Source organism: Carcharodon carcharias, chromosome 20 (genome assembly GCF_017639515.1).
Source record: "Carcharodon carcharias isolate sCarCar2 chromosome 20, sCarCar2.pri, whole genome shotgun sequence".
Classification (NCBI taxonomy): domain Eukaryota; kingdom Metazoa; phylum Chordata; class Chondrichthyes; order Lamniformes; family Lamnidae; genus Carcharodon; species Carcharodon carcharias.
This window is the reverse complement of record NC_054486.1, coordinates 25,248,834-25,393,012: the sequence shown is the minus strand read 5'-3', so window position 1 is coordinate 25,393,012 and position 144,179 is coordinate 25,248,834. Positions and strand designations below refer to the sequence as shown.

General features: G+C 43.5%; 1 protein-coding gene across 8 annotated transcripts; it reads right to left on the bottom strand.

Annotated features, from left to right (window-relative positions):
- Positions 1–55,217: 55,217 nt before the first annotated feature.
- On the bottom strand, positions 55,218–129,970 carry bahd1 (bromo adjacent homology domain containing 1). 8 transcript variants are annotated; one of them, XM_041215224.1, is made up of 7 exons: positions 129,841–129,970; positions 98,816–100,410; positions 79,901–80,292; positions 73,676–73,835; positions 59,827–59,906; positions 58,533–58,624; positions 55,218–56,186 (listed from the first exon to the last, which is right to left on the bottom strand). In XM_041215224.1, exons 1-7 carry the CDS (start codon positions 129,861–129,863, stop codon positions 56,000–56,002), a joined length of 2,529 nt encoding a protein of 842 aa, XP_041071158.1. In that variant the 5' UTR covers positions 129,864–129,970; the 3' UTR covers positions 55,218–55,999. The 8 variants fall into 8 exon arrangements, 7 of the variants coding, with proteins under 7 accessions (XP_041071158.1, XP_041071164.1, XP_041071162.1 ...); XM_041215230.1 differs by having other exon boundaries at positions 129,831–129,948; XM_041215228.1 differs by lacking the exon at positions 129,841–129,970 and adding an exon at positions 129,376–129,476.
- Positions 129,971–144,179: the final 14,209 nt, after the last annotated feature.

The window sequence follows — 144,179 nt, the reverse complement described above, 5'->3', positions numbered from 1 at the left end:
CGCATCATTTTATGCTCGTTCAGGCCAGGCATGTGCCCGCCCGATAAGCAGTAAATCCTGCCCAAGAAATAGGAGTAGATGTAGGCCATTTGGCCCCCCAAGCCTGCTCTGCCATTCAATAAGATCATGGCTGATCCGTTTGTGTATTGAGCTCTGCATTCGCATTGACCCCTGATAAGCTTTTATTCCATTGCCTAACAAGAATCTATCTACCTCTGCCTTAAAAATATTCAATGACCCCACTTCTCCTATCTTCTGAGGCAGAGAGTTCCAAAGTCGCACAACCCTTTGAGAGAAAAAAATTCTCCTCATCTCTGTCCTAAAAGGGCGATCCCTAATTTTAAAACAGTGCCCCTGATTCTGGAGTCACCATAGGAGGAAACATCCTTTCCACGTTCACCTTGTCAAGACCATTCAGGATCTTATATGCATCAGTCAGGTCACCCCTCACTCTTCTAAACTCCAGTGGAAACAAACCCAGCCTGTCCAACCTATCCTCCTAAGACAGCCCGCTCATTCCAGGTATCAATCCAGTAAAACCTCCTCTGAACCGCCTTCAAGGCATTTACATCCTTCTTTAAATAAGGAGACCAAAACTGCACACAGTATTCAAGGTGTGGCCTCATCAATGCCCTGTATAACTGTGGCACAACATCCTTACTTTTATACAAAAGCAGAAAATGCTGAAAAAACTCAGCAGGTCTAGCAGTATCTTTGGAGAGAAACAGAGTTCACGTTTTGAGTCTGTAAGAACCTTCTTCAGAGCTTGAAACATTGACTTTATTTCTCTCTTCACAGATGCTGCTAGTACTCCTGAGTTTTTCCAACATTTTCTGTTTTTGTTTCAGATTTCCATCATCTGCAGTATTTTGCTTTTATCCTTACTTATATGTTCAATTCCTCTCCTAATATAGGATAGCATTCCATTAGCCTTCTTGATTACTTGCTGTACCTGCATATTAACTTTTTGTGACTCATGCACGAGAACACCTAGATCCCTCTGCACCTCTGAATTCTGTAGTCATTCTCCGTTTAAGTAATACTCTTTTTTATTCTTCCTGCCAAAGTAAACAGCTTCACATTTTCCCACATTATACTCCATCAGCCATATTTTTCCCGCTCACTCAACTTATCTATATCCGTCTGCAAACTCCTTGGGGAGAATTTTGTCCCCGTCGGGCAGGCCAGTTGGGAGTGGGCGTGGGCGGGTGGGTAGCTGATTGCCACCCGTGATCGGCTGCCCACCGCCATTTTATGTGGTTGGGCCAATTAAGGCCCGTCCAGCATGACAGGCACCCAGAAGCACTCAGCGCCACCTGTGCACAATGCTGCCTCAGAGAGATTAAGTTCAGTGCAAAAGATGTTAAAAATAAAAAAATAAAATTATTCAGACATGTCCCCTCATGTGACAGTGTCACCTGAGCTGGGACAGGCTTATGAATTTTAATAAAAAATTGTATTTAATTTATAAACCCTTCATGAAACCTAATCCCACCTGTGGATGAGGTTTCATGAGAAACGCAAAGGCTGCCTGGGCTCTTCGCCTGCCCACCAACCTTAAGGTTGTTCGGGCAGCCCAGGCAATCAGTTTAATTAAGTGATAAATGGCCTTAATAGGCCTTTGACAGTTCGTCGGGCGCGCAGCTGACTCCGGTGCGCGCCCACCAAACGGAAGATCAGAATGATGTGCAGTGACATCGGGACGCACACCTGACATCACCGCACATCATTTTATGCATCTGCGTGTGGGGCCCGCCCCCACACACCGGCCAGAAGATTCTGTCCCTTATGTCTTCTTCACAACATACTTTCCTACCTATCTTAGTATTGTCTGCAAATTTAGCTACCATGCCTTTGCTCCCCTCATCTAAGTCATTGGTGTAAATTATAAAAAGTTGAGGCCCCAGCATAGACCCCTGCGCGACATCACTAGTCACATCCTGAAAATCAGACAAAGATCCATTATGCATACTCTCTGTTCTCTGCCAGCCAGCTAATCCTCTATCAATGCCGATATGTTACCCTTACACCATGAGCTTTTATTTTCCGCAATCACCTTTGATGTGGCACCTTATCAAATGCCTTTTAGAAATCCAAGTACAGCATGTCTACAGGCTCCCCTTTATCCACTGCTTCAAAGAACTCTAACAAATTGATTAAACATGATTTCCCTTTCACAAAACCATGCCGACTCTTTCCAATTACCTTGATATTTTATAAGTGCCCAGCTATAACCTCTTTAATGATCAACTCTGATACCTTCCCCATGACAGATGTCAAGCTAACTAGCCCTTAGTTCTGTGTTTTCTGCCTCCTTCCTGTCTTGAATAAAGGGTTATATTTGGAAACTTTTCAGAATCTAGGGGATTTTGGGAAATTAACGCTAACACATCTACTACCTTATTAGGCACCTCTTTTAAGACCCTAGGATGGAATCCATCTAGACCTAGAAACTTGTCAGCCTGCAGCTCCATCAGTTTGCTCAGTACCGCTTCCCTAGTAATTTCACCAAGTTCCTCTCTCCCATTCATCTCCTGATTTATAGCCATTACTAGAATGTTTTTTATACCTTCTATAGTGAAGACAGAAGCAAAATATTTGTTCATTTCATCCACCATTTCCTTATTATTGACTATAAATTCCCCATTCTCACTCTCTAGAGGACCAATACTCACTTTATTCACTTTACCTAATGCCAGTTGCATTACTGCCACTGAATCCCCCACTATCAACATCCTGGGGGTTACCATTGACCAGAAACCGAACTGGACTAGCCATATAAATACTGTGGCTACAAGAGCAGGTCAGAGGCTAGGAATAGTGCGATGAGTAACTCACCTCCTGACTCCCCAAAGCCTGTCCACCAACTACAAGGCACAAGTCAGGAGTGTGATGGAATACTCCCTACTTGCCTGGATGAGTGCAGCTCCCACAACACTCAAGAAGCTTGACACCATCCAGGACAAAACAGCCTGCTTGATTGGTACCACATCCACAAACATTCACTTCCTCCACCACCATGCACAGTAGCAGCAGTGTGTATCATCTACAAGATGCACTGTAGGAATTCACCAAGGCTCCTTAGGCAGCATCTTCCAAACCCACAACCACTACCATCTAGAAGGACAAGGGCAGCAGATAAATGGGAACACCACCACCTGGAAGTTCCCCTCCAAGTCACTTAGCATCCTGACTTGGAAATATATCACTGTTCCTTCACTGTCGCTAGGTCCATATCCTGGAACTCCCTCCCTAACAGCACTGTGGGTGTACCTACACCACATGGTTTGCAGCGGTTCAAGAAGGCAGCTCACCACCACCTTCTCAAGGGCAACAAGGGATGGGCAATAAATGCTGGCCCAGCCAGCGAAGCCCACATCCCATGAATGAATAAAAAAAGACTTTACCTACTTTTTTCCTGTTTAAATACCTGTAGAAACTCTTGCTATCCATTTTTATATTTCTAGTTAGCTTCCGCTTATACTATAATTTCTTTCTCCTTATTAACCTTTTATTCATTTGTTGCATTTTTTATATTCTGACCAATCATCTGACTTGCCACTCATATTTGTGCAGTTATATGCTTTTTCCTAACTTCTTTAGTTAATCACGGATGGTGGGTCGTCCCTTTAGAATTTTTCATTTATAGTAGGAATATACTTATTCTGAATATTCTGAAAAATCTCCCTAAATGTCTGCCACTGCTTCTCTATTGATCTATCCCCTAGCCTACTATCCCAGTTCACTTCAGCTAGCTCAGCTTTCACGCCCACATAGTTGCCCTTATTTAAGTTTAAACTACTAGTCTTAAACCCACTCTTCTCCCTTTCATAATGGATGTAAAATTCAATCATATTGTGGTCACCGTTACCTTCACCCTGAGGTCATTAATTGATCCTGTCACATTAGACAATACCAAATCTAATATAACCTGCTGTCTGGTTGGTTCCAGAACGTGCTGCTCTAAGAAACTGTCTCAAAAGCATTCAGGCTACTATTACCAATCTGATTTTTCCAGTTTATAAATTACCCATGATTATTGCTGTCCCTTTATCACAAGTACCAATATTTCTTCTTGTACACTTTGTGCTACATTGTGGTTACTGTTAGGGGGTCTGTATACCACTCCCACTAGTGACATCTTTCCCCTACTATTCCTCATCTCCATGCAAACTGATTCTAAATCCTGATCTCCTGAACTAAGGTCATCTCTGACTATTGCACAAATGCCATCCTTGACTAATAGTGCTACCCCTCCATCTTTACCTAGCTTCCTATTCATCTTGAATATCATATACTCTTCAATATTCAGGACCCAATCCTTGTCACGCTGCAGCCACGTCTCCATAATCGCCATCAGATCATATTTATTTATTTCAATGTGCGCTATCAATTTGTTTACTTTGTTATGAATGCTACGTGCATTCAGATGCAGAGCCTTTAGTTTTGTCTTTTTTTATTTTTTTGACATCCATCCTTGATTCTTGGTGCATTCTTAGTTTTTTTTTTCTCTCTATCCCTTCCTGCTATTCTCCTACCCTCATTTCCCATATTACTGTTCTCCTCTCTTACCTTGTCTCTGCTCTTTGATACACTACATCCTTCCATATTTAATCCCTTGCCCCCAATATTTAGATTAAAACCCTGCTTACATCCCTAGTTATGTTGTTCACAACAACATTGGCCCCAGCACGGTCCAGGTGTGGACCTGTTCTTAACCTGTCCCAATTAGCATGATGGTTCTGCCACACAACAGAGAAAGTCAGCATCTGCATGCAATGAAAATGAAAGATTTACGTTTTTATTGCCCCTTTCTAGACCTCAGGTCATCCAAAAGAAAAGCATTTTATAGCCAACAAAGTACTTTTTGAAGTGTAGTCATTGTTGTGATGTAGGAAATGCTGCAGCCAATATTCACACATCGAACTCCCACAATCAGCAGGGAGATAATAGCCAGGTAATTTGTGCTTTATTGATGCTGGTTGCTGGGTGCCGGAGGGAACTCTCCTTCACTTCATGAAAATAATGCCATGGGATTTTCCACATCCAACTGAGAAGGCAGACAGGACGTACCTGGGTAATTTTCCACTTGGTCAGGTAGATGCTTGTGTTAGCAGCTGTATTGGAACAGATTGGCTGGAGGACCAATCAGTTCTGTAGTGTCAATCTACAGCATACAGTCAAAATGTTATCCAGACCCATAGCCTTTGCTGCGCCACTCTTGATATTATGTTGAGTGAGTCAAATTTGTGGCAGACTGGCATCCGTGATGGTGGAGACCTCACAAGGAGGCTGATTTAATGGTCAATTTAACACCTCATCTGAGAAAAGGCACCCCTGACAGTGCAGCATTCACTCACTACTGCACTGCCCTGTCAGCTAAAATATTAGGCTCAAGTCCCAGGAGTGGAGCTTGAACCCTCGACCTCCTGACTCAAGAGGCAAGAGTGATACCAAGTGAGTACAGGCTGTCGCAGGCAAACATGACTCCTCACCCACCTCCTTCCGTCCAGCTGCTTTGACAGGCATTGGAATTTCAATTCCCATAATTTTAGGGAGAGTCTCCAGCCCAGTTCTTATCAACCTTGCAAGGTCTGGTTTGCAGCAGCACAAGTGGAAGTTTGAGGTTTAGGCCCTTTTCCTTAACTTATCTTCACATTTTCCATGACCCTTTTCAAATGTAAAATTATTGCACATACTTATTTTGTGTATTGGTATTGTAAATACCAATTAAAGAGAGGGATAAAATGAAATGTGGCTTTGAAGGCAATCAGACTGGAATAGATATAACTCCCCCAAGGCTCAGACACACACACACCATTCAAACAGAGGCTGTTGTACTAGTTAAATTGGAACCCCATGAGACTTTAATAATTGTGCAACTGATCCTGCATGGATAATCATTTGTGGTGCATCGATTGTAATTAGTCTCAATCTCATTGTAGGTTAGATCAGTATGAAATCAACATCAAATATCAGAACTTTGACCCTCTGTACACCTAATGCTGACCATAGATTGTTAATTGCTTTTTTCTTTACCTCCTCAATACTTTATCACTGCCAGCATGACTCACTCTGCTGTGTATTTTAAATCCCATTCAGAAAGGATCAAGCCCTGTAGTATTAGAGTGAGGGCAATTTCAGTGCTGAGGCTTTCTCTCCCTGGCTCCCTACTGAAACAGTTGAGTCACACTAGTTTCCCAAGCAGCTTGCCACATGTAGCACCTATATGAGGCTGAGCAATGAGGGGGGTTGTTCAACCATGGAGGGCTGGTAGGAAAAGGAGGCTGGTCCTGATTCCTCAGCTAAAAAGGGATAAAACCTTGTACTAAGATAAAAGCAAAAAACTGCGGATGCTGGAAATCCGAAACAAACACAAAAATACCTGGAAAAACTCAGCAGGTCTGACAGCATCATACGGACTCGAAATATTAACTGTGTTCCTCTCCGCAGATGCTGTCAGACCTGCTGAGCTTTTCCAGCTATTTTTGTTTTTGTTTAAAACCTCGTATTGTTGGCACAACTCTGATCCACAATGGCCATCCAGTCAACTCAGCCAAACACACTCATCACTGCGCCCCCCCCACCCCCCCAACCCCACAACAACACCGCCACCCCAAGGAGTCCAAATTGCTGTGGCAACATAGAGCAGAATTTAGCCCTTGTTGGGCGGGCTCGGAGGGAGTGGGCGGGGGCGGCCGGGAAGCTGACTGCCGCCTGCGATCGAGGCCAGAAGGTGATTTCACACCAGCGGGCCAGTTAAGGCCCACCCAGTGTGAAACGCGAGCAGCAGCGCTCAGCGCTGCATATGTGGGGTGGGGAGGAGGGCGAGCAGGTCATGCGTGAACTTCATGCATATGCGCAAGGGAGATGAAGAATTTTCAAAAAAATTAATAAAGATGTGAAAAATATTATAAAACAGTCCCCTCATGTGGCTCTGTCACATGAGAAGGGACATGTTATAAGTGAGATTTAAATTATTTTGTTTTATTTTTCTTTGATGTTAGAAGCCTCATCCCGTCCAAAAAAATGCAAAGGCCGCTTGGCTTTCTCGGCTGCACGCCAACCGTAAGGTTGGACGGACAGCAAAAAGTGTAACTTAATTGCTACTTTAATGGCCTTAACAGGCCTTAACAAAGGCTGCCGATTCCCGTGCACGCCCACAGACCGGACTATCGCGCGATTGCACGTTGATATCGGGACGCTTGCTCAACGTCAGCACGCATCATCTTATGCTCGAGCAGGTCGGGGCACATGCCCACCCACCGAGGTGAAAATTTTGCCCATGCACTTTTTACATGCATGTTGTAGTTTGGAGCTGTGAATAATGAAAATGGTTGGAGTGGGGCATGATTGCGAACAAATCTAGAACGAGGGGGCATAACCTTAAAATTACAGTTGGGCTGTTCAGGAGTGATGTCAGGAAGCACTTCTTCAAAACAAAGGGCTGTGGACATTTGAAAGAAAATAAGTCTTGTGTTTCTATCGTACCTTTCATGGCCGCAGGACATTCCAAAGTGCTTGACATTCAGTGAAATACTTTTAAAAGTATATTTCCTGTTGTAACATAGAAAACTTGGCAACCAATTTATGCACAATAAGTTGCCACTAACAGCTGTGTGGTATGATCAGATAATCTATATTTGACATATCGATTGAGGGAAAAGTATTGGTCAGGACTTCAAGGATAGCTCCACTGCTCTTCTTTGGAATACTGCTGTGAGATCTTTTACATCTACCTGAGGGGGCCGACCAGACCTCGGTTGATGTCTCATCCGAAAAATGGCACCGTCAACAGTGCAACGTTCTTTTAGAAATAGTACTTTGGCTTATCCTGAGATGGTGAAAGTTGCTGTATGAACACATGTTATTTTTATTTTTGACCGAAATAAAGACATTGCTTGCCTCTATCATCTTTACATTTCCTGCTGGATAAACTGTCTCAATGCTTTCAAAATTTTACATAACATGCCTTCCTTTTCAACCTCCTACTTCTGTCTCTGATGTCCACAACACACATTATCCTGATACCTACAGTTGAACTTTGATAACCCCAGGAATCACTGACGGGTGCATCTCTGGCACATTTATATTTCAGGAAGACGGTTCACAGTCTTCCCTGCATGTGGTGCAGGCCTAACTTTATTTTCTTGTATTGCTTTTGCCAGAGTTGACAGCTTTTTGATTTGATTTCAATCAATAAGATTGTGTTTGTGGTAGGATAATCTGATTGAACTTCTTGTGAAGTGACCAGATTGATTTCTTCTGTCCCAAACACTCAAATTGAAGAGCTAAATTCCAGGGTGATATCCACTTAGCAACTGGTGATTCTCTGTGGAAAGATTCTGGAAATGAGTGTTTCAGCAATCAGTTGAGCTTCATGGGAGGGCTGAGTGTCTCAGGGTAGAAGAATTCAAGCAATTTGGGTCAAGTAACATGAGACTGGAGGGAAAAGACAAGAATGGTTAGAAATCAGGTGGTATTGGAGCCAAGTTAGACCTCACGTATAATGTGGATGACTAATCCTCCATAAGTCTGAAGAAAGGGGAAAAGGGAGGGGACTGTCTTTTGTATCACATCTACCCAAATTTGTCAATGACACAAAGTTTGGTAGGATAGCAAATAGCATAGACGGGAGGAAAAAATTGCAAAGGAATATTGATAGATTGAGGTCTTGTGCCACAGTAGGTAGCATCCCTATGCCTCTGAGCCAGAAGCTCCGGGTTCAAGGCTCACTCCAAGATAATCAAGGAATATTGATAACGTGGCCAAGCAGGTTGAGTATCAATCCTCAAATCCTTCCAACACGCACCAATGACTGGCGATAAAAGCATGAGAGATTCCTGCTATCAGCTATATGATGGAAAGAAAATTAGAGCTCCGACAATCACTATTCATAGCTCCGGACTGCAACATGCATGTAAACAATGCATGTTGCCATAGAAACTTGGACGCCTTGGGGGTCCAGTCGGCTTAGTTGGCAGGATGGCCTGTGTGGATCAGATGGGTGCAACAGCATGATCCCCATTTTGGCTGAGGTTGATTCGGGACCTGCCTCCATGGCCTACCCATGATAGAGGTCGCAAGGCTGGTGGTGGGGTGGGATGGCGATCGGACCTGCCTTGGGGCAGAGAACAGAAGAAGAAAATTGATAGATTATGAAAATAAGCAGAACTGTGGCAGATGGGTTTTAAAGTCAGTAAGTATGAAGTCCCCTATTTTGAACCAATGAAGGATAGAACCAATTATTCTTTATATGGTGAAAAACCATTCCCAAAGAGAGTTAGGGATCCAAGTAACTAAATCACTAGAATATAGTCAGGTACAAAAAATAATCAAAAGACTAATGGAATGTTATCATTCATAACTAGAGTTGAGACTATAAAGGGGAGGAAATGTCACTACAGCTACACAAAGCTCTGGTGAAACAACATCTGGAGTAACTGTGTTCTGGGCACCATGCCTTGCAAAGGATATAATGATCTTGGAAAGAGTGTAACTCAAATCCAGCAGAATGTTAACAGGACTCCAAGGTTTAGATTATGAGGAATGATTGCATAAATTAGGCACGTATAAAAGGTAAAGCGATGCAATGATCAAAACTTTTAGGATTTTGAAAGGAACTGATAGGGTAGATAAAGAGAAATTTTTTCTCTGGTGGGGAAGTTAAGGATGGGATGTAACATTAAAATCAAATGCCGGACCATTAGAGGGAGGAGTTAGGAAACATTTCTTCACATAAAGGATGGTAGAAGTGTGGAACTCTCTCCCACAAAAAGCAGCAGAGACAAGGGACAACAGAAATTATAAAGGGGAATAAGGAAATGGCAGATGTAGTGAACAAATATTTTATAATTGTCTTCACAATAGAAGACACAAAAATCATATCGGAAATTTTTGGGAATCAAGAGAGTAAGGAACTTAAAGTAATTAATATTCATAAAGAAAAAGTATTGTAGAATTGATAGAAATTCTCCTGAACCTGATGGCCTACATCCTAGGGTTTAAGAGAGGCAACTACAGAGATAGTGGATGTATTGGTTTTGAACTTCAAGAATTCCCTATATTCTAGAACAGTCCTCATGGCTTGAAAAGTAGCAAATTTAATGAATTGCTTAAGAAAGGAAGGAGAGAGAAAACAGGGAATTGTAGCCCAGTTAGCCTGACATCAAAATGACATCTATTATTAAGGGCTTGGTAACATGGAACTTGGAAAATCAGAATATGATCAGGCAGAGTCAACATGGTTTTATGAAAGGGGAATCATGTTTAACAAATCTGTTAGAGTTTTTGAGGGTGCAATTAGTAGAGTAGATTAGTATTAATATTTTGAATGCCCAGGGAAGTGGTTATAGTTCAATGTTGAGGTTAACAACCCAGTCACCGGCTTCAATTAATGCAGTGTAAATGGTTGTGATTCCACCAGGAATGGACCTTTCAGGGCAGGAGTTCAATCTGTTGGCGATGGTCTGACTTGGATGGCCATGGTCACAATTTGAGCTGTTCCTTATGTTCCACTTGTGGAGCAAGTGGCCACACCTTCCCTGGTCCATCCTCAAGCGGTTGAGGGTTGTTCGGATTTTCTGTGGAAGGTTGAAACCTGGGACTTCACCACTCGGGTCAATTACCAGGTTGTGGTTGGCGATGTTTGCGGTCAACCAGGAGGTGGTGCCACTAAGAGGTAGGACTGTTATCTGTTTATAGGGTGTGGAGTGTGTTCCAATAGGGGCAACGAGATTTAAGACAGGTGCATGGGATTTTTTTTTGAGGTCCTGTCAGTGAGCATGCTTCGTTAGCTGTCCATCGATGGTGTTCCTTGAGTGGGATGTTTTCCCAGCGTGGATCAGAATCACAGAATAATTACAGTGCAGAAGGCCATTTGACCTGCTATGTCTGTGCCGGCTCTCTGAAGGAGCAATTCATCTAGTGCCACTCCCTGCCTTTTATCCATTGCCATGCACATTCTTCCTTTTTAGATAATAATCCAATTCCCTCTTGAATGCCTCCATTGAAACTGCTTGCACCACACCCTCAGGCAGTGCATTCCAGGTCCTAACTACTCGCTGTGTGAAAAAGTTTTCCTCATGTCACCGTTGCTTCTTTTGCCAATAACCTTAAATTGGTGCCTCCGGGTTCTCAATCTTTCACCATTGGGAATAGTTTTCCTGGTCTACTGTGTCTCAAACCCTCATGATTTTGAATACATCTATCAAATCTCCTCTCAACCTTCTATTCTCCAAGGAGAATAGACCCAACTTCTCCAATCTATCTCTGTAACTGAAGTTCCTCACTCCTGGAGCCATTCTCATGAATCTTTTCTGACTTTATCTAATACCTTCACATTCTTCCTAAAGTGTGGCACCCAGAACCAGACACAATACTCCCAGTTGAGGCTGAACCAGTGTTTTATAAGGGTTTAACATAACTTCCTTGCTTTTGTGCTCCATGCCCACATTAATAACGACAAGAATGTTGTATGCTTTATTAACCACTCTCTGAACCTGTCCAGCCACCTTCAATGGTTTATACATATATGCACCCAGGTCCCTCAGCTCCTTCAGAATTGTACCCTTTATTTTATATTGGCTCTCTGCATTCTTCCTACCAAAATGAGTCACTTCACACTTCTCTGCATTAAATTTCATCTGCCGCTTGTCTGCCCATTCCATCAATCTATATCCTTTTGATGTTCTACACTATCCTCCTCACAGGGGTTTCAATATGTGCTAGTAGAGCAAGCCACTAGAACTGTAATAAAAACATAAAATGATGGAAAAACTCAGCAGTTCCGGCAACATCTGGGGAGAGAGAAACAGAGTTAACGTTTCAAGTCCGTATGACTCATCTTTCGTGCTAAAGCGAAGTAGAAATGTGATGGATTTTATCCTGGTTAAGAGGGGGCTGGAGCAAAATAGTAGGTTAGGGATAAGTTGGAGATAAGGAGAAATTGACAAAGATGTCATGAACACTGGACAAAGGGAGAGTTAATTGTAGTGGTAAGGACTAAAGAAGGTGCTGATAGTGCAGAATGTGTTAATGACAGAAGAAGGGTGAGCACTCTGTGAAAGCACAACATAGAAACAAGTGACAGATGACCCTCTAGGGGGTTGGGGTGGGGGTGGGTGAGGAAAAAGGATAAAAAAATTTAAAGGAATAAATAAATATAAATTAATTTTAAAAATGAAGATAAATAAGAATAAAAATAAAAATTAATATAAAAAATTGGATTAAAAAAGGAGTTAGAGCTGGAGGGGAGAGTTTATAGTCTGAAGTTGTTGAACTCAAAGTTAAGTCCATGAGGCTGCAAAGTTCCTAATTGGAAGATGAGGTGCTATTCCTCCAGTTTGCATTGAGCTTCACTGGAACATTGCAGCAGGCCAAGGACAGACCTGTGAGCATTAGAGCAGGGTGGTGTATTGAAATGGCAAACGACAGGGAGGTCTGGGTCATGCAGACTGAGCGAAGATGTTCCACAAAGCGATCACCCAGTCTGCGTTTGGTCTCTCCAATGTAGAAGAGACCGCATTGGGAGGTGCAAATACAGTAGACCAAATTAAAGGAGGTGCAGGTGAAGCGCTGCTTCACCTGATAGGAGTGTTTGGGGCCTTGTTTGGTGAGGAGAGGGGAGGTAAAGGGGCAGGCGTTGCTGCACCTTCTGTGATTGCATGGGAAGGTGCCATGGGAAGGGGATGAGGTATTGGGGGTGACGGAGAAGTGGACCAGGATGTTCCAGAGGGAATGGTCCCTACAGAATGTGGATGGGGGCTGGTGAGGGTAAGATGTGTTTGGTGGTGGCATCATGCTGGAGTTGGCGGAAATGGCGAAGGATGATCCTTTGAATGTGGAGGCTGATGGGGTGAAAAGTGAGGACAAGGGGAACATAATCATGGTTCTGGGAGGGAGATGAAGAGGTGAGGGCAGAGGTGCAGTAGATGGATCGCACATGGTTTTTCCAGCATTTTATGTTTTTATTTCAGATTGCCAGCATCTGTAGTATTTTGCTTTCATCTCATTTGCCACTTGAACTGTGTTGTTCTCACTATTCCTGAAATAATCCTTATGACTTCCCAGAGGTGAATGTCTACCATGTTTGTGTGGTGGTTTCTGAGTCAGTTTGATCAGCAGTGCTCTGCTATTGGGTAGACCAGGGCGAGTGTAGCAGTGTATAGTGTGTTGACTCTACTGCCCCAGGTGGGTACTTGCCAGTTTCTGTATGAGATTCACTCTTGTCTTGACCTTGGCTCCGGTATTCTGGAAGCGTTGCCAGTAGGTCAACGAATGGTCAAGAGTGATGCTAAGGTATTTTGGTATTGGGTCATGGGTGAGTGGTCAGCCACAGAAGTCGACATGAAGCTCTTCGCTGGTCTTTGAGTTGCTCAGGTGGAAGGCTGAAATGACAGTCTTGACAGTGGTTGGTCAAAGTCTCCATTTTTTGAAGTAGACTTCCAGAGAATGTAAATCATCAGTGAGTGTTTTCTCAGTGTCCTGGGGTTCTTCAGTGAGAAAAGCCAGGGCCAAGTGTTAGGAAATAGAGAGAGTTTAAATAAGTTATATTGGTATTTGTGGGTGTTAGGAATGAGTTTTAGCTTTAATGTTTAAATTTGATTTGTATTTCTGTACCTGTGTGTTAAGAAAATGTCAAGTTGAGTTTTAGTTTTACTTTAAAAGGTGCCTGCATTCCTAATGAGAGTTTATGACTGTAAGAGAAGTTAAGCAAACAAATGAATAGAAAACCGGGGCTGTTGCCTAGTAACAGGGGTCCAGAGAGGCAGGTCCCTCCCACAGACACTCACAGAAGAAACTAGAAACTGCAGTTTTTTGAGTTCAGTTTTGAATGCAGCTACCAAGCAGTAGTGGCCTAGAAGGTTCAGATAGCCAGTTCCAAGCTAGGGTTGGTTGAAAGTAGCTGCCAGGAAGAGACTGGAACAAAGGGGACAGATAGCCCGTCCCAAGCTAAAGAAGAAAGTCTCCAAGAATCCAGGGGAGTGGAACAGGAGAAAGTCCCAAGCAGACCTTGTAGTCAAAGGAAGGACAGGAGCCTGGAAAAGGTCCTGTTAAGTGAAGTTAAGAATAAGGGGCAGAGAAAAGTTCCAAAGTTCCAAGCCTCAAGCTTAAAGCTCCAAACTGCAGGAAGCAAAGTCAAAGTGATATAAAAGCTTGTGAGAAGTCAGAAGGTCCAAAGAGGTAAATGAAGGTCTGTAACTCTTTGCTATGGGCATGTAAAGCAGTGATGTAGTATTAACAGCTGAGTCAGTGGGAGAGAGTGCATGGAAGAAAGCTTGATTACATGTGGTGACCCAGAGGAAAGGAACATCAGAAGGAGAGTTTGATACTCTGGAGGTGAACCCTTGTGGAAGGCATTTGAGAGAAAGCATTGGTTTGGGGGGAGATTCCAAGGCGAGTTTTTGGACAGTGAAGATTGGAAACCCTAGTGTGAAAAACAGAGTTCAGTGAGACTGGTTGGCTCAGTGTGACAAGCAGCTGCGGGGAGTTGAGGAGAGATCCATAGCATCTGGTTGAGGTGGCATCTGTCACTTGGTTTCAGAGTGTGGTGTGTCTGATCACAGGTCGCCTATTGGTACAGGGTCTATGTATTTACTGTGGACATTAGAGTATAAGTTGGCTTTTGTAACTTGTGTTATCCTTGCAAATCTGTGCATATCTTTAAAGGTATAGTTGTGGGTGAAGGAGTTGTTGTAATATAGTTCATCTTTTCTTGTTTACTAAATGTTTTATGCTTTTGTTAAAAGTTCATTAGCTGACTCCGGTGACTCTGTTCAGTAGCCACTCTCCACATATCTAAACAAACAAATAAAAGTTAGGATCTATCAAGTTGGGTTCTACCCTGGGATCAGGCTTGTCCAGTAGTAACATCATCTGGTGTCATAACACAAGTCATCAGCATATATGAAGACTCGTGACTTTGTGGGAAGCAGGTCACTGGTATAAATGTTGAAGAGGCCCAGTGCAAGGACTAATTCTTGTTGGTTATGCATGGGTGGCTGATTTGGTCTCCAGAGTGCACACAGAACTGACAGTTGCTGAGCGTGGAGTTGATTGGTTGTAAGGTTTTCACACAGCAGACAATTTTGGAGAGTTTCAGCAGCATGCCTGTGCGTCACTCTGTGTCACAGGCACAGGGTAAGTCAACAAAAGTGGTTCCTATTTCCAGGCCTCTCTGAGAACTGGCCTCAATATGTGAGGTCAGTATCAGGCTGTGCTTGGAGCAACTGCGGCCTGTGCGAAAAACTGCCTGTTGAGGCAGCATTGCTACTTCCAGGGTGGGCCTCAGTTGGCTTAGCAGTGGGCATTCCAGAACCTTATATGTTATTGAGAACAGGGCGATGGGGCCGTATCTGCTTGGGCCATCAAGTGGCTTCACTGGCTTGGCAATGGCCACTTTCTTGGAATGGTGCCTGTGTTGTGGATGTTGGTAAACAGCTTTGCTAGCCACTGCATTCCCTGGAATTCTGGGTAAATCCCGTTGACTAATACTGCTCTGGCTGACTTGGTAGCTGCCAGGGCATTGTCCACTTCCTCTTAAGAGTAAGGGCTTGAGAAGTGTGTCTGCCCTGGGACCGATTGAGAGGCTGCATCAGGGCTGTTTCTACTGCCCACTTATCTTTCCTGCTTATTAGGAGTTGTGAAACAATGGCATTGACCTGAATTCTGGGCCACAGATGTGGTTGTGCTCAGCTGCTCCCAGGTGGTGCAGGTATTTCCACGCCTTGCAACATGAGTGAGTGAAGTCAATATTCTCCCCTGTTTCCTGTCAGGAGGCTTAATGGAGGTGGCAGTCATGGTGATGGCATGAATGAGGTTGGAAGCTCACCTCAGAATCAAATATGGCACCAAGGTTGCAAACAGAGCAGTCTTCAGTGTACATGTGAAAATTAAAGCTGTGCTTTTGGATGACATTGCTGGGGTGCAATAGGAAATAGGAGAGGGGCAACGATACATCCTTGGGGAACACCAGGGGTAAAGGTGTAGGAGCAGGAAGAGGGGCCTTGCAAGTGATACACTGGCTACGATTTGATAGACAAGAATGGAGCCAGATGAGAGTAGTCCCACTCGGTTTCAATCACATCCCATAGCTGTGCTGTGGAAAATGTATTCAGAAAAGTTCATTTATAGTAGGAATCCAGACCCGGCTGATCAGCTCATCCATATAGAGAGGAATCCAGATAAGTTACTATCTAGAGGGTCACATCTGCGTTCTTTTCACCTCTAGCTTTTACCACAGTGGCAGAGCATGCGAGGACTGGCGGTGGCCAGGTGCAGATCGCCATTCTTAGCCACTCGAGCAGGAGGTTCTGGACCTGGGGAGGCACCATGCACCCAGGTCCAGTGATGTTGTTGAGGCTGGGGTGCCACAGCCAGGTACTTATGCTCCGCAGTGAGGTCAGCATTGTTCTCCCAACAACCATAGCAGTGCTGAATGTTAATTGATTTAATTTTGTAACGTGGCTTGACCATTGGTTATGGAAGTATGAGCGCATAATGATCCGGGGTACAGGGATGGACTTTGTCATTGTCTCCACGTTAACTGATCTACTGTCCTTGTTCTTCCTTTCAGCATCAGTGGAGCAGGGCTGGGAGGAGGAGCAGCAGAAGCCCCCTCTCACACCTGAGGGGCCTGAAGTCTCATCAGCGTCACACCATCTCTGCCAGGCAGGCACCAGCGCAGATACTAGTACCTTGGTGGGAATTCGAACATCAGCTAGTGGGACGGAGCACAGCGGTGAGGGCACTGGAGGAGCTGTCAGAGACAGAGAGTGCCGATGGCGCCAGCAGTCGGAGGACTGCAGGAGACCAGGCATATGCTCAGTTGGTGCCTGATGATGTGCCTCTGGAGTCGTCTGCAACGCAGCAGGGGCAGGAAATGTGGCCGGGTGTGTGGGAGCATCTGGGGGAGATACATGAGGCTATGCTTGGCTTGGTCTCCGTGATGAAGGAGTCTGCGCGGACGATCACTGATGCAATGAGTCACGTGTCCTCCATGGAGAGATTGGCGACTCTCATGGAGAGGCTCCTCCAGGAGACCCTTCAGGGCTTCCTGGGGATGAGCTCTGACCAGCAAGCCCTCACACATCAGCATTGACCTCAGCTGGTCAGTGCCAGTTTGGGAGATGGTTTGGGCACCAACTTTCACAGCTTGGTGCCCATCCATCCACGGTGAGCAGGGAGGTCCGAAGCGATCTCATGTCGGCGCAGCAGCTGCCCTGTTGTCTCTGCGGGCTCCTCTCAGGGCACTCCGGATGAGGGCGGCAGCTCCTCTGCCCCTCTGCCAATGACCGTAGCATCCAGTGAGGCTGCAACGACTGGGGAGATGCCAGCTGTAGAACTGGCAACTCCCTCCCAGGCGGGGCCAGCACAGGCTCCACGGGCCAGAGGACAATGGCCAAGGTCATCGAGGCCAACAGGACAGCAGAGTCAGCAGGCTGTCTCCAGTGCCACTCCCAGCAATGGGGCAGCACCAAGGTGTAGCACCGGGAAACAAAAACATAAGGTGGGTTTTTCACTGGTGCTTTTGTGTTGGCCCAAGATGAGGTCTTTATGATTTGCTTTGTTTGGTAACATTATTCTCTTTTTTTTAGAATAGGTTGGTTTGCTTGACAGAATAAATTTAGATATGTCGCCATGGCTGAGGGTGCCTCTTTTCTTCTGCATATGTATGGCTTCCAAAACTGTAATGAGTGCTTGGTTGAACATTCAGCTTTATTAACAAGGCCCTTAGTTACTGTTCCTAACCTGGCAGATTTTGCACTTAGGTGTCGAGTATGGAGCCTACAGCCCAGGCTTGTCCTGGAGGTCCAGCTGTGGTGTGCTAGCTGAAGGTTCATTAGATTAAAGCCTCCCAGGTGTCCCTGCTTCCCTGCAGTATGCCTGGGTCAGTGTCTACCCCTCAGCATTCCCCTGTGCATGCTCATCCTCAGACTCACTGCTGGACTCATCGTGTGCAGCCGCAGCCACTGCGTTGATGTCTTCATCGTCCACTGCATCCCCCCTTTTCCAGTGCCAGATTGTGGAGAGTGCAGCATGCAACCACTATCACCGAGACACGATCTGGGGGTTACTGGAGTGTGCCCCCTGAGCGGTCCAGGCATCGGAAGCGCATCTTGAGAAGACCGATGTTTCTCTCCACCACAGACCTTGTGGAGGCTCCTATTGTACCTCTGCTCAGCTTCTGGATGGCGGAGAGGCGTCATGAGCCACCTTCTGAGGGGATAGCCCTTGTCACCCAGCAGCTATCCATCAAGCCAGGCTGGAGCACTGAAGAGCCCCGGCATGTGAGAGCGTCTGAGGATGTAGGCGTTGTGGGACTTGTAGAATCTGCATCCTGTGTTCACACACTATCTACACGTTCATGGAGTGGAAGCCCTTCCTGTTGATGAAGGCATCGGGCTCACCTGCTGGCGCCTTGCTGGCCACATGTGTACAGTTTATTGCACCCTGGACGCGGGGGGAAGCCAGCAATGGCCGCGAAGCCTCTGGCTCACTGTGTCTAGCTTGCCTGGTCCCCAACGGTAGGGAATGAAGGTCAATGCCCGTCTGAACAGAAGCGCCTGTGACCTGCTTGACTCAAGTGTGCACAGCTGATTGGGAGACACCACAAAGATCTCCCACCGAGCCCTGGAAGGAGCCAGAGGCATAGAAGTGGAGGGCAGCTGTGATCTTTAGAGCCACCCACACAGTTAGCAGAGATCTCAGGCCCAATCATCTGACAGATATAGTTGACTGTTTCCCTTGAGAGATGGAGCCTCCTTCGGCACTGCACCTCAGACATACTGAGGTAACTGCTTCACCGCCTGTAAACCCTGGTAGCAGGATAATAGCATCTTCTGCGGCCCCTTCCAGCTTGGACTACCTCTTGGCCCTGCACCCCTCGTGCCTGCGCCTGTCCTCCCAAAGGTTGCTCCCCTGCAGGCTGAATGTGCACTCCTGGCCTCTTCCCCCTTCTAGCCCTCCCTTCCTCCTCAGAGGAGTTGCCTCCAGTGGACAGATCAGCTCCCATTCCCAGGCTAAGGGAAGGCTTCCTGAAAGCTGCAGGCGAAGAAAAGATTCCTCATTGCAGGGTGCTGACCTGATGGTTAAGAGTCCAGAAAAAGCTGCAGGGACATGTTTTGAAGTACTGCAGATCACACAGGCAGGTATCAAAAACTTTCACAAATAAATGCTTGACTGTGCACACTCGTGACCCCAGTGAGCCCTCTAATACTGCCCGTGGATGAGGTAAATACAAAGGTGTCCTACCTGCCTATCTGTTGCGCCTTTGCGCCAACCCGAAGATCTCACGGGCGCCTCAAGGGTCTCAGTAGCCCATTAATTAATAGTGGGCGCGCGTCAGACATCATCGCGCAGCTGCCCAGTGAAATGTCGCGATGGCATGCGAATGATGTCGGGACGCTCGCCCGACATCACCACCTGTCATTTTACATACAGGGGGCAGGACCCGCCCCCACACGCCAAAGGGAAAATTCATCCCTTAAATTCTGGAACAGCTTCTGTACAGTACTTTCTCAATGAGCAATCTGCCCTGCCCACTCGACATTCAGTATTTCAATGACTGGTGTTCAAGCAGAGCCACTTGCATGTGGAACTATGTTTCATTGTTAACGTTTTCACTCTGATCTCAGCCATTGCACCGAGGTTCACAATCTGTGAATATCAGCCTCAAACTGGACTCCATCATTCAGCCTGTGCATTTTGGTTCAATTTCCATGTGGATCTGCATGCTATCATGGAGCTATCAGGAATGGTCACCAATTGTATAAGCACTTGTAGTAACTGCATTGGTCCTGAAGGCAGCAACTGGTTGAGTCAGTGAAGAGTAGGTGCACAGGCAAGAGAGAGCACAAGAATTAGGAGCATGTTTTGGCACAGCCAGTGGTAAACACTGAGCTGCTCAAATCCCAAAGGGAAACTTGAAACAAATGCCACAACTGTTTTGCAATTTGTATAAATTTTGAGATGCATTCCTTGAATTCAGTAGTAATAACACCGCTCAGTCTTATAGGTTTTTCACAAAACTAAATTAAATCTTTATTAATAGAAGAAATTATTTTAAGTACATACATAAATCTACAAATTACTACTATGATAACTTCTAAATCCCCTAGTTAATCTAACTCCCAGTTACACTTTCATTAAGGCAACAGTAAGACACATAGATTTTAAAAGTCCCAGGCAAAGACACACAATACCCTGAACAATCCAATTCAAACTGGGTTTTCTTAACTTCAATTCTTTGTAGACAGCAGCTTGAGGTGTAGATGCTGAAGGCTTTTTCACACTTGTTTTAGATCTTAGAATTCCTTACCTTGCACACTGTCTTCTCTCCTTTATCCATATTTTCCCCTTTGAATGCAAATTCCCATTGTTTCACGGGCCTGAATTTTTCAGTAGGCATGTGGGGGCAGGCCCGACACGCTGGCACAGGAAATGGCGCAGGATGGCGTTGGGCGTGCTCCTGACGTCATCATGCTGTCTCGTGATGTTTCGTTCAGCGGGCGCACACCAGAGTTGGCTGCATGACCGCCAATATTTAAACGGCCTATTAAGACCATTAAGGAAGCTATTAAGGTCATTGTTTGCATTGCCCGTCCAACCTTAAGGCCGGCAAGGCAGGCGAAGAGGCTAAGCAGCCTTCACGTTTTTTAGGAAACCTCATCCATGAGCGATATGAGATATCCTAAAGCTTTCATTCATTAAATAAAAAAGTTTTCTGAAATATAAAAACATGTTCCATTTCATCTGACACAGTCACATGAGGGGACATGCTTAATTAAATTTTTAATCCATTTATTTATTTCAAAACCACTTCAATCTCCCTGAGGCAGCTCCATGCCTCAGGGAGATTGAAGTACTCTTTCGTGCTCATGCGTGAAAGAGTGCTGGCCCCAATTCTCCCTCCTCCTCCCGCCCACACAGGTAGTGCTGAGCGCTACTGCTCGCGTCTTACACTGGGCGGGCCTTAATTGGCCCGCCTGCGTAAAACAGCAGTGCAGAGCCAATCGCTCCCGCCGACCCCCTCCCCACTCCCACTGACACCCCCGCTCCTGCTGAGCACCCCCGTTCCCGCCACGCCCCCACTCCCACCGAGCCCTCCCGCTCCCGCCAACCCCCCCCCCCACTCCCACCAAGCCCCCCCGCTCCTGCCGAGCCCCTCCCCACTGACACCCCTGCTCCCACCGAGCCCCCCCGTTCCCACCGACCCCCCCTGCTCCCGCCGAGCCCCTCCCTACTCCCACTGAACCCCCCGCTCCTGCCGACCCCCTCCCCCCTCCCACCGACCCCCCCGCTCCTGCCGACCCCCTCCCCACTCCCACCGACATCCCCCCGCTCTCGCTGAGCCCGCCCACCAACTGAAAAATTCAGGTCTCTATGTCCTTAGACTTTACCTCTCTAATAATAAAAATCTCTCATAATACCAATTTTACCAGTAATCTTTGGGAAAAATAAACACACTGTTTCTTAACTTCTCCTGGCTAGGTGCAATATTTCACTCCCTCTTTTGAATTCAATCTAGTCTGATTTATTTAAAAATGCAGATGTTCCCTTTACCCCTCTTTCTATCTACTTTACATTTCAAACCTAGCTTATCTTCTAATACATCAAAACCTTCAGACCAGTTGCCTTTAATTCAATTAAGTCACACACACACACACACACACACACACACACAGACATAGACACAGACCCCACTATATAATAAATTCCAATAACATTATGAAAATTATTATATCTTCCTGACAAGCAGGAGTAGGCTATTCAGCCCCTTGAGCCTGCCCCGCCATCCTATAAGATTGTGACTGATCTGATTACTGCTTCAACCTCACTTTCCTGCCTTCACCCCATAACCCTTCACTCCCTTGTCGATCAAAAATCTATCGATCTCAGCCTTGAATATACCCAATGACCCAGTCTCCACTGCTCTCTGGGGAAGAGAATCCACAGACTAACAACCGTCTGAAAGATTTCTCCTCATCTCCATCTTAAATGGGAGACTCCTAATTTTTAAACCATGTCCCTAGTTCTAGACTCCGCCTCAAGGGGAAACATCCTCTCAGCATCTTCCCTGTCAAGTCCCCCCAGGATCTTCTATGTTTCAATAAGATCAGCTCTCGTTCTTCTAAATTCCAATGGGTATTGATAGGCCCAACCTGCTTAATCTTTCCTCATAAGACAGGCCCCTCATCCCATTAAACCTTCTCTGAACTGCTTCTAATGCAGGAAGAAGCAGGATGGTGAGGAGAAGACAGATCTGTGGTTAGCTAATGCAATGGCTGCCTTCTACACTGCAAGTGTCTATGGTACCTATAGCATCAAATACTTTGCTGCAGGGAATGATTCCAGGGAAAATAGAAATGAACATTTCCTGTAAATTAGACAAATAGTGATCGCATTCCCTCTGACATCAAATAGGCCAGCAGCTTAGTATCTGTTGTGTGTAGATTTTCAGCACCAGCACAGAGACCAGCAAGTATGAACCTTCCTTGACAGGGTCTTCCAAACCCACACCCTCCAACACCCAGAAGGACACTATCACCTCCAGGCTCCCCTCCAAGTCACACACCATCCGACTTGGACACATATTGACCATTCCTTATTTGCTATTGTGTCAAAATCATGGACCACCTGGCCTCACAGAAATGTGGGAGACCCTTCACCACACAGATTGTAGTAGGTTCAAGAGAATGCCTGTCATCAAATTTTCACGGGAAGTTAGAGCTGGACAATAGATGCCAACCTTACTAATGATGCTCATATCCAAGAATGGATAGAAGAAAAGGGATGACTCTCTCAGAAACCAATTTAAAGGGGCTCTGATGTCAGTAGTATTGAATGCTCCTCACCTTCAGGACTTTTGCTTATTATCAGTAGTATCAGTTAGAAGTAGAGACTTGTGAAACCCAGAAGAATGATAGTAAGCAGAGTAGGGTGGTGTTATCAATGTAATGTTCCTGCAGTAATTGATTCCAGGAAAATAATTTGGTGAGATTAGTTTACTTGCGTGCTGCTGTCAAAGCCCTGGAGAGACATTATTGTCAAATGATTTAATATAATGAAGCACTGTATCTTTGGGTGGCTGATCAAGGTCCGTGCTGCGCAGAATATACTACACAATTTACAATTGCTTTAGACTGGTTCTTTGATTGACTTAATTTAACACCTCTTTGTGTTGTTGTGTGTGAAACAATTTTATTTTGTATTCACTCATGTGACTGGCTAGGCTAGTATTTATTGCCTATCCCTAATTCAGGGGGCATTGTTTTTTAAAGAGTCAATCATATTGCTGTGGGTCTGGAGTCACATGTAGGCCAGATCAGGTAAGTTCACTAGTAAACCAGATAGGTTTCTTACAAAACAAAAACACCTGGAAAAACTCATCAGATCCAGCAGCATCTGCAGAGAGGAGCACAGTTAACGTTTTGAGTCCAAATGACCCTTCAACAGAACTAAGTAAAAATAGAAGAGAGGTGAAATATAAGCTGGTTTAAGGGGGGTGGGACAAGTAGAGCTGGATAGAGGGCCAGTGATAGGTGGAGATAACCAAAAGATGTCACAGACAAAAGGACAAAGAGGTGTTGAAGGTGGTGATATTATCTAAGGAATGTGCTAATTAAGGGTAGCAAGCAGGACAAGCAAGGTACAGATAGCCCTAGTGGGGGTGGGGTGGGGTGAAGGAATCAAAAAAGGCTAAAAGGTAGAGATAAAACAATGGATGGAAATACATTTAAAAATAATGGAAGTAGGTGAGAAAAGAAAAATCTATATAAATTATTGGGAAAAAAAGGGGGGAATTGGAAAGAGGGTGAGGATGGAGGAGAGAGTTCATGATCTAAAATTGTTGAACTCAATATTCAGTCCAGAAGGCTGTAAAGTGCCTAGTTAGAAGATGAGGTGCTGTTCCTCCAGTTTGCATTGAGCTTCACTGGAACAATGCAGCAGACCAAGGACAGACATGTGGGCAAGAGAGCAGGGTGGAGTGTTGAAATGGCCGGCGACAGGGAGGTCTGGGTAATGCTTGCGGACAGACCGAAGGTGTTCTGCAAAGCGGTCACCCAGTCTGCATTTGGTCTCTCCAATGTAGAGGGAACCACAATGGGAGCAATGAATGCAGTACACTAAATTGAGTGAAGTGCAAGTGAAATGCTGCTTCACTTGAAAGCAGTGTTTGGCCCTTGGACGGTGAGGAGAGGGGAAGTAAAGGGGCAGGTGTTGCACCTTCTGCAGTTGCATAGGAAGGTACCGTGGGAGGGGGTTGAGGTGTAGGGGGTGATGGAGGAGTGGACCGGGGTGAAGGGAAGATGTGTTTGGTGGTGGCATCATGCTGGAGTTGGCGGAAATGGCGGAGGATGATCCTTTGAATGCGGAGGCTGGTGGGGTGATAAGTGAGGACAAGGGGGACCCTATCATGTTTCTGGGAGGGAGAAGAAAGTATGAGGGTGGATGCGCGGGAGATGGGCCGGACACAGTTGAAGGCCCTGTCAACCACCGTGGGTGGAAAACCTCGGTTAAGGAAGAAGGAGAACATGTCAGAGGAACTGTTTTTGAAGGTAGTATCATCAGAACAGATGTGACGGAGGCGAAGGAACTGAGAGAATGGGATGGAGTCCTCACAGGAAGTGGGGTGTGAGGAGCTGTTGTCAAGGTAGCTGTGGGAGTCGGTAGGCTTGTAATGGATATTGGTGGACAGTCTATCACCAGAAATTGAGACAGAGAGGTCAAGGAAGGGAAGGGAAGTATCAGAGATGGACCATGTGAAAATGATGGAGGAGTGGAAATTGGAAGCAAAATTAATAAATTTTTCCAGATCCAGACGAGAGCATGAAGCAGCACCGAAGTAATCATCGATGTACCGGAGAAAGAGTTGTGGGAGGGGGCCAGAGTAGGACTGGAACAAGGAATGTTCCACATACCCCATAAAGAAACAGGCATAGCTGGGGCCCATGCGGGTACCCATAGCCACACCTTTTATTTGGAGGAAGTGAGAGGAGTTGAAGGAGAAATTGTTCAGTGTGAGAACAAGTTCAGCCAGACAGAGGAGAGTAGTGATGGATGGGGATTGTTCAGGCCTCTGTTCGAGGAAGAAGTGGAGAGCCATCAGACCATCCTGGTGGGGGATGGATGTGTAGAGGGATTGGACATCCATGGTGAAGAGGAGGCGGATGGGACCAGGGAACTGGAAATTGTTGATATGATGTAGGGTGTCAGAGGAATCACGGATGTAGGTGGGACTGGACAAGGGGAGAGAGAATGGAGTCAAGATAGCAAGAAATGAGTTCCGTGGGGCAGGAACAGGCTGACACGATGGGTCTGCTGGAACAGTCCTGTTTGTGGATTTTGGGTAGGAGGTAGAAGCAGGCCGTCTGAGGTTGGGAGACAATGAAGTTGGAAGCTGTGGAAGGAAGATCTCCAGAGGAGATGAGGTCAGTGACAGTCCTGGAAACAATGGCTTGATGTTCAGTGGTGGGGTCATGGTCCAGGGGGAGTTAGGAGCAAGTGTCTGCGAGTTGACGCTCGGCCTCTGCGCGGTAGAGGTCAGTGCGGCAGACAACAACAGTACCACCCTTGTCAGCGGGTTTGATGACAATGTCAGGGTTGGACCTGAGAGAACGGAGTGCAGCAAGTTCAGAGAGTGACAGGTTAGAGTGGGTGAGAGGAGCAGAGAAATTGAGACGACTAATGTCACGCTGACAGTTTTCAATGAAAAGATCAAGAGAAGGTAAGAATCCAGAGGGAGGAGTCCAGGTGGAGGGAGAATATTGGAGGCGGGTAAAAGGATCCGTTGAACGGGAAGAGGACTCCTGCCCAAAGAAGTGAGCACGGAGACGAAGACGGCGGAAGAAGAGTTCAGCATCGTGCCGAGCCCGAAATTCATTGAGATGAGGGCATAAGGGTATGAAACTAAGTCCTTTGATGAGCACTGAACGTTCAGCATCGGAGAGGAAAAGGTCGGGGGTATAGTGAATACACGGCTGGGGTTGAGATTGGAAGATGGGATGGGGACAGAGGGACGGGCAGGGGTGGACGGTCCTGGATGGGTGTTGGTGTCGATAAGTTGTGAAAGAGAAAAAGTTTTTTGTTGAGGCGTCGGATGATACGAAGAATAAAAGTAAACTGGGGGCACGCGCAGCTTTGAAAGAGGGTGCGGCGGTGCTGCTGGAGGGAAAGGTCAAGTGTGTTCATATGGCGGCACATGGCACTGAGTGTGGATCTCAGAATGTGACGAGAACAGCAGTCCGAGGAGTGGTGTATGTCCCGGAGATACCTGTAATCCTGGGTGGGTTCGAAACATGAGGGATGGAACTTCAGTTGAAATCCACATGGGGTAAGTCGGAGACGGAAACAGTCACTGAGGAAGGAAATATGGCTGTGAAAGCAGTTTTTAGTAAACACCTTGTCAAACACCAGGAGAGAAGTGGAAAGCAATGAAGGTGAACAAGGCAAAAGAGAGATACGAAAATCCTGACGGAGAGAAGAGCAATACTTCTTCAAGGTAGGCATTCCTTGAAGAGAAGTGGCAGTCAATTAAACACTAAGATAAAGCAAAACATTGCAGATGCTGGAAATCCAAAACAAAAACAAAAATACCTGGAAAAACTCAGCAGGTCTGGCAGCATCTGCGGAGAGGAATACAGTTAACGTTTCGAGTCCGAATGACCTTTCAACAGAACTAAGTAAAAATAGAAGAGAGGTGAAATATAAGCTGTTTTAAGGGGGGGTGGGACAAGTAGAGCTCGATAGAGAGCCAGTGATAGGTGGAGATAACCAAAAGACGTCACCTTGCTTGTCCTGCTTTCTACTCTTCATTAGCACATTCCTTAGATAATATCATCACCTTCAACACCTCTTTGTCCTTGACATCTTTTGGTTTTGGAGTTCCAGCATCTGCACGTTTTTGTTTTTATTTTAATTCCAGATTTCTTATTGAATTCAAATTTCACTATCTGCCATGGTGGGATTTGAACCTGGGTCCCCAGAGCATTATCCTGGGTCTCTGGAATACCAGTCCATTGGCAATATCACCACCTGTCTCCCTAAAGAGCAAGGATGTTTCTTTCCCTTGCCTTGGGATGATGGTGTCCGGGAGCTAAGATCTCATGCTATATTTTTATGAAATATATATAATCAACATGGCTACTTGCTAAATAATTTTAAAAGCTGGACAAAGACTTTAAAAAAACTAGATCTATGTCTGTCTGTAACCCTGAGCAAAGGGAACTTTCTGGCACTATCAGAAAAGTTATCGTTATCTCTGAAGAGATGCTAATGACATCTGTGGCTGCAGAAATCAAATGCAAAGGGAATTATACAATGGCCATCTACATTTCCTAAACCAGGCCTGGCCAATGGAGACAAACCAGTCTGCTAGACAAAGGATCCTTCACCTTTCCTTTCAAATTCTTAATGGTTAAACGTTAACAATCTCAGGAATCCAGACAAAGAAATATATATCAAATGTCAAAGCCAAAGTGCAGATGTGGGTATCATGTCACATGACCCTTGTAGCTAGGAGAACCAGTTACCCTGCCTTGCTGTACTGCCACTCAGTTTGCCCTCTTCCATCTAGCAAGCAGCAGCTCAGAACCAGAGTGCTGTCCAGATTTAAATGCCTGGCAATTCTGAACATCTGTACCAGCACCTACAAAACTAATTCATCTCTACCTGCCTATCCCATCATGGAAGTTATCTCTACTGGAAAAGTGAATTACCCAGCATCGATCTTCAGCCTGCTGATCTCTGTGAAAGAATATACTATTGGTCTTTGATTCTGGATGGTGGACTCACTTGGAACAATAATTATTTTCTCTGTGCTCTTTGCCCTGTAAACCCTTTCCTTCTCTGTCCCTCTTTTATTGTATGAATGCATGGGGCTACGCAGTGACATCCCACCCCACCCCCACCTCCCCTGTGGCCGAGTTTGTGCAAATAAACTAACCCTCTGGTTTTATCTGCCTCTCAAGTTTGCTGTGGGGTTATCAATAGAAATTACATCGTACCAAAAATTGAGGGATTGTGAAATATGCCACTGCTTAAAAAGGAGGGAATCAAAGTTAAAACACCTTTCTGTTTGCGGACGCATGGTGTCAGGAGAAATCAGGGCTGTTTAAATTAAACCCCTTCCTGTCCGTAACAACTGTGACCTTTCCTCCACAGGCTTTTCGTGAACCTCAGTGAGATGCTCCAAGTGTCCATTCAATCTTTGCAACACTGGTGCAGATCCTACCCCATTAAAATATCATCTCTCAGACACAGTAAAGTACTTAGAAATGCTGGGAGCGGACTGTTGTTTCATTGGTAAATGCATTGGTCATGTTGTGCACAGTAAGACACCACAAACAGAAATGAGATGAATGTCCAGTTAATCTGCTGAGGGTCGTGATACTGCCAAAAGGGTTTTAATGTCATAGTTCCTAGCCACTTTACTGGCATCTACCTGATGATCCAGCCAACTACCACATTATCAGTCTACTCTCAATTATCAGCAAAGTGATGACAACTGTCGCTCTTAATCAGCAAGACCCTGCTCACTGATGCTCAGTTTGGGTTCTTTTAGAGCCATTCAGCCCCTGAATAGTACAGCCTTTGTTCCAAACATGGACAAAAGAGGTGAGGTGAGAGTAAATGCCCTTGACAACAAGCCAGCATTTGGCCGAGTGTGGCATCACACAGCCCTGACAAAATTGAAGTCAATGAGAATCGGGGGAAAACTCTCCACTGGCTGGAGTCATACCCAGCACAAAGGGTTGTGGTTGTTGGAGGTCAATCATTTTAACTGCAGGACATTGCTGTAGGAGTTCCTCAGGCTAGTGTCCTGGGCTCAACCATCTTCAGCTGCTTCATCATAAACCTTCCCTCCATAATAAGGTTAAAAGTGGGGATGTTGGCTGATGGTTGCACAATGTTCAGTATCATTTGCATCTCTTCGGATATTGAAGGAACGTGTCTCACATGCAGCAAATCCTGGATAATTTTCAGGCTTGGGCTGACAAGTAACATTCATGTCACATAAGTTCCAGGCAATGACCATCTCCAACAAAAAAGAATCTAACCATCTCCCCATGACATTCCATGGCATTACCATTGCTGAATTCCCCAACATCAACAACCCGGGGTTACCATTAACAAAAAACGTAACTATACCAGCCTCATAAATACTGTGGCTACAAGAGCAGGTCTGGGATGGCAATTGTGTGGCCAGTAACTCACAAACTCCTTGACTCTTCAAAGCCTGTCCATCATCCGCAAGTCAGGAGTGCAATGGAATATTATTCACTTGCCTGGATGAGTGCAGCTGCAACAACACTCAAGAAACTCAACACCATCCAGAACAAAGTAGCCCAATTGATCAGCACCCCATCCACCACCTTAAACATTCACTCCCTCCACCAATAGCGTATATTGGCAGCAGTGTGTACCATCCTCAAGATGCAGGGCAGCAACTTGTCAAGTCTCCTTCAACAGCACTTTACAAACCCACAACCTCTACCAGCTAGAAGAACAAAGGCAGCAGACACATGGGAACATCACCACCTGCAACTTCTCCTCCAACTCATACACCATCCTGACTTGGAAATGTATTGCCATTCCTTCATGGTCGCTGGGACAAAATCCTGGAACTTGCTCCCTAATGTCAATGTGGGTTAACCTGCAGCAGTTCAAGGAAGCGGCTCATCACCATCTTCTCAAGGACAATTTGGAGTGAGCATTAAATGGCCAACAACACTCAGGTCCCATGAATGACCTGCTTTAACTGGAGGCCTTTGTATTTGAACTACCAAATGTAGCCAACAAATAAACATGTGGAATTTAACCAAATCTTGGAGTGACTATGTTGCAAGATATTGTCCTGTAGTAATGATGCAACAACTTGTACTTGCAACTCACCTTCATGGTTAAACATCTAACTTCTTTCACAGTAGCATAATCATATAAATATTATGATATGTAAGGGAATATTTGGACAGGAGGCAAAAAGTTTGGTTAAAGAGGAGTGTCTTAAAAAGGGAGAGAGAGGCAGAGCGATTTAGGGAGGGAATTCCAGAGCTTAGGGCCCCAGGCAGCTGAAGGCACAGCCACCAGGAGTGGGTTGATGATTGTTGTGGTTGTACGAGAGGCCAGAATTGGAGGGACACAGAGATCTTGAAGCAGGGGCAGAGGAGATTACAGAGATGGGGAGAAGCTGACAACATAACCTCAAAGTTTTAAATATGCAGACAGTCCACCTTGAGTCTTTTGTTTGAACACTGAAGGAAGATCACAGCAAAAGCTCCTAATTCCACATTCCTTCATTTACTTTAGGAGAGGCAATGGCATTGTGGTATTGTCACTGAACTGGTGACCCAGAGAGCTGAGTAATGCTCTGGGGACCCAGGCTTGAATCCCGCCACGGCATTTGGTGGAATTTGAATTTGAATTTGAATTCTAATAATGACCATGAAACCATTGTCAATTTTCGTAAAAACAGTGTCCTTAAGAGAAGGAAATCTGCCATCCTTACCTGTTCTGGTCTACATGTGAATCCAGGCCTGCAGCAATGTGGACGATTCTTAAATGTCCTCTGAAATGGCCTAGAAAGCCATTCAATTGTATCAAGCCACTGAAAACAAGTCAAAAAAGGAATGCAACTGGAAGGACCACCCAGCATCGACCTAGGTACTGGAAACAGCAAACTCCACCCTGTCGACCCTGCAATGTCATCCTTACTAACATCTGGGGTCTTGTGTCAAGGAACAGCTGTCTCACAGACTGGTCAAGCAACAGCCTGACATAGTCACGCTCACGGAATCCATACTTTACAGATCATGTCCCAGACACCACCATCTCCATCCCACTGGCAGGACAGACTCGGCAGAGGTGGTGATAGAGTGATATACAGTTGGGAGGGAGTTGTCCTGGGAGTCCTCAACATTGACTCCGGACCCCATGACGCCTCATGCCACTAGGCCAAACATGGGCAAGGAAACGGCCTACTGATTACCACGTACCATCCCCAATCAGCTGATGAATCATTGCTACTCCATGTTGAACACCACTTGGAGGAAGCACTGAGGGTGGTAAGGGTGCAGAGTGTACTCTGGGTGGGGGACTTCATGTCCATCATCAAGAGTGGCTTGGTAGCACCACTACAGACCGAGTTGGCTGAGTTCTAAAGGGCACAGCTGCTAGACTAGGTCTGCTGCAGATAGTGAGGAAACCAACAAGAGGGAAAAGTATACTTGATCTCATCCTCACCAACCAGCCTGCCGTAGATGCATCTGTCCATGACAGTGTCGGTAGCAGTGACCATCCCATAGGCCTTGTGGAGATGAAATTTCACCTTCGCATTGAGGACACAGTCCATCGTGTTTTGTGGCACTACCACAGCGTAAATGGGATAGATTTCGAACAGATCTAACAACTCAAGGGTGGGCAACTGTGAAACGCTGTGAGCCATCAGCAGCAGCAGAATTGCACTCAAACACAATCTGTAACCTCATGGCCCAGCATATCCCCCACTCCACCATAACCACCAAGCCAGGCAATCAACTCTGGTTCAATGAAGAGTGCAGGAGGGCATGCCAGGAGCAGCACCAGGCATACCTCATTTTGAGGTGTCAACCTGGTGAAGCTGTAACACAGGACAACTTGTGTGGCCAAACAGCATAAGCATGAGTAATAGACAGAGATAAGCGATCCCACAACCAATGGATCAGATCTAAGTTCTGTAGTCCTGCCACATCCAGTCGTGAATGGTGGTGGACAAGTAAGCAACTCACGGGAGGAGGAGGCTCCACAAATATCCCCATCCTCAATGATGGGGGAGCCCGACACATCAGTGCAAAAGATAAGGCTGAAGCATTCGCAACAATCTTCAGCCAGAAGTGCCAAGTGCATGATCTATCTCGGCCTCCTTCAAAGGTCCCCAACATCACAGATGCTAGCCTTCAACCAATTCGATTCACTCCACGTGATATCAAGAAATGGCTGAAGGCACTGGATACTGCAAAGGCTATAGTCCTTGACAATATTCTGGCAATAGTACTGAAGACTTGTGCTCCTCCTGCTGTGTCCATAGCCAAGCTGTTCCAGTACAGCTACAACACTGGCATCTACCCGGCCATGTGGAAAATTACCCAAGTAAGTCCTGTACACAAAAAGGACAAATCTAACCCAGCCTATTACCATCCCATTAGTCTACTCTCCATCAGTAAAGTAATGGAAGAGGTCATCAACAGTGCTATCAAGCAGCACTTGCTTAGCAATAACCTGCTCACTGACACCCAGTTTGGGTTCCGCCAGAGTTACTCAGCTCCTGAACTCATTACAGCCTTGGTTCAAACAAGGACAAAAGACTGAACTCCCAAGGTGAGTTGAGAGTGACTGTCCTTGACATCAAGGCACCATTTGACAAAGTGTGGCATCAGGGAGCCCTAGCAAAACTGGAGTCAATGGGCATCAAGGGGAAATGTTATGCAGGCTGGAGTCATACCTAGCACAAAGGAGGATTGTTGTGGTTGTTGGAGGTCAGTCATCTCAGCTCTAGGACATCACTGCAGGGGTTCTTCAGGATAGTGTCCTAGGCCCAACCATCTTCAGCTGCTTCATCAATGACCTTCCTTCCATCATAAGGTCAGAAGTTTGGATGTTTGCTGATGATTGCACAATGTTCAGCACCATTCACGACTCTTCAGATACTGAACAATGTCCACGCTTGGGCTGACAAGTGGCAGGTAACATTCATGCCACACAAGTGCCAGGCAATGACCATCCCCAACAAGAGAAAATCTAACCATTGCCCTTGACTTTCAATGGCATTACCGTCACTGAACTCCCCACTATCAATATCCTGGGGGGTACCATTGACCAGAAACAGAACTGGACTAGCCATATAAATATTGTGACTACAAGAGCAGGTCAAAGGCTAGGAATCCTGCAGCGAGTAACTCACTTCCTGGCTCCCCAAAGCCTGTCCACCATCTACAAAGCACAAGTCAGGAGTGTGATGGAATACTCTCCACTTGCCTGGATGAGAGCAGCTCCAACAACGCTCAAGAAGCTTGACACCATCCTGGACAAAGCAGTCCACTTGATTGGCACCCCATCCACAAACGTTCACTCCCTCCACCACCAATGCAAAGTGGCAGCATTGTGTACCATCTAAAAGATGCACTGCAGGAACTCACCAAGGCTCCTTTGACAGCATCTTTCAAATCCATGACTACTACCATCTAGAAGGACAAGGGCAGCAGAGAGATGGGAACAACACAACCTGGAAGTTCTTCTCCAAGTAATTCACCATTCTGACTTGGAAAGATAGTGCCATTCCTTCACTGTCACTGGGTCAAAATCCTAGAACTCCCTCCCTAACAGCACTGTGGGTGTAACTATACCACATGTACTGCAGCGGTTCAAGAGAAAGCTCACCACCACCTTCTCAAGGACAATTAGGGATGGGCAATAAATGCTGGCCTAGCCCACGAAGCCCACATTCCGTGAATGAATAAATAAATAAAAAAGCTCGAGGGCCGTTGTGGCACGGCCAGGGGCCTAATCTTCCTAACCCTTTCTCAGGAGGCTAGTCTCACAATGCTGGCCTCATGGTAATCAAGAGGCTCTATTTGGGGAATCAAAAATGGCCACATCACTCCCCAAATTTCACCCCCAGCTTCTCTAATGGATTGGAAGAGATTCTAGGCACAGGATTTTTGCTCGTTTTCTGTGAGCTTCATTTCCACCAGATGGTTCAAGCAGTAAAGTCTAGGCCCAAAGTTAGTCACACATAATTTGAGTTGACACTCACAACCAGCACAAACTGTGTAGGAAATTAACCTTAGCTCAGTGGGCACCGCCTTTGCCTCAAAATCAGGAGGGACATGAACAATTCCTACTTGAGACAAATTCCAGGCTGCAGCACTCCCTCAGTACCACCCTGGTCTTTCGAGTGAAGGAATTAAAAGACACCGTTTGCCTGCTCAAGTCGATTGATCCCAGGGAACTATTTCCAAGAAGAGTGGGAGAGTCCACTCCAGTGTCCTGGCCAATATTTATCCCTCCACCAATAAATATCATTTAAGACTGATTATCATGTTGCTGCTTGTGGGAGCTTGCTGTGCACACAATGGCTGCCACATTTCCCACATTACAACGGTGGCTACACTGAAAGTATGGAGGTTATGCATGACACTGTACAAATGTAAGATCTTTCCTCCTAACATTCTTCCTTCAACTCCAACCACCCAAACCGGTTTACCTCATTGTGATGGTGGGATCTTGAAGTATTTGCTGTGTTTCCTGATTAAACAACATGCACCGACCTTCAAAAACAAACAATTGGTTGCAAAGCTCTTTGTGATGCCTTGTGGCTTGTATAATTCAAGTAATGAGTTTCCAAGTGCTTTTGCCAGCTTAATAGAAATGTTCTGATATTTAATGCTACTTGCATGATAAAAAGTGTCAATTTTCTCAATAAAAATGCTGCAATATTGAAAAGCCAATAGCTGTTTGATCCATCCGTCTAATTATTTCCAAGTTCCCCTTATCGAACATTCATGTCGGAAGACTGAATATTAGAAAAATACAAAATGCATTGTACAATCACCATCGCTTAGACTGGAGCATTGGTTTCCCTAGCAACAGATCACTCTCTAATCATTGCAGGAGGGGACTCCAATGAGGCAATCAAACACTCAGGGTAAGTTTGTCACTCAGTTGGCTTCATGGTAATTACATCTCAAAGCTTATTTTTCTGCAGGGTTCCTTACATACATTGATTCGTTTTAACAGCTCTCGTGTCATTCAAGTGACTGTTTATGTAAAAAGGGATTTACCCCATTTAGAAAAAGTTTTGGTCATATTGCCACTTAGTGTGTGCACACACCAAGAGGCCCATCAGATGTTTCTCCTGCACTTGTACATGAGAGAGAGAGAAAGAGAGAGAGAGAAAGAGAAAGGGAGAGAAAGTGGGTGCCACTTTTGTTTCAAAATCAGGAGGACATGAAGTAGACCCACTCCAGAGACTGGAGGCAAATTCCAGGCTGACACTCAGTGCAGCACTCCCTCGGTACCGTACTGGTCTTTCGGATGAAGGCCTTAAAAGGAACTGTCTCAAGTCAGGTTGATAGGTCCCATGGAACTATTTCCAAGAACAGTGGAAGAGAGAGAGAGGGAGAAAAGCAGAGAAAGTGTTATGTCTCATGGTTCCCAGAAGTTTGAAATAATCATTCTATTGTACAGGTGGAGGAGCTGATATATGTATTTCCCAAGTCTCACCATGTGCTCCAGAATGATACATTGCTACTTTGGTATACTGATGTATTGCAGCAGTGAGTGATGTGGCACTCTGGATATACATGTTTACCCACACGTTACAAATATAGTAATACTAAATCATTTTGCAATAATATAACAACATAACAGAAAGAGAGAGAGAGTGAAAGGCTTGAAAGGGTGGTGCTTTCACCAGCATACCTTTTGAGTGTATTAGAAAGGCCTTTTGATGCAGAATTGTCCCATGTGAGCAGTAAGTTGTGCTCCATACAGTATGTGAAGAGACTCACAGGAGGTATTACAGGAGCTTGTGCTGTGCCCAGCTACCTGCTCACTACAGAAACAGCAAAAGCCCATTCAGCACTTTGAGCTTGTTCCACCATTCACTTAGATGGTGGCTGATGTATATCGATATTTACGCCCCATAGCTCCATATCCCTTGATACTCTTACCCATCAAAAATCTATCAATATCAGTTTTTTAACTGGCCCCTGACATCAGCAGCCTTTTGGGTCATAAAGGTCTGGATTTCCACTGCCCTTTGAATGAAGAGGTGCTTCCTGACATCGCCCATGAACGGCCCACTCTAATTTTAAAGTTATGTCCCTTTTTCTGGATTCCCCTACCAGAGGAAATAGGGTGGATAGAGAGAAACTATCAACTCCTTTAATTATCTTAAAGGCCTCAATTAGATCACCCCTTAATCTTCTAAACTCAAAGGAGTACAGGGCTTGTTAACACAGCTGTGTTTATAACAAGTAGATCTGCATGGACTATCCAGTAAAACTGCAACACAGCTCCAGTAAAACTGCAACACAGCTCCAACCTTCCCATGCTTCTGCTTGGTCCGGTATTTAATTTGTTTGGTTGACAGCACCCAGTAGGCTGATTAAACCACATGGAAATATTTTAGTTAATACAGAGGAGGCATCAAACTTCAGACTGGACTGCAAGATTAACCTAACTCTTTGCTGCCAAATTCTATCTCCTTTCACCCCACAGTTAGCAATAAACAGAGCTGACTTGTCAAAGAATGAGACGGTCAGTCCTTCACAGGGTACCCACTGCCTTCTGGTCTCTCAGACCTTCACTCCGCTTCCTGCCAGGGACACCTACTGGGGGTTTTTAATCACTGCAGCAGAACAACCCAGAGCTGAGCTTCATGTTTGCGTAGTTGGAGTAGAGGGCCATCTAGTGGGATGCTAATGCTAATGCTTATTTAACGCAAAGAATTGCATTCATGGCGGTGGCATTTGCCAGAATAGGGACCTGCTAGCACAGGGAATTCTGGTCTACAAAGACTGTTTTGAGAGTGAGCAGCGTGTCATCTGATCTTGACCACGTCGTCACACAAATACACATACACACACAGACAAAAAGACTTGCGTTTGTATCGGATTTCTCATGACTTCAGGTTATCCCGAAGTGCTTTACATCCAATAAAATGATTTTAAAGTGTAGTCACTGGTGTAATGCAGGAAACGCAGCAGCCAATGTGCACAGCAAGCTCCCACAAACAGCAACGTGATAATGACCAGATAATGTGATGTTAATTGAGGGGTAAATATTGGTCAGGTCACTGGGGATAACTACCCTCCTGTTTCTCGAATAGTGCCATGCAGCGGTGCAGTGGTGTAGTGCTGCTGGAGAGTACTGGAGTGTCACTCTGGCACCTTCCATTTAAAGCAGGCTTGTCCAACTCAACGCAGCCTGCCAAACTTGTGGACTTATAATTGAAAATTGCTGTAAAGCTGCTCATCCGATCACAGGCTAGTTCCTCCCTGCATTTGTGACTGATAGGCTCAGCCGCAAATACAGGGAGGAGCCAGCCTGTGATTGGATGGGCAGCAAAGACTGGGAAGGTAAGTTTTAAAGGTAAGTTCCAGGCCCGGAGTATGAGGCAGCTGGAAGGGAGCCCAGGTGAGCCCGAGCGGAGAGCGAGGCAGCCGTAGCGGGGTTCAGGCAGATCGAAGTGGGGCGCGAGGTGAGCCCAAGCAGAGGCCCACTGGCGTTTGAATAAGTGAGTGACTGGAGTCAGAGTGTGAGGAGGTGGGGGGAGAGCGAGAGAGAGAGAGAGAAAGTTTGTGAGGAAGTAGAGAGAGAGTGTGTGAGGAGGTGGGAGAGAGAGGGAGAGCGCGACGACATGGGGGGGTGGTGGGGGAGAGAGAGAGAGAGAAAGTGTGTGAGGAGGTGGGGAGAGAGAGTGTGTGAGGATGTGATGGAGGGAGAGAGTGTGAGGAGGTGGGGGAGAGTGCGAGGAGGTGTGGGAGAGAGAGAACGCACGGAGGTGAGGAGAGAGAGAGAGAGAGAGGAGGTGGGGAGAAAGAGCGCGCGGAGATGGGGAGAGAGAGCGCGCGGAGGTGGGGAGAGAGAGCGCGAGGAGATGGGGAGAGAGAGCGTGAGGAGATGGGGAGAGAGAGTGCGAGGAGTTGGGAGAGAGAGTGTGTGGTGGAGAGGTAGAGAGTTGGAGGTGGGGAGGAGACAGAGCATGTGGAGGGGATGATGAAGAGGGCCTGCTTCACATTAATTCCTTGGCTGTGATGGCCTGAGGATATGAAAACTGGTAGAGTGTTTGTCTTCCCTGCTGGCATTGAATTCACAGCACAGGAACAGGCCATTTGGCCCACCCCATCTATGTTGGTGTTTATGTTCCACACTAGCCTCTTCCTGCCCTTCTTGATCACACCATCAGAGTAACCTTCAGCTTCATTCTTACTCATGTGGTCATCAAGTTCCTTGAATGTATCTATACTAGAATCATAGAATGGTTACAGCACAGGAAGCCATTCAGCACACTGTCTCTACGTCAGTTCTTTGCAACAGCAAGTTGTGATTGGACAACCAGCAAAGAGTGGGAAGGTAAGTTTTAAAGATAAGTTTCAGGGCCAGGAGTATGAGGTGGTTGGAGCGGAGCCCAATTGAGCCTGAGCGAGGCAGCCGTAGCAGGGTCCAGGCGGGTCTGAGCCGGGCTCAGCGGCTAGTCTCGCTCCTTCGCCTTTTCCATGTAGCCCTGTAAAATCTTCTCTTCAGATAATTATCCAGTTGCCTTTTGAAAACCACAGTTGAGTCTGTCTCCAACACAGGCTCAGCCACTGCATTCCGGATCCAAGCCACTTGTTACATAAGGAGGTTTTCCCTCATGACACTTCTGGTTCTTTTGTTAATCACCTTGGGGTTCTCGACCTACTGCTGATGGGAACAGTTCCTCCCCATTTGTTCTATCCAGGCCCCTAGTAATTTTGAACATATCCAAAAAGTCTCCTCTCAACCTTCTCTTCTCCGAGGAGGACACCCAGCTTCGCCAATCTATCCACATAACTGAAGTCTCTCATACTCGGAACCATTCTCGGAAACCTATTCTGCACCCTTTCTAAAACCTTCACATCCTGCCCATTGAGGCTGGACCGGTGTTTTATGCAGGTTCATAAATTACTTGCTTTTGTACTCTATGCCCCTATTTATAAAACCCAGGATTCAGTACCATTTATTAACTGCTTTCCCAACCTGCCTGCCACCTTCAGTGATTTATTCACATATACACCCAGGTCCCTCTGCTCGTGCATTCCCTTTAGAATTGTACCCTTTATTTTATGTCACCTCTCCTTGTTCTTCTGACCAAAAGGTATCACTTCTTACTTCTCTGCATTAAATTTCAACTGCCACTTGTCTGCCCATTCCACCAGCTTGTCTATGTCCGCTTGAAATCTATCACTATCCTTCACTATCCAGAGGGAACCTGTGAACCCAAAGCCCAGTGAAGGACCAGAAGGAATCTGAGAATCCAGAGCCCAGTGAGAAGCCAGAACCTTTGAATGCAGAGCCCAGTGACAGACCAGGACCTGTGAATCTAGAGCCTAGTGAGGGACCAGAGGGAACCTGTGAACACAGAATGGAGCAACGAGTAAACATCTTCAGAAGTGATCGAAAATCTGCAGTCAGTGATGGAACATTGTGAATGACATCGATACACTCTGCAGAAAATAGTTCAAACAAAGCATCTAACACTGATCTGCTCCCTCCCATAGGGAAGCCAAGAAGAAACAGAGAAAGAAACAAGTTCTACAGTGGACTGATTACACTTATTCAGATGCCTTTCAGTTGATAGTCCTCAGTGGTTACTTCAGAAACAAACCTGCAGGTGGCAGCAGAGCACAGCTCAAGTACCACATTGCTGCTGCTATTTTCTTCATCTGCATGATAGAACAAAGACTTGCATTTATATAGCGCTTTTCACAACCACCAGTCACATCAAAGCACTTTATATGCAATTAAGTACTTATTGAAGTATTATTAAAGCTTACTGAAGCCACTGTTGTAATGTAGGAACTGTGGCTGCCAAATAATGCTCACTAAACTCCCACAAACAGTGATGTGATTAATGATCATTGAGGGATAAATATTAGCCAGGACAATGAGGGTAGTGCCTATGCTCTTCTTCAAAATAATGCCATGGGATTTTTTTTTTACTTCCGCCTGAGAAGCCAGATGGGGCCTCGGTTTACGGTCTCATTCGAAAGGCGGCACCTCAGACAGTGCGGTGCTCTCTCAGTACGGCACTGGAGTGTCAGCCTCGATTTTCATGCTCAAGCATGGAGGGTGCCACTTGAATATAAGTGATGACGACTCAAGAAGAGCACTAAGTCTGGATCTTTATGAAATAAACTTGTGTTGCATGACTTCAGGATGTCTCAAAGTGCCTTACAGTCAATGAAGTGCTTCTGAAGCGCAGTCAAACTATGTAATGTTGGAAACGTGACAACCAGTGCGCACACAGCAAGCTCCCTCAAATGGCAGTGTGATGATGATAAGTTGATTTCTTTTAGTTGAGAGCTAAATAATGGCCAGCACACTGCGGAGTATGCACCCATCCTTTTCCTGAAATCGTGCTGTGGGATATTACAGATGGGGCCTCAGTTTAATGTCTCCTCCAAAAGACAGCATCTCCAACAATGCAGCATTCTGGTGGTGCCCTGGGAGCGTCAGCCTAAATTATGTGCTCAAGTCTCTGCAAAGAGACATGAAATCACAACCTTCCGATGCAGAGATCAGAGCCCCTACCGACTGAGCCATGGCTGACATTTTTTTGTCTTCACTCTTGCTCTGATGACATGTTTGTGCCTTTGCCAGTCCATTTCCCAGCCCTAGCCATGGATCTAAATAAATGGTCACTAATATGGCCATTTAACATCATTCAAATTGGTCTAGATGGAATCCAAGTTATGACCTTTGACCTGCATCAGCATTTAAAAATTTACTGCGTACATTTGGTTCCGCCAAGCTCGTTGAGTGTGAGATCCATTAGATATGTCTGAATGCATCATATATTTATTGGCCATAAACAGGATTTGCAATCATTCTAATCCTGTTAGTTTAATGTAGAAAGGGCTCCCAACCTTCAGGAATTCCCTGGTATCTCCAGGAATTGAAGGATACGGCTCCAGGACACTGCTGCTAACAACCCAAGAGGAAAAGCATAAGGGCAAAAGTGAGTTCTTGGAACAATTCAGTTAATAGCTATAAAAATATTGGATATATAGGGTGGGGCAGTAAAGGTTGACTGACAGTAAAGAATCATCCAGATGGATAAGGAAGAATCTGTTTGCTTTCCAATCAGTGTGGGAAAGCAAGGCTGAGGGAGGATGGACATGTCAGATCAGGAGTGTGAGGGTGGGTCTGTCGAAAGCAGCAAGTCACATGAAACCTTCAGGGTTATGCCTAGAGTTAGCAAGTCGAAATGGAATTTTGGCAATGAAAGGGGGAAAACAGATGTTAAAATCAGACAGAAGGAGAAAAAGTCAAAACCTAGCATGATAACAGGACTCTGCAAGCTGTACCAATTAGCTGGGGAGCACTTGCCTGCCACAAGTCAACATCAATCACTGCTTAAACAGGAGGTCGGCACGGAATGGAATGTACTTACCCAACATACTTCCAGAACTAAATTCCAAACCGCAGTGGCAGGGTGTGGCAACACTGGATAGGGTGTAGGTGGTTCAAAACCTGTACCAAACCTCAATCCTGGGCTTGGAGGGAGGGAAGACTCCGCCAATCCCAATCTGCAACTAGCTGCTAGGGAACATGCAGAATATAAAGGCCCAAGTCAGGCATGTGATGGAATACTCACCGTACACCTGGTGGGTGCAGCCACTCGCCATTCAAGAAGCTCAATGTTGTAGGATGTTGGTTATCATTCAGTAGGTCTTAATGAAGTCATTGTAGTCTTAAGTAGATTAACTTCATGTATTTATTAACTACAAGAACTATGTACATAGAATAAAAGGTTCAAACTAGGGACTGTCTCCATGCTTGCTTGTGCACACGGCTTTGTCCAACACTAGACTGACCCCTAGGTGCAGGTCATGTGCACTCTTATATCACTGTGTGGGCAGTACTGTATTCAGTCTCACGTTAACCCTATATGTACCAGACCCTTGTGCTACACCACCCCCACCCCTCCCCTCCCCTCCCCCAAGTCTTTATCCAATGTTTTTCAAGTTATTCTAGTTCACCTTATGTATTTACATCATTATTACTACCCCACCTCCCCCCTTCAAGTTCATAGGTTCAAGCAGTCTGGAGGCCTTATAACCCTTCCATATCTCGTTCGCGCTACTGTTGGAGGAATGGCTGGCTCTGTCGCTGCAGGTAAACTCTGTTGATTTGGAGGTTGTTCTGGCATCAAGTTATCTATTTATCCTCTTTTTCCATTCCCTGGTATTGAACCACTCTTGTCAATTTGGCAGTTATGGGGATAGGTGGTTATTGCTCCATCCTGTTGTGCTCGTCTCCATGTCGTTTTTTTAGCTCTTCCTTCATTGTGTGGGTCATCATGATGTCCTCTGTAATGAAGATAGCCATTCCCGTTATGAGGATGTGTTTTTTTTAGTAAGCTTACCTTTGCATTTGGCTGTGCGGTGTGCTGTCAGCAATGGATGGCTGCTATTTGGTTCCAGCATTGTCTGTAGCACTGTCCAGCTGGCTGGGAATTGCAGCATTTGTTCTGTGGTTGCAGTGTTGACCTCATCAACAAGTCGTCAGAGCTGCAGGCTGAGGCTTTTCTGGTTCCTGGTTACTCTTTTGCCTATCCTCCACTACAGGCGCCGTGGTAACCACCTGAGTGGCATTGGTCTGACCAATGAGGGCTTTCTGGCACCTGTAACAGAAATGGACAAATCTGCTCTGCATAGAGAGAAGCTAGTTCAGAGTTGAAGTCGCAGTCAGGATACTCTTTCTTGTTTGGCTCTCAGGAACTTGCAGTTCTGAATAATTTATGACAGTGTTGTCTTGAAATCTTCTGCCGTTTTAAGGAGATTCAGGGCTACACGGGCATCTCTGCTCAAGGGAGAAAAAGGCCCGTTATGAATGACGTACATCAGCTCGAAGATTTGTTTGCCGCCATGCCTTAATGGTTCCAGAATCATGCCCCGAACCGGAAGTCGGATTCTTCCGTGCCCATAGAGTGGTATGTCTATTGTTCGAAGCCAGGGGTCTCTCAGTCACGGTTCTTTGTCCGATAGGACCGTAACACTAGCTCCAGTGTCCAATTTAAAGTTTTGTGAGGTGGCCATTAATTGATATGTCCACACGTCAGTACAGAAATCCAGCAACTTTGACCTCACCCAAGAAGCATGGCTGTGTCCTCTGGATGTGCGGTCTCGGCCTCACGAATCATCTTCAGGTCTTCTGCGTGTTTGGATGTTTTGGCCTTGCAAAGTTTGCCGAAGTGTCCAATTCTATTACGTGGAAAGCATTGGGCTGAAATTCCAGAACATTGATGTCTCCTGTAGGGGCACTTTGCTCTGGCACCAGTGCTGACATGGTCACTCTACCGACCAGTTAGGGTATTACTTCCCTTGGCCTGGTCCCTATTTCTGTGCTGTTTAATTAACAGGACTGCAGGGTTTCCTTTGTACCACGGTTTCCTTTCTCTTCTTGAAATGGATCCGTGCTACACACTGAGTTCAGACTGCCTAACAATCTGGATAGCTTTCTCAAGGGTTAGGCCTTCCTTCGCTTGCAGCATGTCTGAGTGCATCACTCGCTACTTCCAGGAGATCCTATGGAGCCTTCTACTGCAGTGGGGAATTTTAAATTTCTGCTTTCAGCTTACAAGATTTTCTTCAGGGCTTTTCCCTGGCCATTTTTCTCTGCATGTCTGTTTCTCCAGCTTTTCTTCAGGTCAGAGTGCTCCTTCGAATTTTTCTTTAGTCTTGCAGGGGTTTTTCCTGTATTTTTTTGCTAGGTTATGGGTTTTTTCATTCGCTGGCACCAAGTGTTGTATACCTTTCAGTAGGTCCTATTGAAGTTTTTGCAGTCTTAAGTTGGTTAACTGCATGTATTTATGAACGACAAGAACCATGTCCATATATAAAGGATTGAAGCTAGGAACTGTCTCCATGGTTGCTTACACTAGACTGGCCTCTTGGTGTGGGTCATGTGTTCTCTTACATCACTGTGTGGGCGGTACTGTACTCAGTCCCATGTTAATCCTGTATGTGCCAGATCTTCATACTGCAATTGACACCATCCACGACAAAGCAGTTTGATCCTTCAACAACCCATCCACCACCTTAAACATCCACTCTCTCCACAGCACCATCATGGCAGCAGTGTGCACCATCTACAAGATGCACTCCAACAACTCACCAAGGCTTTTTTGGAGAGTTCTCCCAAACCCACAACCTCCATGACCGTGAAGGACATATGAACAAGGAGCAAGAGGCCATTCAGCCCCTCGAATCTGCTCTGCCATTTAATAGGATCATGGCTGATCTGATAGTAACCTGAAATCTGCATCCCACCTACTGTCGATAACCTATCGCCCGCTTGTTTATCAAGAATCTGTCCACCTCTGCCTTAAAAATTTTTAAAGACTCTGCTTCCACCACTTTTTCAGGAAGAGAGTTCCAAAGACTCACGACCCTCTGAGTGAAAAAGTTTTGCCTCATCTCTCTTTAAAATGGGCGACCCCTTATTTTTAAAATGGCCCCTAGTTCTAGGTTCTTCTACAAATGGAAACATCCTCTCCATATCCACCCTGTCAAGACCCCTCAGGATCTTATATATTTCAATCAAGTCGCCATTGCTCTTCTAAACTCCAATGGATACAAGCCTAATCTGACCAACCTTTCCTCATAAAACAACCCACCCATTCCAGGTATTAGTCCGGTAAACTTTCTCTGAACTACTTGCAACACATTTACATCCTTACTTAAATAATGTGGCCAATACTGTACATAATACTCCAAATGTGGTCTCACTAGTGCCCTGTACAACTGAAGCATATCCTCCCTACTTTTGTATTCAATTCCCCGGCAATAAATGATAACATTCTATTAGCTTTCTTAATTACTTGCTGTACTTGCATACCAGCCTTTTGTGGTTCATGCACTAGGCCACCCAGGTCCCTCTGCACCACAGAGCTCTGCAATCTCTCACCACTTAAATAATATGCTCCTCTTATTCCTCCTGCCAAAATGGGCAATTTCACATCTTCTCTCATTATACTCCTGCCAAATCCTTGCCCACTCATTTAACCTATCTATATCTGTTTGCAGCCTCCTTGAGTCCCTTCACAACTTACTTTCCTACCTACCTTTGTGTAATCAGCAAATTTGACAACCAAGGCTTCATCCAAGTCATTTATATAAATTGTAAACTGTTGAGGTCCAAGCATTGATCCCTATGGCACGCCACTTGTTACATCTTGCCAACCTGAAAAAGACCCATTTATGCCAACTCTCTGCTTCCTGTTAGCCAGCCAATGAGTCACCCCCTAGACCATGAGCTTTTATTTTCTGCAATAGCCTTTGATGTGGCACTTTATCAAATGTTGTCTGGAAATCTTAGTACATCCACCGGTTCCCCTTTATCCACAACTTCTTCCTCAAAGTTATTCCTCAAAGAATTCCAATAAGTTGGTTAAAACAAGAGCAGCAAAAGCATGGGCACACCACCACCCATGTTTCCCTTCAAATCACACACCAGCCTAACTTCATCATCACTGGGTCAAAATCCTCCAACTCTCTACCCAACAGCCACAATAGGAGCACCTTTATCAAAAAGAATGCAGCAGCTCACCACTACTTTCTCAAAGGCATTTAAGGATACTCAATGACACTGGCCTTGTCAACCACACCCACATCCCAAGAATGAATTTAATAAAACTATCAGAAAACAAATGGCGTGACAATTATCTAATAAGTTGTACCCATCCAATTGGGTCAAAATACGGAAAAATATTAAAAAGGGCAAAATTAAAGGCACCCTATCCAGGTGCATGCAGCATTTGCACTAATGTGGATGACAGCACAAATAAAAGTAAATGGATAAGGTCTAATTGCCATTACAGAGATATGGCTACAGGGTAACCAAGGTTGTGAATTCAAAAGTTAGGAAGGACAAACAAAAAAGAGGAGGTGCGGTAGCGCTGTTAATAAAGGATGAGATCGATATATTACTGAGAGGATCTTAGATCGCATGGTCAAGGTGTATAATCAGTTTGGTGTGGAACAAACAGCAAAGAGCAGCAAACATTGGTCGGAGTTTTATTTATAGGTCACCAAACGGTAGTGATAATGTAGGGCACAGTATGAATCAGGAAATTAAAGGTGCATGTAACAAAGGTAATACAGTAAAGGATGAATTCTTAAAATATATATGAGATGGTTTTCTAGAACAGTATGTTGAGGAACCAACTAGAGAACCGGCTATTTTAGATCTGGTATCGTGCAAATAGGAAGGGCTAATCTCATGGAAAGAAGCCTTTAGGAAAAAGTGATCATAAAATTATGTTTACATTAAGCTTGTAAATTATGTAATTCAATCAGAAGTTAGGGCCTTAAATCTAAACAAAGGAAACTATGAAATATGAGGCGCAAGTTAGCTGTGGTAGATTGGGAAACTACAGAAAAAGGTATGACAGTAGACAGGCAATGGCTAACAGTTAAAGAATTAATACATGGTTTACATCAAATATACATTCCTTTGAGGCACAAAATCCAAACAGGAAAAGTGATCCAACCATGGCTAACAGGGAAAGTTAAAAGATCAGGAAGAGGCTTACAAAGTTGCCAAAAATAGCAAGCCTGCAGATTGGGACCATTTTAGAATTCAGCAAAAGGGGACCAAAAAACTGATAAAGGGAAAATAGAATATGAAAGCAAACTAGCCAGAAATATAAAAACAGACTGTAGAATCTATAATGGGGAATAAGGAAATGGCAGAGATACTAAACAAAAACTTCATGGAGGAAGATACAAAAAACCTCCCAGAAATACTAGTGAGCCAAGGGACTGGCGTGAATGAGGAACTGAAAGAAATTAGTCTCAGTAAAAAAGTAGTACTGGAGAAATTAATGGGACTGAAAGTTCATAAATCTCCTAGACCTGATGATTAACATCCCAGAGTGTTGAAAGAGGTGGTTGTAGAGATAGTGGATGCATTGGTGCTCATCTGCCAAAATTCTGTAGATTCTGGAACGATTCCTGCAGATTGGAAGGTCGCAAATGTAACCCCACGATTTAAAAGAGGGAGAGAGAAAACAGGGAACTACAGACCTGTCAGCCTGATATCTGTAGAAGGGAAAATGCTAGAATCTATTATAAAGGATGTGATAACTAAACAAATGGAAAATAATGGTAGAATTGGGCAGAGTCAACATGGATTTATGAAAGGGAAGTCATGTTTGACAAATCTGTTGGAGTTTTTTTGAGGATGTAACTAGCAGAATAGATAAAGAGGAACCAGCGGATGTGGTGTATTTGGATTTTCAGAATGTTTTCAATAAGGTGCCATACAAGAAGTTAGTAAACAAAAGTAGAGCACATGGGATTGGGGGTAATATACTAACATGGATTGAGAACTGGTTAACAGAAGATGGAGTTGGAATAAGTGGGTCATTCGCAGGTTGGCAGGCTGCAACTACTAAGATACCACAAAGATCAGTGCTTGAGGCTCAAATATTGACAATCTATATTAATGATTTGGACATAGGGATCAAGTGTAATATTTCCATGCTGGCTGATGACACAAAATTAGGTGGGAATGTGATTTGTGAGGAGAATGCAGAGTCTTCAAGGGGATTTAGACAGGCTAAGAGTGTGGGCAAGAACATAGCAGATGGAATATAATGTGGAAAAACGTGAAGTTATCCACTTTGGTAAGAAAAACAGAAACGCAGAATATTTCTTAAACAGTTCCAATTTCTCAACATTTATGTCCAAAGGGACCTGGGTGTCCTTGCTCATGAGTAAATGAAAGCTAACATGTAAGTGCAGAAAGCAATTAGGAAGGCAAATGGTAATTTAGCCTTTACTGCAAGAGCACAGGAATAAAGGTGTCTTGATGAAATTGTATGGCATCTTGGAGAGACCACACCTGGAGTATTGTGTACAGTTTTGGTCTCCTTTCCCAAGGAAGGCTACACTTGCTATAGTGGGAGTGCAATGAAGGTTCACCAAACTGATTTCTAGAATGGTGGGATTATCCTATGAGGAGAAATTGAGGAGACTGGGCCTGTATTTGCTAGAGTTTAAGAATGAGAGGTGATCTCATTGAAGCATACAAAATTCTTACAGGGCCCAACATGGTAGATGCAGGCAAGATGCTTCCCTTGGCTGGGATGTCTAGAACCAGGTACATAGTCTCAGAATAAGAGGTGGGCCATTTAGGACCAAGCCAAGGAGGAACTTCTTCGCTCAGAGGTGGTGAATCTTTGGAATTCTTTACCCCAGAGGGCAGTGGAGGCTCAGTCATCGAGTATGTTCAAGAAAGAGGTCAATAAATTTCTAGATGTTAAAGACATAATGGATATGGGGCTAGTGCAGGAAAATGGCATTGAGGTATATCAAATATGATCTAGTTGAGTGGCGGAGCAAGCTTGTGGGGTCAAATGGCCGCCTCCTGCTCCTATTTCCTATGTTCCTATTAAGCCTGCCCCTCAACACCAGACACTTTTCCCTCCCAAAGTTTCTCTGTCTCGAGCCCTTCTGTGCAGATCAGGAGCTCACTAGCCCAATTGCAGCAGCACACTGAGAAATTAGGTACACAATTCCCCCAAACCCTTGCATGTCAAATCAAAAATACAGCCTGCAGCTTACTGATGAGTTTCCACCCTTGTGCATCTCTGTTGGCAGTTGTGCCTTCAGCCTTCTAGGCCCAAAGCTGTTTCTTAAACCTCTCCACCTCACTCCTCTTTTAAGATGCTCCTTAAATCTCATGTGGCTCAGTGTTATGATGCCCCTGTAAAGATCAAGGCATTTTATTTTGTTAAATGTAACATATAAACAAGTTCTTGAAGAGTGAGTACAGATTAACACTTCAACAGGGACTGAAGGTTCTGCTTTTCGGGTGGGCTGTCACACCTGGAATTCATTTCTTTTCATGATGCTGACTGACCTGTGACAGAACTGGAATATAATGCTCCATCTCTCCAGAACTGGTGATTGAATACCCACTGCATTTAGAATTGTCAACTTTAGAAGTAGATCCTAGGAGTTGTATTACATGAACTCCCAATTGTAAGTGAGGATACTTCAGAAAGTTTGCACCATTAAAATTAATAGCTGAAATTCACAAGTATAAAATCTTCCTGTCTTGTAACAAAATGACACAAAGCACTTAAAAAGCTTGCATTTCTATAGCATCTTTCAGAACATCCCAAAGCACTTTATAGCCAAAGTAGTTTTGAAATGTAGTCACAGTTGTAATGTTGGAAATGCAGCAGCTAATTTGCACACAGCAAGGTCCCACAAATAGTAATACGATAACCAGATAACCTGTTTTTGTAATATTGGTGGAGGGATAAATATTGGTCAAAACACCGGGAGAAGTCACTTGCTGTAGTTCAAAATAGTGCTATAAAATCTTATACCTGCACCTGCAAGGGCAGTCGAAGGCTTGGTTTAAGGACAGCACCTCCAACCGTGCAGCATTCCCTCGGTGCTGCACTGGAGCCATTCCGAAAAGAAGCTACAAAACCTCTTAAACGAATGACTCAACAGCAATCTCTCATTCTTTTTCTCTTGCAGACCTGCTGTTGGGCACCATGCAGACAACTTTGGGACAAGCAGTCTCTGGAATTATTCTAATAAATGATTCACAGCTCCAACACCTTCCACTCCTCAATCAATGCCCTTCCAAACACACTGCACCCCCTCCCATTGGCTTTTGGTTGGTGTGCATAGAGTCTTTGACTCAAAGCAACTGCTTGCAGTTGCTACAAAGAAAGTGAGACTGAGAGAGGACACCCGACAGTGAACAAACAAGCATCAATCTGGGGATAAAAAGGTTAAATTGAGCGCAGGTTCCATAAACCTAGCTTTTATTCCCTCCAATATAGAAGATTAAGGGGGTAATGTATTTGAGGTGCTTCAGACAATTAAAGGATTTGAAAGGATACGCGAGGAAACTATTTTCTCGGGGCGGGGGGCGGGGGGCGGGGTCCAGAACAAGGGAACATAACCTTAAAATACAAGCTAGATCATTCAGGGGTGATGTCAGGAGGCACTTCTTCACGGAAAGGGTAGTGGAAATCTGGAACTCTCCCCAAATAGCTGATGAGGCTGGGGGTCGACTGAAGATTTGAAAACTAAGTATGGGATTTTCCGATTCACCTGCCGCGGGACTGGAAATTCTCGCCCGAAATCAACAGATCCTTGGCTGGTCCGTCAGATTTTCCATCCCAGCTGCAACGATTGCTGCTGTGGGCAGGACCAAAAATCCCAGCCTGTGAATAGGTTTTTATGATCAGTAAGGGTATTAAGGGAATTGAAACAAGGCAGGTAGATGGGTAATAAGGTGCAGATGAGCTATGCTTTAATTGAATGGCAAAAGGAACTAAATGGCTTACGCAGAGAATCATAGAATATGACAGCACTGGAGGCAACCATTTGGCCCACTGCATCTTTGAAAGAGCTATCCAATTAGTCCTGCTCTCTTACTCTTTACCCAGAGTCCAGCAAATTTTTCATTCCCAAGTAACCAATTCCCTTCCAACAAGTTACCATGCAATCTTTCAACCAAACTTTCGGGTGGTGCATTTCAGATTATAACTCATTAAGTAAATCTGTTCTTCACGACACCTCTGGTTCTTTTGCCAATCACCATACCTTTGTGTCCTTTGGTCACTGAACCTCTCACTGGAAACAGTTTAGCCCTATTTTGTCTATCAAAACCATTCATAACATTTAACATCTCTTCCAAATCATTTATTTGCTCTGCAGAGAAAAATCCCACTTTCTTCAGTCTCTCCACATAACTGAAATCTTTCAGCCCTACTACCATTCTCATAAATCTCCTCTTTAGCTGTTCTAAGGCCTTAACATCCTTCCTAAAGTATGGTACTGAGACTTGGCCACAATACTCTCAGCTGGTGCCTAGGAAATAAAGGTTTAGCATAACTTCCATGCTTTTGCACTCTGTGTCTATTGATAAAGTCAAGGATCCTATATGCCTTTTGAATATTCCTCTCAACTTAGACTGCCACCTTCAAAGATTTGTCTACATAATACCTAGGTGTCTTAGTTCCTGCGCTGCCTTTAAATTTGTATAATTTAATTTACATTGCCTCTCCTCATTGTTCCTAGCGAAGTAAATTACTTCACACTCTTAAATTTCATCTGCCACATGTCTGCCCATTTCTCCAGCCTACGTTCATTGCTATCCTCCTCACTGCTTGCTATATTTGTGTTCCATGTCATCTGTAAAATGTGAAATTATGCCATGTATACCCAAGCCAAATCTCTGATATCAAAAAGGGCACAGGTTCCCAAACCAACCCTTAGAGAAACACCACTGCACATTTGTCTCCAGTCTGAAAAACAACCGTTCACCCTACTCTTTGCTTTCTGTCCCTCTGCCAATTCTGTATCACACAACTACTGCACTTGAAGACCATGGTCTTCAATTCTAACACATTTATGTGGATATTGATCAAACACATTTTGAAAATGTATATAAGCAACATAAACTGCACACTCTTCATTGACTCCATTACTTCAAAGAGCTCAATCAAGCTAGTCGTTGGCCTTCTTTATTAGCGCATATTTTTTTCAACTGCCAATTCATTTTGCCCTGGATTAATATCTATAAGGTTACCCATCAATCTTAAGCTGACTGGCCTGTCCCTTTCCTCTTTTGTCAAAGAGAAGTAACATTTGCAATTCTCCAGTCTTCTGGCACCACTCCCATACATAAAGAGTTTAAAAGTTATGGCCAGAGCCTGTACCTTCCACCCTTACATCCTTCAATATGTTACTATGCATCCAGCCACAGTAGGCAACTTTTCTGCTTTAAGATGTCAACCTTTTAAGTGCTTCTTTCATTTTTTTTTACTCTACAAATTTCTCCACTGAAGAAGAATGTTGACATTGTCACAATAACAGAGGAGATAGTAAAGATGCAAAGTAATTATCCAGTGTCTCAGCCATACCCATTGCATTCATTAAATGATTTTTTTGGGTCACTATTCAGCTACACCTTACCATAAGATTCTCTTGTACTATTAATGTTTATCCAAGTCTTTGGGTTCTTTTATTTTGGTCATCCGCTAATCTATTCTCATACACTTTGTCCCTCTTAACCTTTCTCAGTTCTCCCCTGTACTTTGTGTTCAGCTCGGTTCTCTGCAGAGTTTTGAATCTGACATTTATAATAAGCTTCCTTTTCCTGTTTTATTTTCATCTCTACATCTTTTGTAATCCAGGGAGTTGTAGCTTTAGATACCCTTCCTCCCTCCCATTGGAATGTACCTAGTGTATCCGAATGACCTGGTCTTTAAGGGCTTCCCATTGCTTGTTTACTATTATACTTGCCAATCTTTGATTCCAAATCCACCTGGGACAGATCCACTTCCAACTCATTGAAATAGGCTCTCCTCCAGTTGAGTATTTTCACACTTGATTTTTGTCCTTGTCCTTTTCCATAACTACTTTAATCTTAATGATAGTGATCACTGTTTCCCAAAAACCCTCAGCAGTGAAAATGCTTAATTTGCCCCATTTCATTCCCCAGAACTTGATCCAGCTCTGCTTCTTCAATGGTTGAAAACACAATGACCAAGAAAATTCTCTTGTGCATATTTCAGGAACTCCTCCCTCCCCTTTACACAGTTATTGTTCTGGTCTATACTAGGCCACATGAAGTTTTCCATTATTATTCTTTGGCTCTTGCACCTTTCTGCAACTTCACAACAAATCTGCTTCTCCCCAGTCTCTTTTCCACTATTTGGTGGCTTTTTGCCTCCATTCAACATTGTAATAGCTTCTCTATTTTTTTAATTCACAGAAAATAGATCGTCTCTGAACTCTCCAGTGCTAAAAGTTTCTTTGATCAATACTGTCACCACTTTTTTCCCTTTGCTATCTTTCTTGAATACCTTGTAACTAAAAATACCCATACATTCCCTTATTTAAACCAGACCAGTTATTGCTACTTCATTATAATCCTACATGATTACTTTTGCCTGCAGATCAGCAACCTTATTTCCACACTGTGCATGCACTTCAAACCAGTCTTAGTCTGCCTCGCAATACTCTCCCTCCCCCATTGCCATCTGATCCCTCTGATTTTTGAACTGCTTTTTGTTTTAATGTTGTTTGCCTCTCCTAGTCCTGAGTGCTGTTTCTCCTCTCAAATGTTTCTTCCTGGTGCCAAATCCCCTTCTAAATTTATTTATATAGTCCCCCACAGCACTAGTTAACTTTCCAGTGAGGACATTGGCCCCAAACCTTTTGTGGTGTAACCCACCCACCTTGAACAGGTCCTTCCTGTGCCACAGAACTGTTTCCAATGCCCCAGGAATCTGAAGCCCTCTCCTCTGCATCATTTACCCAGCTTTCATTATCCTGTTTTATTCAACAAAACTATTAATACACAGTTCTTGGAGTAGTCCATAAAAGGTCTACCTTTGAGGTCCTACACTTTAATTTTCTGCCAAACTCCTGCAGCACTGACAGCTGGACCACAACCTTTTTCCTACTTACATCATTGGTTCCAACCTTCTGCTGTTACTCTTCCCACCTCAAGTGTTCTGCACCCATTCAGTGACGTTCTTTACCCTGTTAGTGTGGAGGCAACACATGCAGGACTCACGCTGGCAGATGCAGAAATCTCTACCCCTATCAAATGCCTTATAAGAACTGCATTTCCACACTTTGTTGCGATCACCCCATATGCAGTGAATGATGCTGTAGAAGTATTCTAAACTGCACACCTCCAGTGTCATCAATCTCACCCTTATTCAGCACTGAAAACCAGGGTGTTCCACCCTCTTGGAAGATTCCTGTACTCATTGCTTCTTTCAACCAACTGGATGGCCATTCACTTATTATACCTTTGAACACTGGCTGTGAGGTTACCACTTTCTGGAACATGCACTCTCAGCCTCCTATATGCTCTACAGGGACTCTTTCTGGTCCTCAAGAAACCCCAAACTAGTGGTTAAGTAACTGGAAGCACTTGCTGTGTAAGTATTTATCCAGGACACATGAAGTATCTTGAAGTTCCCACACGACACAGGAATTGCAGACAATGGACCTCAGGTGTAAAAATCATTTTGCTGAAAAATCTATCTACACACACATTATTTGTGTTGGGGGTGTGTATACAATATATATTTATCTAATTAGATTAGCTATACATTTACTTATTTTTGCCTATGCTTTAAAATTACTCAGCACCTCCTTTCTTCCTCTGCACCAAATTTCTGCTTTCAAATGCCAGTCACCATTCTGTTTAGCAGATTTCCCCAACTGTGCTCACAGCTCTCCTACTCCTAAGAATTGCAAACCACACAGTTTTTTTTCCTCCCAAGTTCCTGGCAGCAGCATCCAGGAGATAAGTCAGAAACCCAGTTAATATGGCTATGGAAAAACTACTGGGTGATACTCAGCGAGTGAAGTCATCAGGAAGACTAATGGGAGTGCTGATTAACAGACTGAAGATTAACTTGGTGAAGGATAGTGTCAGATTCCCATGAAATCTTCCACTGTACTTCTTCCATTCTCAGAGTGTTTTCAAACTTTTCCTTTCCATTCATTGTGATCGCAGTTAACCTCTGATGCGCAAGGGATCTCTGCAGTTCCACAGATGCCAGCAAATTTCCAGTGAAACATAACATTAATGGTCTTGAAAACCTTTTGCCTATCCAAAGTTATGGATGCTACATGAGAAATTCATACTAACCTGCTCTCCCCAACCCCCGCCACTCATTCCCCTTCATTTTTCCTCGTCTAACAAAAGGATTCACTTGTCTTCAAATTCTAATGGATATACAACAAACATTAGCCTCCTTTTCTCCATTTTTAACACAGACAGGCTTGGGTCCTTTCAGCATTTTCCATGTCATTGTGAGAATTTCCAAATGTCAGCTGTGATTCAGTGCGTAGTATTCTTAAGTCTCCAGGTCAAGTTCAAGCCGCACTCCAGGCAAATAATCCAGTGTAGTGCTGAGCAAGTGCTGCATTGTTGGAGCTGCTGTCTTTCAGATGAGATGTTAAAACAGGAGCCCTGTCTGCCCTCTCAGGTGAGCATGAAAATTGCTCTGTGCTATGCAAACAGCAGCATGGGTGTCCTGGTCGTACTTATCCCTCAACTAAAATTAACAGATTATCTAGTCATTACCCAACTGTTGTGGAAGCTCACTGTGCTCAAATTGACTGCTGCGTTTCCTGCATTACAACAGTGACTGCACTTTAAAATTACTTCATTAGCTGCAACATGCTTCAGAACATAATGAGAGGTGCTATATCAATGCAGATCCTTCCCAGGTTCACTAGTACAAAGTGCCCGTTAGGAATATCAAGCTGATGCTTTGGTGATCAGAATCTGCTCACTGTTGTTGACGTCCATTTTAGATTCAAGAATGACCAATGTTGGGCATTTCTAACAAGCTGCAAACAGAATCTAGAGCAGTAGTGCTAAATGTTGGGAGAAATGGCAGTGAAAGTAAATCCCAATGGTGATGGCAGAAACATCTTTAATTCTATGTGGCCAAAAGGCCTAACACTTCAAACATAATTAGAAACTTTCAAGTGAAAACATCAGGACATCAGTAGAGAGTGAACATTTTCTTTTTAAAAAACAGTCTCTTCAAAACATAGCTATCAAACTTAAATCATATATTAATTTTTCTTCCTCAAAACGCAATACAATTTTTCTGAAATTTAATACCAACAAGTAATTTTCTTTGTAATAATAATTAAAAAGAGAGGGAAGAGAGAGAAGAATTTGGAATGTTATCCCAATTCAGACGTAAACATTTAAGTGCTGGCATTCATTGCCAACCTGGAAATTGGGTAAGGGTCATTTGAGAAATAAATCAGTTTGGAATATAAGTGCAATTTTTTTGTTACCGTTTATAATTTTTAAAAATCGCAAAATGGGTCGTCAATTGCTCGGGAATCAGGTCCCGTTGTTAGTGGTGATGGAGGATGAGCATGAGAAAAGTGACAAGTGTTGTGATGACATCGTCGAATTGATTAGTGCAGAAACCAGCGCTGTTTTCCAGAAGCTAGTTTTCGGATCGGTCACTGTCCTTTGGTATGCCATCAGCGTGATTGAACAGGTCTTAAAAATTTCTCTAATTTATGTACATAAGGCAAAGGGAAGAGTGTTTGTTGTCCACCAGGAAGTTTGTGTGGAATCATACCTCCAGTCAAAATCCATTATATGCGTTTTCCTGTAATTGTATGTGTTTGTTTTCTAAGCCTGAGTTCCCTTGGAATTCGGGAAGTGCTATAACCTATTGCGGGTTTTTCAGAGTTCGACCATGGCGGAAGTCATACACATGTCTGCAAATAAAGACCAGATCCGGGTCTGTGTTTTCCGGGACCTTGCGGTGGGAAGGAGTGGAGTATTCTTCGGAGGGAGGGACCATTGGTCTGTGATCAGGGGCTCCCTCCTCTCGCCACTTTGCCAAGGCACAGAACCTGCACAAGAGCATAGGAGGAAATTGAAATGAGAATGGAGGAAGAGATAGGGTCATTTACACCAGAACCCGCCCGCCTCTCAGACGTCCTCGACTATTGGGCTGATAACGGGTAGTGCCATTGGAAAAACTGAAACCATTTCCATTCAATATATCTCAAGGGGACTGGGGTTAGAATACAAAGAGCAGGAAGTTAATCTTCAGTTATACAAAGTCTTGGTCACACCCCAGTTCAAGTACTGCATTCAGTTTTGGACACCAAACCTCAGGCAAGTTATCTTGACTTAGGAGTAGGCATAAGGCAGATTGACCAAAATCATACCAGGGCTTAGAGAGTTAAATTATGAGGACAGATCGCATGAACTTGGTTTAGGAAGGTTGAGGGGTGATCGGATCAAGGTGCTTAATATAATAATAGGGTAGATAGGGAGAAACTATTTCCTCTGAAGTAATCAAGAGCAAGGAGACATAATATTAATATTAGAACCAGGCCATTCAGGAGCAAAGGAAGCTATTGTTAAAGATGTTATGGCAGGGCACTTGGGCAAGGCAATCAGGCATGGTTTTGTGAAAGGGAAATCATCTAATCATCTTCAATCAATTTACTGGAGTTTTTTTGAAGGAGTCACATGTGCTGTGGATAAAGGAGAAGCAGTGGATGTACCGTCCTTAGATTTCCAGAAGGCATTTGGTGCCATGTCAAAGGTCATTGAGGAAAATAAAAGCTCATGGTGTGGGGAGTAACATTTTGACATGGATAGAAGATTGGCTAGCTAACTGGAAAAAGAGGGTAGCCATAAATGGGTCTTTTCCTCATTGACGAGTAACGAGTGGCGGGCCACAGGGGCCACAACTTTTTACAATTTATATAAGTAACTTGGATGAAGGGACAGAAGGTATGGTTGCTATATCTGCTGATGATACAAAGATAAGTAGGAAAGTAATTTTTGAAGAGGACATAAGGTGGCTACAAGGTTAAGTAAGTGGGTAAAGATCTGGCAAACGGAGGATAATGGGGGAAAATGTGAAATTGTCCATTTCAGCAAGAAGAATAAAAAAGCATATTATCTAAATGGTGGGAGAGTGCAGAGCTCCGAGATGCAGAGGGATCTGGGTATCCTAGTGCTTGAATCACAAAAGGCTAGTGTGCAGTAATTAGGAAAGCTAATAGAATGTTATCATTTGTTGTGAGGGGAATTAAATATAAAAGTAGTGAGGTTTCGCTTTAGTTGTACAAGGCACCGGTGAGACCACATCTGGAGTACTGGGTACAGTGTTGGTTTCCTTATTTAAGGAAGGGTACAAATGCACTAGAAGCAGTTCAGAGAAGGTTTACTAAACTAGTACCAGGAATGGGCAGGTTGTGTTAGGAGAAAAGGTTGGACAGGCTAGGCTTTTATCCGCTGGAGTTTAGAAGAGTAAGAAGTGACTTGATTGAAACATATATGATCCCGACAGGTCTTGACAGGGTGAATGTGGAGAGGATGTATCCTCTTGTGGGAGAATCTAGACGTCACTGTTTAAAAATAAGGGGTCACTCATTTGAGAGAGAGATGAGAAGAAATTTTTTCTCTGAGGGTAGTGAGTCTTTGAACTTTCTTCCCTAAAAGGCAGTGGAAGCAAAGTCTTTGAATGTTTTCAAGTCAGAGGTAGATAGATTTTTGATAAACAAGGGGGTGAAAGGTTATCGGGTACAGGCGGGAGGTTACACTCCGATCGGCTATTATCTTATTGAATGGCGGAGCAAGCTCAAAGGGCCAAGTGGCCGACTCCTGCTCCTAACTCTTATGTTCATGTTTGTTAGGTAGGATTATCCAATGATATGGAGCTGTGATACAGTACAGCCATGATATAATTGAATGGCGGAGCAAGCTGAAAGGGCACTGACTCCTGTTCAAATAAAACAGTACCTGGAAACAGACTAAAAGTAAAAAAAAGGGAGCTGCCCTCCAGATTCCCTATCAGTCCTACATCCCCTCTGCACATCTCTCTAACTCTGACTACTAACCAATTTCCTGCAATAGATTTCCTGCCACCTTTGCCGTTCTGTCTTTTCTCTTGTTCCATTTCACTTTTTCCTCATTTTTCTCTCCCTTGTGTTTATTTAACATCCCCTTCAAAACATCTATGCTATTTATCTCAACTACTCTATGTGCTAGGGAATGTCACATTCCAACCATTGAGTAAAGAATTTTCCCCTGAATTCTCTTTTGGATTCATTAGTGATTTTATATTTATGGCCTTTGGTTTTAGACTCTCCATCAAGAGGCTACATTTCTATGAAAGTGTGTCCCATTCCTATGCCCTCTTCCCCCACAAAAGCACTGGAATGTCTGGAAGCACTCACCGACAATATTCAGAGAAGGTCAGCACATAGCATTTCTCTTCAATGCAGGCCACACTATTCTCATCCTGATGCCGAGAAGCAAAGATCTCATTCTGCGGAAGAAGACGAGAGATAGAACTTTAAAAAGCCTGCACTACACAAAACACTGGCCTATTCAGCCTCATCAATCTCATTAATGCTCCTGTCCATTCCAGCAGCACATCATCATGATGCCAAGGTACCCATCAGTATGCTCAACCCTGATCACATGGACCTAAACAAACTGTTCGTGTTCCATGGATGAAACTGCCACATTCTGCAGAGCGGGAGGAGAGGGAAAGGTCAGTTGTCATTCAGTATATAAGACAGACCCTGTAAAGCCAGGGTAGTCTTCACCATTATTAAAAATCAGAGACAGAACTCTTTATGGATGCCAACTGATCTAAGTTTCTGTTTTGCTTTAACCGCATCTGTGCCTGGCTTCATCCTAAACTGTGTACTGCGACTGTGAGCTGAGAAATTCTCCCCTACTAAACAGTCTCAGCCTCAGCTCCCAATAATGTTATTCTTCAGATCACCGTACTGTTTAATCTATTGGCACTTGTCCAAGGGAGCCACTTGACACTAAGCTGCAGGAAAGAAAATGTGTTGCTCAGTCTGGTAGCGCTCATTTCCTGTTTTCGCCAAATCAGAAGTTCAAGTTCTACTCCAGGAAGGGCTGCATTATCAGAGGTGCCATTCTCCAGGTTGGGAATTGAACTGCTACACTACCTCCTGGCTTGGGTGTTTTCCCAGCACCCCACATCAAAATGAGACCGACACATCAACCAGTGCATTGTCATTTCTGGGATCCTGCCGTATTTAAAAATGGTTGCTGCCTTAGCCCACAACACCTCATAATTCATTAGACTTCAAGCACTTCAAGATGTGATAAAGGGCACTTTCTAAATGCAAATTCTTCCTTTTGCATCACCAAACGTAGGTTAAACACACAACCTCTTGCCTTCTACATCACTGTTTCATTACACATCAAATATAGTCACAATAACTTGAAAATAAGAAGCTGACGACTGAAAGCCAAGACAATGCTGAACGGAGAGTATACTTACAATACACACACACACACACACACACAAATACACGCAAGAAACAGATGCTGGGAAGACGCTAATATAGCAAGAGGCAGAGGGCAGGAAGAGATAGGAGCAGGGCAAGAGGCCAGTACAGGGCAGCAGAGGCACAGAGCAAGAGGCAGAGACAGAGGATTTAGAAGTGAACGCCTAAAGACTCTGTAGGGAAGATTGCTGATTCTCACCTCACAGTGAATGCTTGGATTTCTGCCTCCCTGGATGTGCTCAGGCCTGTAGTACCAGTAAAGGCTCATCATGAGTTCCCCTACAGGAAGAAAGCAATACTTTAATGAGTTTGAGCTCAGGCAAAGGCCCCAGTAACCACTCAAACTTGCACAATGCTCCTAGCAACTTCAGCTGCCTCCAGAGAACCACTGGGCTTCTCTGCGACCAGCTAGACTAGCCTGGCTGGATACACTGATGCACTGGTTTGCATTACTAGATTAGTGATCCAAAGAACATGAATTTAAATCCCACCATGGCAATTTGAGAATCTGAATTTAGTAGCCTCTTGTTTAAAAAAAAATTATCAGCAAAAGTGACCATGAAACTATACGGTTGCCATAAAAATCAAAGTAGTTCACCAGTACACCCATTAGGCAAGAAATTCTGCTATCATTATGCAGTCTAGCCTGTACATGACTCCAGATTTACACCAAGGTACTCGATTCAAATGCCTTTTGAATAGCCTGGCAAGCCATTCAGTTGTACCAAAACTCTACCCTGCCCACTTCTGGTCTTAACAAGAGACGCCAACTTGCCGAGTACGAATAAAAAAAAGGAAAACAAAACGTAATCCATCTCAATTAAAAGACACACTAATCAAGGCAAAAAGCACCCAAACAATCACGGAAGCAGAATATTTAAAATCTTGTAGGCGTTTTGTGCATTATTCCGTACAGCACTCTTACACCAGCAACTTCTGCTAGAGAGACTAGCAATAAAATAGCACTTGTGAGATTTGCAAAGTAGGGAGGGGCTTGTTGGAGATCACCCAGGTATTGATAGAGCAGTAGCAATGACACACAGATGCTGATAGAAGTCTCACAACCACATTTGGGGACAGGAGGAGGGTGAAAGTAGCTGGAGCGTTAGAGCAACTGCCAACAGCCACCTACAGTTTTATGAAGATCAAGTAGTTGAATTTAGTCAAAATCTGTAATGTTTTTGAACTCGAGAGATTAGCCTCAATCACTACCTATTCCCTCTGCTTTATCGCAGGAGTTTAGCCTGAATCATGTCCCATTCCTAATGCTTTAGTTTGGGATAGTAACTTGAATTGCTGCTACCGTTTATTTAACTAGTATTAAGTTTACATAACAAAGCTCAGTTTTCTTCCCATTTATGATCATCATAACAGTGAGCTCCAGATATACCGGACAGTGTTTTTGATATTCTGTTTAGTGTACTGATAGAAATTACTTTATCCTGCTTGCGTAAGTTACAAAACAGCTACATGTGAAGGTGGTGGTTAATGAAACAGGCGGACAAAAGAAACTCAAAAATAATAACAATTGCATGAGCAAACATGTGAAAAATAGTTGAAATGGAAGGGCTAACTTCAGAAGTAGTGAAGATATCAGGAAAGCAGTGTGGGGCTGTCTCATCATTCCTATTAACACTAGGCCAAAGACAGCTTGTCACTTCCTGATCTTGCAGAGAGGCAACTTATTCTTGAGTCATGGGACCTGAAGATTTTGGAAAAATGATTGCAGGAAATCTTAAGCTAACATTACTTGACAAAGATGCCCCTCTCAGAGATCTTACTGCAAAGCTGGATGCAGCACTCACCTGAGATTTTCCAGTTAGATTTCTTTGGATCTAACTCACTACATTGATAGTCTATAAAAACCAGGGCTGCAAGGAAGAGTGAAGAAAGATCAAGAAGATCTATCTGACATAGCCCTGGGACTAGAGGAAAGAACATAGGTGGGATTCCTAACCATGCAGATAGTCCACTTAGAAGATGAAAAATGGAGGTTTATAGTGCTGCAATTTCGTTCCTGCTCTGTCCTTTAACTACTGTTTTCAAACACATCTTTTGCATGTTCCACACTGGGGATCAGTTTCAATACCAATACATTTCAGCAACTGGCATTTATACAGTACCTTTAATGTAGTGAAATTTCTCAAGGTGCTTCACAGGAACATAAATCAGACAAAGTGATCCCAAACCAAGGGAGGGGATATTACAACACATGACCAAAAGCTTGGTAAAGTAAAAATTTTTTAAAAGTGAGTCTTAAAAATTGAGAGGGAGGTAGAAAGCTCAATTTGCATGGAGAAAGGCCCATGCACCAATAGTGAGGTGAAGAAAGAGAATGCACAGGGGCCAGAACTGGAGGAGTACAGAGATCTGAAGGTTGTAAGGCTGAAGGAAGTTAGAGATAGTGAAGGGCAAGGCAATGGAAGAAAATGAAAACAAGGATGAGAATTTTAAAACTGATGCAGTGCCAGACCAAGAGCCAATGCAGGTCAGCAAGTATAGGGTGATGGATGAATGGAACTTGGCAAGCCTTAAATAAGTATCAGGATGACTAGACCATACAGCTCAAGTCTGCTCTGCCATTCAAGAAAATCATGACCAATCTTATGCTGCAACTCCATTTTCCTGCCTATTCCCCATATCCCTCTATTCCTTGAGAAACCAAAAGTCTGTCTATATCAGCCTTAAACATAATCAATGATGGAACATCCAAAACCCTCTGGGGTAGGGAATTCAAAAGATTCACAACCCTGAGTGAAGAAATTTCTCACCTCAGTCCTAAAAGATTGCCCCTTATTCTGATGATGTGCCCCAGTGTTCTAGATTCCCCAGCCAGGGGAAATAACCTCTCAGTGTCCATCCTGTCGAGCCCCTTCAATAAGGTCACCTCACATCCTACTAAACTCTAGAGAATATAGGCTCAATTTACTTAGCCTCTCATCGTAGGACAACCCCCTCATTCCAGAACCAAACAAATTAACCTTTGTTGTACAACCTCTAAGGCAAATAAATCCTTCATTAGATATGGAGACCAAAACTGCCCAGTATTCCAGGGGTGGTCTCACCAAAGTCCTATATACAATTGTAGCAAAACTTCCTTTTTACAATAAAAGCCAACAATGCCATTTGTCTCCTAGTGCTAGGGATGAGAGCAGCCGAAGACAAAAAGGTCTGATTTTTTTCTTTTGTGATTATGACAAAGAACCATAATTACGACATGATCTTTTAATGATCTGTGGTGGAAATGCAAATGCTTCTAGGCCATTTCAAAAAGACGACTTCAAGTGGGTAGAAACGTTAGTTCTCCCTTTTGTTTATCTTCTATTACTGTCAAGACTGTGGACCAATGCATTTCTATAAAATCACCAAAATGACCTCAGTATTTCAGTATTCAATGCAGTTAGTGCACGAAATACATACTAACAACAGAATATGACCTTGCTGGATTATGTACATGCTAAGCAAAAGGACCACAGCAGTGCTTTGAAAACTATTTTCCCATGTGACCTTATTTTAACACATCACCACCTTCTGAAAGGCAATTAGGGACGGGGCAACAAATGTTGACCTTGCCAGCGATACCCAGAACCCATAAACAAATTCTTGAAAATTAACATGACTGTAGACATCAGCAAAAATAAAAAGCAACATTATAACATTCAGTCCATAAAGTGTGCTTGAATTTCTCCAACTTGCTCAGGTGTGGGAGAGCTGGAATGGAAAACCAGCAATAATGATGGATAAAAGGGGAACATTTTATAAACTAGACTCAAATCCTAAATCTTTTTGAAACAATGATTGACGTCGGAGAGAAGCGGTTGTCAGGTCCCAAACCCTAGATCCCAGGCTCTGCTTCCCACACTCACCCCCTAGCTTTGTTCTCTCAGACCTGCAGCCATTCCAGCTGCACCTCCTTGCTGCTGAACAGCAGCTCCTCCAACCACCGTTGCACCACCTCCACACTGTCAGCTGGCAGCTGTGGCTCTTGGATGCACACTGCTGGGGAAGAGGAAGCTGTATCCCCAGGGGATAGCACCTCCCAGGGGGCTCAGAACCTGCCAGGCCAGGAAGCGCAGCCTATTCCATCACTGGGCACTTGGGTAATGCTGGGGTCTCAAGCAGGTTGAGTCAGAGGCAGTACAAGACAGCGACTGCTGCCTAGAGCAGGGTGTAGTTGAAATCAAGGCTGGCAGGACTCTCCCAACAGGGCCAGAGCCTGAAGCCAAGAGGTGGGCTGCTGCTGTGTTGCTACATCGGTAACTGGGCCTTGGATTGGGCGAGAAGATCCAGCTACCCTGCACCAGAAAGACAGTCCAGCCCAGGCTGCACGTGGGAGCAGCAGCTACTGGGGGCACGGCCTCTGCATCTCCCAATCACAGAAAGCTTGTCAGATTGGCACTGGATTAAAGAGAAAGGGGCTGAATGACAGCTCCTCCAGGCCAGGCAGAGATTGGGAATAAAATTAAAAGGGTGGAATTCCATGATCCAAAAGTTGGAAATCTGCCAAACAGCAGAAATTTCTCATCCCTGAATTGCTTTCGTACAGAATGGTATGGAGGTACACTCCATACTAACTTGATGAAAAGTCATTGACTTGAAATGTTAACTCTGCTTCTCTCTCCCCCCAGATACTGCCTAGCTGGCAACTAGCCGTGCCCCTGGCTGAGCTGTTCCAGTACAGCTGAAAACTACCCGACAATGTGGAAAATTGCCCAGGTACATCCTTTCAACAAAAGAACAGGACAAATCCATTCCAGCCAATTATTGCCCCATCAGCCTCCTCCCAATCATTTCCTCAGGGTAACATCCTAGCCCCACCATCTTCAACTACTTCACCAATAACCTTCCTTCCATCATAAGATCAGAAGTGATTATGTTTTCTGATGCACAATGTTCAGCACTATTTGCTACTCCTCGGATACTGAAGCAGTCCGTGCCAATAAGCAACAAGACCTGGACAACATTCAGGCTTTGGATTGATAACTAACAAGTAACATTTGCACCACAGAAGTGCCAGGTAACAACCACCTCCACCAAGAGAATCTAACCATCTCCCATCGCTGAATCCCAAGCCATCAACATCCTGGGAGTTACCATTGACTTGTCCAGTTCAGTTTCTGGTCATATAAATACTGTGGCTACAAGAGCAGGTCAGAGGCTAGGAATTTTGAGGCAATAACTTCCCAAAGCTTGTCTGTAGCACAAGTCAGGATTGTGATGGAATACTCTCTACTTGCCTAGACCAGAGCGATTCCAACAACACAAGAAGCTCAACACCATTCAGAACAAAGCAGCCCACTTGATCCGCACCCATCCAATAACTTAAACATTCACTCCCTCTGCCACTGGTGCACAGTGGCAATTGGGGATGGGCAACAAACGCTGGCCTTGCCAGCAACACCCACATCCTGTGGAAGAATAAAAAACTTCTGCTTTTCTATTCACACTACCAAAGTGAACAACCTTACATTTGCTCATGTGGAGTATATGGGCAGGAGAGTTTTGGTGAGCTCAAGTTTATAGAGGGTGGAAAACAGGAAGCTGACAAAGTGTTGGAATAGTCAATCCTGGAGATAATTAAAACATGTATGTGGCTTTCAGAAGCAGAATCAGGTGATATCATGGGGGTGAAAGTAGGCAATCTTGGTGATAGAGCAAATATGAAGTCATAAACTGATCTCGTGGTCATAGAGGATGCTGCAAACAGTCTGAGACAAGTGACCAGGGAGGAGAATGGAGCTTGTGATGGGGACCAACAATAATGTTTTTAGCGTTTGCATTACTCAATTGGAAGAAATTGCAGCTCATCCACAACAAGTTGCTTGATAAAAGCAACAAAGTCATTGCAGGGGCCCAGAGAGGTGATGGTAGAGCTGGGTGTCATCAGTGTACTTCTCTTGGTATACATTAATGACTAAGACTTGAGTATTCATGGTATAATTTTATAATATTCTGATGACACAAAACTTGAAGTATAGTGAACTCTGAAGAAAACGGTAACAGCCTTTAAGAGGACATGGAAAGGCTGGTGGAATAGGTGGGTAGTTGGCAGATTAAATTGAACACTGAGAAGGTGAGAGTCATGCAGTTTGGTAGGAAGAACAGGAAAGGCAATGTAAACAAAAGAATACAATCCTAAAGGGAATGCAGGACAAGACCTGGGGGTACATAAACACAAATCACTGCAGGTGGCAGGACAGACTTAGAAAATGGTAAAAAAAAAAGGTATTTGGGATCCTGGGCTTTAAAAATAGAGTACAAAAGAAAGTAAGTTATGATGAGCTTTTATAAATCATGGTTTGGCTTCCCTCTAGTATTGTGTTCAACTCTGGGCATTAGTATGGATATGAAGGCTTTGGAGAGGGTGCAGACAAGATTTACAAGAATAGTTCCAGAGATGAGGGACTCAGCCTATGTGGATAGGCTGGAGCAGCTTGGGTTGTTTTTCTTTAGGAAGAGAAGGTTGAGAGGAGATTAGATAGAGGGGTCTGTACAGGATAGAATAAAACTGTTCCCATTGGCAGAAGATAAAGAGCCAGAGGACATCGATTTAAAGTGATTGGTAAATGAACCAAAGGCAATACGAGGAAAAGTTTTACTACACAGCAAGTGGTTACAATCTGCAATGCACTGCCTTAGATTGTGGAACAGAGAGATTCAATCATGGTTAACAAAAGGGAATTGGGCAAGCACCTTAAGTGAAAATGTTTGCAGGGCTCTGGGGAAAGGGTGGAGGAATGGGACTAACTAAATTGCTCCTGCAGGGAGACGCCATGGACTTGAGCGCCGAGCAGCCTTCTTCAGTGCTGTAACCATTCTGTGAGGAACCCAATGTCACGTCTTTGGATGATATTGCGAGCTCTGTAGGTAAGAAAGAGGTGGTTCAGGGAGATTTGAGGTAATGGTGTTCAATTGGGTGGCGATGGGAATAGAATCCACTGCAGAGAATTGTTTTGCTACACCTGAATAGAGAGCAATCCCTAGCAATCACTCACTTTGCTGATATACTACAGCGGTTATTTAATCATCTCTCAAAGACAAAGCAGACGGTTTCTACGCCACTGCACAGGTTGCTTTTTTCCATGAATGAATACATCTTAACTGCACCTACATTTTATGCTATGTGTTAATTGCAGGTTGGTGTAACAGCTGGCCTTCCAAAAAACAGCCTCTGCTCCAAGGTAATGAAAATGTTAAAAAAAAAAAGACAGCATTGCTGCTCCCAAAGTAATCCATCGACTTCTGCTAGACAAACAGGCATTGGGATGAGACCAGAATCAGACACAGCTGCGACACTAACTCTTCATCGAGTAATTGAGTTTTGATGCTCAACTTGGATCTCTGTATTCCTACAATAATATCTTGTCCCTCCACCACTCCCTTCGCTCCACCACTGGTGGCCATCAGTTGCTGGATCATAAGTTCTGGGATTCCCTCCCTAATTCCCTCTCCTCAAGATACTTTTTGAAACTAGCTCTCTGACCAAGTCTTAGTTAGATTGCATGTCCTATTGTCTCCGCCTTTGGCATGGTGCCAATTATTTGATAATGTTCCTATGAAGTGCCATGGGACACTTACAACTTGCAGCTGCTCATAGGCTTAACCACGAGGAAACTACTATAAACCTTTTGACACCCAATAAACTAGACCCAGCAAAGGAGCTGAAATGTGGAGGTGAAAATTGCAATTTCTTTAAAAAAAATACACTACATGCATAAAGGTAACATACACTCTTCTCCCAATAAGCTGCAGAGTCTGCCTAGGTCCAAGTAATATGTCAATGTGTAACAAACTGATGTTCAAACTTGGAGAACTGGGGACATCTCAATGATAAGGTTAGATTCTTCAGCCAGCCAAGGGTTGTTTTGGAAACAGTTTTGGTCATGGAGTGTGAGCAGTGACATCCTGCCCATAGTGGCAGAGACCTCATGCCAAATTAGCATCATGTGACTACCAAGAGACCACACTTGCTTGGATAGCAAATCAGTCAGCCATCCCCACGGCAGATGCGGAACAAAATGATCACTGGAGGAGGCCCTTAGAAGAACCAAGATAATCTCAAAGAACAGAAGGACCAGCTTTTAAAAGCAGGAGCTTACAGCCAAATTAATCAGAATGTACTAACAACTAGCATTTAAAATAGACAAAGTTTCAAGGTGTTTCACAGGAGTGTTATCAAGTAAAATTTAAGGAGACTTACACTAGCCACTTAAGGAGATATTAAGATGGGTGACAAAAAGTTTGCTTTTTGGAGGCTCTTTCAAGGATGAGCGATATGTGGAGGTCTAGAGTGGATTCCAGAATTTGGGGCCTAGCCAGCTAAAGGTACAGCCACCGATGGCGGGATAGAGGAAACAAGGTGTGCATATGAGGTCAGAGTTACATGAATGCAGAGATCCCAGGGGTGCTGGAGGATGTTAAAGAGATAGGAAAGGGTGAAGGACATGGGCGATTGGCTGCAGTATGAATTAGAATACAGCAAACTATCAACTCATAACACTGCTCTGCAGCGAATGTATTTGTGGAGCATCTTAACATCACTGATTAAGGAGGTCAACTGTTCAATCCCCAAACTGGCCTCAGACCACTGACACTTTTTTGGTGGAAGCTGGGAGGAACGTTGGTGAAAAAAGGGAAATGACTGAGGGTAGCTATTGGGAAGTCCGATGTTGCTAATTTTCTATTTTCAGGAATGCAGAAATGGACACTGTTGGGGCACAGCATCTTTTTACATAATTGATGTTTGATTGGGAGGCCATTTTACAAAGCTGGAGAGCAAAAACCCATCTGGTCAACTCAGGGCTGGTCAGCCCTTGGTTACTTGGAAGGGAATACAGTCAATTTTTCAGTCACCAAGCGAAGAGCATTAGACACTCAATAAAATCCATAAAAAAGGGTACTGACTTACACAACAGTAAACAGGCATTGACACTTGGCCACAGGCTTTGCATTAAGATTAAGCAAAAATCTTCAAAGACAACAAATTATTGTAAAGCGAACAGACAACCTTGTACAAAACATGCCTCTCCAAGCAAGGCGGTGATAGTCCACTGTCTTGAGACACAAATTACATTGTTTGAAATAGATATCCACTCCACTGCTTGTAATCCAGTCCATTTTTTGAAATATGCATTCAATACATTGTGGTAGACATTCATGCCACTGCTTGTAATCCATTCCAAGTTTTGTGACAGATGGATCTAATATTTGCAATCTACTCTTATGGATTATGACACTCACATTAATTACATTTGCTTCATATCTGTTCCAGAACCTGTGCCAGACACACACACGAAAGGTTAATCCATTCCATACAGTACAGCCAACATATCCTTCAGATTTACATCCATCTCATGTTTTGACATAAACATATCAAATTAATTTCACTCCTGTGATTGATACCATGAGCCTCTATAGTGACATATATTCAAGACAGGGTGCAAGTTAGAACACATGGCCAATTAAGATGATGGAAAAATAGTGTGCACACAATATGTAGTGATATTGTTGAACAGGAATATTTCCCTTGGCCTTCATTCATCAGAGACCAATCAGATCAGCAAACCATGGTGCGTCCAAAAGATGGATTAGAAGATCACCCCAGTCTCAAGAGATTTTGAAAACCTCCATCAAATCTCTTCTCAATGTTCTCTTCCTAGGAGAACAGCCCCAGCTTCTCTAATCTCTCCATGTAATTGAAGTCCCTCATCCCTGGAACCATTCTCGTAAATCTTTTCTGCACCCTCTAAAGCCTTCATATCCTTCCCAAACTGCTGTGCCACAAATGGAACACAATCGTGCAAATGAAGCTGAAGTAGTGTTTTATAAAAGGTTCATTATAACATCCTTGCTTTTGTACACTATGCCTCTATTTATAAAAAAGCATATGGGATCCTGAAATTGATCCAACTTTCTCACCTGCCCTCCAACTTCAATGATTTGTGTACGTATACACTCAGGTGTCTCTGTTCCTGCACCCTCTTTAGAATTGCACCCTTCAGCTTATTTTGCCTCTCCTCATTCTTCCTGCCAAATGTATCATTGCACACTTCTCTGCATTAAATTCCACGTGCCATGTGTCCCTCCATACTATCAGCCTTTTTCTGCTCTCCTGAAGTCTATCACTATGCTCTTCGCAGTTCACAATAATTCCAAGTTTTGTGTTATCTGTAGATTTTGAAACTGTGCCCCGTGCACCCGTCTAAATCATAAAAGCATATCAGGCAAAATAGTAGACACAGCACTGAATCTTGGGATATCTTCCCCCAGTGTGAAAAACAATTGTTCACAACTACTGTTTCCTGTCACTGAGCCAACTTTGTATCCAAAGGTCATCTTGACCTGAAATGTTAAGTCTTTCTCTCCACAGATGCTGCCTGACCTGCAGAGTATTTCCAGCATTTTTTTATTTTTAATTTTGTATCCATGTTGTCACTGCCATTTGTATTCCATGATTTTCAACTTTGTTGGTAAGCCTATTACATGGCACTTTCACAAACACCTTTTGGAAGTGCATAGAGACCACATCAACTGCATTACCCTCAACAGCCTTCTCCATTACCTCATTAAAAGCTCAACAAAGTTGGTTAAATATTATTTGCCAGTTTGACACAATTTGACAGTGCCGCATTCCCTCTGTACCGGCACCAGGATTCTCAGCCTGGATTATGCTACTCACTGAGCCACAGCTGGCAGTACAGAGAACTGGTTCTTCCTCGCAGCTTGTTCACTCAGTTGAATGAGGCCTTCATGTCAGGAGCTGACAGCACTGATGTTTGACTAAACCAGACAGGTGTAATTAGCATTTGGTGTCAGATTCCTGTACTGAGGCATTAAAGTGCATTAATCACCTGCTCTTTCGCTAGACACAGGTTACAATGGCTCCAGACAGCTAAGCAGTAAAAAGATCTCTATCGACATATATCAGTTTTATAAGTGATAAACTCTTCCTGTTGGTTCAGTCTGAAAACGTGTGGGTGAGGTACTGAACCCTCTAAACAAACAAGGTACAGAGTTAGAAATTGTTAAGATTTCAACCAGGATTTGCATTTGACCTGGTTACCAAGATCTTTAAGGCTGTTATTCAGGTATCTTCCAAAAAAAAAAACAAAAGCCTACAAGCAAGGGAGAGCAGTCGACCCACAAGCCTGAAAGAGCTATCTAATTAGCTCCACTCCATTTGCGCTTTCCCTATAGACCTGCAAATTTCTCCTTTCTATGTATTTATCCAATTTCCTTTCAAATGTTTAAGAATTTTTAGAAAGTTACTGAGAAATCCACATGGGCAAAATCTCTTGAGCTTGGGTAGCAACTGGAGAGAAGGGAGAAGAGAGGAGAGATGGACAGCAAGTAGGGAGAAGAGAGAAGAGAGATGGACAGGGCAGTCATTGCCCCCTGCTCTTGACCAGTAACAGTATGAGACATGAGAAGAGGTGGTGAGATCGGAATAAGATCAGGCTTGGAGGCAAAGCCCCAGCCGTGATTGACAAGCTTGTTGACAGCAGAGGTCAAAGCTCACCTTCTGCCACACTAAGCCAATTAGGAATAGGGGGCTCATTTCTGACTACCACAGAGCTAACTAAGCCAGCTCCACATGTCAGCAGATTCAGAACAGGAGGCAACAAACTCAGTTGAAGCAGCACTGAAAAAGAGTTTTTCAAGGCAGCCACAACAAAGTAGTTTGTTTTACTTAGATTTACAAGTATAAGCCAATGGGTGGGGGTGTCAAGCATTAGTTAACCAATGGTTAGCATTAGTTAGCCTTCTCCTCGTAACAGCCCATCAAAAGGCTTCTTCAGCTCACAGGGGAAAAGTGTCTGGTGCTACAGGAAAGACTGAACAGGCTGAGGTTCTGTTGTCAAAAAAAACATTGAACTGATAAAAGTATTTAAAATAATGAAGGGCTTTGATACTATAGATGTAGATCTTTCCACCTGTAGGAAGGAGTTGAAAACTAGGGGCTATAAATATAATAATAAATCCAATTCAGGAGAAACAATTTTAACCATGAAAAGATGAGGAGGAAAGGAATGGAAGGATATGTGCTTAATAGGTTAGATGAAGTAAGGTGTGGGGGGGGGGGGGGGGATGATCATGTGTGCATACACAAGCTAGGCTGAATGGCCTGTTCCTGTGCTGTAAACTGTGTAATCCCATGTAAAAGCTGGGTTCAGTGGCTACTCCACCTGCTAGCTGGATCCTAAGAGAAGAATTGGGTGATTTACAAGGCCCTTCAGAATGAATGATTAATGTTAGCAACTGAACAGCAGACAGTACCACTTAATATCTTAAGTGCCAGATGCATGAAATATTTACGACTAAGCAATTGCAAATTTGTCAGCTATTTGAATGCAGCTCAGGGGGAGTCAACTAATCTCAGCATATTACAATCCAGGGGGAAGATGAGAACATATTTTAAAATGCTGTATTGCTACAACCTGGAATGCACTACTTGGAAGGTTCGTGCAAGCAGATGTAATGTAAAATTTCAGAAAAGGGTGCTGACACAAGCAAATTGGGCTAACAGTCGCCTTCAATGCCGTTTGATTCTAGGATAACGCTGCAGCACTTCTTTATACTTGCACAGGAGAACAAAATCTCTGAATCTGCTCCTGCTGCCTTTCATTACTGTACACTGTTGGAGCATCAGGATTGAAGGCCAATTAGAAACTAGGATCTGGATTTCAGTTGTGTAAATGTTGGGATTGGGCTTGCAATGCCAGGCCTTTGGAATCAGAGTCAAAGCAGAGGTGAAGTCATGTACACATCTCTAGCTTTCAGCAGCAGGTGATCCAATTAAAGAACTGGGTGTTTGGGGGTAGGGTTAAAAGAACGGGATGGAGAGACAATGAAACTGTTGAATGATGCAGTCTGTCGGGAAGTAACCGAACCTCCACAACAAGCTCCATCACAGCACTAAAAAAAAATGGGGTGGGGGGGGGGGAATGGCAGAGGTGTCATTTTTTTCTCTGCTCATCACATTATCAATCACTGTGACATTTCACAGGCCATCTGCCTCACACAGCTCCCCTGACATTTTATTACAGTACAATAACCCTCCCAAGCAATAAACGTCACTTCACAGCCCCCGAGCCACTTATAAACAACCGAGGTACTGGGGAAACATCAGTTATGGAGAGCTCCCAACTTTCCCCTCACATAAGCAAACCAAGAGGCAATAATCCAAACCTTGGGCTCAAGAAAGGAAGAAACATTCAATCAGATGCATTCTTATTGATCCCAGGCCCAAATACTTCAGTATTGTCCTGCATAGATGGAGATGGTAAGTTCTCCCCACCTGGACACAAGATGACAGGTCCCAACTGGTCACAGGCACCCCAAGAAACACCCCACCAACTTCTCCCAACCATCCCCCACCCCAACACCAGCCTGCAAACGCTATGTTGATTTTATACTGGTGTAGGTTTCCTCAGAATGGTTGAGTTAGGGGAAGAGACCCTAGAAAATAATGGGCTACAAAACCACAAATTCCACAGTAATGGAGAAGCACATTATCCCTACATTGCAAGCAACACAACAGCAGATCCTCACAGGCCTGGCCCTTTGAGAACCAAATGGATGTATGTCACTTTCAAACATATCTTGGGAATAGCAAGGGTCCATTTCCAGTCCACACCCCTCAGTACCAAATGCAGGGGATTATGTAGAAAGGGTAAGTTGGGTTAAGGGGAGAACACAACATATAGTTCAGCTTACCCTTGTAATATGCAAATAAAGGTTTGCTTAGCAATCCGTTCACTTAAAAAAAATTCTTAACCCGTCAGCTTGTAAGCTGGAATTCTCACCCATAACCACCGCCCTTTGCCTAACCAATTTTACACATTGGATTTCTTTCTGCCTCCTCCCCCAATTTAATAGACAGGATCTCTCTCCTTTCCCTGGGTTAGTTGACTAGACAGGATATTGGAACTAATCTATTAAGCCAACATCTGGAATTGTTACGTGCTGCATGATTTCCAAATCCGAAAAGCAACACCATGTATTTCTTGTAGGCTTTGCTTTGCACTGCATTGAATCAACAGGCTGACCTGATGTAGGGTCCTCCCAGAGTGCAGAAACCTTGGCAACATAAGGAATGGACTTCTTCCTTGGTCCGGACTTCAATAAAACAGTGTCTCGAACCTTGATTACTTCTCCATCCCTTTGAACTGCGGGATAGCACTTCCGAATCAGGAGTTCCACTTCACCCTGAAGAGCAAAAATAATAGTGAGAAAATATGACTGGAAGTAAAGTCCATGAGCCCATCAAGCCTTCATCCTCAGAGACAGAAAGTCATGGGTTCAAGTTCCATTCCAGTGACTAGGGCATAAAACCCAACCTGATCGTCCCAGTGTAATATTGCTGGGGTGCTGCATTTTGAATGAAAGGTTAAACTGAGGTCCTATATGCCCTCTCAAATTAACATAAAGGATCCCATGACATCATTCCGAAGGGCAGGGAAGTTCTCTCTCGTGTCCTAATCAATATTCATCCCCCCTACAATATCACTAAGAGAGAGTACCTGATCATAGTCACACTGTTTATGGGATCTTGCTCTGTGCAAATTAGCAGCCTTTTTTAAAAACATTTCAACAGTTACTGCACTTCAAAAGTACTTCATTGGCTGTAAAGTATTTTGGGCCACCACAAGGTTATCAAAAATACTATAGAAATCCACGTGGCTGTTTTGCGATGCCTTTTCTTCCATACGCACCCCAAAAGGTAATTTGAGTCTCAACTAATGTCAACAAAATACTACATAAAAGAATGGTTCCTCTTCTGATGGGACGCAATCTGTCAAGGGTAAAAACATGCAGAACATACCTCAATACTGATATACCTAGAGTTTCTCACACTAACCTTTAGGGTCAGGGAGAAACGTCAAGAGAATTTTCTCTCCTTCAAAGATCTCAGGCAACACAGCTGCCTCAGGAGATTCAATAACATGGGACAGTAGAAACTGTACAAAGCTTGTTGGCAGGAAATGAGCCCGAACAGACTTCTATTCTACAAAGAATTGGGATAGTACACGAGCAGCATCACAACATAACTACCGACCAACAAAGGTAATGACCTCCGCAAGATATAGTCCCACCCTATAATATGCCAACACCTTATAGGGTGAGGTAATGCGCAATGTGAGCAATCGCAGCAAAAATCTAACCTGGTCTCCAACACAGCTTGCATTAATATTATGCCTTTGGATAGGTAGCTAAAAGTTTGGTCAAACTGGTAGATTTTGAAGCAGGAGAGAGGGAAGGAAAAATTTAGGGAGGGAATTCCAGAGCTTAGGGTCAGGGCAGATGAAGGCACAGCAGCCAATGGCTGGGCATGAAAATTGGGGAAGAACAAAAGGCCAGAATTGTTGGACTGCAGAGATTTTGAGAGTTGCAGGCTGGAGGAGGTTAGAGATAGGAAGGGGCAAGGCCAAGGAGGGGTTTGAACAAAAAGATAGAGGATTGCCAGGCCAGAGCCAATCTAGGTCAGTGAGCAACTGGGGTGACGGAACTTGATGCAATTCAGGATATGGGCAGCAGAGTCCTACACCCAAAGTCCTCACAGTGTAAGTTCACTGTATTCCAATCAAAAGTGTATCTTAAGCAATTTTGCTAAAGTTAACTCTAGCACCCTAAATGACCAGTCTAGCCGAGATCAGCTAATGTATCTGAATTTAACTTGGACTTTCTGGACCGTAAGGGTCAATGTCACACTGGACAAAGTCATTTACTAACAGTCACTGAGGGAAGCTTGTAACATATAGATTTTCAGATGGGATGGAGTAAAAGGCTATAACTTCACTTCCAGACAATAATGCAGTCATGGATTTACAGACTGCAAATAAAATTTAGATTCAGCTTTGAGGTCAGACATGTATATACAATGAAGGTGTAACGTAAACACTAGTTAAACAGCTAGATTAAACTACAATCTCAATGTTACCTACCACACATGGCATTACAACCTTCTGTTTCGTCTGACTGCAAACAGATACACAAGGAGAAAGAACTGAAAAAGCAACTTGTCTCTCTTTTCAGCAATATTCAAGTTCTCTATCATGTGACTATTCAAATTGAAAAGTTAAATTAAAAAATTGGCTGCTGAACATGATTTACCAGAGTGCTACAAGGGATTACTCTGAAATTCTGAATGGAATTATATATAGTGGTAAAAGTGAAAAAAAATTGGCACAATTCGATGAAGACAACCAGAACTGCTCAGATTTTGGACTGCTTCCAAATTTCCAGCATATATCCACTCAGCAGTCCCACTTAAGATTTACTTCTTTCTAACTTTGAAAAACACCAGACATCATTACTTGTACACATTAACAACAATCTTCTATTTTTGGGGCAACATCTGCTGTAATTTTTTGGTGGTCCAATATTTTTACACCAATAGCCAACATTTAAGTTCTGAGGTTGCTATCTGATGCCTTCCATACTTATTTTTCTTACACTTAGCCCTAGCCCCGAAGGCACTTGACTGCTTCCTCATACTGTTACTCCTCTCAAGGCAAATGGGCCATTCTTTATTTGGTAAATTGTGGCTAATGGCACTTCATTTGAACATCTAATCAGAGAAACAGTGGCATAATGTAACCTTCTTCTCGCCCAGCATCCACAACATTAAATTTATAGCACAGAAACAGGCTATTCAACCCAACAGGTCCATGTTGATGTTTTACTTCACACTAACCACTTCCCATACTACTCCATCAAACCCCATCAGTCTATCCTTCTATTCCTTTCTCCCTTATGCAGTTATCCAGCTTACCCTTAAAGACAATTATGCTATTTGCCTCAACTACTCTACGGTTAGGAATTCCACATTCCCATCACACTGTGGGTAATTTCTTTTGAATTCCTAAATACAGTATTATTAGTGACTATCTTGTAATGATGACTACTTAGTACAGGTCGTTTGGATGAGGACAAGGAGTCCCCCCCATTTTTTTCCCTTCTTTGGGGGATGCCAAGGTCAAATACAATGCCACCCTACTGAGATCAGCCAATTCATGACAGGCACAATTCTATATGGCCTGGTTCCAGTTTTATTCAACTGGTAGCTCCACTTCAGTAACCTGACCACATTACCTATGCCAGCATTCCAAAGCAATAAAGGAGGAATGTCATTGTAATACATGATACTTTTCAGATGTCAAAGCAAGGTCTTGACTACCTGCTGCAGCAGCCATTAAAGACTTCATGACACCACTGGCAGAGCAGGGAGTTCTCCAGGAGTCTTGGTCATTATTCTGCCATCAACAAGTGCCACCAAACAGATCAACTGCTCAATCATTACAATGACCGTCTATGAGAGCTTGCTGCATGCAAATTGGCTGCTGCATCTTCTCCATTATCACGATGATGACATTTTCGTTGAGAAATGCATTGAGCAACAAAGTGGAAGAGAGTAATTTTGCAAGGATACGGCTATTATGATCATTATTCAGCTAGTAATCTAGAAATCTCAATAATGCAAAAACAAAATACTGCAGGTGATAGAAATGTAAAAGGCCTTTGAACTGAAATGTTAACTGTTTCTCCACATCTTCTCCAACATTTTCACTTTATTTATGCTTAATGTAATGTGAATTCAGTTTTTTTTAAAATCTGGAAATAAAAGACTAGTGTCAGCACTACTGAGCACAACATTGTTAGATTAGCAAAACATCCATCTGGTTCACTAATGTCTTTTAGGGAAGGGAACCTGCTGTCCTTATCCAGTCTGACTTATACATGACTCCTGTCCCACACCAATGTGATTAACTCTTAACCGCTATGTAAAATGGCCTAACAAACCATTCAGTTGTATCAAATCTCGGCACAGTTGAAGACAGTGGCCCACCACCATTTCATTAGGCAAACGAGGAACAGGCAATAACTGCAGGGCAACACCAATATCCTGAGAATTCTTTTTCAAAAAACATTATCAGATTCCTGAGGAATAGTATAGAAACAAATTCTTGGTCCATTCCCATCAATAGGCAGGATTTTTCAGATTTGGCCAGTTACAACACACTGGCATTTTATGCCATTCCAAGAATTTCAGCTTTGAAAGAAAGCTACAGGCATTAATTTAGAACCAGTTGAAAGATATGGAATCACTGTGATGATAATTACTGTCTATATATAGCATATGCAACATACCAGTTAGAACAAGACATAGTGATACACTAGCTAATAGCCACATATTTAGCATTAACATTTTAATTTATGGTTTGCAAAGGTGTGGCTGCTTTAATTTGGGTTTTAGCTTTAACCTGAAGGCATCATTGGAATGCTCATCCCACGTTTCCCAGCACCTTTATGGATCACAATTCAACAAGGCAGTGAGGAGCAATTATGGTGCAACACTAAATGGTAGCAGACTGCAAAATAATCCCTGTACCTCAGGAAAAAAAGGCACTGAGCCATGTGAGCAATACATGCCAAAGTGGTCTTCATTGTCAAAACATCCAGGGAGACTCTCAATTCAAAATTAAAATGGAATATACCACTTCGATTGGGAAATATTCACATCTGTCCATCGCTGCAATTTCTCTTCCTGCCTTCCTCCCCCCACCAGAAACCATAAATCCCAACTGGTTTTGCACCTACAGTCATTCAGATATGACAAATGAATACTATATATAAAAACTATTCTCAGAACATGGGCATCACTAGCAAGGACACATTTATTGGCCGATCTTAGTTGCCCCGAGAGTTGGTAGTGGGCCACCTTCTTCAACCGCTAGCCCTTGTAGCAATGAAGTTCCCATGATGGTATGGAGTAGGAAGTTCCAGGGTTTTAACCCAACAACACAAAGAAGGAAAATAACTATTCAATTCACAATGGTGAGAGACCTGGAGGTTGCTGTTTGTTTTTCTTGGTGAACACATGTCATCAAATGGGTACTGAACCTCAAAGCGTTTAACTCACAACATGGTAACTTGAGGCAAAAATTAACTACTGTATATTTCAATGCTGCACAGTTAGTGCCAAATTCGGTACATTAACCATTTGCAATTTCAGAATCCTTCCAAATCCCTTACCAAGAATCCCATCCCCTTCCTAGCCACTACTGCATGCTGCATCAGATGTTCACAGCCTCTGCAACCTTTCTGACCCAGAGCCAAGCTTCTAACCTCACATCCTCAACAAAACAAAGACCATCTATTTCCACCCAGTAGCGCAGTCTATCTGAACCTGACCCAGCCTATCTGCTGCTGAAACCCCTATTCGTGATTTCATTACCACCAGACAAGGCTATTTCAATGCTTACCTTACCGGCCTCCAGCTCATCCAAAACTCTGCTGTCTGTTCCTAACTCACACTAAATTTTGTTTACCATCACCCAATATGATCACTGACCCTCACTAACACTGGCTGAGACTAGGCGCAACTCTCCAGGCCAAGAGAAGGTCAGAGCTTTTCTGCATGCTTGCCACTTGTGGTCTGTGCTGAAATAAAAACAAGCTTTAGGTACATGGGAGCAGATAGAGGACGTTCAGCCCCTCAATCCTGCTCCAGCATTCAATTAGATTACAGATGCTCTTATTGTTAACTTGATCTACCCACATGAGCAAACCTCAATACATTTATTCAACAAAAAAATTCCATCAGTCTCTGCTTCAAAATTGTCAACTGACCTACAGTCTCAACAGCTTCTTAGAGGAAATGTTGCAGATTTCTACTATCCATACAAAGAGGTATTTCCTGGAATCACTCCTGAACACACGGATGCTAATTTGTTTCTTATTTTAAATATTGGCCAGGTTACTGAGGAGGACTCCCCTCCTCTACGAAATAGTGCCATGGAAGCTTTTACATCCACCTGAGAGCAGACGGTACCTTGGTTCTACATATCCTTTAAAAAATGGTAGCTTGGACAGGGCAGTACTGAGTACTGCACTGGAACATCAGCCTAGATTTTGAAGGCCGACAGGAAAATTCTCCCATATCCTGGGCATTTAGCCCTTGACCAACACCTAAAAGCTGATTAATTGGTATTATCACATTGCTGCTTGTGGGAAGTTCCTTTATGCAAATTGGCTGCTGCATTTCCTACATTACAACAGTGACTGAGCTTCAAAAGTACCTCATTAATTGCAAAGAGTTTTGGAACATTGGAGTAGAAGATGCTATTTCAAAGCAAGTCTGTCTTTCTTCAAAATACAACAATTGGTTATTCTAAGGAGATGAATTTGATTTTTTTAACCTCTGTGATCTCTTTTTAAAGGGCAATTTCCAAATTTCTCAATCGGAGAAAGACTTTGCCATATCTACTTACCACAACATAGACAGGCTTTTCATATGGTTCTCCTACAGGGAGCCAACCATTCGTGGCTCGTCTTCTGTTGATTCTCTGTTGCTTGCTCTCCACATGCACTGTACCTGCTTTACTCTGCTGGGCGGGTGAACTGGCTGGGTTGCGGAGGCTAGACTTGGAGCTGTTGGGAGGTTTGGAGCTCTGAGGGCACTCCCTGCTCAGTTTCAGCATGGACAGTGTGTGAGGGCGAGAGGTTGCTGGTGTGTCCGAACCAGGGCGCTGCAGGTGAGGAACAGGCTCAGCAGCAGGAGGGGCTGGAGGAACAGGACAGCCTGAGACAGGGTTTGCTGGTGACACTGGATGACCTGTGACTGGGATGGTTACACTGAGTGGCTTCAAGGACCTGTACCCGTCTAGAAAGGAAAAGAAAAAGTAGATTAAAATCACCAAGTCTCTTCTCCTGCCCAGCTTCACATATCACACTCAAAAGCAGCAGCAAATTAGTGGGACTGAATGGACTGTTTCTGCCCCTATGTTCCTAATTCTATCTTCATTCTAAGGTTTCCTGCCAAAGAAAATTTACACACTGACCCTTATATTATCCCTTGACCCTACACTTGGAAGTATAATTCAGTTATAACACTGTTCCACATACCTACCACATCCAAACATGGTCACACAGTGCCACGAACAAAAATAACAGTAATTCTCATTGTAACTTGATCCATGCTAAACCCCACCTTCATTGAGGCTCAGCTCTCAGGCTAATTGCCAACTGTAGTTACAAGGCAGGTGAAACCATTGCACATGTAATAAAGATTTGCAATACCATGATATTCTCTTTGTAACATTATTACATGCCCGCTATATGATTAATATCATAGTAGGAAAAATAATGCAATCCCTATGACAAGAGACTACAGAGAAACATCTAGAAACCAAAAATATGATGAAAACTCAACATGGATTTCAAAAAGGAAAGTCTCGCTTAACCCACCTCACTGAATTCTTTGAGGAGGTAACAGACAGGGTAAACAAGGGTAATGCAGTGGATAATTAATAAGTATTTCAAACGGCCTACAATCAGGTACCACATAACAGGCTAACAAATAAGGTCAGATCATGCAGAGTCAGGGGCAAGTAGCAAAATATATGGCTAGCTGCATGCAATACAGGAAGCAGAGAGTAAGGGTAAAGAGTACTTATTCAGAGTGACAGAGGGAATTGAGATCCCACAAGGGTCAGTGTACAACAGAGGTCCCAGCACAAATTATATCAATGATTTAGACATCTGAATCAAAATCACTTTCTAAATTTGTGGACAAGGTCAAATGTGGAGGGACAGACAACACTGGAGGAGGGCTGAAACAAATTATAGGATGACATGAATAAACTTGCAGTATGGGCACATAAATTGGCAAATGAATTTCAACGTTGCTAAGTGTGAGGTATCACATGTGGCAATCTAATTTTTATTACCATTTTGCTTGAGGAAGAATCTAATGGAGTAGAGGAGCTAAGGAGTCTGGGAGTACAACTACAAAAATCACAAAGTTGTGACTCAGGTCACTAAGGTCAGAATAAAAGCAAATAAAGCACGAGGGTTTCTTCCTCAGGGATAGAATTGAAGAGATTGCTATGTATCGAATGTTAATTAGATGACAGGAGTTCACTTCTAGTCACCATTTATCAAAATTTTACACATAGACATTGGAGAAGGTGCTAAAAAGATTTACATGAGTGATATCAGGAAAACAAAATCATATTGATCAGGAAAGGCCGAGTCTCAAAGAGAGAGCGGGGGCACAGGAGGACGGGAGTGGGCAGAGATGAGGATGCGTTGGGAGGGTGAGTATGTGCCTGAGAGACACCATTTTTATTTCTCAGGAAGAGCAAAACTAGAGTCCATCAATATAAGGTAGTCACCAAGTAATCAAGGCAATTCAGAATACATTTGTTTACTTAGGGTGGTGAAATGTGGAACTTGCTACCACAGATAGTAGTTGAGTTTAATTGTACAGGTGCATTTAAAGAGAAGCTAATTAAGCTATCAGGGAGAAGGGAGAAGAGTTATGCTGGTACATGACGAAGGATGAAAAGAGGCTCAAATGGAGCCCAAACACCAAAATGAACTCATTGGGTCAAATTAACTGTTTCTGTGTTCTATTTTCTATATAATTCCATTCAATCATTGTAACAATAATACACATGTACTCTTATTATACTATCTCTTCTTTAAAAGGATCTTTAGCTGCCTTTTAATTGTTTTCAAAATCTAAATTCTGCTCCCAAGTTATCGACTCCAAGCCTCTCCTTGGCAACCACGTAAGACTAAACCAAACATGGTGTCATATTTTACCTGGAGAAGACCAACTGACCACATTTTATTGCTGCCTCTAACATCGCCCAACTTTGCCCAGCAACTCTCATTCATGTATTTGTTACCTCTAGACAACTATTCCAACTCGCTCCTGGCTGGTCTCCCGCATTCTACATTCTGTAAACTTGAGGCCACCCAAAACTCGACTGCTGGTGTCTTAACTCGCACCAACTCCTGTTCAACTATCGGCCCTGTGCTCAGTGATCTACAATGCCTTCTGGTCAACACCTCAATTTTAAATTTCTCATCCTTATTTTCAGATCTCTCCATGACTTCATCCCTCCCGATCTCTAATCTCCTCCAGCCCCAAAGCCATCAGATATCTGCGCTCCTCCAATTCTGGCATCTTCAGCATGCCCGATTTTAATCACTCCAGCACTGATGGCCATGTCTTCAGCTTCCTAGGGTCCAAGCTGTGGAATTCTCTCCGTAAACCTCTCCTGCCTCTCGACTTTGCTTTCTTTCTTCAAGATGCTCTTTAAAACCCACCTCTTTGACTGAGCTCCTGGTCATCTGCCCTAATGTCACCTTACGTGGTTGAGTGTCAAATTTTGCTTTAAAACGCTCTTCTGAAGAGTCTTGCGAATTTTGTTAAAATTGTTATATAAATAAATGTTTTTTTCTTTCACAAGATTAGGTGGGGAAATTCAATCTTAGGAACTGGGACACGTGCCAATTCAAACATCCAATAGGCAGTGGCATAATGATATTGTCACTGGATGAGTAATCCAGAGATCCAGGGTAATGCTCTGGGGGTCTGGGTTTGAGTCCCACCACAGCAAATGGAGGAGTTTGAACTCAATAAAAATCTGGAATTCAAAGTCTAATGATGACCACGAAACCATTGCAATTGTCATAAAAACCTCATCCTCACTAATGCCCTTTAGGGAAAGAGACCTGTGGCCTTGCCTGGCTATACAACTCTACAAATACCCTCTGAAATGGCCTAGCAAGCCACTCAGTTGTATCAAACTGCTAAAAACAAGTAAAAAAGGAGTGAAACTAGACGGACCTAAGCATTGGAAAAGGCAAACCCAGCCCTGTTGACCCTGCAAAGTCCTCCTTACTAACATCTAGGGGCTTGACTTGTCTCAGAGACATAGCCTGACACAGTCGTACACATTGAATCATACATTACAGACAATGTCCCAGACACCACCATCATCACAGTGGTATTCAGTTGGGAGGGGTTTGCCCTGGAAGTCCTTTACATCGATGAGGTCTCGTGGCACCAAGTTAAACATGGGCAAATAAACCTCCTGTTGATTACAGGAGGAGGTTAATCAGCCCCTCAGCTGATTAATTAGTATTCCTCCATGTTGAACACCACTTGGAGGAAGCACGGTGGCAAGGGCGCAGAATGTACTCTGGGTGGGGGACGTAAGAGTGGCTTGGTAATAACTACTGACTGAGCTGGCTGAGCTCTAAAAGGTACAGCTGCTAGACTGGGTCTGCGGCAGGTGGTGAGGGAGCCAACAAAAGGGAAAAACATTCTTGACCTCATCCTCACCAACTTGCAGATGCATCTGTCCATGACAGTATCAGTAGGGTGACCAAAGTCCCATCTTCATAGTAAGGATACCCTCCATCGTGTTGTGTGGCACTACCACCATGCTAAATGCGATAGACTTCTAACAGATCTAGCAACTCAAGACTGGGCAACCATGAGGCATTGTTGGCCATCAGAAGCAGAATTGTACTCAACCACAATCTGTAACCTCATGGCCCGGCATTTCCCCTAGTCTACCAACACCACCAAGCCAGGGGATCAACCCTGGTGCAGTGAGGAGTGCAGGAGCAGCACCAGACATACCTAAAAAAAGTGTCAACCTGAAGATATAACGTAGGACTACTTATGTGCCAAACAGCATAAGCAGCAAGTAATAGACAGCAATTCCACAACCAACAGGTCAGATCCAAGCTCTGCAGTCCTGCCACATCCAGTCATGAACGGTGGCGGACAATTAAACAACTCACTGGAGGTGGAGGCCCCCCCTCCACATGATATCAAGAAACGGCTGAAGGTACTGGATGCTGCATATGCTAAGAGCATTGACAGTTTTATTTTAAAAATTCATTCATGGAACTCAGGCATCATTGGCTAGACCAGCATTTTTGCCTATCCCTAATTGCCCTTGTTCAGAGGGCATTTAAAGAATTATCCACTGAGAGTCTGGGGTCACATGTAGGCCAGGCAAGGATGGCAAATTTTCTTCCCTAAAGGACATCAGTGAACCAGATGGGTGTTTAATGATAATCAGCAATGGTTTCACGGTTATCATCAGATTTTTAATTCCAGATTTTTAGTGAATTCAAGTTTCACCATCTGCCATGGTAGGGTTCGAACCTGGGTCTCCAGAACATTACCCTGGGTCTCTGGAATACTAGTCCAGTGACAATACCACCTCCCCGCATGTCACTACCTTTCCGTGACAATATTCCAGTAACAGTACTGAAGAAAAACAAAAATACCTGGAAAAACTCAGCAGGTCTGACAGCATCTGCGGAGAGGAATACAGTTAACGTTTTGAGCCCATGTGACTCTTCATCAGAACTGATGAAGAGTCATACGGACTCAAAACATTAACTGTATTCCTGTCCACAGATGCTGTCAGACCTGAGTTTTTCCAGGTATTTTTGTTTTTGTTTCAGATTTCCAGCATCCACAGTATTTTGCTTTTATAATAGTACTGAAGTCTTGCTCCAGGACTTTCCACACCCCTAGCCAAGCTGTTCCTGTACAGCTACAATGCTGACATCTACCCAGCAATATGGGGAATTGCCCAGGTATGTCCTGTACACAAAAATCAGGACAAATCCAACCTGGCCAATTATAACCCCAACAGTTTACTCTCAATTATCTGTAAAGCGGTGGAAGGGGCCATCAACAATGCTGTCCAGGATAATTTGCTTGGCAATAGCCTGTTCACTGATGTTCAGTTTGAGTTCTGCCAGAGCCACTCAGCTCCTGATCTTATTACAGCCTTGGTTCAAATGTGGACAAAAGAGCTGAAGTCTAGGAGTGAGGCGAGCGTGACTGCCCTTGACATCAAGGCAGCACTTGACAAAGTGTGGCACCAAGGAGCTCTGACAAAACTGGAGTCAATGGGAATCGGGGTGTGGGATGGGGGACACTCTCCGTTGGTTGGAGTTAAACCTGGCCCAAACATCTTCAGCAGCTTCATCAATGACTTTCTTTCCATCATAAGGTCAGAAGTGGGATATTCACTGATGATTGCACAATGTTCAGCACTATTTGCGATGACTTAGACACTGGAGCAGTCCATGTCCAAATGCAGCAAGGCCTGGACAATATCCAGGCTTGGGCTGACAAGTGGCAAGTAACGTTTGCATCACACAAGTGCCAGGCAATGATTATCTCCAACAAGAGAGAATTAACCAACACCCCTTGACATTCAATGGCATTACCATCGCTGAACACCCACTAACAGTCTGGGAGTTAGCACTGGCCAGAACCTGAACTGGACTAGCTATATAAATACTATGGCTACAAGGGCAAGACAGAAGCTAGGAATCCTGTGGCGAGTAACTCACCTCCTGACTCCCCAAAGCCTGTGCACCATCTAAAAGGCACAGGTCAGGAGTTTGATGGAATACTCCCCACTTGCCTGGATGAGTGCAGCTCCAACAACACTCAAGAGGCTTGACATCATCCAGGACAAAGCAGCCTGCTTGATTAGAACCCCATGCACAAACATTCACTCTGTCCACCACTGACGCACAATGGCAGCAGTGTGTACTATCTACAAGATGCACTGCAAGAACTTCTGGGTCAAAATCCTGGAACTCCCTTCCTAGCATATAATAAAGTGTACCTACACCACATGGACTGCAGTGGTTCAAGGCGGCAGCTCGCCACCACCTTCTCAAGGGCAACTGGCAATAAATGTTGGCCTAGCCAGCGATGCCCACATACCATAAATGAATAAATAAAAGCAACCAAGCACCCAAAGGTCAGATTATAGCATAACTGAAAGCAAGGCTCCACCAATTTACCTCAAGCTGAGCCTCCCCACACTGACCCTTGGTTAATCGTTGGTCTTTCATTTGACACATGGATTTGTATAACTAGCCCAGACAAATGGGTGAAAGATTCTTCTGTTTGAACTGAGGTGGGTTAGTACTAAACCTGTGCAATTAGCTCAGACATTCTTAATCTAGTTTATAGTGGGCACACAATGATCCTAATTGACTGGCTTAATTTGAAGTTCTTATCCTTGTTTTCAAATTCCTCCATGGCCTTACCCCTCCCAACTCTTCGTCCAGCCCCACAATATTCTAGGATCTTTGCACTCGTCCAATTCTTGCCTCTTGTTCATCATCGATTTCCTTCCATTCATTATTGCCTTCAACTCTGAAATTCTGCTTGAAACTCTGGAATTCTCTCTCAAGCTCTCTTAATACCCCCGAAGTTCCTCCTTTCAAACCCACCACTTTCACCAAGGGTTTAGTCACCTATCCCAATATAAGGCTCTTGTGTTAAATGTCATCTGATTAGCCTATGAAGCACCCTCGTACAGTTTACTGTTAAATATGTGGTGTAAATGCAAGATGCTGTCACTTGGAATTTTGATAGGCACTGATTCTGTCCCTTTCTCTCCCCACCAACTACCACAACCTCTCAATCTCCAGCAACAAAACGAGACAGTGCAAGTCAAATTCCTCGTTCATGTTTCACTTTAAAAATACATTGCTGCAGTCCTGCTTGGTGTTCAAGCACACTTAACAGGAAGTTTGTAACTCCTAACCTGACACAATCAACTCTCATGTTCACACCTCTGCTCTCATTACTCTCCATCTCTGTAACCGCACTCTCCTCCTTCGATACCCTCTTTAAAACCTACCTCTTGGACTAAGCTTTTGGTTACTTGACCTACTATCTCCTTATGTGGATCAGTATTAAATTTATGTTTGATAAGGTTTTGTGAAGTTCCTTGGGATGTTTAAGGAGGGCGTCTTAGAGCACAGGATCAGGTCATTTAGCCAGGCATCCTTGTGCAGACTCTGAGCTATCCAATTTAGTCCCACAACTCAGCTTTCCCCCCCAAAACCCTGCATATTAATCCTCAAGTACATCCATTGAAAGTTCCTACTCCTTTGGGTAGTGCGTTACACCTTTGTGAAAAACATTCCCTGCATAGCCTCTCTAGCTCTTTTGTCAATTATTTTAAATTTATGGCCTCTGCTTACCTACCCACTTGCATTGAGAAAGTATGTCCCTTACTTGTTCTATCAAAACCCCTCAATTTTGAACGCCACTATTAAGTTTCCCTTTAACTTACTTTGCTTAAAGAACAATCCCAGTTGCTCCAATCTTTCCACATAACTGAAGTCCCTCACCCCAGTAAAACTCCTGTGTACCTCTACAAGGCTATGACATTCTTCAAGTGCGACACCCAGAATTGGGCCGAGGCCTAACAATAATTTGCAAAGGTTTGGCATGATTTCTGTTGTTGTTGTATGCTGCATCCCTATTTAAAGCCAAATACCCCACTGGCTTTCTTAACCACCTTGTCAACATGCCCTACACCTGCGAAGACTTGTGAATATGCATCCCCATATCCTCTCCAAGCATGTGCTAATAGAGCCACTTGGACTATACAGTCACACAAAGTCCCTCTCAAAATGCATAATTTCATACCGTATTAAATTCCATCTACTGTAGGCTTTCCCGTTTCATCAGTCTACGTTTATTTAAAGCCTTTTATTATCCTTCTCACTATTTACTACATTCATAAGTTTTGCATAATCTGGAAACTTGGAAACTGCACTCCCTATGTCTAAGACAATGATGTAAAAAAAGCAATGCTCTCAATACTGACCCATGGGGGATTCCACTGCATACTGCTCTCTAGTCAGAAAAGCACCTGTTCACCATCACACTCTGCCCCCAATCTTTGAGCCAATCATCTGCTCAAGTTACCATCGTCCCTTTAAACCAATATGCTTCTATTTTCAGAATAAGTCTCTTTAGGTGGTACTTTATTAAATGGATTTTGGAAGTCCGTATCTACACAATGTCTACTGTGCTTCCTTCGTCAGCACGGTTACTTCAACAAACTCAATCACGTTACTCGGACCCAATCTGCCTTTAACAAATCTGTGCTGGCTGTCTTTTTTTTTTTACACCACATTCCTTCAAGTGCAAATTATATTTTTTCCTTCGCAATGGTCTCTAATAGGTTTCTCATCACAAAGACCAAGTGGCCTATAATTGCCAGGTTTATCCTTCTCCACTTTGTTTTTAAACAGGGGTGTAGCATTTGAATTCCTCCACTACTCTGGCACCACTCCAATAAGCAAGGAGGTTTGAAATATTGTTCTCAGGAGTTCTGTAATCTCCATCCTTGCTTCCCTCAACAACCTAGGATGCAGCCCATCTGGGCCAAGTGACTTGTTAACTTTTGAGTGATGGCAAGCTATTTAATGCAAACTTCCTCTCTATCTGTTTTGATCCTATCCAGTATTTCTACTTCCTCCTCTATTGTGACACCAACTTCATCATCATCTTTTCTGAAGATAGATGTTAAGTATTTATTCAGTACTTCAGTCTAGCCCTCTAAATCCATAAGATTTCTTTCCTGTCCCCAACTGACCCCACCATTCCTTCATGTTTAAGATCGATCTTTGGGTTCAGTTTATGAAAAAGGAGGAACATTCTCTCTTTGCCCTTCTTGTACCATATTTCAATTTCCCCCCCCCCCCCACACACACTTTACTACCTGATTCATTTCAACTGTATTCTGCACCTGACATTGGCAGTAAACCTACTTTTCTAGTTTTATATGAACCATTATTTCCTTGGTACTCAGTGAACTCTAGCTTTAGGTGCCCCAAAGAGTATGGTTGGTTTGCACCCGAACTATCTTGAAGGCCTGCCATTACTGATTTCCTGGCCAATCTGTGTCTACCTGTGCAAGATCCCTTCTGAAGTCATTGAAATTGGCTCTTCCAGTTGGGCATTTACACCATTAATTTTTCTTTGTCTCTTTCCATAATATAATCAGATTTAAAGTAGTTATGATCACTGTTATCAAATTTCTCCCAATGAAACACACTCCATTTGCCTTACTTAATTCCTCAGAATTAGGCCCAGTCCTGCTTCCTCCACCCAATAAAAAAAAAGCTTAAAATACTGAAGATGCTGGAATCAGAAGTAAAAAACAAAGAATGCTAAAAAATACTCAGGTCAGACAGCAGCTGTGGAGAAAAACAGTGAACATTTCAGATGAATGACGTTTCATCAAAACTGACATGTTGATAGGTTTCCATCTCAACTGCTGCCTAACCTGTGTATTTCCAGAATTCTCTCAGTGAAATAGAAATTGCTGATGGAGAAAGTGCTCTTTTGCACATTTTATGCATCATTTCCATTCCTTGCTCTTTACAATGTTTTTCCTCCAGCCTTTAAGGCAATTGAAGACCCCTCTCCCGCCCTATTACTGCTCTATTATTCTTTACATTTCTCTGGAATTTTTCCACATAGCTGCTCATCTATCTCTTCACTATTCGGGGGCATACAGTGACACCAGCAACGTAACAGTTCCTTTGCAGCTTAGCTGCTTTAACCAAATGAATTAAGAGCCCTCTAGTATATCATTCCTCTGTAGAGTTGTAACGTTATCCTCAAGCAATGCAACCACCTATCATCCACCTTTCTTTGTTCTTTCCCTATCACTCCTGAACACAGCTGTAGCCAGGAATGTTTAGATCCCATTCTTGCCCATATTTAAACCAGATCTGCACTGCAACTCTATATCACAACTTGTGTCTGTAACTCATCAACGTTATTTCTAACACTCCTTGCATTAACACGTGTACTCCAATGTGCGCTGATCTGTTTAACTTTATTTCACTCCATCTAATTCCTGCTCTTTCTGCACTATTCTTTATTTTGTTGCTGTTTGCCTCCCAAGTTTTCTTTGCACCACATCTCTTGACTCTGCTACTGAGTCTTGATGCCCCTCCCCATGCCAAATTCATTTAAACTTTCCCCCCAACATGACACTAGTTAACCTCCTCACAAATGTATTCAGGTGAAACTGCCCAGCTTGCATCACTTGCCCCATGCCCCATAACTGTCCCAATATACCAGGGTTCCGAAGCCCACATTTCTAGCCTTCTATTCACTTGCGGTACTCTCTCTTTCTGTATATGGTAGCACATGGCACTTTGAGTAACCCAGGAGATTACCACCTCTGGAAGTCCTGTTTGTCAATCTTTCTCCTAGCTCCTGAAACTCTATCTGAAGCATCTCAACCTTTCTCCTTTTTTATTCATTCATCTGATCTAAGTGTCGCTGCCAAAGCCAGCATTTGCTGCCCATCCCTAATTGCCCTTAAAAAGGTGGTGGTAAGCTCCTGCAATCCATGTAGGTGCCTCCAGAGTGTTGTTAGGAAGGGAGTTCCAGGTTTTTGACCCCAAGTCATTGGTTCCAACACAGTTCATGACTTTTAGCTGTTCCCCTTCCTCTTACATAATGTCCTGTACTCATTTAATGATCTTCCATGTTAAATACACTATATAAATACAGTTATTGTTTTGTTTCTGGGCTCCCAGGCCACTTATAAGGTGCAGCTATTTGTGTTTTTAAATTAAGGCCTGGAGACAGCAACATCAGCTCTTCAGCTTGGTTTGCAAAAACCACATCACATTTGAACTGATTCAGAAATGATAAAGCAGCTCTGTACATCATGAGGATATGCGAAGCATTAAAGTGAACTTTCCTCCCATGCATTTCTCCTGATTCCAGCAGCAAATACAAGGTGGGTGATCAAGTTTGCCACTAGAATGAGTTTAACAACAGGAATCAGTTCCCAAAATCCTAAATGGTTCTGCATAAGAACACAGTCACTAGAATGTGAAGACAGAAAGACTTATATTGATACAACATCTTTCATGACCTCAGGTCGTTCCAAAGCATTCCACAGCCAGTGAAGTACTTTTGAATTTAGTCACTGCTGTATTAGGAAATATGGCAGCTTACCACCACCTTCTCAAGAGCAATTAGGGATGGATAACAAATACTGACCGAATGAATGACGCCCATATCCTGTGAAAGAATTTTTAAAATTGCGCACAGCAAAGTCCCACAAACAGCAGAGATAAATTTATTAATCTATTTTAGTGATGCAGTTTGAGGGATAAACGTCAGCGAGGACAGCAGATAGAACACCCCTGCTTTTCTTGGAATGCCATGGGATCTTTTACCTCAACCTGAGCACGTCTCAGTTTAATATCTCATTCACAGAGAGCATCTCTAGTACTGGGTTTCAACCTGGATTTTGTGCTCATGTCTCTGGAGCAGGGCTTGAACCCATAACTTTGTAACTCAAGAGTGAGAATGTAACCATTGTGGACACATTCCAACTTCCACCATTTGAACAAATCAATCTGGCTCGCTAATCCACTAAATACCATGGCTCCAATTGTTCCACTAGAGTAGGCAAATAAGATTCAGTGTAAACCCCAGGACTAGGCCATGTCTACAAGTCTCCCAGTATCTGCTGCAAACAAGTACCAGTACAAAAACAGCTTCAAATTACTCGCAATCATAGGGAACTAGGTCAAATTTCAGCCAAACAATTTGCAATAAGGCTGGCGCGATGCACAGTAACATAATCACGAAAATGTTCAGAAACAGGCGACAGCAACAAAACCACTGATTGCTTTGGTCAGCTCCTCTCATTAAACAACTGACCAGCATTATTAATATGCCCAAGTCTAGAGTCACTTTAACTCCTCCCATCCAGTATTGAGAGTTCCTCTACTGCTGATAATCCAGTCCTCTTACATGGTCAGGCTCAGTAATTCTTTCATCATAATAACCCAGTGAGGTCAGTAGTACTAACTAAAAAAAAGTGTCAGTGGGGTCCTAATGCCGAGATTTCCTTTAAATGTGGCTCGTTTAGCCTGTGAACTTTTAACTCCCTATTTGACAAAAGTTTTAATATGGTATTTTTAATTGCTGGCCCAGTCCTTCATTAAACACTCATTTTACTCTCTCGTGGGTAGAGTGTCCCCAAGAAGCTTGTTGCTAAGCTCATGGTAGCTTATCTTTATCCCACTATAACATTTTCAGGACCTTGGGTTCTATAACGCGATGTTAAAGAGCAACACTAGCTCAATAAAACATTCACACACTGATCCTTCCTTCTTTCCAGACATTTTTCACCTATCACGCCCAACCTGTAGAGGTCTACAATCAAAGTCAAAAAGTATTTGGTTGCCCTTTGCTAAAACTGAAGGGATCAATAACCTGCATTTCATAAGTGTGGAATTTGAAAGCTGGAAGGTGGCACCAGAATGATGTGGCTTAAAGGATTAAATTATGGGGCCATAGGAAATTGAAGGGTGATGTGAGCAAGGTATTTAATAACATTAAAACAGATAGTGAAAATTGGGAGAAACTTGCTACTGCTAAGAGGCTCAGTAACCAAAGGATACAGATTTAAGAACCAGTGAAGAAACTAGTTTATTTTATTAAACACAAGTTATGATGATCTGAATACATTGCCTGAGAAGATGATGGAAGCAAGGTTCAACTGTAACTTTCAAAAGAGAATTGGGAGAAAACATGGGAATGGGAGTAATTGGATTGCTCTTGCAAAGAGCAGGCGTTGGTACAATAGGTCAAAAGGTCTCCTTCTGTGCTCTATGATTATATAGGGTAGTTACGGAGAAACTATTTCCTCTGCTGAGGAAAACATTCTTCAAATTAGAGCTGGGCAATTCAGGAGGGAAATCAGGAAACACTTTTTCCACACAAAAGGTAGCAGGAATCTGGAACTCTGTCCCCTAAAAGACTTGATATTGGAATAAATAGGTTCTTTAGCAGCTCACCCTAATAATCTCCTAGCACCTTCCCCCCACCCCATTTCACATTCACAACACCGGTCATCAGTTTCTTCTTGCAGGCCAAGTTTCTTTTGTTTCAGGTCACACATTTCATGATAGACAAAGCCAGGAGAGAAGAGAGTCAGTTGATCCCAGCTGGGGCAGAGGTGGGCAGTACAATTAGAGTTCCCTCAGTGTCAGCTGTAGCTCAGTGGTAGAACCCTGATACTGAGGGAGTGTACTGTTTTAGGTGCCCTCTTTCAGATGAGACATGAAACAAAGTCCCCATCTGTTGTCGCAGGTGGACGCACTATTTTGAAAAAGAGCGAAGTAGTTCTCCCCAGTGTCCTGGCCAATATTTATCCCCCAACCAACATCACCAAAACAGATTGTATGTTCATTATCATGCTACTGTTTGTGGGACCTTGCTGCGCGCAAATTGATTGCTGTAGTTCCTACATTACAACAGTGGCTACACTTGTCAAAACAAAAGGCACTTTGTTAACTGAAAAGCACTTTGGGAATGTCCTGAGATCAATCATGAAAGGTGTAATAAAAATTACAGGGTGGAATTTAATCAAGTCTGTCACAGCTGCAAACATGACAGCCAGGCTCACAATCGCAGTACAGGCTGTGTGTCAGTTTCTCAGCAGCAGGAAAATCTCCAGCAATTAAGTTGAAGGTGGGAAAGGGCCGATGCAAAAAACAACTGCACATGGCAAGATGTCAATTAGGCTCATTAAAGAGTCAGTTGACACCAATAATCCAAGTCCATCAGAATTTAATGGTGGCACAGGGATAAAATGGGAGTCATGTGGCTTTCTTGTGCCTCCTGAAGATCGCTCTGCTAACCCCATCAGGTTTGTCAGTGGCTTACCAGTGGGGTCCCTTCTTGCCAGGCTGCTAAAAGCCATATCCCTGACCTTGCCTCTGGCCCCACTGTTCCTCCCTCCTGCAACATCCTCTCCATGATCCCCAACCCGTTCTCAACCACTTGACCACCCAACGATGATCCCTGAAGTACCTGAAGTGCTCCCATTGGTACTGTTGGCAATGGAGTTCTGCCAACCTCCAACTGGCTGGCAGCTCTTGGAAGGTGGGGTTTCTACCACCAGGGTCCTAAGTCCTGGGGAATGCCTGAAGTTGGCCAGTTTAGTGCCTGACAGGCACTTAATTTGGTTATGTCTCCCCCACGGAAGCAAAGTGCATTTCCCACCAGTTCTCAAACCAGCGTGCAAGAATCCCTTTGCTAACATTAAATCCCACCCACATACTTACAATTGCTTAGATTGATTGGCATCTCAGGTTCTCTGCAGTGCCTGCTTGCAATACAGCTGGAGAACATACTTCCTCACTCAGGATAAGGACAAATAAGGGACTCCTGGACCTGGCAGGCAGAGTATGTAGGGCAGCAGTAGGGATAGCAAAACTAGGCACTTGCCCCCATAACTTCCAGTCCACCCTAACCTTCAGCTTTCTGTAGGCTGATCCCAAAACCCTCCCAAGTTTATTAAACAACAATAACTGGCTGCTCAACTGGAGGCTTTTGCCTCAACTCTCCCCATATCATGTTTCCCCTCTCCAGCATATCTAATGAAATTAAAAACTTTTCATCAACAGTTAAAATATTTTGTTCAATCTGGTAAACCAAATAAGACAGATAGGGCAACAGGTATGGAGACTTACTGAGCATGAATAAAAGCCCACAATACGTCATTTCATCTGTGATGGCCTGATCTAAGAGAATCCCTCTGCTAAGTTTTTGTACTGGGGTAGGTTATCTTCAGTGCCCTGGAGTCATAGCAGCAAGTTGAAGTACTCACTTCTCATTCAGCATCATGGTTAAAACTAGCTGCTGCTCCAAAGATGACCTCATCCTTTATTGCCAATAAACCCACCAATAATATGCAGCAACATCCAAATCAGATTGAGCTGGCAACAGTAATATGCGCAGCTATATACAACACACATGGACAGAGTACACTCAAGAGCTCTTCTAGCCTTTTGCCCAATAAATCTTGTTACTACCACACTGTACACAATCCTCGGGCATTCAACCAAACATCACAGCACAGAATCACAGAGAGGTTTGAAATTATTTTTCTCAGCAATTCTTAAACTTTTAAGGTTGATAGAAATAATTAGCTTTTATATAGCTAGGAAAATGTCCCAAGGCACTTCACAGATGTGTGGTCACAGAAAAATTAATACAGGTCGCGTATCCTTTATCCAAAATCCTTGGGTCCGATTGCATTTCAGATACCACATATAGGACTAGATCTCCTTACATTGCAATGGCCGAAGCTTAGGCTGGCTATAGTCTAATGTAAATAGAATGGTTAGAAAATTAAGATGTACCACTGAATAATAAATACAGGGTACCTGTAATAAGTTCTCATCTATCTGCCATTGAGATTCTTGCAAGGTAAACAGCAGAGACAAACAATTAGACATGCTGCGCTAAAGGTCAGGTTTGGTCAGCGAGGTTTGTGTTGGCTTTGGACAGAAACTTCCCATGCTAAAAGTTGATGAGGTTTAAAAAAAAATGCTGTTTCTGGACATGTTCAGTTTTACGGATAAAGGATACTCAACTTGTACTGAGCTAATTAGGGCAGATGACTAAAAGCTGGATCAAAGAGGTTTTAGGGAGCCTTAAAAAGGAGGAGAGGTGGAAAGGTAGGGAAAGTTTAGGAAGGGAATTCTAGAGCAGAGGAGCTAGTCAGCTAATGCAGATTTCTTTGAGATTTGTAAGGCTGGAGGAGGTTACAGCACAAGGAGAGACAATGTTGTGAAGGAATCTGAACGCAAGCAAGACAATTTTAGCTTCAGGGGATTGATGGACCAGAAACCAATATCAATTTATCTTTCTCCCCCCACCTTAAACCAGCTTATATTTCACCCCTCTCCTAATTTTACTCAGTTCTGTTGAAGGTTCATGAGGACTCGAAACATCAACTTTTTTCTTCTCCGCTGATGCTGCCAGACCTGCTGAGTTTTTCCAGGTATTTCTGTTTTTGTTACCAATATCAATTCAGTGGGTACAGAGGTGAAGGGTGAATGGGAGCTGGCACAAGGATGTTAATTATCACGTACAGTTTGAGACAAAGGCTAGAAGGGGGAGAAATCAGTGGGTAGAGGTATGTTGTAGACACAAAGACAATGGATTTAATCTTCTTCCTAAATGATTAAATGGAGGAAATTAAAGCGCATCTAGAACTGGATGTCAGCCAAGCAGCCTGACAAGGTAGAGGAAATTGTGGTAAAAGCAAAAAACTGTGGATGCTGGAAATCCAAAACAAAAACAAAAATACCTGGAAAAACTCAGCAGGTCTGGCAGCATCTGCGGAGAGGAGCACAATTATCATTTTGAGTCCAAAAGACCTTTCAACAGAACTAAGTAAAAATAGAAGAGGTGAAATATAAGCTGGTTTAAGGGGGGTGTGGGACAAGTAGAGCTGGATAAAGGGCCAATTATAGGTGGAGATAACCAAAAAATGTCACAGACAAAAGGACAAAGAGGTGTTGAAGGTGGTGATATTATCTAAGGAATGTGTTAATTAAGGGTAGAAGGCAGGATAAGCAAGGTACAGATAGCCCTAGTGGGGGTGGGGTGGGGTGAAGGAATCAAAAAAGGTTAAAAGGTAGAGATAAAACAATGGATGGAAATACATTTAAAAATAATGGAAGTAGGTGGGATAAGAAAAATCTATATAAATTATTGGAAAAAAAAGGGGGGGGGGGGGGAAAATCAGAAAGGGGGTGGGGATGGAGGAGAGAGTTCATGATCTAAAATTGTTGAACTCAATATTCAGTCCGGAAGGCTGTAAAGTGCCTAGTTGGAAGATGAGGTGCTGTTCCTCCAGTTTGAACTGAGCTTCATTGGAACAATGCAGCAAGCCAAGGACGGACATGTGGGCATGACAGCAGAGTGTTGAAATGGCAAGGGACAGGGAGGTCTGGGTAATGCTTGTGGACAGACCGAAGGTGTTCTGCAAAGCGGTCACCCAGTCTGCGTTTGGTCTCTCCAATGTAGAGGAAACTGCTGTCTGCAAGCATTACCCATACCTCCCTGTCGCTTGCCATTTCAACACACCACCCTGCTCTCAGGCCACATGTCCATCCTTGGCTTGCTGCATTGTTCCAATGAAGCTCAACGCAAACTGGAGGAATAGCACCTCATCTTCTGACTAGGCACTTTACAGCCTTCCGGACTAAATATTGAGTTCAACAATTTTAGATCATGAACTCTCTCCGCCGTCCCCACCCCCTTTCCGATTCCCCCCATTTTTTTTCCAATAATTTATATAGATTTTTCTTTTCCCAACTACTTCCATTATTTTTAAATGTATTTCCATCCATTATTTTATCTCTATCTTTTAGCCTTTTTTGATTCCTTCACCCCACCCCACCTTCACTAGGGCTATCTGTACCTTGCTTGTCCTGCTTTCTATCCTTAATTAGCACATTCCTTAGATAATATCACCACCTTCAACACCTCTTTGTCCTTTTGTCTGTGACATCTTTTGGTTATCTCCACCTATCACTAGCCCTCTATCCACTCCCCCTTAAACCAGCTTATATTTCACCTCTCTTCTATTTTTACTTAGTTCTGTTGAAGGGTCATTTAGACTCTAAACGTTAACTGTGCTCCTCTCCGCAGATGCTGCTCAGATTTTGTTACATAAAACAAAAATGGATTATGATAAACACATTCATAACCGTATACAGCACACCAAGTGCATAGTTATTAAAGTATTTAATAACTTACTAATTCTTTCTACTCACCTCCACTCATCGACTTTCCCTCCCTCTCCTGAGCCCTCACTGTGGAGTGGTGGCAAGCAGGAGTGGGGCGGCTGCAGGAAAACCAAGTGCAAGCCGCAAGATCACGCGTAGCGAGCAACAGCCCAATCATTTTCATCACCCTGCGAGCCCGATAAACCACAACTGCACAGTCAAGAGATTTTCTTTTGTATATTCTTAATTACCCCGTTTACCTTAGAACAGTCCACTTGCCTGTTACAGAGCACTGTGCAATCAGAAGTGATGTTTCACTCCTGCACGGGGTTTCTTTGCATCCCCAGACTCTCAGGAGGTTATTACAGAAGATATTTCTCCATAATTAAATAGAATGTACAACACAAAAACAGGCCATTCAGCCCAACCAGTCCATGTCAGCAATTATACTTTCCTCAAGCCTCCTCATATCCTCCCTTAGCAGCATAACCCTCCAAAACCTAACAGCTCTATTTTCTTTCTTCCACAAGAGCTAAAGGCAGCATGAGGAAAACTTTTTATGCAGGGTGTAGTTAAGATTTGAAATGCACTGCCTAAGAGTATGGTAGAGGCAGATTCAACCGTCGCTTTCAAAAGGGAATTGAATAATTTTATATGAATGGAAAAAAAATTATAGGGCTACAGGGAAAAGGCAGTCCCTGCAGACAGCTGGCAGGAGCTTGTGCTGTAACCAATAAATGATTCTTTATCCTCATCTAGCTTCTCCCTAAATGCATCCAAATTAAATGCCTCCATTACTCCATGTGTAGCAAGTTTCATGTTCTCACCACTTTCTGGGTAAGCTTCTTCTCAACTTCCTAATGGATTTATTCATGACTACCTTGTATTTATGGCCTCTAATTATAGTGTAAAATACCCTTGCTTAATAAACATTTGTCTTATCTAGGTTGTCATCCACATACCTGTTTTTGCCCCCAGCTCATGGAGACAGTTTGTCCTGTTGGAGGTTAAAGTCCTCCCAACTACATCCCTGTTGAATGATGGATGGAGCACTCTGCAAAGGTCATAGCCAGTCACGTCCATGCACTGCATGGTTGTTGTATCTCCCACATAGCAAAGGCCACCCCCACATGGAGCGTGCGAGTAGGGAATACCTGAGGGCACAGCGCTCTGCGAAATGAGGAGACTCCCTTCATCATCGGGCGGAGTACAGCAGGAGAAAGCAGCCGAGCACACGTGACAGCCATGCGGAGAATTACAACCAATGGGCAGCAAGTCGCTTCGATCGTAGTGTAGGTAGAGATCGTCCACCGGGGAAGCAAGGCAGACTTCAGGAGGCAGAAACTCGTAGTGGTCCGGACCAGACACAAAATTGTCCAGCAAAGTCAACGTAGAGTGCGACTGAAATGGAGCCATTGGTTGTGTAAACTCGGCACCAGAAGCAGTGCTCTCCTCCAGAGCCTGGTACTTGGGCTGAATCATGGCTTGGCTTCCCACAAGCATTGATAGCCGATGGAAATATCCATTGGTCTTGTCCGTATACGGGCAGGGAAGGTCCGCGTTAATAGGTAACGTGCTTGAGTGCTGCCCTGCGCTGGTCGACTCCTCTTTGCGCTGCCCTTCACCATCCCCTGAGTCAGTGCCAAGGCAAAGCTTGGTTGCGATGTCACTCCTGGAGTCCCTTCTTTTGGCTCGAGGACAGCGGCGCCCAGCCAGCGGATGCGGGCAGGAGGGCCGGGTCCCGCCTGTCACCTTGCCCGGTTTGTTTTCTCCATCTATGCGGCTGCGCCGCCCAGCTGAAACGTCCTTGGTGTTGCTCAACTTGAGGAATGCGGCAGCATTGAGACTGGCCATGCGCTTCTTAGCCGGTAGGTCAGTCAACCCGCTCTCCCAGCTGCCCCCAGATGGTGCAGGCTCACTCTCAGTGCAGGTGAAAACGTCACCATCCAATGAGCCACCCAAGCTACCCATCCGCTTTTTTGCCGGGTGGCCCGTCCTGCCCTCGGGCCGGTTCTCAGCGTACTCCACGCCACAGCTGGGACCTTTCCGGCAGCGCCTGTTGGATGTTGGGCAGTCCTCGCGCTCCAGCAGCAGATTGTTGACCGCCTCCGCGTTCAGGCTGGCCAGCCTTCGCGGGCGTGACTCAGCAGCACGTGGGGCCACAGCTGCCATCTTGGAGTTCTCTTTGCCAGTGTCTTCACTTCTCTCTGCCTGGGGTGCCTGTCCTCCAAGTCGGTCCTGGTTGCCTTGGTAATCCCACTGCTCCACAATATCCTGAGCAGGGCTCATTCCATCAACCGATGTCCCTTCCAGCTCCTTGGCAACCCCTGGGGAAGAGAAATTGCCTGGCTGTGCGTGCATACGTTTCCGGAGTGGGTATGTCTTGCGGTGCTTGCTCTCGGTATCAGCCACCCTCTCATCATAGTCTCTGCTGCCTCTGACCCCGTTGTGTCCCAGCATCATCTTACCCATGGTTGTGCTGCTTAGCCTCGTTAAGTTGCAATCAGTGCAGTTCATGTCGTATGACATCAAGAGGCAGGACATTTCATAATTGCATCTGTAAAAACAAGAGCAGAACAGAAACTTTAATCATTCAACAGATTCATATTAGTCAAAATATAATGCCACATCATCAAGGTAAAATGGACCATAGATTTGTGTTATTGCTCCCCCTCCGTCTCCCAAACTGATGGGGTTCATCCACAATTCAATCAGCTGGCTTTTCCCTCCCATAATACAAAGAGCTTGCACAATCTATGAAGGATTACTGAAATGAGGCCAGCATTCCCCCAAGTAAAGAGGAAAGCATCCCGAGGAGCTCCTGTAATTGCTCCCTAAGGAATGTGACTGGCAACGCAAACAGTTTGTTTTTTGGAGGTTATGTTCAAATAATATATACAGCAAATGTCAAATTGCTACTAGTAATGGAGAGCAACAACTTCGTATGATTCCTGTTCGTCTTTGTAAAAAGACAACATACACTGCCCCACCCAAGTGTGGCCCTCAAACGATCCAATTACTCTGTTTCCCTGCATGGTCACACTGCCTTGGATCATGAGACGATAAGGCAATCAGGTTCACCTCCACAGCCTTGACCAAAGGGGACTTCCCCTTCACCATTGCCAGAATACACAAGGTTCCGAGTGTCAGGAGAACCACAGACACAATTAAAATCATGCCTTATTGCAGTTAGAAGCAGCTGACTTCAGGATTAATATTACTGCTCAGCTGAGAGCAGTGATATATTCTGGTGGAACGTGGGAATGTGAGCACTAAAGAACTAGTGCTCAATTAGAAATACCTGTACAATCCTCCCTTAATCCTCAGACTCACCCAAACCAACTCAGAGCTGAAACAGATTAGTCAGTATTTTTTTCCTGTGATTCATTCTCAGGGTGCTGGTATTGCCAGCGACGCCTGCATTTATTGCCAACTCCTGGTTGGCATGATGTAATGATTTCAGAGGGCAGATAAGAATCAACTAAGAATGATGGAGGATTGGAATCACATAGCCCAGACCAGGCAAGGATGACAAATTTCTTTCCTTCAAGGGCATTTCTGAATCAGTCAGGTTTTTATGAGAATCTGCTAGCTTCGAGGTCACTTTTATTGATATCAGCTTTTTATATCCAGATTTTTTAAAAAGAAATTCAGCTGCCGTCGTAGGATTTGAACTTTCATTCCCTGGATGGATCACAAATCCAGTAGCATAAGCACTATATTACCAAACAATTAGGCTTGTAATGAACCAGGGAGGCTTCACTGGAAACATACAAACAATGAGGAAATGAAACAATATCATTCACAGCTGGGGTGGGGGGTTGGGGTGAGTAGTGGGAAGTGTGCAACATGGGTAGGAGGCACAAGGCATTAAATGAATGGAAAACTCCCACTAGAAGTTCAAGCTTATGGCACCAAAGACAACTGCACATTCCTTCTCCTGGGCAAAGGTTGTTATGGAGCTAAACCAGAGACGCTCAGGATTTATTTAAAATCATAAAGTGAGCTGAAGTAATTACCATCAATCCTTACAAAATAGCTTGCGTCTGTGATATAGATGGTGTTTGCCTGGGGCTCCAAATGAACGCAAGCAGATTGATGTAGGTAAGAAATCATTACAAATCACCTGGAGTCATTACATATCAAGCGAAAATCTTTTATTGATGGAAAGTTCTGGTAAAATGCATCAAAGCTTCGGGCATTCCTTGTAGAGGGGAAGTAAACTGCAGCAGTGCTGTGAGACAGCAATAATTTCCCTCAACTGGCTTGCTGTCAATTCTGGCAACTGTTTTGATTCTTGGCATACTCACTGAAAGGTTTACATAACAATCTCCTAACATGTCAAAATTAAAGGAACCTGAGATTTGGTGAGTTCGGCACTTTGGTTAGGGGTGGTCTGGCTGAGGTGTTTACCTACCCTGACAAATCCTTCAATCGTCTTAGAGAAACCCTTTCCTCTGATGGGGGAATCCAGAACAAAGGGTCATAACACTACAATTAGATCTAGGCCATTCAGGAGTTCATGTCAGGAAATAGGTCTTCACCCAGAGTCATGGAAATCTAGGAACACCCTGACCAACAAAGCTGTTGAGTTGAGGTGGGGTGGCAGGGAGGGGTGCAGGAGGCATGTCAACTGAAAATTCAAAACTGAGATTAATAGGTTTTTTGTTGGGCAAGGACATTAAGGGTTACCAAAACCAAGACAAATACATGGAGTTGAGATACAGTTCAGACATGATCTGGCTGAATGGCAAAACAGGCTCAAGGGGCTGAATGGTCTGCTCCTGTCCCTATGCAGCATATTTTATTTTTGACTAGAAAAATTGAAAATCATGCCCCTTTCAGGATGGATGCACATTGCACCAGCAACCAGCACTGTCATGGCCAGACTGCAAGATGTCGCTGGTAGAGGTATGCAATATTTAGACATTTATTGGAGGCAGGGGATGAAAGAAGGGATGGCGGCACAGATGTTGAGCAAAGACAGACTAACAAAAATCCAAACACTGTTTACCAACTGCGCTGCCAATGGAGAGTTTCTCGCTATGTACTCTATTGAATGTCACTCTCCATCTACAATATCTGTCCCTTTCATATCTTGAAAGCTTCAAACAAATCTCCCCTTAACCTACTATTTCAAGGAATACAACAGCAGTTTGTGTAATCAGACCTTATTCTTGGAGTCTGGGTATTATTCTGGTAAATCTATGCTACACTCCCTTCCAAAGCCAAAACATCCTTCCAAAGAGGTGGTGCCTAGAATTATTCACAGTACTCCAGGTGTGATCTAACCCGAGCTTTGCATAACTAAAGCATGATTCTCCCCCTTGAATTCTAGTCCTCCCGATGGATATAAAGGCAACCATTGATTATTTCCTTCACTTGTTCGTGACATATCAAATGATCCATGTATCTGGCCCCACTGTTTCCCATTTTTGACCATTTGGAAAGTACCTTGATCTATCCTCTTTAGGCCCAAAATGAATGACCTCACAATTGCCTACTTCGAAATCCATGTGCCATGGTTTTGTCCATTCACTTACTCTGTTAATAGCTCTGATCCTGCTGGGACATTTTCAACAATTTGTAAAGATCTATACAATTTGCTGCTAGCTTCAATTCAAGTCGGAGATAGCAAGAATTGTGCAGAGACAAAATTCATAATGATTTATACAGTTGCAGATCTTATGAAATTTACTGAGTATCAGAACATAAAAGTGTCCACAAAAAACACTGGTATTCTCCAATCTGACTATTAAGGTTGAAAAAATTATCTGTGGAGTTTAACTATTCACCTCAACTACTCCCTGTGGTGTGACAGTGACCAAATAAGTTGTGTTTAGTGATGTGCAGTAGTGTACAGCATCGGTCACCTTATTTAAGATTTAAATGCATTGGAAGCAGTTCAGAGAAGATTTACCAGATTAATACCTCTCAGTAATTAATACTCACCCCCAAGTCAGAATATTCAAGCTCCACTCCAAAGATTTCAACCACAGAATCCATAATCTTTCAGATGAAAACTTAAATCCAGATCCTATCTGTCCCCCTAGGGAAGAGCAGAGGTGTTCTCCCTGCTGTCCAGGCCAATATTTACCCTTAACATACAAACAAGGAGTAGGCCATTCAGCCATTCAAGCCTGCTCCGTCATTTAATAAGATCATGGCTGATCTGATAGCAGCCTCAAATCTCCATCTCGCCTACCTCTGATAACCTATCACCCTCTTGCTGACCAAGGATCTATGTGGCTCTGCCTTAAAAATACTCAAAGACTCTGCTTCCACCGCTTTTTCAGAAAGAGTGTTCCAAAGACTCACTACCCTCAGAGAACATTTTACCTCATGGCCATACTAGTAATGAAGTACTTTTTGAAGTAATTTGCTGAGATGTCCTAAGGTCATGGAAGGCACGATATAAATGCATTTTTCCTTCCTTTGTAGGTTCCCCAGAAATGTCCAATCTCGTCGACCATCACCACATTTTGGAGCAGCTGTTCGCCTGTGTACTGGGGCCCAGAAGCTTCTTCCAATAGTAAGTAAAAATCTAGAATTGTAGAGTACAGGAAGCCATTTATCCTATCATGCCTTTGCCAGCTCAAGAAAGCGATCCAAATTGCTACCCTCCACTAATCCACCCTTTCCTCAGAATCTTGTAATTTTTTTCCTCTTCATGGATTAATACTATTCTGTTTTGAAAGTTGTTAAATTTGCTTCCACCTCCCTTTCAGGGTATGTATTCCAGATAAAGCAGGAACATATGCAGAGGCTCTGCTAACCATTTGCACAGGAGAGGCAATTTGTAGTTACGGTTTCTATGGGCTTTAAAAATGAGCGTTACGTAAATTATACAATTTCAGAGTGCAGAAATGTTTGGCCCAACAGGTCTCTGGTGATTGTGCTCCACATAAACTTCCTACCTGACTTATCTAATCCCATCAACAAATTCTTCCATTACTTGCTCTCTCAAGTACTCATCTAGCTTCCTGTTAAATGCATTAAATCTAAATTAAATACAGCATTGCTCTTCAGAATGACCCTGGATTACATGCCTCAGGCCCTCAAAAGTACAGGGGAAAGCTACCACACCCTAATAATCATTCCCACCTTCAGTGTAAATTTGCCGATCCATGCTCAAGAGGTCCGAAAATCTGCACTGCAGTGTTGTATCCCTCTGACCAGGGCTAGGAGCTCCTAACTGGAGCAAGGGTTCTAGTGGGTTAGTAACATGCCAAATTAATGTAAAATTCTAGGATGCCATCTGTGGCCACCGTCCAAGTTATTTAGCGATGGTCAGGGGTCGTCCACAATTGGTCTGGCGGGATAGATTCAAAACCCCCAAAGCCCAGACCTATTCTATAATTCTCGCTGAAAGGACACTGCTCCAACCCACTAAACTCCAAGTATCCATGGCTCCTGTACAACGACTGAAAACAAACCAGCTTGCATAGAATTTACATCACAAACAGGCCAGTCAGCCCAACTGGTCCATACTGGTGTTCACGTTGCACTCGAGCCTCCTCCTGCTCTGCCTCATCTCACCCATCAATATATATTCTATTCTGTTCTCTCCCATGCTTTTATCCAACTTTCCCTTAAATGCATCTATGCTATTTTCTTGAACTTTATATAGCAACAAGTTCCACATTCTAACCAGAGTAAAGAAGTTTCTCCTGAATTCCCTCTTAAACTTATTAGTGACGAAGGTCTTAGAATGTATGTGGTCAGGAAACAGAAAACAGAATGGATAGCAATTTGACTACAACACAGAAAGCAGTGGGGTTTAAAAGGTGGTTACTCAGATTGGACAAATGGTGGGAAGTGGCAGATCTGTGCTAGGACCATTGCTGTTCAATACTTACAAAAACGATTTGGACTTAGATCTCAGAAGTACGATTTCAAAATTCAGAATGGGTATGTCGACAATAAATTTTAGTTGGAAGAATAAGGAGACTACATACTCCGTTGAAAAATAAGCCCCTAAATGGAGTAGAGGAACAAGGGGGTCAGAGGTACAGATATACAAGTCATTACAAGTAGTATCACAGGTTAATGAGGCCATAGAAAAAACAAAGCTCTGGGTTCATTTCTAGAGGGATAGATTTGAATAGGAGAGAAGTCACATTAAACTTGTATAGCAGTCTAGTTAGACCACACTCTGAGCACTGTCAGCAATTTTCAACTCCATATTTTAATTAGTATATACAGGCACTGGAGAAGATACAAAAAAAAATTATTAGCGTGTACTAGAACCCAGAGGTTATGCCTATTAAGAACTGAACAGGCTGGGATCTTTTCTCTGGGAAAAAACCAAGGGGTGAAAGGTTTGGACAAGTAGACACGAAAGGAATGCCTCACTGCCAGGGGAACCAGAACCAGGGGCCACAATTCCAATAGAGAATTTCAGAAACTTATTTACTCAGCAAGAATGGGGAACTCACTACCATAAGGAGTAGTTGAGGCAAATAGCATAGATGCATTTAAGTGGGAAGCTAGGCAAGTTCATGAGGGTGAAAGCAGTCAGAGATAGCGATGGGGTTAGATGAAGAGAGGTGAGGAGGTTTGTGTGCAGTGCAACCGCCAGTATGGGAGTGATGGACCAAATGTGCTGTAAATACTTTATAAACTTGTATTTATAAATTGTCAACCCATATCATTGACACCTTACGGTACTGAATATAGAAACTCTACAGTTACACAGGAAGTACGTATTACCTGTTGAGCAAACAGCAATAGCATAAAGTTTCATACTAAGTAACCTTTACCTTGCTGATTAAATAGATAATGCTGTACCATTACGTAGTAGCTAATCAATTAACTCCACAGTATGAGTGCAACTCTTATCCTGCTGAATAAATCAGAAACTGACACTGAACAACAATTCCACGAGGTACTGTAGCAGACAATCCCATCTATTCATTTTTACTTATCCAAACTAAGTCAGAAAAACAATTAACTGAATTCAGAATTTGACGATGCCTAAATTTAAATCTAATTATGCAAATCCAGTATGATTACACAATTATGAGAAGGCTCTCCAGAGATGCAGGTACTCACTTTAAGCACTAGTGAAGGCAGGCATGGACCTAACACTATATTTATGCATTTGCATCATTGGTATTCAAACTTGAGTCTGTGAGACAAACTGAGAGCAGGTGGGGTGGGTGGGCGGGGGTATGTGTGTGTGTGTGTGTGTGTGTGTGTGTGTGTGTTTGTGTGAGAGAGAGAGAGAAGATAGAGAAAGAGACAGAAACAAACAGAGAAAAGGGAGAGATACTAAAAGAGTCCATGTCCATGGACAATATTCAAGCTTGGGCTGATAAGTGCCAGGGAGTGACTCTCTAACAAGAGGGAATCTAACCATCTCTTTTTGACATTCAATGGCATTACACTCGCCAAATCCCCCATTATCAACATCCTGGGGTTACCATTGACCAGAAAACTGATCTGAACCAGCCATATAAATACTTTGGCTACAAGAACAATTCAGAAGCTAGGAATTCTGCAGCAAGTAACTCACCCCTGGACTCCTGAAAGACTGTCTACCATCTACAAGGCACAAGTCAGGAGTGTGATGGAATACCCTCCATTTGCCTGGATCAGTGCAGCTTCAACAAAGCTCAACAGTACCCAGGACAAAGCAGCCCGCTTGATTGACACTTACCACCTTCAATATTTACTCCCTTCACCATTCACACCTACTGGCAGCGGTTTGTACCATCTATAAGGTGCACTGCAGCAACACACCAAGGCTCCTTCGACAGTATTTTCCAAATCCGCGGCCTCTACAACCTGGAAGAATAAGGGCATGCAGAGGAACACCACCACCTGCAAGTTCCCCTCCAAGCCACATACCATCCTGACTTGGAACTATATTGTCATTCCTTCAGTGTCACTGGATCAATATTTTGGAACACACTTCCTAATACCACTGGGGGTGTACATACAACACATGAATTGCAGCAGTTCAGGAAAGCGGCACACCACCATCTTCTTGAGGGCAATTAGGAATGGGCAATAAATGCTGGACTAGCCAGCAGCATCCATATCCCATGAACAAATAAAGATAAAAGACGGCAGGGGTGAGACAGAAAGAGGAGAACATACCAAATTCACCAAAGCCACAGATTAGGAGAGCAAAGAAGAACTGAAAAGGAAGAAGGAGCCAAAGTGCAAGGCCAGCACAGCCGATGAAAACTGAGCGAAGCAAGAGCAAAGGAGTCACAGCAAAGTCTCTCCCCAACCGCGCATTATTCCTTTGGAAAAAGCACACAAGTAATCAACGCGCAGCAGCAGCAAGGCTAGTCCACTCTCAGCATCACCAGGTCAATGTCCACACCCCAACAAACTACTGTCCTGCAGGATAAGCAAAGCACACCAGATCAGTGGATGGGCTTGGACATGGGCTGAAGTCACAACATAAACTTCGAGCAGATAATTTATGCACAACATCTCTTCCAACTCTCTTAACAACAGCATGGGAGATCAATTAGTTATTTAATATGGGAAAACTTTCAGCCTTTTATTGGAAAACATACTTGCTTCTAGGCTTTTATTTCCATTTAATTAATTACTGCATTAAAGGGGCTCTCCAGATGTTGGCACACAAATGCCCCTTCCTCTCACATACAATCTTGTCAAGAGACCTTCAGTTACACTTACACAGGTTCCTGAAATTAATTATTTTCTCTTCACCAAATTTCCCTTCCAGCCTTTGGAAACCCTTGTGATCCAGAGTTTCAGAAACTTGAACTACCCATTGATTTGAAGGATGTTGCCTTTCACAAACTCAGGACATCCTAAAGCAATCTACAAATCAATTAACATAGTCACAGTAGTATTGTAGGAAACACAGCAGTCAATTTACACGCAGCAAGCTCAAGTAAAAATGTGATAATGATTGGATAATCTGTTTTAGTGATCTCTTTTTAAAGGCTAAATATCATCCAAAACAACGGGGCTGCTCCTCTTCGAAGAGGATCCATTGGATCTTTTTTGTCCAGCTGAGGGGGCAGATGTAGCCTCAGTATTGCACTATGAGTGCCAGACTCAATTATGTGCCCAAGTATCTGCAGTGGGACTTGACCTCACAACCTTCTTACTCAAATAAGTGCACTGCCAACTGAGTTCAGCTGACTCTCTTTAAAAAGGGTGAAGTTTAATAGCAAACCAGGCTGCTTTTTTTGTTCTCCAAATTCCTGTGGAAGGGTCACGAGGACTCGAAACGTCAACTCTTTTCTTCTCCGCCAATGCTGCCAGACCTGCTGAGTTTTTCCAGGTAATTCTGTTTTTGTTTTGGATTTCCAGCATCTGCAGTTTTTTGTTTTTATCTCCATGAAAAGACTTAATTTTACACCATGCTCCTAACTGAACTTAGGTGAGATGCAAACGTGATAACTGCCAGCATGAAAAATATAGTGACCAAATACTCTCGCAGCTCAGGCACTCACTGGACTGCTCCAAGAGCCTGTCAGTCACCCAGTGTCCTGCACCATATAAGAGAAGAAAAACAATTTCCCATCTAGGTTGGTATTTCAGCAGCTTGCTGGTGCAGACAGTATGCTGTCAGGACATCAACTTAATCAAACTTGCTTAAAAACAACAAGGAATCACAAGATTTTAGACACAAGGAAGTGCAAGGCCAAAAAGGATTAGCTGTTTAGTTAAGAATTCTGCCTGTGCCCACAGTACAGTAATAAGCATTTATATTGCATCTTTAACTGAGTAAAAGATCCAAAGGCACTTCACAGGAGTGTAAAATCAGACACAAGCTGACACCAAACCAAAACAGGATGCATCAAGATAGGGGATCAAAAACTTGGTCAAGAAGATAGGTTTTAAGGAGTATCTTAAAGTAGAGTGGGGTGGAGAGGCAGAATAATTTTGGAAGGGAATTCTAGGGTTTCGAGTCTCAGCAGCTGAAGACAGATGATGGAGTAATGAAAATCCAAATGCGCAAGATTGCAGAATTATGGGAACATAGATCTGACAGTTGTAGGGATAGAGGAGAAGGGTAGAGAGATAGGGAGGGGCCGGGCCATGGAGAGATTTCTTTACCTCCCTGCTCCCCATTTTAATTAACCCATTTAGAACAAATTTTCTCAATGTAGGACCTCTGTTCTATACCCAGTTTAAGACATTCTTGGCTGTGTTCCATGCTCTAAACTTCAGGAGATTGCAGATGCTGGAGAGCATCCACTCAAACACATGGCACTTCTGTCTAACAATCACAGCCCTTTAGGTCAAATACTGACACACTCTTTTAGCACAAAACCCAACATAACGAGGGCACAATGAAAGGTCATTCGTCACATCAGTCCTATTCTTTCCACACGTAGGAGCAATCCAACACTATGAACTTAACTAGTTTCATACACTGGGACATTCGTAAAGAATTAAATAATTTCGGAGAGCAACTGTTGTATTGTAGGAAACGTGGCAGCAAGCTCCCCAAACAGCAATGAGGTAATGACCAGCTAATGATTTTGTGAAGTTAATCGAAAATAAATGCTGGCCAGGGAAGGAGAACTCCCGTGCTCTTTTCAAACAGCACCATGGGCTCTTCTGCATCTCACCAAGCAGGCAGACAGAACCTCAGTTTAGCATCTCAGCTGAAAGACAGCATCTCTAAGTGCAGAGCTCCCTCAGTAGTACAAAGCAATGCTGCCAGTGTAAATTAAATGCCCAAGCCCCTGGAGGAGAACTTGAAAGTGTGACTTCCAAACTAAATGAAGAGATTATTTCCACTGACCGGTACTGTGGTAGCAACGGGGTAAAAATTGAAAATAATCCCAAAAAGAATGGGGCGGAGGAGGGAAGCGGTGTGTGTAGGGGGAATATTGGGATGTTGGAAACTAAGTTGCGAAGAGGACATGAGGAGGCTACATGGGGACATAGATAGCCTAAGTGAGTGGACAAAGATCTGGCAAATGGAATATAATGTGGGAAAATATGAAATTGTCCATTTTGGCAGGAAGAATAAAAAAGAAGCATATTATCTAAGTGGTGGGAAATTGCACAGCTCTGAGATGCAGAGGAATCTGGGTATCTTAGTGCATGAATCGCAAAAGGCTAGTATGTAAGTCCAGCAAGTAATTAGGAAAGTTAATAGAATATTATTGTTTATTGCGAGGGGAATTGAATACAAAGTAGGGAGGTTTATACTTCAATTATACAGGCCATTGGTGAGACCACATCTGGAATACTGCGTACAGTATTGGTCTCCTTATTTAAGGAAGAATGTAAATGGATTAGCAGTTCAGAGGTTTAGATGACCAATACCAGGAATGGGCGGATTGTCTTATGGGGAAAGGTTGGACAGACTAGGCTTGTATCTACTGAAGTTTAGAAGTGTAAGAGGCAACTTGATTGAAACATTTAAGATCCCGAGGGGTCTTGACAGTGTGGACGGGAGAGGGTGATTCCTCCTGTGGTAGAATCTAGAACTAAGGGTCACTGTTTAAAAAATAAGAGGTTGCCCACTTAAGACAAAGATGAGAAGATTTTTTTTGCCTCAGAGGGTAGAGGCGCTTTGGAACTCCCCTCCTTAAAAGGCAATGGAAGCAGAGTTTTTGAATGTTTTCAAGGTAGAGACGGAGAGATTTTTTGATAAACAAGGGGGTGAAAGATTTTGGGGGTAGGCAGGAGGTCACAGTCAGATCAGCCATTATCTTATTGAATGGCAGAGCAGGCTCAAAGGGCCAAGTGGCCAATTTCTGGTCCTACTCCGTGCTGTCATGAATAAGATCTTTTACACAGACAGTGGTTATAATGTGGAATTCTCTGCTCCAAATTGTTGTTAAAGCAGAGTTTTCTTTTGAAAAAGGGAATCAGAAAGAACACATTATTGAAAGGGATTGGGAACACGCAGGAGAAATGATTGTGAAAAATCCCAATGCAGAATTAAGCTATGGCACTTTTGTGTTGAAATATCCTACGCAATTGCCCTTATCCCAACACTGGATCACTGCGTTCTGTACAGTTTGTATGCATCAAGCTAAAAGCTACATCATATCTCAACCAGAAACTCAACATATTATCACTTTTCACTGAGTCATCGATGCTCATCTACTAGTCTCTTAGGTGGGGGCTGGGAAGGAAAGAGTTTGTTCAAGTCTCTGGTCTAATTTGATGGTCTAAGTCAAAAGGTTGTGGATTCAAGTTCTACTCTGGAGACTTGAGCACAAGATCTAGGCTGCTTCCCCATTGCAGGACTGAGGGAGTGCTGTATTTTGGATGAGATATTTCATTTAGATCAAGGTCTCATTTGCCCTTGGGCAAAAGATCCCATGGCACCATATAAAGGTGACCAAGTGAGTTCTCCCAAGCATTCTAGTCAATATTCATCCCTTAACCAACACTTTAAAACAGATTGCCTGGTCATCATCACACTCCCGCACGTGGGAGCTTGCTGAGCACAAATGTGCTGCCGTGTTTCCTACATTTCAACAGTGGCTACACTTCAAAAGGAACTTTGGCTGTAAACAGCTTTGGAACCTCCTGAAGCTGTGAAAGGTGCATATCTTTATTTAATACAAGATCTTTTAACTTCAAGTGAATAAGCAGATGTTTAGGCCTCTGTTTAACATCATACTAAGGGCAGCACCCAGCAATCTTAGTACTACACTTAACTGTTCCTCATGCTCAAATTCTGAAGCCAGACTTAACTTCAACCTTCTCACTCTCAGAAGAGAGTGCAACCAACTGAGCTAAAAACCACCATTTCAAACAAGCAGGATAGTAAGTGGGTTCTAAATTTAATCACCAATTTTAAATAACTATCCCCTCCCCCTATGATTTGCCCCACACTTCCAGCAGTAGCCAAAGATCAACACAGCACAATGAAACCATGCAGGCAGCTATAAATACTCTTCAGAAAAGTCATGGACAAGAGAAGCCCAAGGTTCACTCCACCAAAACCACAACTATTAACTGCATTTTAAAATAGCCTGCTTTTGCCCTTAGTTGACTGAAGATTATTGCAAAAACATTAAATCAATCCTGGAAGTTAAAAAGGAGTCCAAAACAAGTTTTACATGCACTTCATATTTTACAGATCATCACTTTTTAACTGCCATCATTCTGGAACGTAGAGATTGAGATTTTATCATTGTTTTTCACAGTTATGATTACTTGTGTTGCCCCTCCCCATTCTCACATGGTGACCAGAACTTAGCACCGTATTCCACACACTCAGCCCTGTGTATTGTAAAGCCTTGGTGTACAACCACAGTACAGTTCTGTAAGTTATACAGCACAGCACTCTATTAGCTGCCTTAATTACTTTACAGCCTAGACAATTGAAACTAATCACCACAATTTTCCCAGGTCCTCTAACGCCCCTGTGCTAATTCTATTCTATTTATTGTACATTTAGAACCAACATCACTCCTCCCCATAGTGCACCCCCCACCCACTTTCCCAATAGCATGCACTAGTTTAAGAAAGAATGAACTCGCAATTACACAAGAAGTCCTTTCACAAACTCTGGACATCCCAAAGCGGTTCACAGCCAATTAAGTACTTGTGAAGTATAGTCACTGTTGTAATACAAGAAATGCGGCAGCCAAATTGCACACAGCAAGGTTCCACAAACATCAATAATCAATTCTCGTTTTTGATCTGGATGCTAACATTTTCAACTTGTTGACCTCTTAAGCTACAGTTACCATGATTGCACAGCAAGTGTTCGAGCAGTGAACTTAAAAAGAGACTGGTCAAGTTAGCAGCTAAACACCTCAACCATTCTCCCGATGCCCAGGCTTGTACGTTGAGGGATAAAAACTGGCTTGGCCCTGGGAGAAGTCCCCTGTTCTTTAAATAGTACATCTAACTGAGGTACCATGTGGAACCTCAATTTAATGTCTCATATGAAAGATAACATCTGACACTCCTTCAGTGCTGTACTGGAGTGTCAGCTGCCCAGACCTTTTGTCTCTGTTAAGGCTGACACTTTACATTTCTCACTGCTAAATCTGTTTGGTCGTTTGTCTGCCCAATTATTTAACAGACTTAAGCTCTTCTTTATATCTCCTGTCTCTGCTGGGCTTAAAATGTAGTTTCTTACTAGTTAACTATTGGTATCCCTTGGTATTTCTCACAGGGAGCCTGGGAGCATGCAGAATAGTTAAAACAATGAGCTGCTTAACCTGACTTGTCCCTTTAAGGCCACTGCTCAAAAAGTCCCTGCATAATCTTAGTAACTGTAGCATGGAGGCCAGCAAGCTGAAAATGTTAGCCTCCAGACCAGGAACAATAATTAGATGTCCAGCTTACTTTCTGCTTAGCTCCCATAACAACACTGCAACTCTGGAGCTAAAACATTGTGACATACACCCTCCACTTCCAGGCAGCTGTTCGTTGTTCATGGGAGAGATTAAGTTTTGACAACTGCATTGACCCCTCTGGCCAAAAAGTCCTAAATTTATCCTATTGGGTTTCTCATCGTTGGTCAGCCATAGGACTTGTATTGCACCAGAAAGTAACGGGTTTGAGTCCTACTCTAGTTCTTAAACTCAATCCAGGTTGATACTCCAGCACAGTACTGAGGGACTTCTGCACTCTGAGGTGCCATCTTCTGGATGACACATTAAACTGAGGCCTGGTCTGTCCTCAAGTGGACATGGATCACCACATGTCACTATTTCAAAGAGCAGCAAAGGAGTTCTTCCCAATGTCCTAACCAATAAAAAATGAATGATCTAGTCATTACCACATTGCTGTCAGTGGATAAACTGGCTGCAGGATTTCCTAAATTACAACAGTGACTATGTTTCAAAACACATTTCACTAATTGTAAATCACTCTGGGTTGTCCTAAATTCGTTAAAAGCACTTCAGAAATCCAAGTTCTTTCTTTAGAAGATTCGTTCTTGTTGGGACAAACTATTAAGATTTTTATATGAAGTCATCTCCCATGCTATAAAAAGTGTACAAACCATTGTTGCATTTTATAACACATCATCAAGCTGCCTTACAAGTTTAGCTGAAAGCTTTGTGCTGCTCAGTCACCCAAATTCATTTGTCAATGCAGGAAATGCTTTCCAACCCAGAACAAACTGGATATTCTGGGCAGTATTGTGGCAGTAATAAATATCACCAATCACCAGCTGACCAGAGTCACTTGTTGACACCAAGTTACTCAGTCAGCCCAACAAATATTGATCACATCTCTCAGTAGCCCACAAAACCACTCCATGCACAGTGTCAGGGTTTCAGTTCATGTTTTGTAATGCTGCATTTAAAATCCATTCCAGAGAAGCTGCTGAGCCTTCAGCGTGCAGCTCAGGTAACTGCTCAAGAGGTCACTGAACCAAACAGTGCACAGTAGCCAGAACAGAAAAAAGCTTGCTATTTCCCCTTAGCCTTCGTGACCCTTCATTGTTTAGCACCTTTACTATATTGACATAGATTTGCTTTAGAATCTATGCTTTGATGTTGAACAATACCCTCCTTTGCAATACTGTCAACTCATCACATTAAATTCCCATCAGTTACAGATAAGCAGCCTCCAGTATTTCAGCTGTGAGGAGAAGGTGGTTTACTGGAAATGTCACTGAACTGGTAATCCAGAGGTCCAGGCTAAAGCTCTGGGGACATGAATTCAAATCCCACCACAGCAGCTGGTGAAACTTAAAATTCAATTAATATCTGGAATATAAAGCTAGTCTCAGTAATTGTGACCATGACAACTATTATCAGTTTCTGTAAAATCCATCTGGTTCACTAATCTCCTATAGGGAAGGAAATCTGCCATTCTTGTCTGGTCTGGTCTATGTGACTCCAGGCCCACAGCAATATGGCTAACTCTTAACTGCCCTCTGAAATGGCCTAGCAAGACACCCAGCTCAAGGGCAATTAGGGATGGGCAACTAATGCTCACCTATCCAATGATGCCCACATCCCGTGAAAAAATAAAAAAGCTGAGGGTAACATTGGTCAATCTGCACAACTTCAGTCCCTCCTTAAACTTCTCTGAGACGCTCCTTAAGACCTACCTCTTCAACCAAAGCCACCCTAATATCTCTTTGGTGTCTCAGTGTCAAACGCTGCTTTATATATGCATCGGTGAAGCAGCTTGGGATGTTTTATTATATTTGTGTAGTGCTTTGAATGTAAGATGCAGGTGCTGATTGTCCTCATCATTCACGTAAACACCGAACAAAAATTTAATACACCTAGCATTGCACAATACAAGTTCAGTAAAGTGATCATATTGTTCCTACAATGCAAACCCACGGGTAATCTCATCAACAAGGACACATGCACTAGGCTCTGTGTACAGTGGCCTCTCACACACTGGCGTAGGGGTAAGGTTATCTATGTAGAATGGTCTCTCTTACACGAGTCACAGTTCCCAAAGAGTCGTGTCTCACATGCTGCGACACATAGGTAAGGACCTTTTCAGCCAAAGACAAACCCTCCATTCACGGAGCTGATCTGCATTCGCATGAGCTCACCCCACATCACATGATCTCATCCTCTGGGAGTCTGATCTAATGTGGCTTTAGCTTACCTAGCCCACATCCTCCAGGAACAGACCACCTTATATCAGGATATGTGGACCACACAGAAACTAGGAAACACCCAGCCATTCAGAATCCAGACAACTTTTACAATTAAAAATCAAATGTGTCTTAGTCTGCATACAATCAATTTTCTATTAATTTTCCACCAGATGTCAGCAACTGATTGATAAAACACAGGCAGCATCTTTGCTATCAATAAACTCCCCATATTATGATTTTAAAAAGCTAAAAGTGCAGAGCTCCAAAAAAATTGAGTGTTTCAGTATTCCCAAATTAATTTGTGTCTGTAACAGATATAGTCTAGAGGTGTCCCGAACAGAATACAGAAGCTAGGTTTACCTGTGTGATGCCTTCATAACATAGCCCACAAGTGCACTCACCGTGACAGGACTCCAGAAAGAGAACAAAGAACATCTGCACCTCTGAATCTCTGACATAATAACCAAAGGGACAGCAAGCAAATGTGAAAGTGAACAAGAGATTTGCATTTATATAGCATCTGTCATGACATCAATATGTCCCAAAGCACTTCATCTAATTACGTATCATAGGAATAGTCACTGGTGCAGAAATGTGGCAGCCAATCTGCGTGCATCAAGATTCCACAAACTGCAATGTGCTAATGATCAGATAATCTATTCTGCACAAAAGAAAGTTTTCTGACAGTATGTCATTGCCCTGAATGGTTAACACTGCTCGTCTCTTCAAATATGCTGCTTCACCTGCTGAGTATTTCCAGCATTTTCTGTTATCATCTATTCTACTGGTGTTGGTTCATGGATAAATATCAACCAGGACTCTGGGGAGTTCTATCCTGCTCTTCTACAAAGTAGTGTTGTGGGATCTTTCACAATAGCCCTAGACGGCTGACAGAACATCAGTTAAAATTTCAGCTGAAGAACTGAATAAATGTTTAAAATTTTGATCTGGCACTTAACATCAACGGTCACCTCCTGCGCTTCACAATGAAATGTTCATGGCACAGAGGGTGGCAAAGCAGCAATTTCTCTCGGGAACAGGTACCTGGCTTGTGTCTATGGCACTTCCATTGTGGTACTAATCACAGCAGGGCTGTTGAGGCAGAGCAAGAGTCAACTTGAACCTATCTTAGGTAACTCCCAGTGACCAATTTTAAAGCAATTGATGCAGGGCTAGGAACAGGTTAACTATCTACCCTCATGACAACTAGCAATGGTGATAACACCAAGCTGAAAAAGGGGGTTTTGGGGGGGGGGGGGGGGGGGGGGGGGTGAGAAAGAGGAGAAAATTTCTACATGAGCTAATGAAAATCATCTTTATGCTCAGCTGCAAATTGGAACCAGTTGCTTTTGTCTAATGTGCTTCATAAGAACATACAATTTAGGAGTAGGAGGTCACTCAGCCCCTCAAGCCTGCTCTGTCATTCAACGAGATCATGGTTGGTCTGATTTTGACCTCAACTATACATTCCCTCCTACCCCCAATAATCTTTCACCCCCTTGCTTATCAAGAATCCACCTACTTCTGCCTTAAAAATATTCAAAAGACTGCTTCCACCATCTATTGAGGAAGAGAGTTTAAATTACACCAACTACCATGGTGGGATTTGAACCCATAACCCCAGAGCATAGCCTGGACCTTGGTATTACTAGTCCAGTGACATTAGTCACTGTGCCACCACCTCCCATTCAAATTACTGGGCTCTTGCTATGGTTTATCCTTTGCCTCAAAACCAAGGTAATGTTGTGCTTTTATGCTAAATTAATCTCATCCAACATCACATATTTCAACACACTTACCCAGGTCTACTGTAAATTTTACAGAGGCCAGCCACTGAGATAAAGAACTCATCACACACTTTGGCCCAGCTCTGTCAAACCTTGGTGGCACAGGGGTTCCAGCCAAGTCCCTATACTGTTCAGCTAGCAAGCCACAACTCCATAAATTTATCTATACTTTTCACTTTCCCCCCTATCACAAATGATAGATTTGTGAAAAAAAATAGATTTGTTAAAACAAATAGAACATTTAATTTTTTGAATTGCATAGAATATCCTGGCCATGCAATTTCCATTCACTCCAGCTTCCTCCAGGCTGCTTCAGGATTGGCACTAGCCGCTTCACAAGCCAACCGTGGTTCAGCTGGTGCCATTAAACCCACAACTTTCTAACTGCTTAAAGTGAGCTGCTATGTTTCCTACATCATACTAGTGACTATACTTCATGGGCAGTAAAGCATTTTGGGACATCTTGAGATTGAGAAAGATGCTGTAGAAATGCAAGTTCTTTCTTTACTAGCTGGCAGCAGGTCAATCAGGATAAAAATCTCAGCTCTCTTGAAGGTTACTCAACACACCTATCAGCTGTTTATTCCACTCAATCCATGAGATAATCTGCAGTGAGTTTGTTACATCACATAAGCATGCTGTGTATAAACCCCAGGTGGCACTAGAGGAAGGTCTCCAAGGCTTCTACTAGAGCTAGCAATTACTGTGGTCATTGTAAAGTTGCAACAAGGCTGAGCAAACCCAAGAATTTCAAATCAATACATGCCAATAAAGGACTTTTACCTTCAACTAGGCCTCAGCATTATCCTTTGTTACCAGAGGTGGCCACTGAGGCAACAGGGAAGAAAGCTCAAAGATCCTGACAATTTACCATTGTACACACACACCCCACCCCTTCAGCACTGAGCCCAAGAGGCTCTTCTGTAAACCATACAACATTTCTGCAGACTCAGTAGCGTGGTGCTGCACTAACAGTGAAACTCGAGACAAAAACCACTTCTGAAGAAACTCACCTTGCCAAGTTTGCAAATCTCCTCAGCTCCCTTGATGGAATCAAATTCACACAGCATTAACCAGACACTGAAATCAGGCTTCTTAAAACCACATTGAACTGCCACCAAGGGAAGACCCAACACTTCTTCAGTATGGAAATACAGGAATGTCAGCACTGCCTTTTAAAAAAAGTCAGACAAGCCAGGTAGAATCACCGGGAGTGGCTGTGTCACTACCAACTAAATCAGAAGAGGATGTGCCATGCATGCTCAGAAGAACAAACATATCTGCACACCACAGATCTTTAAAAGTTTTTAAACTAGTAAATATTACATCAGCTATGACCTGAGAACACACTGAAGTCTCTGTATTCAGGTTAACAGGTTTTTCTCTCTCTTCTCTCCTGAAGGTGTAAACCACAGGTGCCAGTAGCTCTACAACATCTTGTTCAAATAGTCTTTCTTCCTGAGAGTCTGAGTAATACAGTATATATCCTTCTCAATTCATAACAGTTGAATTCAAATTCAGCAAATAAACTGTTGTTTTATTCTATTCAAACCATTGGATAATTCAAAATTTTTGGACAAAAAATACATTCTCAGCAGACTATTCAACTGCAGTGCTCATTGCATCAGAGGCCAATCCTATCCTTGACCTGAGCCCTTTAACAAGCTGTTTCCAGCAGTCAGAAAATCTTGTTCATCCACCATTCCTATCCCAACGGCACTTCAGCCAATAACACCTGCAAGCCAGTTGAAATTAGCTAACAGAGCAGGAATAAAGCCTGGAACCTTTCTCATTTATTGGCTCAGTGTCATATCTGATGGCGTACATTTTCCCATCAAAGCTAAGAAAAAGAACAAACTTAAACTTGCCAAACAATATCAGTTGGTAGCACTCTCACCTGAGTAACAAGCTTCTGGGTTCAAGTTCCACCCCAGGACCTGAGCGCAAAAATAATGGTCGACACTTCAATGCAGTACTGAGGGAGTGCTGCACTGGCAGCAGTGCTACCACTCAGTTAAGATGTTAAATGGAGGATCCACCTGCCTCAAGAGGTGAATGTAAAAAGATCCCATAGCACTAGCTCAGAAGAGCAGGGGAGTTATACCCAGTGCTCTAGCCAATATTTATCCATCACAAAACATTATCTGGCCAACATTACTGAAAATTAGCTGCTGCATTTCCTCCAAAAAATTTCCTACAAAAGTGAACACACTTCAAAAATCTACTTCATTGGCTATAAAGCAACTGAGACATCCAATGGCCATGAAAGGTGCTATATAAATGTAAGTCTTTCTTTCTGAATTTGCGCAGCTCCTTCTCACATCCTCAGATGTCCCAAGGCATTTCACGGCCAATTATTACCTTGGAAGTACAATCATTATTACATAAGCACAGAGCAGCCAATTGTACACTGCAATATCCCACAAATGGCAAATGAGGTGCTAACCAATTAATTTATTTTTAACGACATTGTCAGGATTCAGAGTACTCCCTGATCTTCTTCAAACAGTGCCATTTTTGTGTCCACCAGAGCAGGTTGAATGAATAACTTGGAAATAAAAGAATGAAAAATGAAGTACTGATGTTGAAAATTTGCATCTCAATTGTGGCACAGTCTTAAGTTTTTTTAAAAACACATCCAACAATCCTTTCAGTGGAAAAATTTTGGCACCATGCACTTATCAAATCTCCCTCATAATTCTGAACACCACTATTAAATCTTCCCTCAACCTTCTCTGCTCCAAGAGCAATCACCCTGGCTTCTCCAGAGATTTAGAACAAAGGAGAAACATTGTGAAACTGTGAAGTACACAGCCAGAATTAGTGACTGAATCAGAGTGAACATAACCAACATTTAAAAATTAAAACAGGTGGTTTGAGGAGGGCAGGGGGGGAGAATAACTGGATACAAGTACAGGGTGGGCAAAATTAGAATCAGTGTGTGTGAAGATGAACACCAATATGGTTTGCTTCTATGTTGAAATTTCTAAGTAATAAGAGATTATAGCAACAGATTGTTATTTAATATGCCTTCCATCCCTTTCCCAACACACCAGTTCACTACTTCTATCAAAGGCCATGTCACACTGTTGTGATCCAGGCTACATTTTCAAAAATCAAGTAATTCTTTTGATCATCTCTCTTGCGTTCTCCCCCAGCAGCATGTACAAACACCTTCATTCACTATAAAACAGCACTGATTAACACAGAACTAATTACAGGCAATGTTAAGCACTTGCCCTGAGGCAATTTCTTACTAAACTGTTGTTGGAACATGCTGATTTGCAAGTCTCCCTCAAAAGTGATTTTAACTGATCATACAGACTCCCAATATTAAGAAGTTTTTGAGGGAAATCAGCCACCTAGTCTACTCCCCTGTGTTCTCCATAGGGGAATATTGCAAAGCAGCAATCCTATCACACAATCCATAGTTTAATGCTACACAACAGATACAATACATTCATGAACAAGGTTCCATAAACTGACACTGAAAAAACATACAAGCAAGACACCCACTACAATCCTTATTGTACCTACATAGGGCTTCTGACATTTCAATGCTCTGGAACTGGCAGACCCAAGGAACAGCCATCTCTAATTTATTTCACCCTTCATCATTACTCAATTGTAACCAATGATAACTGACCTTTAACTTACCCTGTCCCCTCAGTTCTTATCTTTGCCTGATTACCAACAATTAAAATTTGTAAAACAAAAACAGAATTACCTGGAAAAACTCAGCAGGTCTGGCAGCATCGACGGAGAAGAAAAGAGTTGCAGATTTAATGCAGATTTTAAAAAAAAGTGGGTGGGGAAGCAGAGTTGTTTTCAAAGGACTGTGTGTGGTGCAGAGGTGATAATGTTTTAGCTTCTGAAGAAAAATGAAATTCAAAGCTCACAACTCTGGAGGAGAGGAGCATTTGTAGGAGAGAACACATGTTGTATATTCGAGTCCTCATGACCCTTCAACAGTTCTGTTGAAGGATCATGAGGACTCGAAACGTCAACTCTTCTTCTCCGCCGAGGCTGCCAGACCTGCCGAGTTTTTCCAGGTAATTCTGTTTTTGTTTTGGATTTCCAGCATCCACTGTTTTTTGTTTTTAATCAAAATTTGTCACTGGTTTATGCAAGAGCTGTATCCTTGACACTATCTGCAATGTAGAACTCTCCCTCGCCCAATCTCACTCCCAAGTCTGTGCTGAGGTATTTGTTCCATCAGGGAAGGCAGTTGAAACATTACAAATGGCCTTAGTGCCACTGTGTTGGGGAAGTGGAAAAATACTTAAAATCCTGTTGTTGATCATGATCCCCTCTTAAAAATACACATGTGCAGCTGTCTGGCCAGTGAAGACAGGATCAGGTGGAGCTGTGATGTGCCCTTCCTTACCAAGGTCCACCCATGTGACAACACTCACTGTCAAAGACCTGCACGTGACTTAGGTGGTGGTGGCAACTAATGCCAGAAACCCCAATGAGGGATCAACAACTTCAAGAGATGGGCATAAGTTTTAACATGGGGTGAGGAAAAGTCAGAACACAATTATCACAAAACTGAGAAATGTAGCTCACAAAGTGAATATACAACATGTGTTCTCTCCTACAAATGCTCCTCTCCTCCAGAGTTGTGGGCTTTGAATTTCATTTTTCTTCAGAAGCTAAAACATTATCACCCCTGCACCACACACAGTCCTTTGAAAACAACTCTGCTTCCCCACCCACTTTTTTTTAAAATCTGCATTCAATCAATAGGACAGTCACTAGCAAAAGTACAGCTCACCCAGAATCAAACATCAGGAACACACAAATGCTCTTACATTGACAAGGTATAGCCAGGCTGTGACTGCCCTGAGCAAGTGTGGCATCACATCTCATCCTGCCCAAAGTTTATATATTGCCCAAAGCAATGAAAAGAGGCAGGAAGTCACTTCAGGCAAATTGGATGTATTCTATGAGTGTTTTTATTTTCTGGTCCTAGTGTGTTTGCACATTTCACAAACAGGCTTTTCTAAAGTTACTGTCCTAATCACATCAGCTACCCACTGCACAATATTGGTGCCAATTAGCCTGGATTTCAAATAGCCAGTACTAGCTCCACCCAGTGCACACAAAGCAGCTTATATTCACAAGTGTTAACACAAAAAAAAAGGTTAACACAGCTCCTTAACACATTTCTCCCCACAATCCTATTCTTTACAACAACATACACATCAAGCACATACTGTACCAGAGCTGGGTCCAGGAGGACAAGTGTCTCTCAATGTAGTGGGCAATTTTCAAGTCATCAATAAAGTGCAGAATTAACTCTCCTGCATTGTTGCATACAGGAGACCCAAAGTTTTATTCTGTTAAATTACTTTACACACAACTTTTGAGCTGCTTTCCTCTCCAAGAAAAATTCACTTTCATCCCACGAAGCCCAGCATCTACAAAACTCACATGAAACTCTAACGTATCTAAATCAATTTCTCCCTTCAGCCTCATACAATTCACCGTGAACCACTTTAAATATCACAATCCCCTTGTATACACCACTTCCGCTTCCATTCTCTCATTCTTCCAATCCACCTGTTTCCTCACATTCTGTCTCGTGCCCACACTCACTCATGTCTACCTATCCTCTGACACACATACTACCCACTCCAGTGCAGTCACTTCCTATCTCATTCTCTGCTGTCACCAGTTCTGTCTAGCTTCATAGGGTACATGGTGTAGAGGTAAGAAAGGACACATCTCACTCCCAACCACCCTATCTACCTTTCCCACCCACACAGACACACACACACCCCCCAATTCTTTATCTAACCTTCACTTTTCATTTTCTACCCAAATGCCACCACTTTTTACTTAAGTCAAAAATGAACAGGGGTCAGAGCTGCAGCAGGAGAGAGTAAAAGCAGAACATTGATTAATCTTCACACAAAACTATAAAAACAAAACACTTCCATATAAAAAGTTAGAGAGTGTCAGGGAGAAATAAAACAGCCTTCCAGCTCTTTCCCATCATTGCAACTTTTCACTCCCCCCCTCCCCCCCACTCAACAGCAGCCCCCAACTCTAGTTTACTATATGTTACTGTCCTCCACTGAAGGTTGATCTTTGAAACCCTTTCCAAAAAAAAAACACCATCTTGTTACCTCCTTTTTCTTCAAATCTCTGCTTAAAACTCAGCCACAATACTTGGAGATTTTCTTTACCCTATCCTCTAACCTTTCGTTCTTATAAATCACTCAAGACGTTGAACAAAGTTGTTCGGTCCATGCCTCCCCCAACTTAAAAAGTTGGGGTTGTAGCAGAACTCTTTTCTTCAGGTCCCACCTTAGCTTCACCCCAACTTCTCCATTATCTTTTCATTGGAAGACTCAACTGTCACCTCCTACCAGACTTCAAAGTCCTCAATGGGTTGCAACATCCAAAGCATTCCAATAGCTTTTCTGGAGAAATACTTCCATATTACCCTCACTTAACCTTTCAGTAAGCTGTAGTTCCCCCTCATGAACTCCACCTTGCACTCCCACAGTCACTCTCTTCTAAATTCTCCCCATCAATCTTCCTAATCAGCACATGGCCATCCATGTTTTTCACCTCACCATTGCACAAATCCCCATCATGCAAATGTTTCATCTGAGCAATCTGTCTCTCTGCCCATCTCCAACCCAGCATACTCATGCTCCAGCAGAACCTTCTCTAGCAAATTCCTGCTTTGGCCCTCAACTCGGCTACAAAACTGCCCTTTCAGTCAACTATCCAGCTTCTGCTTTCAATGCCCTTGTCCCCATCAGATCACAATCTCCTACCTACATATTCTACTGGCATAATAACCATTTCCATGACCTCAGATCCAAGGCCTACAGGCTTAAGCACATCTAGCACATGGCCAGTTTGCTTACCCAGCATTATGCATGACTTCACCACCTCAAACAATATTTACCACTTTCCTGAACATTCCTATGATGTCAGGAGTGCAATGGAAGTAGTAAAAGTAACAAATTCTTTTTCTCTCTTCCCTTCTGCCCTCCACCCAACCTTCCATCTTCATCTAACTGTATAAGTAAAAGCATATTGCAGATTCATTGATTAGGAAACAAAAATGTTATTCACCCTCCCTTCAACCCATTGCATGCTTCCTTCCCACCACTCTGCCCTCCCACACCTTGTCTCGATTCTCCTTTCTCCACCTTCATCCTCACTGTCCCATCACACCCCCCACCCCTCCCATGTCTGTCACCCATTCACTAATCCCCACACGTTCCCACAATGCTCCTCTTAGCCCTCGTGCCCCTGCCTTCTTCACTCCATCACCATTCCTTTCACTGTTATGGCCTCTCCTTCTCCACAGCTTAAAGTAATTTTCCAGGCTTCCCTGCTCCATACATCTACCAAACACTACTGTAATACCACATTCCAGGCTATTGTTCAAGCTGAGAAACCCAGGATTGTACCATCTTTCCTCAAAATCAGACCTTTGACACAATAGTTAGTTCTCCTATGCATTTCCCTCAGCATTCCTCCCCCTCAGCATCTCATTTCCTCTTTCTCCATTTTGTACTATTCCATTATTTCCTTTCACCATTCCTCCCATCCCCTTCTCCTCGTTCACTCTTCACCAATAATTCCTTTCACAATCATTTTTTGCATCTCTTCCTTTTCAGCTCTCCTCTTCCCATTAATCCCATTTTCTTTCCCTCATTTTCATTTTATCCTTTAGCTCCTTTTCCTCCCTCTTACTTCTCACCTCCTTCACTCACCCCATTCCCTACCATTTCTCTCTGCTGTTCATATATCCAATTTTTCCACTTCTTCCCTTCTATCTTTTATTGGTCTTCCATTTTCTCCTTCCCACCCACTTCTGGCATCTACTCTTCTTCACTCACTTTTTCCTTCCTCCTTTCCTCTGTCTTCCCTCCACACCGTATCTTCCCTGCTGATCCTCAATTTCCTCCCATCCTCCCCATGTGACCCCTTGAACACCTGTTCCCTCTCTCCCCCCGCCCTCTGATTTCTCCTACTTCCTCTCATTCCCTTCCCATGTTTGTTTCATTCTCAATTTACATTACTTTTCTCTTTTTGTTATACCCCTACCTTTCTGCTCTAGATCTCCTTTCTTCATATACCTCTTCCATTATTTGCATACCCATTCCTCTCTCAGTTTTTATGCTCCCACTTTGGCTGCTCTTCCTTCTCACTCATCACATCCCTTTGCCTTTCCATCCCAACTCATCCTGTTTTATTCATTTTCCTCTTTTCAAGGTCCCTTTACCTATCTTTCACTATTTCCCTCATTCTGAACTTTTATTTTCCCTTCTTCCTCTCTATAGATTCTGAAGGGGCTTCACAGGCTAGGTATTGAGAAGTTGTTTCCGTTGGCTAGGGAATATAGAAAAAGTCTCAGGATAAGGTGCCCATCATTTGGGTCTGAGATGAGAAAAAATTTCTTCACTCAAACGGTTATGGATCTTTGGAATTTTCTACCCTCATTGATTATATTTAAGGCTGAGATAAGACAGATTTTTGTCTTTCAAAGAATGATGTGATTTGGGGGGACCCAGTGGGAAAGTGGAGATGAAACCTCAGATTAGCCATGATCATACTGAATGATGGAGCAGGCTTGATGGGCCATGTGGTCTTCACCTGCGATTTCTTGTTTATACTCTTCATCACCCCTCTTTCATCTTCTATTTTACCTTGCCTTTATGTCATACTCTCTCCCTCCTGTTCTCTCTCATCCTTTATCCCCCTCACTCACGCTTCCTCTTCCTTACAATTCTCAACTTTCCATCCTTTCCTCTTCCCTTATTCTCTCCCCATCCACTCTCTAATTTCCCTTCAATTTCTGCTATAGGGTCCTCCTATCTTTTTCTCCCCCACGATCTTGATCTTCCCATTACCCCTCGCCTTTGGGCTCTGCCTTGGCCACCCCCTCCCCTTCCATCTTCACTCTGCTTATCCCACCACTACTGCCTGTCCTCCTTTTCCATCTCTTTCCTTCCCTTTCTCTTGAGCCACAACCATCACACCCTTGCTCCCTCCCTTTGCTGCCCCATCTCTCTATCCTTCCCTCTCACTTTTTTTTCCCTCCTCTCCTGCTTTTCTCCTTCACCTTTTTTGCCCTTCCAGCCACTTCATCATCTCCCCCTTACCATGTCCACCTCCCTCTCGCTATGTTTTATTTTAAACATTCTCTCCTTCACTTCTTCCCTCTCACTTGGTCCCTTCTCCCCTCCGTCTGTTTTTTTTCCCCCCAGTTCCTTTCACTTTTCCACTCTCCGCGGTCGTTTCTTCCTCTTCTCCACCACCACCACCCCCCCCCTCCCCCGCCCCCGCACTCTTAATGCTCCTCGCACCTTCTTTTGATCTCTTTTTCTAGCCTTTCACTTCCTCCTTCCCCTTTCTACTCTTTAACCGCCCCCATCCCCTCACCTCTCCAAACCGCCCCCCCCCCCCACCCCCAGCCCCCGATTGAGCTGCGAAAGATGGCGCGGGGGGTGGGGGGTGGTGGAGAGAGCCGGACTCCGGTGGAGGATGAGGCAGGCCTGTGGGGCTGTTAGCCTTCCCCGTCCCTGCCCTTTTGCACAGTCCGGCGCCGGGAGGAGGGCGGGTTGGGGTTGGTGGTGTCAGGACGGGGCCGGGTCATTACTCCCTCAGCGGGGCTGCGAAGGGCGGCCTTCAGGCTTTTTGAGGAGGAGGAGGGGGGGGGGGGGGGGGGGGGAAGGAAGAAGAGGGTCGGTCAGCGCCCACACGGCTGGACGGCGGGCAGTTGGGGTAGAACCCCGGGGAGAAGAGGGCTCGCGGGCGCGGGCAGCTCGAGCCCCGGCCCGGGGTCCAACTGGCACCATGCGCGCGGCCACGGCCCGCCCATCCCTCCCTCCCGATTTCCCCCACCATCCATCACCCACCCTTCTTAATTCTAGCTTGTTGTTTTCCTCTCTCTCTTCCCCCCCCCCCCCCCACCGCCACCGCCACCAACCAAAAAAAAAAAATTTGCATCCTTCCCCATTTCAAATAAAACAACTTCCAAAAGCTGCATTCCGGCGGCTCGCTGCATTTCACCCGCATGCCGGCCCGAGACGGTGCATCCCCCGTTTATTTTCTGACCGGTGCATCCGATGCGGCGACCATCGCCACCGCACGTCCAGCCGCGCGCCGAGCCCAGATCCCCGGGGCAGCCGCTAGCCCTGGACCCGCTGATTGACAGGCTGACACCTACCTGGGGCTCGAGCTGCTTGCAGACCACACATAAACCAAGCGGGGCTAAAAGAACATTTCCTCTTTAGGTGTATTGTTTTCTTCTTTTTCCAAAAAAGAGAAAAAAAAAGCAGCAACTTTTTTTTTCAGCCCAGCTTGCCCTGCGCCATGTTTTTTTTTGGTGGTGGGTAATATTACGTGTGCACAAAAAAAAGAAAATTAAATTTGCATAACAAAAGTAAAAGTAACGGTTGCCATATGGGCCGCGGTAATGGATAAATAATGATGGAGGCGGGGACATGCAGGAGGGAGGGAGGGAGGTGGGGGGGGGATGTCTGTGCAGAAAGTACACACAACCACCCCCACCGCCCCCCCCCCCCCCCCCCCGCGAATCAGAGTGTGGGGATTCGGCCGTCTTTTCTCGGAGCAAGATAACCTTTGCTTCCTCCCTTAAAAGATCAGTTCACTCCCTTTCCCGGAATAAAAATGCAAAACCAAGTAACAGAGGAGCACTGCGAGTGGGATCACTTCCCGATTGCAATAATCGATCGATTCCAAGAATCGGCTTCCAACGTGCTTCCTATCTGTTTGCAGAGGGAGGAAGAAACGACCTGCGTGTTTTTTTTTCTCTGTATCGTTCTGGTTAACAGGGAACGAACATTTGAAATACAACACGTTGTGCATTCATATTATATATACACACACACATACATATATATATAAAAACTTGTCTTGCGCTTAAGTGAGAGAGTTGGGTTTAAGACAGGCCGACAAGACTTCTTTTCAGTTTTTGTCTCGCCTTTTGCAATGGAGGGAAAGAGGAACCGATCAGCTGAAAGTGCATCACTCATGTGGGAAGCCCAGTTGCTGTACCTTGTGTCGAAGTTTGCAAGCAGCTGAGACGCGGCGAAGCACGCACTTCAATCTCGGGCACATTCTTTATCTCTCCTCTCCCGCCCCTCCTGCCTGCCTTCCTTCCTCCCTCCCTCCCTCCCCCCTTTTCTCTCTCTCTCTCTCTCTCCCCCTCCTCCCCTCCCCTCTATCCACCGACCTGAGCTCCAAGAGTCCGGACCAGTTCAATTAGCAATCGAACCCCCCGAGAAAGAAAACATGTCATGCTCCGCTTCCGGGAACGTGACTTCGCCGGGAGCTGGAATGCAACATTCTGCAAATCACGCACACGTACACACGTCCCCCTTATCGACCTGGAGATTCAAAAAAAATAAATAATAATGAAAATGAAGATAAAAAGTGGTATTTGCAAGGGGCGGGGGTGCATCGGAAACGTGCGTCGTTCCTCGCACAATAACAAGTCGCCACCTAGAAGAAATCTTGGCTTGGTTGTTGACAGAGCATCCTTTTCCCTCCATTCAACTGTGAGACAAGTCAAAGTCACCCCTAACCCTACGCCTGCTGCTGGCGTTACTGCGCCACCTCCGGACACGGGCCAAGAGCAGATTTGTCCCAGTTCCACCCCAACCCCGAACATGCAGTAAACACACAAACCAGTCTCCACCTGCTCGATCCAGTGTGGAGCATTTGCTGCTGCGGTCAACACTTGCTCATCAATGGCGATAAAAGTTTGCAAACGTCGGTCTCTTACAAAAAAAATAGAACGATGTGGATAAACTCCACAAAGCTAAGGCAAATGTTTGGCAAATCTTTTATCTTGTTTGGAGCGCACCACGTGTAACATAATCAGGTTACTTGTTACATGACATCACCGTGATAAAATGACACATGATTCTCCTGGCTCTTTTCCCAAAAGAACAAGCAACACAGACACCTGTTTATATACGAAAACCGTACCTCCTTTAAGACAATACAGTAAGTGTTGTCCATTGAATCCCTAAGCTGATGGACTTTCCCATTACAACAAACTCCTTTAGCTACTGATTCAATATCTCTGCTTTAGGGGGACTGTCTCTCAGGTTGAATCAGACCCCACTGCCTTGACTGCTCTAATTTGACTCTGAGCTGACCCCATATCCTCTTCAATACCAAACCTTCCTAGTTCCACCATCACTATATCGTCCATGTTCACCTCCCTCCATGACCTTCCCCTTCCAGATCAACAGCATTCCCGAACTACTTCCCTCCAATTTTGGCCTCTTGTCCAGCACCCACTTCAGCCTTGGCTCAGTCAGTATCACTTTCACCTCTGAGTCAGGAGGTTGTGGGTTCCAAGTCCCACTCCAGGATTCGAATCAAAAATCTAGGCTGTCACTCCAGTGCAACTGGGAGCATGCAGTGCTGCACATCAGACATGCCGTCTTTTAGATAAGGTGTTAAACCAAGGCACTATATGCTCGCTCAAGTGGATATAAAATATACTGTGACATTATTTTAAAGAAGAGCAAGGGAGTGTCCTGGCCAGTATTTGTCCCTAAATCAACATCATATAAACAGTTTATTTGGTCACTGTCATATTGCTGTTTGTGGGAGCTTGCTTTGAGCAAATTGGTTGCTGCATTCTCCATATTACAACAGTGAAATGTGAGGATACTTCAAAAGTACTTCATTGCATGTAAAGCCTTTTGGATGTCATGAGGTCATGAAAGGTGCTATATAAATGCAAGTCTTTCTTTTCCATCATTGGCAGCTGTGCCATCTGTGAAATTCTTTATAAACCTGCTCCCTGCAGTTAAGGCCTTCCTTAAAAATCTACCTCTTTGGCTAACCTCTTGGTCACCTGTACTAATATTTGTTTCTGCTTCAGATGTGCTACTTTTACAACTGACCAACAATGATTACATTTCAAATGCTCTTCAAAGATTTTGAACCACTTTGGGACATCTTGGGGTCATGAAAGAGGTTTTTAAAAATAATACCTGCACTTATGCCCCCTCCATTACATATTCTCATCAGTGCATGACTCATCACGTTCCAAAGACAATATACATCTAAGATTAGTCCTTGTAACCTTTAAACCCATACGTAACCAGTTATTCATAACTCTTTTTTTAAAGAGGTTAAACATTGGGAGTTTTATTTATCATACTCACTGTGGCAACAACCCCCAACACCAGGTATTACTTTGGACTTCTTGATATTTCAGTTGTGCCCTTTAGTCCTGCATTCACAGTTCAAATTATACCCATCTTATCCATTATCTCATCATTTTAAAAACCTGGATCCTCCTCTCCTCATTCTTCTTTTCTCTAATGAAGAGATATCCTGCTCAGTAAATCTCATCTTAAATTTTTGCTATCTTCTCTGAACCATGTCTATTGAATCAATGCCTTTTGAAGATAAGACAATATTCTGATTGTAGTGTAATTATTGTGTTTTAAATGGTCAAGTAGTTAGTTTCAACTTGTAAATAATACCTTAAGTTATCATCCCTTAATTACTAACAGCTTTACATTGACCAATACTGATTCCCTCCAGCTATACAGGTTACTCAAGATACATATTGCAATGTATTTTGAAATTAAATGACTTCAGCAAGCAACAGGGAAATGGAATTCCACAAAAAATTGGGTGCAGCATCTACTGAGCTTTGAAGCCCATCAATAAATGTCAACCTCAGTGGACAACAGTTTTTGAAACTGTGTCATGCGATTGTAGATACAGTCCCCTCCCCCCTGGTAAATTTGTGTATGGATGTGATTCATGGAGTTGACCATGAATGGCCATGGAGTTGACCATGCGTAACCATGGGGTTGACCATGCATGAGTAGAATTGATTTCTGACAGCATTGGCTCGTGCTTTGTTTTTCATAGAGTATGTTCAGCCTCCTTGGCAGTATAATTTGTACACCTAACTCATCATAATCTGGTTCTTAACTAATAATGGGGAGAGCACTGCAAAGCACAGACACTTATGGAGTTTATTCATACTTCATTGGCACAGATTGTTGAGTTATGAGGAAATTAAGAAAGAAGTGGGGGTAATTTTAATCCCCCAAAACATGTGGATTTGGGTTAGTGGGAAACAACAATTTTTTAAAAATTCAAAGCCAAATTGAATCTGTCCACCTCTGGATTTACTGGATTTAATACAGGCAGAACAGTGGGGGTACGGTGGTGGTAGGGAGCCAACCCACCTCATTTAAATATTTTACTAAGGTTGCATGTTTTAAGATTTTATCCCTTTTCAAGATTAACAGTGGGTGGCCAGGTTTCCTTTACTTCAGGGAACCCAACAGCTGAAGGGAGGTGAGAATTACTGCATGAAACATTTAAGTGCTTTTCCAGCACTCCCTGTGGGCTAAGAGGAGCATGAGTGTTCTCCTACACACCCACCTGTCCTCAGCCAACCAAGCTACCTGGTTAACCTCCCCAGCGATCGGATCAACTCCCAATCCCGTAATCCGATGCCCTCCCAATTTCTTCCACAACCCACAATTTCCTACCTGCTTTTGCCTCCCTCCAGGTCTTCTATGGCTCCCTGTGACCTCCTCTAGGCTACTGCCCCCACAATATCCTCCATGGGCCCCCTGCAATCTTCTACCTTCTTCTCTCGATCTCTGCAGACACCTCATCAATGGCCTTTCCCATCTCCCCTTTGATGCTCCCTCCCCGACCCCAATTTCTCTCCCCCTCATCTCCATCGCCTGGCTACAGCCTGGTGCCATAGATTGCTCATCTGACAGCTAGCCAGCCTTACAAACCAGCAAAATGGTAATCAGACTCTGACATTACGTTTGAAAAAATGGGTTTTCCTCCCACTAAACAACCCTCCCATAGTTCCCTACACTAATTCCGCATTTTTTCTGAGTTTAAAATGATCAGGTTGTGATTTATTGCATTGTGTGGTTTTGACAGGAAGCACCTGGCCCTGGCATACATCAAAATATTAAATTTGAAAATTGTTAGATTCAGCAATGCTGGATTTCTGAGACAATGAGTATGACTAGAATCTATATTACTTATGTTTTCTGTATCTAATGATGCAGTAAGCCAGCAGTACAAATTGGCTCCTCTGTCAAGAGATATAATGGGCTGATAATAACACTTGTTCAGGTGATGATTTTTAAGCCCTCTTGACTTCAGACTGAAACACGGCTTGGCTTGAAATTTATCGTATTAATGTTCATGGGCTGTATGAAACTTGTTAAAATAGATTTCCAATGTAATTACTTAGAAAATATGGATCTCAACCGAGGGAACACTACACTATCTGAAGTGCCTTCTTTTTGATGAGACAATAAACTTGAGGTCCTGACCACCCTCTCAGGTGGCCGCCTCCAATTAAACAATTTTGAAGAAGAGCAGGAGAGCTTTCCCTGGTGTCCTGGCCAACACTCATACCTCAAGCAACATCATGAAAACAGATTATATGGCCATTATCATATTGTGGGATCTTGTGCAAATTGGATGCTGCATTTCCTACATTACAACAACAGAGTCAAGACTGCCTCACTTTGCTGTAACGTACTTCGGGATATCCTAAGGTGCCACGTAACTTTGTTCTTAATAAGTTCTAGTGGGACCGTGGACCACCACAATCCAAGAATGCCCCAGGCTTGAACACTGGTTTTTGAGTTACTGATCACAGATAGCCATTGTTCTCCTTACAGCAGAAGAGGTTAAAGGGTTGGTTTAATAAAGGTGTTCCAAATTATCAGGGGCTTTGATAGAGTAAATAGAAAGAAACTGTTTCCACTGGCAGGAGAGTGGATAACAAGAGGTTTAAAGCTTTAAAATAGTGGGCAAGATAAGCAGGGGATAGATATATTTTTATTTCTAAATTTACACAGCAGGACTCAGTTTGCTCAAGCCAAGCTGGGGTAAAAAACATCATGGGTTTCCACTTGATCGTTGATTGCTGCTTGTAGTACACACACCTTGGGCAAGGACTTCTTGGGTCCAGCACACTATTTGGCCACAGTTACATGCCACACAGTTTGGAGCTTGAGGAAACCTCTGAGATTTCACTTAGCAGGACCAAAGAATGAGTAACACATCGCAAAAGTTGAAACTTTATCGGTCCCCTTGGAAATCCCAAAGATGGGATAACCTAGAAAATTATTTACTCTTATCTGTATTCTCATTAGAAGTCCTCAAGAGAAAGCAAACATGGTCTCTTCCGCAGAGAACCTAATGAGGCCTCTTCCAAACTTAATTAATTTCTGCAAAACATTCTCAGTTCTGTAATCAAGCAAATAACGGCAATTAACTAGTTACTTAATGTGTGTTAATCAATGCCATAACATCATACAAATACCAAAAGATGTGGAAATGGCATTTAACCCCATATACATCTTATAACACTATCTTTTTCTTTATTTTCCTGAGAACGATTACCTCTCTTTTTTGTATACCTTTCCATTTCTCTCTTGGGTTTCCCCATGTTATGCAGCAACACAGAGTCTTACAGCACCTAAGGAGGCCATCTGGCCCATCACACCTGTGCTGACTCTTTGAAAGAGCTGTTCATTTAGTCCCACTGCCCCATTCTTTCTCCACAGCCCTACAAATATTTATTTTTTAAGTATTTACCTGATTCCATTTTGAAAGTCGCTACTGAATCTGCTGCCACCACTCTTCTAGGCAGTGCATTCCAGATCATAATGAACTGCTGTGTAAATTTAGAAATAAAAATATATCTATCCCCTGCTTATCTTGCCCACTATTTTAAAGCTTTAAACTTCTGGTTATTCACTCTCCTGCCAGTGGAAACAGTTTCTTTCTATTTACTCTATCAAAGCCCCTGATAATTTGGAACACCTTTATTAAGCCAACCCTTTAACCTCTTCTGCTCTAAGGAGAACAATCCCAGCTCCTCTCGTCCCTCCACAAAATTCAAATTCCAATTTCCTGGTACCATGATAGTAAATCTGCTCTGTACCCTTTCCAAAACCTTGACATTCTTCTTAAAATGTGGTGCTCAGAATTGGAGGCAATAGTCTAGCTGAGGCCAAACCACCAATTTATAAAACTTTAGTGTAACTTACCTGCTTTATTGTACTCTACGCTTTCATTAAATTTGAACATAAAAGATAGGAGCAGAAGTAGGCCATTCAGCCCCACGAGCCTGCTCCGCCATTCATTAAGATCGTGGCTGTCCTGTTTGTGTTTCGAATTCCACATTCTCATTTACCCCTGATAACCTTTGATTCCCTTGCCTAACAAGAACTTATCTGCCTCCGCCTTAAATATATTCAATGACCCCACATCCACTGCCTTCTGAGGCAGAGAGTTCCAAAGTCACACAACCCTCTGAGGGAAAATAATTCTTCTCATCACTGTCCTAAAAGGGCAATTTTAAAACAGTACTTCCTTTCCACATCCCCCTTGTCAATACCGTTTGGGATCTTATTTACTTCAATCAAGTCATCCCTCACACTTCTAAATTCCAGTGGAAGCAAGCCCAGTCTGTCCAACCTTTCCTCATAAGACAACCCACTCATTCCAGGTATTGATCTAGTAAACCTCCTCTGAACTGCCTCCAATGCAGTTACACCCTTCCTTAAATAAGGAGATCAAAAGTGCTCACAATATTCGAGATGTTATCTCACCAATGACCTATATAACTGAAGCATAACATCCTTATTTTTATGTTTAATTCCTCTCATAATAAAGGATAGCATTCCATTAGCCTTCCTAATTATTTGCTGCCCAGCTACGAACTTCTTAATGATCAATTCTAACACCTTCCCCATGGCAGACATCAAGCTAACTGGCTTATAGTTTCCTGTTTTCTGCTTCCCTCCCTTCTTGAATAAAGGGGTTATATTTGCTACTTTCCAGTCTGATGGAACCTGTCCAGAATCTAGGGAATTTTGGAAAATTAACACCAATGCATCTACTACCTCATTAGCCACCTGTTTTAAGACCCTAGGATGAAATCCATCAGGACCCGGTGATTTGTCAGCCCACAGCTCCATCAGTTTGCTCAGTACCGCTTCCCTAGTGATTGTAAGTTCACCAAGTTCCCCTCTCCCTTCCGCCTCCTGAATTACAGGTATCACTGGAAAGTTTTTGTATCCTCTATAGTGAAGACAGAAGCAAAATATTTGTTCATTTCATCCACCACTTCCTTATAATCGACTATTAACTCCCCATTGTCACTCTCCAGGGGACCAACACTCACTTTACATATGCTTTTCCTTTTGAAATACCCGTAGAAACTCTTGCGATCCATTTTTACATTTCTAGCTAGCTTCTTCTCATACTCTAATTTATTTTTCCTAACTCACCTTTTAGTCATTCTCTGCCATTCTTTATATTATGTCCAATCATCTGACCTGCCACACATTTTGCACAGTTAAATGCTTTTTCCTTAAATTTGATGCTTTCCTTAAATTTTTTAATTAACCCAGATGTTGGGTCCTCCCTTTAGAATTTTTCTTTATAGAAGGAATATACTTATTCTGAGTATTCTGAAATATCCTCATTATGTGTCTGCCACTGCTTCTCCATTGATCTATCCTCTCGCCTAATATCCCAGTTCACTTCAGCTAGCTCAGCTTTTACGTCCACGTAGTTGCCTCTATTTAAGTTTAAAATACTAGTCTTAGACCCACTCTTCTTCCTTTCAAACTGGATGTAAAATTGTGGTCACTGTTACCTAGGGGGTGCCTTCACTCTGAGGTCATTAATTAATCCTGCCCTATTAAACAACGCCAAGTCAAATAGAACCTGCTCTCTAGTTGGTTCCAGAATGTGCTCTAAGAAACTACCTCAAAAGCATTTTATGAACTCCTCATCCAGGCTACTACTGCCAATCTGATTTTTCCAGTTTATATGTTGATTAAAATCACCCATGACCCTTTATTACAAGCACCCAGTATTCCTTCTTGTATACTTTGTCCTAAATTGTGGCTACTGTTAGGGGGCCTGTAAACCACTCCCACTAGTGACTTCTTTCCCCTACTATTCCTCATCACTAAGTTCCGCTCTCCCTTCCACCTCCTGATTTACAGGTATCACTGGAAAGTTTTTGTATCCTCTATACTGAAGACAGAAGCAAAATATTTGTTCATTTCATCCACCATTTCCTTATTATCAACTATTAACTCCCCATTGTCACTCTCCAGGGGACCAACACTCACTTTACATACGCTTTTCCTTTTGAAATACCTGTAGAAACTCTTGCTATCCATTTTTACACTTCTAGCTATCCCCTAGCCTAATATCCTAATTCACTTCAGCTAGCTCAGCTTTTACACCCACAGAGCTGCCCTTCTTTAAGTTTAAAATACTAGTCTCAGGCCCACTCTTCTTCCTTTCAAATGAGATCTAAAATTCAATCATATTATGGTCACTGCTACTATAGAGAATACAAAAACTTTCCAGTGAAAGCTGTAAATCAGGCGGTGGAAGGGAGAGGGGAACTTGGTGATGAGGAATAGTAGGGGAAAGAAGTCACTAGCGGGAGTGGCCTACAGGCCCCCCAAACCGATTCTACATTCTGAGCTCCTGACCATAGGTAAACTGTGTCTTTTGGTTACCAACATTCCCCTCAGTGAACACAGTTTCTCTCTATCAATTCCATCAGAACTCAACAACAACCCCAAGGAGCTTCAGCAATATGAGGATGAGAGTGGATCTGAAGGTGATACAGTGGTAGGAAAACATGTGGTGATGGTGGTGAGCTGGGAGATAGGAATGGATGGAGTTCCAGAGAATCCAGGCTGTGGAAGTACACTTGTAAATGAAGGGTAAGGCCTTGAATGTATTACGTTTGGCACAGATAGCCTTGGGAAAATAGGGGTGATAGGGAGTGGACAAGACAGGCTGCAGACGACATCGTTTTAGACTAGTTGGAGTTTTGGGGAAAGACAAGGAAGGTGTTGGGGAAGTCAAATTTGGATGAGGGTTTCAGCCTTGCTGAAGTAAAGACAAAAGCATGTGATCCTTATCTAGTGGTATTGTACCATTTCAAAATCATTTTCAAGCAGTAGAACACTTAAAAATCAAGCACATAATAAGCAGAATACTCACAAATATCTCACTCTTTGCTCTTAATTGATGTAATGCTGCGTAAAAACAAGAAATGAGTAATTCATCTTTATTTTTTACACTGGGAGCTGGAAGGTAATAAGGGAATGTTCATATGCACCATTGACAAATGCAAAATGGTTCCCAGTTTCCCTCTCTTCTTTCTGATTACATTGCACCCACTGATTGGAGTTATTCCTGTCTCCTCTGATGTGCACTGTAGGACTATTGGCAATTGTTACAGCTGATCTTCTTGAGAAACACTTGATTTCATCTCTCATGAATGTAATAGGTAAATTGGTACATTGTCAGACAATGTAATAAACAGGGAGGAGAGGCACACCTAATGAAATAATTCAGAACAGTTATAGTCAGAATATAATCTCTTTACTTGCTGGACCCGAGCAGTTTAAATTACCAAGGCTCTCAATACCCAGTTATGATCCCAGATAGGATAGCCTTCATTAAGCTGCAAAGTGGCAGAGGAAAGATTATTGGTAATTAAAAAATAGGAGCAGGAGTAGACCATATGACCTGTCAAACCTACTCCGTCATTCAATACGATCATGGCTGGTCTTCTGCCTCAGCTGGGAAGATGATGGCCTAGTTGTAATATCACTGGACTAGTAATCCCGAGGCAAAAACAAAAATTGCTGGAAAAACTCAGCAGGTCTGACAGCATCTGTGGAGAGGAAGACAGAGTTAACGTTTTGAGTCCGTATGACTCTTCATCAGTTCATACGGACTCGAAACGTTGACTCTGTCTTCCCCTCTACAGATGCTGTCAGACCTGCTGAGTTTTTCCAGCAATTTTTGCTTTTGTTTCAAATTTCCAGCATCCGCAGTATTTTGCTTTTATCTTAGTAATCCCAGGGCCCAGGTTCATGCTCTGGGGAACATGGGTTCAAATGCCACCACAGAAGCTAGCGGAATTTCATTTCAATTAATGAATCTGAAATATTAAGGTGGTCTCAGTAATGCTGACCATCACAACTATCATTGATTTTCGTGAAAAGAAATCTGTCATCCTTACCTGCTCTGACCTACATGTGACTCCAGACCCACAGCTACGTTGTTGACTCTCAACTACCCTCTGAAATGGTCTAACAAGCCATTTGATTCAAGGGCAATTAGGGATGGGCAACAAGTGCTGGCCTTGCCAGCGATGCCCACAACTCCACCTTCCCACCTGCACCCCATATTTCTTGATTTCTTGAGAGGCCAAAAAGGTGTCTATCTCCACCCTAAACATATTAAACGATGGAGAATCTAAAGGGTAGAGAATTCCAATGATTCACAATCCTCTGAGTGAAGAAATTTCTCATCTTAGTCCAAAATGATCAGCCTCTTATCCTGAGATTGTGCCCCCGTGTTCTAAATTCCACAGGCAAAGAAGACAACCTCTTAGTGTCTACCCTGTCAAGAACCTCTCATTTCATTTTTTCTAAACTCCTGCCTCTCATCATAGGATAACATTTTAATCCCAGGGACCAATCTAGTGAACCTTCCCTGTTCCACCTCCAATGCAAATGTATCCTACTTTAAATATAGAGACCAAAACTGCATCCCCTAATGTTTCATAAGTCAGGTCCTATACATTGTGGCTCAATCTTAGCTGTTAAGCCATTCCTTCAAGTTCCATCACTAACAAAACATGTTGAGAACTTTAAAATAGAAGCAAAATACTGCCGATGCCGGATATTTGAAATAAAAACAGAAACTGCTGGAAATACTCAGCAAGTCTGGCAGCATCTGTGGAGAGAGAAACAGAGTTAACATTTCAAGTCCACAGATGCTGCCAGACCTGCTGAGTATCTCCAGTACTCACTGTTTTTATTATGTTGAGAACTCATTACTTTCTTTAAGGTTGGTGATAAAACATGGGAACTACACACTCATTTTTCTGGAGGCTGTGAATTTATTATCTACATGGACTCAGGTTGCTGATGCAGATTATAGAAGGGTTAAAGGCAAGTAATTAATACTACTCACAGAGGGTAAGAAAAATCACACACACACACACACACACACACACACACACACACACAGACACACACACACACACACACACACACACAGCCATCCTGGTGAGAAACATAGTCAACTTAGAAGAACACAGTCCTACTAACCTTAACACAGTGAGGAATACAATCCCACTAACCTCAAGTCAGTAAGGAACACAATCTTACAAATCTCAACACAGTAAGAAACACAGTCCTAATCACCTTTATTCAGTAAGGAGCAGTCTGACTCACCCCCACTGAATGACAAACACAGTTTTTCCAGTCTCAACTCAGAGGAACATAGTCCTACTCACTTTTATTCAGTTAAGAACACAATTACTATCGACATAGACTCAGGATGTTAATAATCTGAAAGGTTAACCTTATTTGTCTCTTCTTGACCCAATGGATTTTGTGCTGTTACAACGCCTGCCCACCCTAAATTCATGGACAATTCAAACCTTCCGTACTACACAGCTTTGAGCCTGGCACCGATTTGGATACAATGAAGGCACACCCAGCCTAGTCAACCCAGCAAAGTTCTCCTCACGAACAGCTGGAGAAATGTGCCACAATTTGGAGGGCTGGAACACAGACAAGTCAAGCAACAGTCTGACATAGTTATACCCACAGAATCATACCTTACAGACTCCTCCATCACCATCCATGGGTGTGTTCAGTCCCTCAGCAGGACAGACTTACCAGAGGTGGTGGCACAGTGATATACAGTTGGGAGGGAGTGACTCTGGGAGTCCTCAACATTGACTGTGGACCCCTGAAGTCTCATCGCATCAGGTCAAACATGGGCAAGGAAACATCACGCTGGTTACCACCTACTGCCCTCCCTCAGCTGATGATGAATCAGCACTCCTTGATGTTGAACAGCACTAAGAATAGCAAAGGGACAAAAACAGGGTGACGACTTAAAAGTCTATCATCAAAAGTTACCCTATAGTACCCTACTGATCGAGCTGGCTGAGTCCTGAAGGGCATAACTGTGCCTATAGCTGGGGTGACCAAATCAACGCAAGGAAAATATCTATTTGTCCTCATCAATCTACCTGTCATGGATCAATCTCCCCATGACAGTATTGAGAGGAGTGACCACCACACAGTCTTTGTAGACGTGCTGTCCCCTCTTCACACAGAAGGCATCCTCCATTGTGCTGGTGTGTTGTGTGGTGCCACTACTGTGTTAGAACAGATCCAATGGTTCAAAACTGGACATCTATGAGGTACTGTGCACCATCAGCAGCAACAGAATTTTATTCAACCACAATATGTAACTTGGCATATCCCTCACACCACCATTATCATAAAGCCAGGGGAGCAGTCCTGGTTCAGAGGAATGTAGAAGAACATGGCTGCAAAAGGTACTAGAATTGCCTGTAAATGAGGTACCAATCTGGTGGAACTACAACACAGGACTACATGAATGTTAAGTGGCAGAAGCAATGTGGTAAAGACAGTAGCTGGAATTTTCCCTGAATTGCACTATGTCCATTGGCAGGCCTGAAAAAAGACGTTTTTCATGCGAGACATGCGTATCATCTGCCTTCCCACCCCATTAATTATGCAGCCACAGGAAACACACCATGTCCTTGGCGGGCGGCCTCTGAATCACCTGCCACACTGTTAGCTCACCGTTTCCTCACTCCGGGTGCCATATCTAAACTGCAGCTGCACACACAGTTCTCAATGCTTGCAGCCCAGGACCGCTCCAGTGAAGACCTGGGCCCGAAAGCCAAGAGGAGTTCAGTGATCTGTCCCTGGAATGGCTTTTGGAGGCCCACCGTGATGTCCTCTACACCCGCCCTGGCCTCAGGATGTCCAGCAATCTCACCACTCTGGCTTGGGAGGCAGTGGCAGTCAGTGCCAATGCTGCATAGAAGAGGTCAGCCATTCAATACAGAAAGAGGATGAATGATCTCATCTGTGCCACCAGGGTAAGGCAACTATCTCATCACTCTAAACACACACGCTCGGTAAAGCGATGGAAGGGGACATTAACAGTACCATTACAAGGCACTTGCTTAGCAATAGCCTGCTAACTGACTCTCACTTTGGATTCCACTAGTGCCATTTAGCTACTGACCTCATTACAGCCTTGGTTCAAACATGGATAAAAGAGGACTCCAGGGGTGAGGTAACATTGACTGCCCTTGACATCAAGGCAGCATTTGACCAAGTGTGACATCAAGGAGCCCTAGCAAAACTGGAGTCAATAGGAATCAGGGGGAAAAAAACTCAGTTGGCTGAAGTCATATCTAGCACAAAGGAAGATGGTTGTGGTTGTTGGAAGTCAGTCATCTCAGTTCCAGGACATCACTGCAGGAGTTCCTCAGGGTAATGTTCTAGGCCCAACCATCTTCAGCTGCTTCATCTTCACCTTCCTTCCATCATAAGGTCAGAGGTGGGGATGTTCGTTGATAATTGCACAATATTCAGCACCATTTGTGACTCCTTAGATACTGAAGCAGTCCATGTCCAAATGCAGCAAGACCTGGACCAATATCCAGGCTTGGGCTGACAAGATGCAAGTAACATTCACACCACACAAGTGCCAGGAAATGATCATCTCCAACAGGAGAGAATCTAACCATCACCCTTTGATATTCAATGACATTACCATCACTGAATTCCCCACTATCAACATCCTAGGGGTTACCATTAATCTGAAACTGAACTGGACCAACCAAATAAATACCGTGGCTACAAGAGCAGGTCAGAGGGTAGGAATCCTGTGGTGAGTAACCCACCTCCTGACTCCCCAAAGCCTGTCCACCATCTACAAGGCACAAGTCAGAACTGCGATGGAATATTCTCCACTTGCTAGGATGAGTGTAGCTCCAAAGCTTGACACCATCCAGGACAAAGCAGCCCGCTTGATTGGCACCCCATCCACAAACATTCACTCCATCCATCACTGATGCACAGGATCACTGACGTACCGTCTACAAGATGCACTGCAGGAACTCAACAAGCCTCCTTAGGCAGCACCTTCCAAACCCAGAACCTCTATCATCTGGAAGGACAAGAGCAGCAGACACATGGGAACACCACCACCTGGAAGTTCCCCTCCAAGCCACTCACCACCCTGACTTGGAAATACATCACTGTTCCTTCACTGTCGCTGGGTCAAAATCCTGGAACACTCTTTGTAACAGCATTGTGGGTGTTCCTACAACACATAGACTGCAGTGGTTCAAGAAGGCAGCTCACCACCATCTTCTCAAGGGTAATTAGGGATGGGCAATAAATGCTGGCCTAGCCAGCAACATCCACATCCCTAAATGAATAATAAAAAATACTCACAAGGCCACGTCACATTCATGTCACTCACTGCCAGCTCAAGGGACATCACTATTCAATCTCTCACACAAACCCTCATATCTCTATCTGGCCCCAACTCCTCTGGCGACTGCCTCCATAGCCCCTCACCATCTTGAGGCCACTTGCATTAATCAATATGTACCCCCACTAGACCCTGGGAAAGCCCCCTTCCCAGCCCTGCAGCCATTAAAAAGACACCCCTGCCTTACTGCTGATCTGGTAGGTTGAGACCTGCCCATGAGCCCCCCTAAAAGTGATGTGGTGCTGCCTGCGGAGCCTGCTGCGGATGATGATCGCGAGTGCTGCCCGAAGCAAGGTAGGCAAATCAACCTCGAAGTCCCGAGCGAAGTGCAGGCCGCGAGGTGCACGTCACTTATGAACCATTGTGAAACACATCGGCTTAATTAGCTCATGATCCAGCATGGGGGAATGATTCCAATGAGCAGGGCTTATAATGAGATGCTCAAATATTGGAATTAGGTTCCCGACGTGTGGCGGTGGAAAGCGCAGCCTGCTATTGATGGGTGGAGCAGACAATTATCGATTGGTTTTACAACAATGTGAAGTCAATTTTTGCCATCTCCCGATATTTTCTGCTCCCCATTGCAATAACGTTCACCATAAACAG

Coding starts and splice junctions, on each gene's coding strand:
- bahd1 (XM_041215224.1), bottom strand. CDS start 129,863: ATGCTCCACACTGGATCGAGCAG. Junction 100,411..129,840: donor CTCCACACTGGATCGAGCAG/GTGGAGACTGGT, acceptor TTGTTTTTACAG/ATGCAATTATGAAATGTCCT. Junction 59,907..73,675: donor CTGGGAGGACCCTACATCAG/GTCAGCCTGTTG, acceptor TTCTTCCTGTAG/GGGAACTCATGATGAGCCTT.